This window comes from Mirounga leonina, unplaced genomic scaffold, assembly GCF_011800145.1.
Source record: "Mirounga leonina isolate KUSES-001 unplaced genomic scaffold, KU_Mleo_1.0 Mir_171, whole genome shotgun sequence".
Taxonomy (NCBI): Eukaryota; Metazoa; Chordata; class Mammalia; order Carnivora; family Phocidae; genus Mirounga; species Mirounga leonina.
Window position 1 is genome coordinate 15,821,225 of NW_023270436.1, and position 113,943 is coordinate 15,935,167.

Consider the following 113,943-nt stretch of genomic DNA (forward strand, 5'->3'; position numbering starts at 1 on the left):
TTAAGCACCCTCGAGTGTACATGAGTAATTGAACTAATTTTGTCCAGTGCATGAGAACTTGTACTTGTCTGTGCTGGACTTCTCCTGCTGAGATGTATGTGGAGTTGCCTAGAAAATAATTGTAAAGCATTTTGCCAACTTAGTATGCCATTTATAATTGTGCCAAATGCTTCCTAGGAATGTCTTCTTTTTTTTTTTTTTTTAACCCTGATTTCTTCTGAGTTTTCTCAAAACTGGGGCTGGAGGAGTTCCCACTGGACCAGCAGGTATTGCTGATCCGTGGGACCCATGCAGACAGAGCAGGCTTGCCCATTCCTTTTTCATTTTCTGAGCAGCCAGGCTCCAGATTCTTCCTAGTAAAGGCACATCCGATCACTGGTGCTATCAGCCAGCCCTTGTCCGATACTGACCAGCAGAGGCAAGGCCCTAGGGCACCTAAAGGATGGGCTGGAGGCTCTGCAAGGCAGCTTGCTCCACTCGTGAGAACTACAGAGCTCGGGGTCGCTACCCACTGCTGCCCAGTGTCTGCCTCTGCAGGAGCTGCAGCCTATCTGGCCAGCAGTCTGGAACAGACAGAACTGTGTCTGCTCTATTTTTAAATGAACAGGGGTGACCCCAGAAATCCTGTGTTATGAAAGGATAAATTAATTTAAATCCTAGGAAATTCTTTCGCCCCCTCTCCCCCGCAAATCTTTTAAAAGGGAGGGGTGGGCAGTCCACAAATCAGGAGTAGGAAGCTTTGCTCTTGTGCATGTGTCACCTGCGGACATGTGCATAGCGGTTAGTGAGCAGATGAAGATTCTGCAGGTAGGGTCTGTTGTGTTGAGAGCTAGCGTAGTGGTGGAGTGCACTAGGAGAGTACGGCGCTCAGCAGCCATGGTGGCGTCGACTTTCAGCAGTAGTAAGCTCACCAGGCAGCGGGGCCTTGTTTGGACTCCACGGGGATGGGGCCCCAGAGAACGCAGAGAGGAGTAGAGTAGCGGCAGCAAGAGAGAGGGAAGGAGCCCTGGCCTTTACGTTGCGATGGCTGTATGCTGTCCCCTCTACTGGGGCACCCCTCTCCCTCTCTGAGCCGCCCACACCCCGTAAGCCCCTCCCAGGCTTGGGCCTTCTCTGTAAACTGTGAGGTAGGACACAGAAAGTACAGAGACCTCTCTTCTCATGGGTTTGGGAATTCTTGGTATTTCTACCCAAATGTTAGACCAAATCCTATCCTCAGCTTCTTTCCAAACAACCTTTTCCCCTTAAATTTTTTCACTAAAACACATCATACATACAGTAAAGCATACAGATCTTAAATGGACAGCCCAGTGAATTTTTACAAATGTACATCCCTGTGTAATAGATCCAGATCAAGATAAAGCCCATTATCTGCACCCTACAGGCCTCCCTCTCACGCTTCCCAGTCAGTACCCTGACACCACCTCTTCTGCCTTCATCTCTTCTGTCTCGATGAAGTTTTAGAATATTTTATAAATGAATTCCATATTGTTTTATGCCTGGTTTTGCTTGACATTATGTCTCTGAAATCCATCCATGTTATGGCATAGAGTAGCAGTGTGTTCTTTTTTCACTGTTGTATAGTATTCCAGCATGAGACTCTCTGCATTCTCTGTTGGCATTTGGATTGTTTCCCATTTGTGGCTCCCAAGAATAATGGTGCTGTAGACATCGTTTGTCTTGCATGCACATACACAGCCATTTTTGTTGGATCTGCACCTAAAAGTGAACTGCTGGGTCATGGGACAGCTGTGTATTTCACCCAGTAGAAACTGCCGGTTTCCCAGAGTGGTTGTACATCTTCACTCCCAGCAGCAGTGAGAGTCCCAGATGCTCCACATCCTCATCAGCACTTGGTATCATTACATCTACTTGCTTCTCTCTTGTATTATTCTGAAGTAAATCCCAGAATTTTTATAATTTCATCTGTAAATAAAGAATGATAAGAACTTAAAAAAACATAGCCAAAAAATATAGCCACAGGGGATGCCTGGGTGGCTTAGTCAGTTAAGCGTCTGCCTTCGGCTCAGGTCATGGTCCCAGGGTCCTGGGATCGAGCCCCGCATCGGGCTCCCTGCTCAGTGGGAAGCCTGCTTCTCCCTGTCCCACTCCCCTGCTTGTGTTTCCTCTCTTGCTGTGTCTGTCTCTGTCAAATAAATAAATAAAATCTTTAAAAAAAAAAAAACGAAAAAACATAGCCATAGGGGATGCCTGGGTGGCTTAGTCAGTTAAGCGTCTGCCTTCGGCTGAGGTCATGATCCCAGGATTCTGGGATCGAGCCTCGTGTTGGGCTCCCTGCTCAGCGGGGAGTCTGCTTCTCCTTCTGCCTCTGCTACTCTCCCTGCTTGTGCTTTTTCTCTCCCTCTCTTTCTCTCTCTCAAATAAAATCTTAAAAAAAAAAAAAAAAAAAAAAAAAAACAGCCACAGGACTATTACACTTAAGGAAAAAAGCAATATTTTCTTTTCTAAAAAATTTTTAATTTTTCTAATTAGGCTCCATGCCCAAGATGGGGCTCAAACTCATGACCCCAAGATCAAGAGTTGCACGCTCTCCTGACTAAGCCAGCCAGGTGCCCCGCAATATTTTCTTAATATCAAATAGCCAGTGTTCAAATTTTTAACTGTCTTATAAATGTCATCATTGTTTCTTTACATTTTTTACTTGAATCAAGATGCAAGTTAAAATAGGCCTACACATTGCAGTTGGTTAATATGTCTTTTGAGTCTCTTTTAATCTATAGGTTCCCCCTTTATCTTTTCTTCTTTTTTTCTTAAAACGTATATATTGAAGAAGCTGAACTGTTTGTCCCGCAGAATTTCCCAAATCTGGAGTTTGCTGCCTGCACACCCCTGATGTAATCTAGCATGTTCTCTCCTCTGTCTGTTTCTGTACATTGGTGGTTGGAGGTAGCAGCTTGATCAGGTTTGGGTCAGTTTTTCGTGTTTGTTTTTGGTTGGGGGAAGCCTCCCGAGCGGCCCACCCACCGTTGTATCTTTTGAAAGCTGCATCAGAGCCAGCTGGAGCTCCAGGAGGCGCGGCTCTCCTCCCGGCAGCTGCAGGTGAAGGTGGAAGAGCTCACAGAGGAGAGGAGCCTGCACAGCTCCGCTACCACCAGCACGTCTCTCCTGTCCGAGATAGAGCAGAGCATGGAGGCTGAGGAGCTGGAGCAAGAGAGAGAGCAGGTGCTGATGTCCTGTCCCTCTGGCATGCGAGGTTGCCCGAGGGTTGCGGGGGCGGGCCCCGGACTGTGGGAGCCTGTCCGTCCTCCTTGTGGCCCCAGTGCCTATAGCGTTTCAGCTTCCTCCCGGCGAGGGCCTGTGGCCCTGCACCTGCGGAAGCCTACGCCTGCTGGCCAGGGCCGCCGGGAAGCAGGCCCTGCCCAAAGCCTGTCCCGGGCTCACTGTTGCCCCAGTGCCTCTTAGGAGATGCTTATTGGCTCATCCTCAGCCTCATACCTCTTATACTGACTGGGCTCAAGAACACTCACAAGACATCCAATGGCTTGTTTTCATACTACTCCTAACCACTTACTCCCCTAATCCTGACTCCTATCAAAGTAACCAACTATATAAAAATGGCTTATATGACAGTTGGGAGGGGAGTAGAGGGCTGGAGTCTCGATAGATGTACTGGGCCCAGAATAAGGACCAGTATTTCTTGGACAGGTGATTTAAAAAAGAAACTCTTTCTCTTAAAACTGGTCTCTTGAGTGTCAGTATGTTGGGTTCCTACACTAGAAAAAGATGAGCGGGTGGCAGCCTTCTCTAGGGTCCGTAATCAAGAATGGTTCTTTGTGGAGCAGCTAAGACTGCAGCTCTGGGAGGCCTACTGCCAGGTTCGCTACCTCTGCTCTCACCTCCGAGGGAACGACAGTGCCGACTCGGCCGTCTCCACGGACTCCTCGATGGACGAGTCTTCAGAAACTTCATCCGCCAAGGATGTGCCGGCTGGCAGCTTGCGCACGGCCCTGAGCGAGCTCAAGAGGCTGATACAGAGCATCGTGGATGGCATGGAGCCCACGGTAAGCGGCCAGGCCGAGAAGCTCCTCACCCCACACAACCTGGCTGGTGGGAGGCTAAAAGCAAGTGCGGGGGACGAGGTTAACCTGGGAAAGGCAACTTGTGGAGTCTGTGAGAACGTCGTCTGAGCCCTTATTGTCTGAGAGACCGGGCAGAGGGACAGTGTCAGGGAATGGAAGTTCCAAAGTCATCTTCCCGAAGACACTGGCGTACAAGTGGAGTCCTTTCTCCATGTGGTTAAGTCCAGGCCATGGTGGCCTCGAGGTCAAGGACTTTCCTTAGAAGCTTTGAATATAGAAATTTGGATCTAGGTGCAAACTGCATTTTTCTGTCGCTCATTGGTCCTGGTGGTGGAGTTAGCTGCAAATAGGCAAACTTGAAAGATCTGAAGCTTCTGCTAAAATGATATGAGCACAGAAAGTTGAGAAGATCAACAAGGGCTTTTTACAATTCCAGATGTGGCTCCCCTTGTGGAGGAGAATGTTCCTGTGGGCTTCCTGGGCAGATGGGCATCTCTTCCAGCTCCATGACCAATTTCTGCCAGACTTCCTCTCTGTTCACAACCCCGGCTGGCAGGCAGTTGTTTGTCTTTAGGGCCCGTCCTCCTACAGAATAGCTACCATCTTTCTACCCATATTAGATGAAGTCCCGTGAGAGGGTGGTTGTCCTTACCTGAACATGCCACGTGGATTTGTGGAATGTGCTGTAGTCGTGGGGGATTGGAGCTGTCAGAGTGAGGTGTGCTGTCCACGCCACGAGACTTCCGTCCCCTAAAGCCTGAAACAAAAATAAATGTCTAGCTAATGTTTGCAGATCCAAATTGGGCGAGAGAATCTCTCTCCTCTAACCCTTTCTTTCTTCCCTACTGTGTCTCTCCTCTTTCTCTCCCTTTCTTTCCCTCCGCCTCCCCACCCCCATCTCCTCTATCCTGCTCTCCAAACTGACCCATCTCTACTCCCTCCCTGTACCTCCCCTCTCCCTCTTTCCCACTAACCATCTCACCACACCCACCCCTGCTTGCACCATCTCTCCGGTTGGTGGCTTTCTCTTTTGCTGTCAGAGCTCCCGGAGAATTGACGATGACTCCTTAGAAGAACAGATAAGGCAGACCAGTGAGGACTCGAGAGCCCTAAGGGAACTCATGGAGGGAGAGAGGGGTAAACTGAGGCAAAGCCTAGAGGAGCTACAGCAACTCCACAGTCAGGTGAGCACCCCAGTCCTCAGTCCCGAGCAGGGAACGTGCATGTGCCCCCCAAGGTCTCTTGGGACCCTCATGAGTTTCCCTCTCCCGTGTCTATTTGAGAAGTGGCTCTCCTCTGACAGATCCTCAGAGGACGGTGACCTGAAGTTGAGGTAAGCTGGGCATCTTCAAGAGAAGAAGCCAACCCTCTGGTTTAGCCCAAAGTAAAATTGATAGGGATAAGAATAGCTGACCCTCCATTTCCTCCAGTGACATGCTGCCTTCCACAGAGCCCAGATTATCCAGCAGCTTCTGACAGTTTAAAGTGCCTTAGCTCTCAGGACATTCTCGGATGTTTTTCCAGCAGCTTCTGAGCAGGGAAGTTTGCAAACCAAGAAGCAATTGATCTTTGTAGGCCTATTCTCTCTTTGTAATGCCATCACCTCTGCCAGCCTGATTTTCAGCTTTAGAAGCACTTACTGCTACTCTTGCTGTTCCATTCCTGTTTGATCATGATTTCATCTCTCTCGAGAATCCTGGAGAAGGGCATCTATATTCTGATCTGAAAAGTTCTAAAGGGCTTAGGAGCAGCCCCCACCCAGAAAAGAGCTTCTAAATTCTGTCTTAGGAAATAGGTAAGGCACTTCCTTTTGACAAGGGCCATGTGTAGTGTTCTGTCCCACTTGCGGGGGACACCAAACAGGTAGGGTTTTAAACCCTGCCCCCACCCAGCCTGCCCCCTTCCTCATCCGGAGCTGGTCATCCCTTCCTGCTGCACCAGATTGCTGAGAGATGGAAGTTAAGCCTGGCATTTGCTTCAGTCAGTATTTCTTAAATTTAAAGGACCTTATAGAAATAAACTCCTTTTAGGGGTCATGCCCATTAGACATCCTAATACAATTCTCTTGAAAGATACTGGGAAACCCTCCTGCAGCTGTTGCTGTACTCTTCTTTCTGGGAGTGACCAGATAGTGAGGACAGAAAGGTGCTATTGAAAGCTGTAGCTTGTTTCTGACCAAGCCCTGAAGAATGGGATTGGGCAGCCAAAGACATCGTCATTCCCAAAGCCAAAGTCCCTCAGGCGGTCGTTTGGCCAGGGAGTAGTTCAGACACCAGCACAGGTCTTCAAACTGTAAGAATCAAAACAGGACAAAGTGTATCTAAAAGTTCTTTGGGTTAATAAAAATTATTTACTTTAAAGCCTAGATTTTTGTGCGGGTGCTTCTTATCAGCTCTTTGATACTGGCTGGTTTGTTTTGTTGCTTCTCAGGATAGCAGAACTAGAAACAGCAGAGGGCATCATTGAGAAACAAGAGCAAGGCACACGTTGCTGAGGGTCTGGACGCAGCTCTTTCGGAGCCTGTTTCCACAGGGGATTCTCCTGAAAAGTTCAGCTGATAAGTGGTTTATGCCAGTTCCTGTGCATTCCCTCTCAGCTCATTAAGCAAATAGTTCTGCTCAGTCCCATGGAGTATAGAACTGGGCCTCTTGAGTGGGTCATCTCTTCCCAAAAGCTTAGACAAGGCAGCAGATCTCTCAGCCAAACTACATCCATCCAAAACCATCCTGTGGGAGTAACCCTGACCTCCCAAGGCAGTGGGTAGGATGCAGATTGAATTGCAGCATGCCGGTGGAGACGGTGGCCCTCGGAGCAGGCCCAGCATTCCTCATGCAGTTCATGCTGCAGCGCCTGAGCACTCCCCGTCCGCCTGCGCCGTACTACACTGGTCCCTGAGATGCTCAGGATGGATGTGACTGCGCCCTTGTGCTCCACAACCTCTCCTAGAACTGTGAGGCGAGTCAGACTAGCTCTGTACCCTCTGGGGTGGGGAGCGGGGGCGGGGGGTGCGGGGAGGAAGGGCAGAGCCCAGACAAGGTTTTGTGAAACCGAAGTTCCAGCAGATAGCTCCTAGACGAGTGCAGCCTCATCCAGAGGATGATCAAGCCTCCAAGCCCACTGCTTTCCTACCCAAGAGTGTTCTTTTTTTCTCTTGGAAACTGAGCCACAGGTAAAAGGTGTGGGACCTGGAAGGTGAAGTGACCAGCCCCTCAGAAGCCTATCCGAATTTTTAAATAAAAGAGAGCCCAGGTTTAATTTTAACTGATACTTAGGTTTGAGACAAGAATCTAAAACCAGACCTGAAGACCACCCCACACCCTTATGCCGTGGAGAGCCCCCTCTCAGTCCCCACAGCTTTGCAGACTCCTGCTCCCTCCTGGTCAGGACTCACTGGGGTCTGGATCCACTGCTGGGAGGCAGGGAGGATGTTCCAAGCAATAGGAAAACCAGTTATCTGGGGAGCCCTCTACCAATTCCCAGGCCAGTAAACCAGGCTATGGGAAGTACAGTGAGAAATAGAACCAGGCCTGGGGAGCATGGGGGGCTCAGGCGGTTAAGTGGCCGACTCTTGATTTTGGCTTACATCATGATCTCAGGGTCCTGGGATGGAGCCCCACGTCGGGCTCCTTGCTCTTCGGGGAGCCTGCTTCTCCCTCTCCCTCCCTCTCTGCTCCTCCCCCTGCTCATGTGTGCTCTTTCTCTCTCTCAAATAAATAGTATTAATTTATTTATAAATAAATCTTAAAAAAGAAAGAAACAAACGAACAAATAGTCCCAGTCCTGTGTTTGATTCCTTTATAGGGCTTGACTGCAGCACTAGCCAGTTACCCCCAAGGGGCATGACAGCACAGGGGAGCAGATACTGGGAACACGGAAGGCCTTCACTGAGGAAATCTTGGTGACTCCTCCTGGGTGAAATCTCACTGTGTTCTCTTTTCTCCGGCTTCCTAGCCATTGCCCTATTTCAGACCTTCATTCTTTCACTCTGTGGCTCTGGTCATCACTCCCCCCAGCCCACTTACCCCCACATGATTTGGATTGATCTTCCTGAAGCACAGCTTGAAACAGAACACCCTTACAAGTTCTGGATTGACTTCCTCTTGTCACATGACAGGAAGCCTCGAACTCTCGTGGCCCTACAGACGGGCTGCATGCCAGCCATCCAGCCTTCTTCCCCGTTGTTGGCATCTCCCCTCCTTTGCTTTAGTCAATTGAACATAGACTATGAAAGGGCATGGCGCACACTCCCCGTGCTTCCCCACATCCGGGCCTTTTCTCCGGCCCTTTGCCTCTGCCCAGCAGACTCTCCCCGGCCACCTGCATGTATCGGCCGTACTCATCCTTCAAGCTTCACTTCTTCCTTCAAACTCTTGATTCCCTTCCTCCTGGAGCCCCCAGCCCTGCTTTGTCATGGATACGCTCACTCACATCTCATCTTCCCAGTTAAACTTTAGACCTCCGACTTCTTTGTCTTCTCTTAAAGCATCTAGCACAGGGCTTACCTAGAGTAGGCACAAAAATAATTACCAAAAAAAAAAAAAAAGGGCACCTGGGTGGCTCAGTCGTTAAGCGTCTGCCTTCGACTCAGGTCATGATCCCAGGGTCCTGGGATCGAGCCCCGCATCGGGCTCCCCGCTCAGCAGGAAGCCTGCTTCTCCCTCTCCCACTCCCCCTGCTTGTGTTCCTGTTCTCGCTGTCTCTCTCTGTCATATAAATAAATAAAATCTTTAAAAAAAAAAAAAATTACCAAATGAAAGGGCAAAGAAAGCCCTAGATATATGACTTCAAGATGTTTTCTTTGATCCTATTCAATCATGAGGACACCCACTTTATGTGGGAAAAGTGGATTTAGGGGTGGCTGCAACCTAAGTCAGTGTATAAACAGGCCGGGCCAGTCCTCATGACAGCCCCAGCCATAGGTCCGCACCGGTGCAGAGAAGAGAAAGGAGCAGAGTTTGCCCCCAGGTGCCAGGCACTGAGCTCTGTCCTTGATGTCAGTTACCTTATTTGAGCCTCACAACAACTTGATGGTGGGAACGAGTTATTTTTATTCCTGCTTTTTATGAAAAGTATATGCAGTTCAAAGAAGGTAAGTCCCTTGTCACTTCTAACGCAGATAGCTGATGGTCTCTACCTTGACCAAGTTTTCCAGACCAAAGCAAAAAGTTCTTACAGAGTTTTTTTCCGGAGCCTATTAAATGTTGGCATTTCCTGCCTGGCATGTGGTTTTATCTGCAGCTTACTCAGCTGGCAAAACCCTTGTCTGGCACACAGCCAGCCTGGGGCCGTGTTAGGGCTGATTTGGTCGGAGGAGGTCTGGCTTTCTCTCTGCCAGGTACTTTCTGGGTCTTGAGTTTCTGGCCTACCAGGCTATAGAACCTGCTATTAAGTAGGGTGAGGCTGGGTTTCTCACCTGCTGCCTGCTTGCCTCAGGACTAGCTATACCCTGTGGCCTCTGCAGGAGCCCCAGCCTGTTCTTCCCTGTGGCTCGGAGCCCTGTCACCGCAGCTGTCCCCACCATGAAAGCACAGAGCACCTGGTCCTGATGTGTCCTACCAGGCGCCTAAGAGTACGAAATCCATTGCCCCCAGTAACAACAGATTGTCCTGTATGCCTCTTCATTGTGGGGCATCCTCTGATTTCTTCCTGAGTGCCTCTACCCCAGGAGCTGGCAACTCTGATGTCTAGTCTGGGGAGTCCGAAGCATCTTCAGGGAAGCCTGATCTTCAGCCTTGCTCCTGGGGTCTTTGCTCAATTTCAGTCAGTCTGAAGCTGTTTAGGCCTGGAATTTGAGTCGGGGAGTACACTGAAAGGTGGCGTCTATCCCCTTGTGGGAAGGCTAGACCTGTATGGATGTATCCTCCCTTGGAAAAATGTCCAAGTATGTGTAATATTTAACAAAAGGGCAGGGCTGGTCATGCTGACTCCAGTCTGAGCCTACTGACTGAGCAGGGGGTCCCACCCTTCCATTCATTGAACAAATATTTACTGAAAGTTCTACCAAGCAGGGTTTCTGGTTGCAAACAACAGAAACTCTCTCTGCTTAACTTGAGAGAGACTGTATTGGAATTAAATCTGATCGCTAACAGAATCAACAGGAAGGCTGGAAAATCAAGCTCCGAAGCAGAAAGGAGCCATGGGAAGTGGGGCCACAGAAGCAATCTGCCGTCAGTGTAATAATTTCCCCCTGGCCTGTGGCTTTGCTGAACCCTCAAGAACTGCAGTCCCAGGTAGGGGGGTGTGACTGGCACATCTAGGTCACCTTTCCATGCCTCTGTGCTTAAGAAAGGATATATGTCTCTCCCCTTTGGCTTACTTAGTGGGAGGGCATCCCGTGTTTCCCACCAAGACTCATGCAACCAGGAATGTCCCCCAAATAGGAAAGCATTTGGGATGATGACTAGCCAAAAAAAGACAACTGTCTACTGCACAAGCATTTGGGAATTAAGCATCATATAGTCAGGCTCTGAAATGCACAGATGAGTAAGGCACACTTCCTGCCATTGCAGAGCTCTTGGTGTACAGAGGGTTCCTATACGAAGGGTGGGGTAAGCTGCGGTCACATTAGGTGCCATTAGGAAGGGCACCCTACCACCAAGGGATGGCCCCCAATGAATGGACTGTGGGACCATTCACTGAGGCATGGCCCACAGAAAAGGTAACAGGCTTGAAGTGAAAGATGATATCACGTGGGTGTCTGAATTCCATATGGCTTTGACCAGGGAAGCTGAGTGACCAGGTTGCACCAAGTACTGTCACAGAAGTGGGAGCCAGGGCCCTGCGGATAGCAGCGTTCTATGCTGAGTGGAAGATGGCTGGAAACAGAACTTGAGTCCCTACCCTTAACCATGTGTTTCAGAGCCCTGATGCATGTGTGGTCTTCATTAGTTGCCCACGAGTGCCTTGAAATGGAGGTGGTGGTGTGGGGTGCTCCGTCCAAAGGGGATCTGAGCCCTGTGGCTGCCATCCGGGGCTGGATTTCATCCCCGCCCGTGGGCTCCAGCCTAGCATGTGGCATCCTTCCTACAGAAGAGATGGGCATCTCTTAGAGCCAGGGGCCTCGGGAAGCTACGGGCACCCGCCTGGGGCTGCTTGTTCCTTTCTGCCTCTTTAAGGGCGTGCCCCCAGGCCAGCAGCAGTGGCAGCCCCCCGTTCATCCCTGTGGTCTCCCATCAGGTGACGTTGCTGAGTGTCGAGATGACTGCCCTGAAGGAGGAGAGAGACCGACTCAGAGTGACATCCGAGGCCAAGGAGCCAAAGGAGCAGCTTCAGAAGGCCGTCCGGGACCGCGACGAGGCTATTGCAAAGTGAGTGGGCAGGGCTTGTCGAAGCTGACTGTCGTCACAGCAACATGAGTGTGTGCTCAGTTTTAAAAGTGAAACCCTACAGAAGACGACAAAAGTGAAAGTGTTTCCCTGCTGCCCACCCTCACCCCCAGTCTGGTTCTTCTCCTCAGACAGACGCTACTTACTGGTGGAGGTCGGGGGTGTGTTCCCTGCAGATCTTTTTCCTGTGCGTGTGCAGTACATGTAATACAGTTGTATCAGTGGGATGGTGCTCTATGTGTCTTGTATATCTTAGCTTTCTATCTCAGCTTTTCGATTTCATTATATAGATCTACCTCAACTTCTTTATTTTTAGGGGTTTTTAGGGGAGTTGTTACTTTTTATTATGGACATTTTCAAGCATACACAAAAGTAGAAAAAAATAAGATGAATCCCTACCTACCTGTCTTCTGGTTTCAACCCTAATCAGCATATGGCTGACTGTTTCATCTATATCCCCACCCACCTCGTCCCCCTCCCCACTGGATTGTACGGAAGCAAATCACAAGATCCCTCATCTCATCCATAAACACTTCAGTATAGATTCTACCAGATAAAGACTCTTTCTGGAAAACACACAACCACAATACAGTTGTCACACTTGAAAAAACTTACAGTAATTTCTTAATATCATATAGTAACCAGCTGGCCCATAAATGTCTTTTTATGATTGATTAGAATCAGCCTCCAAAGTCCACAAACCCCATTTAGTTGATATGTACGTAAGTCCCCTCCATCTTTTTTTCCATATTGCAGTTATTTATCGAAGAAACTGATCATTTGTCCCCTAGAGTTTTTCTACATTCTGGGTTTGATGCCTCCTCAGAGTGTCATTCAACAGTTTTCTCTCACCTGCGTTCCTAGTAGGCTGGGTCATATTTTAATAATGTTTTGGGTTTTCTTTAACAGAGAAGAAATGCATTCTCCTATATTCAAAAAATTTGGAAGTGCATAGGCAAAAAAACATACGTACATATTCCCCATCCCCCTTCAAATGATTTCCTTATCATGCATTCAATCTACCTCTTCACTGTGAGGAGATAAAAGGTACTGGACATGTTGTCTGCTCATGAGGCACTTTGCAGCACGCTCATAACATCTGTGCACTTTACTGCTTAGAAACACTTCATTCTTTAATCCTCCCAGCCACAGCAAGAAGTAAAAATTTTAATCCCAATTTTTACAGATGAGGAAACTGAGATACTTACCCAGTTCCACAGCCACTGGTGATCACGCCTCCACCTCAGGTCTCTTGACCCCTGTCCCCACATCCTTTCCCCTTACCGCACAGGCTGCTTGTCAGCAAACTAAAAGGAGCCCACTTGAAACAAATTGTAAATAGATACTATATACCTTTTTAAAAAGTAATAGGACACATTTTAATTTCTGACTTTAAAATGCCGCACACCTTTCCCCTTCTCACTTCCACACACACTTGTCCGCTCCCTTCTGTTCTAATCATTTCATCATCTCCATTAGTTTTACCTTTGGGTCCCCTTTCCTGTCTGGCCAGGACCTTCTGTGAAGCTGACAATTTCCAGTTCATTTAGGAAGTATACTCAGTGAGGCTCACAAACCTATGCATCTCTGCCACTGGATTCCTGGTGAATATTTGCTTCATTAGCGAATACTTGAATGGCACTGTAATATTTTGGAGTGGGAGCATACTTTCATGAATAACAAAGAGTGAAATTGTGTCATACAATTAGGGAATAAAAATGGTAAAATTAAGGTGCTAATTGTGGAAGCCTGTTGGGAATAAAAAGCAGAATGAAGTTAGCTGTCTCTCAGCTGGACAAGCATACGAGAGCTGAACATCAAGCTCTGACCATTTTCTGCCATCAGCACAGGAGGTGGGAGATACAACCAGAGAACGTACCAGGGTGCAGGAGAGAAGAAGCAGAAGTTGTCTAGTCCCTTCCCTTAAAATAATTGGAACCTAGCTCTGACATCTGGGGGACCAAAGAGGCCAGCAAGTCTCCATGAAACCTTGAAATGCAGGCCTTTGCCTTCTGCCAAAGGAGGCCCAGTGAACCTCCTGGTGTCTGACTGAGCTGATGGGCAGACTCTCCTCTGTGAGTACTCAGAATTCTGCAGAGAAACCCTTGTCCTTCATGGACCCTACAAAGTAAGGCTGGTGCTGAGGGAAGGGGTTAGATCATTCCAGCACAGGTTAGCTCTTTTTCTGTCCCTTAGAAATTAAACTCTTGGTATAAAGAATTGAGACAACAGACCTAAAGAATCATTGAAACGTGGGGGAAGCACACTTTGTGTAGGACCTTAAGGGTTTTACAAGATGCTTTCCTGCACCTCATCTCTGTTTCTCCATCCTGACTGCACTTTAGAATCATCTGGGGAACTCCCTGGATGCGGGGGCCCTCTCCAGACCATTCAGTCTGAATCTCCTAGTTCGGAGCTACTTCTTAAAAGTGTCCTACCCCACCCTGTGATTCTAGTGCGTAGTCAGGAGTGAGAACCCCCAGGAAAAATAACTTTCCTCTCCTCACTGGGCTACAAAAACCTTAAGGTGTTCTTTATCCTGCACAGTAGTGAGTTTCGGAAAAGTTAAGTAACAATTTCGTCCCTTGCAGGTAAATGGCCCTCACTAAAAGCCAAAATCGGGGGCTAGCAATCTGCCTCACAAAAACAGAAAGGAGTCCGTTACTAGTGGTTTCATTTAAATAAGGAATTCTTCCGGCCCTTTGAGATACTGCTTTTTAAAATTCTGATTAATATATCGATCAGCAGCCTCTGCGGCTTAGCTCTCCTGGTCTGGGGTTTCTCCTGAATGAAAAGCACCCAGATTCTCTAGGGAGCAAACGTTCTCTGGGGTGCAGTCCGAGGCTGGAATGCGGAGGTCGGCAAGTCGGACCCCGCTTCGGGGGTTTCCGGGAAGGAAGGGGACCCCCTGTGAGCCCGGCGACCCAGCTGCTGCCGGACCTCTGCCCAGAGGCCTTGGTCAGCCCATTCCGGGGTCTCCGGGCTTCTCGTGGCGCCACCTGCCGGGAGATGCCCAGAAGCTCGGGAGGCTGCCAGGGGTTTGCGCCGCTGTTCCGGGACCGCAGTCGGGGGGGGGGGGGGGGCGCCGGCTGGGCGTCCATGGCAACCGGGGCCGCGCGAGGATTTCCGCCGTGCACCGCCAGCCAATAGCAGCGGGCGTGACAGGGAGCCTGAGGCATCTGAGACGCCGGCGCTCATTGGACGGCCTCTGCTCCCGTCCCCTCAACCGCAGTGCGGCGGGCGGACCCGGGTGATGCGAGCTGTCCGACGGCTTCTCTGGGAAAGGCGGGCGGGGCGCCGTTCTGCGGCCCTGAGGTGTCAGGGGAGGTGACTCGTGGATCGGACTTGAGGCCGGAGAGGAAGTGCCGGTCGCGGCGGTGGCCCCGAGAGCTTTACCCCAACTGCCCCGCCTCCCCGCCGCGCGTGGCCTGCTGCAGCCGGCGTCCCTGAGGCCTCTCCAGCCGGGTCTCCGTGCGTCCTTGGGACGAGCACATTGGTCGCTGGCCCGGTGCGTGAGGCAGTTTTGCTTTGCTGTTTCCAATGCAAAAGGCAGTTGATGACAGGGGCTAAGCAATGCCCGTTTTGGCAGCTGGGCAACCAGTGCCTCCTTGGCAGAAGCTGCCCAGATAGACTCTCACACTTCGTATTCCCACTCCCCCACCTCTGAGAAAAAATTAATTTTCTTTTGCATTGAACAACTATGATTTAGAAATGTTGGAAAAGGCAAACAGTAATATATGAAACATATTAAAATGTGAAAATACAAAATGCAGAAGTATGTGGGAGCCCATCACTGATCATCCAGAGATAGCCAAGTAGACATTGTTGTGTATGACCTTTAACCACACGGACAGTTTTTTCTTCGACAAAGCTAGGATCATAGCAGCCCTTGCCTTGTGGTGCTTTTCTCCACTCAGCAATACATCGGATTTCCCCATTGTCCGTGAATAATGAATACTCAGCGTCGTGGTTGCTACTGGCGACTGTGTCCGTCGCATAATTTACCACCAGTGCCCTAATTGCTATTGACTAGGGTTAGTTAGGCTGTGATCATCACCACTGTGTGACTACTTCTGCACACCTGTGTGCCTTTAGGACCGACCCCTTAAGTGGGGGGAGGTTGCTAGTGAAGAGGAGGGGCTGAGAGAACAAGGTCCTTACCTCCCATGGGGACTGGCCTTTTGGGGGGAAGGTTTAGCAGCTCCTTAGTGCCCTGTGAGGCCTTTGATGTCCTCTGGGCTCCAGTCCTCCTTTATCCTCCTCCCTGAGCCCCCTCTTCATCTGTGAGATGGGGAGGACAGATAGTCCCTTCACCCACACCTTGTTACAACAGTTGAGAAAATGGATGTGAACCGATGCTGGGAACTTTCCAGCCCTCTGCAAGGAACATCCTAGTTACTGTCACGGTTCCTATTTGTTGTGAGTTTGGTCAGAGCCTGTTTCCTCATCCTGTGGACTCCAGGTGCCCCAGGTAAAGAATCAGATGCCTCTGGTACAAGGCGTCCATGCTCACCATGTCTTGTCTGTTTTTAGGAAGAATGCTGTGGAATTGGAACTCGCCAAGTGCAAGATGGACATGATGTCTCTGAACAGCCAGTTGCTGGATGCCATTCAGCAGAAACTGAACCTCTCGCAGCAGCTTGAGGCTTGGCAGGTAAGGAGAGCCCTGAGACCCAGGGTGAGGGAAGACGAGGCTCTGGGAGGAGTGGCTGAACCCAGGCAGAGCATAAGGAGAATTTGTCACTAGAGGGTCCCATGCACGTGGGTGAGCAGTAACCTGCCTTCACCTGGTGCGATTCAGAGCCTGTGCTTCCCCAGTCCCCAGGGAAGAAGGCCTGAGGATGCTGTCGAGAGTGGTGAACCCCAGGCTGCGCCATTTAGGGCTGCAGTGGCCTCCTTCGGCTGGTCATCTCTGCTGTTTAAATTAGCTGGAAAGAAACAGCTGTTAACACAAAGGGCCCCGGAAGCCCTACATGGCGGGTCGAGAATTCACAGCCTGATGGATGTAGTTCCCCAGCCCTGGGGCCACCAGCAGCTGCTGCCCTTCCCTTTCTCGAAGGCCAGCTTCCTTTTTCCAAAGAGCACTACCTTGGGGGAAAATGAGTCAGTGTGTTCTCTCTAGGACCACCATTTTCAGAGTGCAGTCAGCCTGCTCTGTCCCAGCTCCAGCTTGGCTTCCCCTGGCCCAGGGTTGTACTTGCTTTTTGTTAAGGACAATTTCAGGATATGGGTGTAGCCTTTCGTGTCTCTCCCCACGAAAACCGAAGCCGACAGGTGAAGAGCGCCCCCCGCTGGCGGGCAGCTTAGCGGTGACCATCCCTCCAAGGGCCCAGCCGGCCCGCTCCCCGAGATGGTCCCTGGCTCCCGGGCTCTGGCCCCACCACCAGCTGGCCGGTCCCCGGCTCACCGCCCGTTCTTCTCTCTTCTCTCCCGGCTACAGTTTGCTTCCTCAGGGCTTTTTACTATCTGGCTCCTTTGGTTTCTGATCTAGTGGCCTTTCTCAGTTCCCGTATCAACAGCTTTAGTTGTACACCCCTCCTGCCTTTGAGGTGAGATCGAACCCCCGTTCCACCCACCGTGTCCCCCCGCTGCCATCGCCGTCCTGCCCCCCGCCTTCCCGTGGCCCGCCGTGTTGTTTGTGCCCGCATCCGGTGTCATCTCTGCAGCGTGTGTCGTGCCATCCCCCGCAGCACGCCTCCCGCCACCGCCATGGCCCGTCTCGGACCGCCTCGGCCCTGGTTCTTCGGTGCTCCCTCCGCGTCACTGGGCTCTTGTGCCCACAGAAGTACGGGCAGGTGTGGAATTCTAAGCGGTTCACGCCTGTGTGCGTATGAAGTTCTCAAGCGATCTGTGTCATGGGCTTTGCTCTGATGAATTTTAAGGTAGAGAAGAGGCAGTTGGCGGTGTGCCAGAAAAAGCCCTGGCGCTTTGGAGGGGTTTCTTTCGGAAGAGCCCTGTAACATTCCTAGGGCTGCAGGTAACAGGTTTTATGGAGCAGGTCCTAAGCGCATGGCGCTGTGCCCAGGATTTGGCACTGGGACCTCGGAGGTAGGGAGCGTGTCCCCTATTTCTGTGAGGGGGAGGGGAGGCGCTGGAAGGAAGCGGGGTGTGAGGAAAGAGAGGAGGAAGGCGGGAGAGCAGGACGTGAGCAAGGGAGGGAGCGGGAGGTCCACACCCCCTGCTCGCTACCTGGTGCAGACTACTGAAAGTCCCTTGGTTTCACAGTAAAACCTACAGTGGCAGGAGCGTGGGTGTGAGCGCAGGAGGGGATGGAGGGGGCGGGGGGGCGCCAGCCCCACTTCCTGCCCTTGTCAAGTGAGCGGCTGCCCGAGCGCAGCCCTCGCTGTCCCGCGCTCAAGCAGGACACGATCAGCCGACTCGCCCCAGGGGTTAAGCCAGGGTTTGGTGTCTTGACCAGGGCACCCCCGAGCCCACTGGGCTTAGGGGTGAAGGCATCAGGCAGATGCTTGTTATGTTCCTGCTGATGTTAACCAGACAGGGCTGGTTCTATAGCCAAAGCAGTAGCTTCCGTACTTTGTTAGCGGCAGATGCCTTTGCCGAGTGGGATCTTGTGCAGTCGGGATCTAACCACCAGAATGGAGAGAGGGCGGAGCTGCTGTGTCCAGAAGCCCCCCTGGGGGGTATAGCTGCTGTGCCGTGAGGCAGTCGGGGTGCGGGGGGCATTCTCTGGGCAACTTTACCAAATTGGGGAAAGGTGCTACCCCCGCGAGGAAGCCAGGGATGTGGGCCTGAGCAGGAGCAAGGCGGGCCCTGAAGACAGCGGTGCCCGCGGCCTGTGCGCCAGCAGAGGGTGCCGTGTGTGCTTGCCCGTGTCCTGGCCGTGCGGGGCTGCCGTGGCCCCTGGGCACTCGCGGTGCAGGCTGCTAGGAACTTGAAGGGGGCTGACCCTTTGGAGCGGAGAGCCGGCAAGCAGGGGTCGCCCTAGGGCCCGGGGAGGGGTGCCAAGGGAAAGGGAGGCAGGGCAGAGAAGGCCGGCCACCGGCGAGGCCCAGGTGGAGACAGGCTTGCCCGTCTCTGGGCTTGTAGGGCCTCAGCGGGGGCGGGGCCAGCCAAGGGACCGTTGGTGGCGAGGAGGAGGCCAGAGGCGGCGGTGTCGGCGGCTGCTGTGTGTCTACACTTGCTGCTTCCGCGGTCGGCCTGCCCCGGCTGCAGCCATTCAGTCATCTCATCCCATCGTCACCCCGCGTCCTGCGGACACATCCGCCCCCGGGCCCCGGTCAGCAGCGCGCTCAGCCCCTCCGCTCTGCCCTCCGCAGGATGACATGCACAGGGTCATTGACCGGCAGCTGATGGACACGCACCTGAAGGAACGGAGCCGGCCTGCTGCCGCCCTGTCCAGGGCCCCCGGCGCGGGGCGTGCGGACGAGCCCGGCCCCGCCGAAGGCAAGCGGCTCTTCTCATTCTTCAGGAAAATTTAGGTCGGGAGGAGTCAGGCCAGCAAGGATGGGTGGACTAGAGGTGACTGAAACGGGGTGCGTGCGAGGGCCCAGCACACCATGCTTGCACACGAGGGCTCCCCTGGGCCAGCTCCGCGGCCGCACTGCCCACCCACACTGGGGCCGAGTCGTCCAGAAGGGCCCACGCGGCCTGTGACGGCGGCCCTCCCCTCGACAGAGGGACAGGGAGGAGCCCTGTCCCCACTACCAGGCCGCGCCCGGCCTGCGCTTCCCCCGGATCCGCTGTTGAGCAGGGCTCAGGCTGCCTCCAGAGCAGCCCCTCGGGCTCTGCGGTGCAGACGCAGGGGGTCACAGCCCGCCCTGCCCACCCCTCGGTGGCTCCCGCGTCCCACCCCAGGCACTGCTGCCCTCCTGTTTGGGAATACGGGGAACAGAAGGAATGGAGGCCACCTCTGCAGGCCTCCGGAGGCTGTCGTGGCCCCCAGCGGGCCTAAGCTGCAGTGGGGGGCGGGGGGGGGCGGCCTAGTCCTCCGGGACAGCAGGCCTCACCCCCAGTCTTTGGCCCACGGGGCCAGGGGAGGCGGCTCCTCCCCCACGTGCATGCACCTCTGCCGGGAGCACTCTGCGGCAGGGGCGCAGCCTGCGGGGCCTGACGGGCTGCGGCTGTTCTCTTGCATTCGGCCACGATGGGCTTTACCCAAGCTTGGCTGTCACCATCCCAAGGTCAGGAGGAAGAAGGGCCCTGCCACCCCCTACCCCCCCACCCCCCACCCCCCGCCGCCACTGTTCTCCCTCCCTGGCCTCCAGGCCCGCCGGTGTTTTCCTGGGCCCTCTGCAGGCATTAGCCAGCCAGTCCTTTCCCCTTCATGGGGCCAGAGCTGGGAGGGGGTCTGCTCCTCTGCCCACGACCCCCTGCTCCCCTCACACATACAAGCTCTCGGCTCCGCCAAGTGAGTCCAGGCCACAGAATGGCCCCAGAGGGGTCTGCGGTCAGCCACGTCCACCTCGAGGGCAGCACTGGCACCACAGGGCAGATGCCACCAGATACTGCCGCCCAGGCCTGCAGAAGGGTGAATCCTGCAACCTGCTGCTTCTGGTCCCTCCTCGGCGGCACCCCCCCCCAGCTGAGCCCCTCACTCAGAGGCACCCCGGGCTGAGCCGCCCGCAAGCTGCTTTACAAAGGATCATCTCCCTCCCTCACACGGGAAAGCACAGCAGGGATGAGCGGAAAGAATGTACCTATAGATATGTACATACCACAGTGCTGTAATTTTGTATGTAGCAATCATGTAAATACATGTATGGATTTTATAATATACATATTATATATAAATCTATAAAGGCATATTTTTAGAAAAACAGCGCACCACTGCTTCTTTTGAAAATAGTCTGAGAATAAAATGAATTTCTACAGAGCTTCCTGCCTCAATCATTGGGGACCCGAGGGCTTGTCTGCTCAGAATGCAGCTTCCACTTCAGAGCCACCAGCCGCCCGCTCTGAAGGGGCAGCGGGAGGGAGTCCTTCACGCCTCTGGGAGGTCACCTTCTCTCTCGGTCCCCGGTGAGTGGATTCAGCCAGGAAGGGGGGGGCACCTCCTCCGGAGGGTGCAGCATCCTGTCCAGGACAGCGCTCTGGGGCCTGCCTCCACACCCGCCCTGCTTCCCGAGCCTCGGCAGGCCGTACGCAGGAACTCGGAGCCAGAGAGCAATCACTGCATCCTTCCGGCCGCGCGGAGAATAAACACGGCGCTTCCCCTGCCATCTTACCACGCGCGCCCCCGACCTCTGCGCTGAAGCGGGCGGGGGGAAGCTCAACCTGGACCAGCCTTTTGTGGAGAAAACAAACTTCGCTCCTGAAAGCGTCCCTGGGCCTCAACAGGCCCCTGTGCTGGACTCAGACCAGGACAAACAAGAGCTGGATGCCGTGGGTGGCAAGAAGGCAGGCCCACCCTGAGCACAGCTGGAGGAGAGCAAACAGACCCTGGAAGAAAATTTGGCAGCTTGAACCTTTATTTTTAGTATTTTTTTAAAAAGCATAATTAGAAACTTTCAATACAGAAATAATCCTAGCAAACCATTTAAAAGTTTTGTTGTTCGACAGGAATTTCACATCAGGTCCACCAGGACGTCAGTCCAGCCCTGTGAGCCCCCCACCCCCACCCCCCCATTCATGCGTGTAACACTCAGTGGGACAGGCACACTGTCGTCACCAAAATCACCCCACCACCTGGGTCTGGACGTCCAGTTGCCAGAGCCACAGTGTCTTCTAGCCCAGGCTGGAAACTTCCGGGGCCCCTTCCCCTTATTGCTTGAATTTGCAAGCACTGCCACACTGACGTCACGTGAATGCTCAGAGTCGAGAACGCTGCCCGCCCAGGAGTCTCGAGCTCTCTGCGTCCTGCACAGGACCTCTGGTCACCCAGCACAGCCCTGAGGACGGAGACCACACTTTCGCTCCTGGCCCCGCGGCCACCCTCCGCAGCCCCGCTTCCCCAGGCCCCGAGCTCCCCCACCTCGTCAGGTAGTTCCAGTGAAGGCCTGCTCCCAGAGAACCGCAGGCTTTTGGCAGTCTGGGGACGTGGAGAGACAGGTCAGTATTGACTGAAAACCCATCAACAGTGTTAACATGGAAAATCTGCAGTGTGATCTGTGATGTGATTGTCCAATCAGGGCTTTGCCTGGAATTCGCCTAGGAAAGGAAATCTAACAAAACACATCATGGTGTTGAAATAAATTATTCCCAGGTGACGTGATCCTTTTAGGGGAAAGGTGAATGATGAAGTGTCCCGAGGGGGACAGTAATCAAGTGCAGATGACCCTGGCTTTTTCCTCCAGGGCACCACGGTCAAAGCTGGCTGGCTCCCAGCCCCGGGCTGCCATCCTTCCCAGCCGCTAACAAATCCTCCCGGTCCCGCCAGTGATCCGGGTCCGCCTGCCGGCCACCTCTCAGGCGACGTCCCCACCGCCCAGCAGCGCCTGGCACCCACGCCTCACATCCACGGCTGCCTGGTGCCGCGACGGAGACCTGGGAGCTCCGTGGAAAGCCCTGGGCCGACACAGACGAGGGCGGGAGGCCCGTTCTCCTCTCCCACCAAGAAATGGCCAGGAAGGCGAGGCTGCTCTGCCAAGACCCAGCCCCACGATGACAGGAAGCCATTCAATTTTTCTAAAAACACTGGACCCAAAGCGGGGAGGCCACAACGTTTGCTGCTGTGCCAACCAGACCTCAGGAAGAGAAAGTGTGAGGAACTTAATTCATTTGATTTGGCTTCATTTTCTTTATGTGTTAAAATAACGCACCTCGGTGCCCCTGCAAGCCCCCTTCCCTGCACAAACACACCCCTACCTTTCTGTTGGAACTGAAACAGGTTGGTATAAGTTAAAAGCCACGGTTTCCCTGGGGTTGTAGTTCAGAGGCATCTAGAAGGCAGGACAAGAAATCTGGTGACCAAAAGGCTAGGCCTCTAATGGGAGCCCCCAAGCCTACCTCCAGGCCGGGTTTCCCCCAGCTGCCAGATGATGGTGGCGGCGGGGGTTGGGGGGGGGAGCTGGGCCGGGAAGAGACACGACAGAGGCCCCCCGAAAGAGGGGGCGACCTGACGTGCCAGGGACAGAAGGCGACAGCCTGTAGGAGAGAACACGTTATGAGGAAGGCCCGCTCCACCGGCCCAGGTTGGCTAAAGGTGTGGCTAGAACTCGAGCCTGTCTCCTCAGGAAGCCACCGGCCGGAAGATGGGATGGGGAGGGGTGCGGACAGGAGGGTCTACTGCAGCGGGCTGGCGTGAAGGAGGCAAAAGCCAGAGCAGGACGAGGGTGACGAGGGTGACGCGGCTGGTTAAAGCAATACACGTATGTACACACTCTGGCTCCTCAGTCTGCTCGGCTGGCCGCGGCCTCGCCGGGCCCAGGTGCCCGGGCCGGGGGCACCAGAAGGGAAGGGCAGGTCGTCCGACACCTTCTTGGCACTCACGGGGGGAGGGGAGGAAGTGCCGACGGCGCCTCCCGATACGAAAACGGGGAGAGAATTCTTTAAATAACGGCACGAAGCTGCGACTGTCCCCGAGGAGCCCCGCGGGCCGCGGGCGGGGAGCAGGCACAGCGCAGTCTCTGCGGGGGGCCGGGGGGGCCGGGGGGGCCTAGCAGCAGCGCTTCTTCCGTTTACTGTTCTTCGTGAGCTTCACCACGTCATTCTGTTGCTGCTGCTGCTGCTTGGCTAGGTTGTCCTTCTTTGCTCGGAGGACAAGCTCTGTGATGCAGTTGAACATCTGTGAGGACGAAGGAGGCGGGGTGGGCCTCAGACCCGGTGCCCAGGCCCCGCTCCCCATCTGCTCTTCCTACCCACCCTCAGGGCTTTCTGTACACATGGCCCCAGACCCTTTCCAAAAGGAGCTGGTAATTTCTAAAGGTCAAAAAGGAACAACATCAAAGCCCCATGAGCTGTGTCTTGGGGAAATCAAGCTCAGGGATTTTCCAGCCTTTCTTTTAAAAAGAGAGAAAGAACCTCTCCAGCTGGAATCCGGACAAGACGAAGGCGCCCCAGCTCCAGTGACGGGCCAGAGGGACCCAGAGCCTGCCTACTCCAGGCCCCCAAGATGTCCCTGTGGTGCCAGGACCCAGCGGAACTCCACCTGCCAACCCACATCCTCTCCTCCACTCTGCCAGGAAAGGTATCAAGCACCTGACATAATTTGCTTCACTTACTCCTCACAAGCCAGGAGGCAGGAACCCTCACCCCACCCCAATCTACAGAAGGAACAGGTGCAACCTAGAGAGCTTAAGTCACCACCCAAGGTGGACAGAAAGGCCCGTCCTGTGATCCCAGGCTGACTCGGAGGCACCCGGGCTCCCTGCCACTGTGCATCGGGTGTCCAGGATGCAGTGGGGGATCCTGGCTTCCCTGGGTCTCTAGATTCCACACACTGTGGGGGCAGGACTCACCTAAAGCTATGAGCATGGCCTGCCTGGGCTTGTGGCAAAAGGTCCCACTTTTCTCCCACAGGCTCACAACTACCTCCCAGCAGGCCTAGCGGAAGGGAAGCTGCCCCCGGGCCAGAAGCTCAGCTGCTCTGTGGGGGACCTGTGTCTCCCCAGCAGCCTCTGGGGGACTCGCAGCAGGTGCCCACCCGAACTCTGGAGGCCACAGGGAGGCAACCAGGTGTCTGCAGGGAAGCCAAGGCCCCAAGGAAAGCCTTGAGAGCAGGAAGACGTAATGGGTGGGGCCAGGGAGGGCAGTGAGGCTAACGACCGAGCGGGAACCCCGCGTGGCTGGGCTCAGGGTGACTCGGCCTCTTACAAGTTGAGTGATAGTCCTCAACTTGGAACCTCAGGTCAGAGGACTGTTGAGATATGAGCTAACACCTACAAAAGGCCCAGCACGATGCCTGGCACCCAGTTGGCCCCGAGGAACGGCAGTTACTAGGAGGTTTTCTGTCTGCCACCTGGGTACTCTGGGCAGGTTAGACGTGCAGAGAAGAGGACTGTGGCGGTGGGACAGAGTTGGGCCCCACTCCCTCCCCTGCCCCCACTCGGGCCCAGGCCTCACCTCTTCCACATTGACATTCTCCTTGGCGCTGGTCTCAAACAACTGGATCCCCATCTGCCCTGCGAATTTGTAGGCATCTTCTGTTTCCACCACCTTCCGCTCAGGGTCATCATTCTTATTCCCCACTTCAAGGCAAAGCAAAGTCAGCCCAGCCCTGCAGGAGCACCCCCCAGCCACCCCCCAGGCCACTGTCCCCACCCCGGTGGGTCCAGCCTCACCTAATATTCGGCACACATCATCACAGTTTTGGTTGATTTCATGAAGCCACCGCTTAACATTGACAAAGGACTCCGCACTGGTGACGTCATAAACCACGATGACCCCGTGGGTCCCCCGATAATACCTGTAGGGTCAGGATCTGTGTCAGAGCTTCAGCCTAGACAAGAGTGGCCCCTTCACTAAGACCGAGCCTGCCCGTGTCCAGACAGCGGCCAGGAGATGGGGATGGGGCACATGCTCTCCTGCAAGACGCCCAGCATCTCCTCTCCGTGTGACCCCGGCTGGACATCCGGGAACCATGCGCCAGCCGGAATGCTCAGCAGCACCGTTGCTCACGCTTGTCCCCAAGGCACCAGTGAAGAGGGAGCAGCCCTGAGGCGGCCGGTCAAGTTGTTCGAGTCTGCCACTAGCCTGAACCTTCTTTGAAGTTCTTGTTTTAGGTTTAAAATGCAAGTAATTCTTGTATTTGATGCCCTATTATCACTGTCCTTGTTTTAACATTCAAAGACCTTCTCTCTTCAAATCTCTTAGTAAAATGCCATTCCAAGAAGACACACCGTTTGGGAAGCCCCGCCAACGTCTCATTCACCCCGCTGGGGGCAGGTGGGCACCTCCCTTCCGCCGCTCTGGGCCCGTCTGTGCTGGCGGCAGAGAGCGCGTGGAGACGGTGTGGGTACCCGGGCACAGCGGGAAGAAGGTGTCCCAGAGGTGCCACCATCCAAACGTGCAGACCCTATGGCCTGAGATCAGCCAGAAGCTCTGGAAGGCAGGAGGATGGAGGACATGGACCGCACACACCACCACCCCCCGCTGGCTTATCACAGCCTGAGCACTCGGTCCTCACGCCTGGCGCCAGAGCCTTAGGGGGATGGGGACGTTCTCGCGATCGGCTCAGCGGCGCTCTGGCCAACTCTTCACTTGCTAGGCCCAGCTGCAGGACAAAGGCTACCCTGGCGCCATCGCTGAAAGGATGTGGGACCCCGGACAGTTACGGCAGGCACCTCGGCGCACCTCCGTCCTCAACTGTAAGCTTGTACCTGCTCTTGGGACGGCTGCGAGGAATAAAGGAGAGAACTGAGGTTTCCACAAGGGCCAGTCAGTAGCCGGCAGTCAAGGAATGGGGGCTCCTCACCATTATTAATATTCCTTCAGTGACAAGCTGGGGCCCCTGACCCAGGTGGAAGAAAACCGAGGGACAGCGTGCAAGGCAGCGGGTGACCCGCTCTCCCGAGCTGGTTACCAGGGCCGCGAGCAGAAGCAGTCTGTGCGGTGCCCCCGGGTCCAGCCCAGCTGGTCTCCCCCACCCCGTCTCTGCCCCCCTCGGAAGGCTGCTGGGGGCTCCCGGGGGCTTCGTTCTGCCACAGCTTTGCCTTCCAGGGACGCGGTGTCCCTGCCCTGGGGAGGCCGAACCGTGAAGCCGAGCAGGCGCCGGGCCCTCAGGACCAGTCTCGGTCATGCCCCAGCAGCTGCTGCTGGGAGCGCCAGGTCCTCACCCAGCTGGGCAGGAGTGCGCGCCAGGGCCAGGGCGACAGACGACTGTCCCCGGCCAGCAAAGGCAGTGCGAGCGAGGAACACATGTCCAAGCTCTCCTGCGTTCAAGACTACTGAAATGCCAAGAGATGCCGAAAGGGCAAGAACTGAGGACGAGATCGGGGCTCAGAGCTCTGAGGAGGGGGCACCAGTGCTTCTGGACCTCCTGTCACCACCGCCACCAGTAATGACACCCGCTCAGCCCTGCTCAGCTCTGGGCCTGGCACGGCGCCCAACACTTCATATCCACTGCCCTATTAATCTTTGCAGCGACCCGGTATGACAGACACGAGTGCCACCATTTTACCAGGGAGGCCACGAGGCCACGGGGAATGACCTGCTGAAGTCAGAGCGTCTGGGTCGGACTCCCGGGCCAGGGCCAGGGATCAAAGGGGCTTCCCTTCCTCACCACCCAGCAGCTCGTTACTCACTCCTCCCCGACCTGCACCCCAGCCGCGCCTCCCAGGGTCAGCAAACCCCGGCCTCAGAGACAGAAGAAACAGGGTGACCACAGGGCTCCTCGTCAGGCTAACAGGACGCGTTTTAGTTTCTCTTTTAATGCCCTGAATCAGGAAAGGCCATATGGCTACAGCCTGCCCGCCCCAATCCCCGGAACACTCCTGAACTCTCCCGAGGCTCCCTTCTTCTCCAGCCACCCTGGCAGGACGTGGAGTCTTTCCGTCCCCACAGCCCACGGCCCCACCCGGCATGGCGTGCGCGGGGGACCGCGCCACAGAGCTGCCTCAGCCTCCCCAGCACAGGCAAGATGGCCAGCAGGGGCTGAGCCCGGGGTCCCCGGCCACCGCTGTACAGCACTGCCCCCTTCTCGAGCAGCCCGGAACCACCACATGTTGCCCTCCGGTAGCTGAGCTACTCCAGTGTCCCCACCAGAACGAAGGAGGCGGTTCACCCTCTTCCGCCCTGACCTGAACGGAGCTGACCTCGAGGTGGCCACGACTCCTCCGCACCCCAGCCCACTGCCCTGCCCAAAGCCCTTCTCACGGCCACGGGCCCAGTGTTCTCGGCCACCCTCGATTCCCTGAGCGGTTTTAACCCACAGGAGACACTGGAGCATCTCCTCAGCCCCAGGCCCTCAGGTGGGGCCAGCAGAGAGCAGGGCCGTGGACTGAGCCGGAAGGCAAGAGCTTTGGCATCAAACGGGCCTCAATTCAACTCCTAACTAACCAAACTAAGTCACTTTACCCTCTCTGGGCCTCAATTTTCTCATCCATAAAATGGAAATAATCACAGGGCTCTTTATTTGGGATTAAGTGAAACAAATACAGTAAAATCCTTAGCAACGGTGCCAGCTCAGAGTAAGGACATCTGGGGTCAATGCCCTGACCTCCTGACCTGGACAAGCAGTGTTGTTCAGGTCTGGATGCTTGGGCTGCCCGTGCCATCCATCCTACCCCAAGGAGCCTCTGACCCAGCCGCCCTCCTTAAGGCCTTGCTGGCAACTGCTAAGACACAAGGGGACTCAGGCAGCTCATCAGCAAGTAGTCAGAGAGAGCTGCAGCGGGTGGCGCCCAGGCCTGGTGACAGAAGCCCCTCCTGCTCAGGGGCTGCTCGGGCTCCAGCCCCTCGAACCAGGGCAGCCCACCCACTGGCCTAGCCCCTCTGCCTGCCTGGCCAGCACCCCCGAGAGTCCCCCCATGACACTCCCAGCCACCACCGTGGGCACTTTTCACCCCTCAGCGTCCCACCGCTCCCAAGACCCTGAGGAGCCTCCAGATGAGTGGGCCAGCCTGGGGTCTGTCCCATTTCCATGCCGAAGGGAAGAAAGGGATCTCTGGCCAGAAAAACTCACACACTTTCCCAAGAGCCCCCAGGCACACAGGAACTTCTGGGGGAGGCAACGGAGAGGCCTACCAAAGCAGCAACTACTGCAGGCCAGACACCGGCTCCTCCTCCGCACACGTCACGGTGTGGAGCTCAGGCTCGGCCACCCACTGGGAGCAGGACCGCTCAGAAGTTCCCTCATCTGGAACGTACTGACTGCAGCGAGCGCAACCAGATCGTCCAGGGGAAGCCCAAGCACAGAGCACCTGGCACAGGGGACTCATCATTAAAGCCAGTCCTAAGGAGAAACCCTCTGGGAAACTGAAGCCCAGAGAGTTTAGGCAGCTTGCCCAAGGTCACACAGTAGAACAGAAATATAAATTCCGAACTATCTGTCTTCAAAGCCCTGCTCCTTCCTGGAAGCTTTTCTACTAACAGCTCAAGAACCAAGAGCCCCTCCACAGGTCCACAGGACTCCTGCTGTCCGGGGCCCCGGCTGGGTTCCCCTCTGTACAGCGAAGAGCCACAAAGGTGCTGCAGCTGCAAAGGAGGGCGGCCCACTGGGTGAACCTGGCTCCCGGTAAACGGCTTTGGGGAGGCAGAGGAGAGGCCTCCTGAGGGCCTCCTGCGTACCCATGCTCCTTCCGGGCCTCTCAAAAGAGGGAAGCCTCCTCCCAAGTTGGGGTGGGTGACGGGAGCATGCACGGCCGGCCGAATAAGAGTCACTCACTCACCGAGTGACCACCTAGGGAGCCACACCCCTGTTCTCCCATTTTACATCCCGAGGAACTGAAGGCCAGAGGGCGAGCTGGCTGACTCGTACTGTCCTGACAGCCCCCAGAGCCAGGGCCCCCAGCCAGCGGCGCCCGTGGGCAAGTAGGCCACCTCGTCACCTCCTCCTCCACCAGCAAGGAGCCCGCCCCATGACATCTCTGTGACTTGGGACACCCGATGCTAATCCAAATGCAGGTGGCGAGTGGGGAGAACGGGAGGAGGCCAGCCTGACTCACGTGGAGGTGATGGTGCGGAAGCGCTCCTGCCCGGCCGTGTCCCAGATCTGCAGCTTCACTTTCTCCCCGTTGATCTCCACGGTCCGAATCTTGAAATCCACTCCGATCGTGGTGATGTAGCTGCCTGCACACACACGCACGTCAGCCAGGCCCGCGGGGCGCCCCCGTCAGGCCGCGTCCTCGCCCGCGCAGGGGACCCCAGCCTCCACAATCCCTCCCCGCTGGCTCTTTGTGCCCAGCAAGTTCGAGGTCCCGGGGACACAGCCCTGAACAAGAAAGATAAGGTCCTCACCCCGATGGAGCCCTCAGTGGTGGAAGGCAAGAGACAGGACACAATGAAACAGTGACAAAGACCACAATTTCAGGAGTGAGGAGCACCACAGAGGAAATTAAACCAGGATGAGACCGGGGAGGGGCCAGGCTCCCTGCATTAGAAGGGCCGGCCTGAGCGTGCCGGGGGACCCAGGACACACTCTGGGCTTTTTTTCCTGTGCTATTCCCAACACTGTAAATGACCCACAACATTAACTTCCTAACACAAGTCACGACCTGCATTTTGGAAAACACTGCTCCAGGCAGAGCAGACAGTAGCAAAAATAGCAATGGGGGAGGGGGGGTCACGTGAGGTCGGGCACGCAGTGGGAGGCAGGTAGGGGGACCGGAGGCCAGGTCTCAGGGCCTTTGTGCCATTTCCACGAGCTTGGACTTTCTCTGCTGTGTGGCAGGGCGGCACTGAAGGGTCTGAACCAGAGCCTGAGCCGCACTGTAAGCAGTTCATTCAGGCATCTGTGTGAAAGATGGAGCTGAAGAGAAAATCTAGCCAATGCCCTAGTCCCGCCCAGGCTGGCAAACAGCACACGTTCATGCTCTGTTTAGGGCTGACTGTGTAACGCGGTGCTGCAGACAAGACCCACGCACACCCAACTATATGGTGCATATAGGAGGGGTCAAAGTTCAGGGTGGGGCAGAGATCAAGGACGACTTTGGGGAGGAAGTCACACTTGGGCCTTGCTCAAAGAACAGGCACCATTTCCAAGGCGAGAGAAGGTGGGAGGCAGAGCGACCAGTGTCTCGCAGTTGGAGCCCCGGGATGCTGCTCAACATCCTTACACGCAGAGCAGCCCCCTCCCCTCCCCGGGAAGCACAGGGCCCCAGTGTTGATGGTGCCGAGCTGGAGAAACCCCAGTATAAACTCTGCTCACATGAGAAGGCCGCTGATGTTTGCCACCCCAGGAAAGAGCCGGCCAGAGACCCCGTATGGGCAAGATGAACTTGGCCGTCGGGTATGGGATAGGCAGAAGCTGCCGTGACACTTCGGGCCAGAACCAACGGGGCTCTCGACTAAGATGCTGGGGGTAGAAACGGAAAGGAGACACTGCCCGGGAGACCCTGGGCGGAGAGCAAGAGGGACACAAGGAAGAGCAGTGCTCCTGAGCCTGGGAAGCTGCCGGTAGGTACCATCCCTGAATGGAACAGAACAGCAACAACGCCCGGCTGCTCCTTCTGGAGGGATTCCTTAGTCCAGGCACTAGGACTCGGGGCATCTCGGATAATCCTCACAATCACCCTGTGCGGGAGGAACGCCGAGTGGTCCCATTTCACAGATGGGCTGAGACTTAAGTGGTGCCCAAGGGCACACACGGAACAGACCACTCTTCCCGACATCACACCAGCAGGGGTGCCGCAGGGCTACTGTCGGGCGAAACCCAATTCTCTACCAAGGGGGAAGTGTTCACCACGTAATCACTTCCTAATTGTAGCTTGCTGCTCAACCACAGCACACGAATTCCGATGACAGAGTCACGTTCAGTCCTTGATCAGAGAGGCCAAGCCAACCAGAAGCCTCTGCAATGAACCTGACATATTCAACAAAAACATGTCCAACTTCACCAGCTATCAGGAAAATACACATTTAAGTGATGGCACTTTCTGCCTATTAACTTAGCAAAAATGAAGACTAAGATGCAGCACTAATCAGAGTTGACAAGGGGCACTTTTGACCCCTTTAGTGGGAGTGTCACTTAGCACAGCTTCTTTGAAAGGCGAGATGGCAGTTTCAAAAGCCCAGACCCCGACCTAGTCACTCCACTTCTGGACAAGGATAAACATACGATGCATCCGAAGTAACGCATCACTTAAAACAGAAGCATCCAGAAAGCACGCGCATATCAAGAGCACTGCTAAGGAATGATGTAGATCCATGCACAGCTCAGGAAAATCCACAGCCATTCAGAAGAACCAGGGGTCTGCTAGAGATGGGCAAGGATGGTCCTTGATATTCCGAGGGGGAGGCCAGTTGCCAAACCATCACATGTAAAGTTGAAAAAAGTCAGGAAGACACACACCATGCTGAACAGAGGCTCCCAGGGCAACAGAGTAGGGGCAGGTGAAGGGACAGCTTTTATTCTTCACCTCGTTGAGTCTGCCTGTTTGACATTTTATACAAGCATGTACTAACTTGTAATACTTAACTTTTTTTTTTCCTCCCTTAAATGCTGGGGCACAAAAAGTCTCCGGGTAGAAAAGGGATGGGCTTACAAAAGGACTTTTTGAACCAGACAGACCTTAGGCAAAGGCCTGGCCAGGTAAAGGGATCTCAAACCCAGAATACTCCAGCAGCATCCCAGGGGGCACACTCACCTGAGAAAGTGTTGTCGGCAAAACGTAACAGTAAACTGCTCTTGCCCACACCTGCAGGAGAGAAAGCAGGAGATGAGAGGGCGCATGGGTCCCTCCCTCTAACCCAGTCCTTCAGGGAGATGGCATTCAAATGTTAACTCTTAAGAAGCTCAGCAGACCCATCTCCCACCTCAGTGCTGCTTTTTATCTCCCTGACTGGCCGGCCACACGCCAAGAACATCTCTCCCACTCAATGTCTGACCTTTTCCTCTGTCCTGGTGTGAGAAAAGCTGCCCCAAGTCCCGTGGGGAGAGATGAGAAAGGGGCTTATGCCCAGGCCCTGTGCTGATGAGACCAGAGGAAGATACCAGACGAGAGAAATAAAGCAGGGGGAAGGTCAGCCAAATGATCTGGGCCCCAAAGTGTGTCTGAAACACACGGTCCCTAGAAAAGTATACACCGTGTGTGGAGCTTCAGTTTGTGCACAGCATGAGATGAGGAACTGTGAACCCGGAAGGGACCCTTGAGATCATCAAGGCCATTTTACAGGTGAGAAAACTGAGGCCCAGACAACACAAACCAACTGCCAACCATCCTCCCCCTGCTGATGTCACTGCCGGCTGGATTGGTGAGGAGGGGGTGTCTGCCTTACACCTGTCAGCCCAAGAGCTCACACATGCTCAGACCATTTCACTTAGCACGGCAGCCCCTAACATACTTGTCCCAAGAACAAGCAGAACCCCATAAGCCTGGCTTCCCTTTACCTCAAAAGGAGCAGCTCTAGCCTGTGCACCTGCCCTGTCTCCCCCACCCCATCCCCTACCCCTGCCAAGCCTAAGGCCGACTGGGTGAACCAACCCCAGAAGGAAAGAATCGGCACACACAGAGTTGAGTGTGTGAAGGGCACTTGGATGCCCCTGTCATTCCAGCTATGTCTCTCAAGAGGAGGCACCTGAGGCTGCGGGAAGCTAAGCAGCTGGCCTTCGGGGCCTCCACAGGGAAGCGCGGGGCTGAGATGGGAATCCGGGGCTGTCTGCTCCGGGGCTCTAGTGCTCTCTCCAACACATACCGCCAGGGCAGTCTTCCTGCATCTGGCTCAGAAAGTGGAACAAAAAGACCCCAGAGGGGCCTCTGCATCTGACTCCTGTTAGATTTGCAGCAGCCTGCTAGACGGGAGATTTCCACTAGGGTCTCAAGTGCCCCCAAGCTAAGTGCAAATGTGTGGGGAGGGGCCCACAGGCGTCCAGCAGAGCCTAAGAGGGCGCTGCCTCCGCCCCCCTCCCATGCAGTTTCTAGAAACCTAACCAACCCCAGACAACCTCTCTGGCCAGTCCTCTCTGATGCTCTCTTCTGGGGACTCCTCCGATGAATGAGTGGTCCGGAGATACCCAGAATTTGTTTCATGGAGTGAACCTGGGGCTTCCCTTCCCAAAGACAGGGGCGCGGCTCTGAGCAGACGGGTGCTGCGCCCACGGTACCTGCTGCTCAGCCCCCCGTGCCCGCAGGACTCTTGCTTAGAGCCACTTCCTCATCGCCACTTCTGCGAGGCTTCCTGCTGAGCCCAAGGAGAGCCCAAGCCCTGGACTGGGTCCCCACGGTGCTCTGCCTGGCGCCGGCCCTCCATCAGGCCTGCTGGCTCCTTGGCTTCCTCCTGGAGCCTTCTGGGCCCGCTTACTCAGCTAAAAGCTGTGTCTGGGCCACTAGCTGTGAGTTCCTCTAGGAAGGAGATCTTGCCTCCCTTGCCCTGGATATTTACAGCGCTGGAAGCTGGGCCCAGCACTTAGTTGACACCAACAAAGCATGGCTTAATGAATTTAGGCCCAAACAAACGCCAATCGCACTGACAGCTATACCACTGAATGCTCTGACCGCAGCATCCACAGAAGCCAAAGCAGTGGTTTTCAAACTTTCAGGGGGGCAGCAGAATCCTTCTTTAAAATTAAATTTTATCTGGGGGCGCCTGGGTGGCTCAGTTGGTTAAGCGACTGCCTTCGGCTCAGGTCATGATCCTGGAGTCCCGGGATCGAGTCCCGCATCGGGCTCCCTGCTCAGCAGGGAGTCTGCTTCTCCCTCTGACCCTCCTCCCTCTCATGCTGTCTCTCATTCTCTCTCTCAAATAAATAAATAAAATCTTTAAAAAAAAAAAAAATTAAATTAAATTTTATCTGGATCCCATATATCTAAAACAGGTTGGGGGGGGGGGCCTGGGTGGCTCAGTCAGTTAAGCATCTGACTCTTGGTTCCAGCTCAGGTGAGATCGTGACCCCTCGTCGGGCTCTGCGCTGGGCGTGCAGCCTGCTTAGGATTCTCTCCCCCTCTCTGCCTCGGCCCCTCCCTCCCCACCGATTGCTCTCTCTCTCAAAAGAAATTAAAAAATACAAGAGGTAAGGGGGAGTTGCTCTCTCTGCAAGAAGCAAGGAAGCAGCAGTGTGCCCTCCGGCTTGGCCTCTCCGAGTCCCCTGCACTCACCCCGCTGCTCTGCAGAGCCGCTGAAAACCGCCTGCAGAACGACCACTACCGTCACCACGTAACTGCTGCTCTGGGCCTGACACCGAGCTCCGGCACTGCTCTTCCCTTTGAACGGAAGAGAAACCTGCCCTGAGAAATGACCTCTCCTAAATATCCCTGGAAGAAGCCTCCTCGGGAAAACACGCTGCTTCCATTCATCCCACAGCACTGGCGTAAGGGAGGAAGTGATAGGTACCAATCTACCTTCGCCACGGCTGAAGTCAAGGGCTTCCCAAGGGCCGCACCCGGCACGAAACCCAACCAGTCCTGCCCCATCACCTCCTACCCTGCGAAGACCACAGGCAGCCAGGAGACCGATTTATTCGGCAAACACCGCACGTGCCCCTCAGCCCTCACCGCTCTCCCCTGCTCCCTGCCTCTTGGCCTACACAGATGCTCTGGTCCTCAAAAAGCCCCCACAGAAGTCCCCACCCTCAGCCCTGCTCCTCCCTTGGGCTTACAGTTAGTTCCCTCACTCGTCTGGGCTTCAGTTCTGGACTGCTGAAGACCCTTAGACCTTTGAGTAAAGCGTTCGCAGTTTTAATCTTGGCTCAGTCACCCACTCACTGTACGACCTCAGGCAAGTCACTTCCTCTCTCTGAGCCTCAGCTCACTCGTCTGTAAAGTAAAAGGCTTTAACTGGTTCTCTGATGGCCACTCCAGCCTCCAGGTTCTAAGAATGAGGATGGCTGGCCCCACAGTTCAGATGAAATGCTGTGACACTTCTGAGCCGATCAGAAGAACGTAAGAGAAAGTGTAGAACCTGAGCCATAAAGAAGAGCTGCAAAGCTGAGGGAATGTATCCCAGAAGTGTATACGATGTGGCAGAGTGGGAAGAACTCTACATTTATAAAGAAAGAAGCGAACATTCATTGAGGGCCCGCCAGGCCTGACACCAGCTGCTCACGCATAGCACCGACGTGCATTAACTCCCGGCTTTGCCTGTGACGAGCTGTGTGACTTCGGGCAAGTCAGTCAGCGCCTCTGAGCCTTAGTTTCCTTATGTGGCAAATCACACAGGCAGCAGGTGAGAACCAGATGAAAGCGTCTATGAAATCATTTGAAAAACCCTAAGAAAGCCTCCCCATAAGGTGCCGGTCCCGGGCGGTGCCTGACGTTCTCCCTCAGTTGCCACGCTCAGTCTGAACTTCCATCTCCCAGGCTCAGAAGGGTCCAGCTTTGACTCCTGTACCTGATGTAGTTCTACAAGCTCAGACTGAACTAGGAGCCAGCCACATAACTTGGCGAGTCTTCTCCCACACCTGACTTCTGGGTGAAAAATCAATACACCAAGCAAAATGTACTGTGAGAAAGGGGGCCAGAACCTCCCCTGGGTTTTACAGAGAAAAGCCATCAAGCTGCATCTTCTTGCAGAATTTATGCTTTTCATTTTGGGGTATCAACACACAAGCCCTAGAGGGATAAGGACCCCTGACCGTGGTGGGCTTACTTTAACTCCAAAAGGAGAGAAATTACTCTGGTGTCAGCCTCTGAGAACGAAGGCCGGGGCTGAAATCAAATCCTGTAAAGGTGGAAAGCCTCAGGACCCTAGGGAATAACCAGAGTCCATCTCCAAGGGTGAGTCTACACAGCTCATCTGGTTTTCTCTCATTCAAACCACAACGAATCCATCCTCCACCCATCTAACTCCTTCCTTGACCACAGCTACTCTGCATCTCCCTTCTTGGCCCTTAACTTTTCCCCTTACCTCTCCCTTCCACCAGTAACCACAGAAACCTCAGCCATCCTTCACCAGATCCAGACCACCAACCACACCCCAATCTAACTTCACAGTGAGATCAAAACCCACTCACTTCCATGGCCAGCTATGGCCCAGTGTCACCCAACACTCTTCCATCAATGTGCTACAACCCCTTTGATTTGCTCCCCTTTCCTTAACAACCCATGGGCTCTACCACCAACCTGGCCGCTGCCTTCAGTCATATGACGGCCTTGCCCACACTCAACTCAGGTCTGGTCTATAAACCTGGCATGCTCCCAAGCCTCCTTCCCCATCATATAATCCCAGCACCTCAGCTATGCTCCCATAAACCCCCCAGGGCCTGCCTCCCTGACCTCTTGGTCACCCCTTAAACCTGCTTACCTGCCACACTACAAACACCTCTAAAACCCTCCACCCTTTCCCAGAAACCAACCTGTCTTTTCTAGGAACTTAACATTGATTCATTCATTCAACAAATGTGCTTTAGGCACCTACTGGTTGCAAGGCACTGCACCAGGCCCTGGAGAAGATGCTGTGCAGGGAGCTAGGAGCTCTCCAAGAGTGTATACGTGGTCAGAGCCCTTTTGCAATATTGGCTGACCCAACTCCAGTACCCATCTAGTATACAGTATGTAGCAGCAAACACGTACTGAGCACTCTCTCCGTGCAGGCACTGTTCACAACACTATGTGTGCATTATCTCACTGAATACTCACTCAGCCCTGCGAGGCAGATTCTACTATCAGCTCCATTTTACAGATGGGGAAACGGAACGATACAGATAATAATTCAGCAGGAATGTGCCAGGCCTTGTGCGAGACCATCCCATGAGACAGGTTCTGGGATTATCCCCAGTTTACAGAGGAAGAAACTGAGGCTTACAAAGGGCACTAACAATCACATCAATAGCTAGCATCTACCCAGGGCTGACTTTACGCCAGGCTCCGCGCTAAGCACTTTCCCAGCTTTATCTCATCAAATAGTCAACCACCCAGCGAGGCAAGTCCCCACTTCACAGATGAGGGAACTGAGGCTCACAAAGGCGAAACAACTTGCCCAAGGTCACAGAGTGAGGAAGCTGGTAGTCCCAGAACTCGAACCCGGGTCTCTCCAACTCCATGCATCGCGCGACTTGACCAAGGTCACACGTGAGGCAGGGGCAGGCGCGGCGAGAGAACCGGGAGCCCCAGCCCCGACCCCCGTGCGCCCCGCGCGCCCATCCCCTCCGCTCCGAAGCCGGGTGCCCCAACCTCACCTCGAGGCCACCCGCAGCCCCTCGGCGCGCCCCTAGGGCCGACGGCCGCCGGAGCCCCGCCCCGCGCGGGCCGGCACCTCCCCGCCCGCCTGCCCGCCCCGAGGCCCCCGCGGGCCGCGCCCGGCAGGGCCCACGCCGCCTCCGGCCGCCGCGGCCCTCACCGCTGTCGCCGATGATGAGCAGCTTGAAGAGGTGGTCGTAGTCCCGGGCCATGGCGGGCGGGGGAGGCGCGCGCGGGCGGGCGGGGTCGGTGCTGGCCTCGCGATCCGCAGCTCCCTCCGGGCTGCTTCGGCAGCGGCGGATCCACTTCCCGAACAAACAGCCGGAACTGACAGAAACACCTCCCTCCTCTCCCCCTCCTCCTCCTCCTCCTCCTCCTCCTCTTCAGCAGCCGCCGCCGCCGCTGCCGCCACCTCCCTCCTTCCCGCCCCGCCCCGCCAGTGCGCAGGCGCAGCGTTTGACACCGCCTTTGCGCAGCCGCAGCCGCGGCCAACCGCGCCCTCTCCGCGCTCGCGCACCGCGCAGGCGCCCTGGCGGAGGCCCGCGGGCGCGGGCTTGCCTTCCCTGCGTCTCGCCGGCGAACGTCGCCGCAGTCGCGCGCGGCCCTGGGGGTTCGGAGAACCGGGGTGCTGTGGAGCCTTGAAGGACGCCGAGAGCGCCGGAGAAACTCGGCCGTGGCCCGGGACGGACTGGCTCCTTCATCTTCGAGAGCCGCAGGCGCTGCGGAGACGGAAAGAGCGGCGCGCAGTGACCTTGGAGGCGGGGCTTACGCCGAGCTCCCGGTTTCTCGAGACCCGGGACCCGGACACTCCGCCCCCTTCCGCACGGACGCCGCCTCCGGGGTGCTGGTCCCGGGCCTGCGGACTGGACGCCCAGGCGGTCGCTGGCTGCCCGGTTTTGAGGGGCACGAGTTGCCTGCGGAGCGGAGCGTGAGAGGAGTGTGGCCTTTGAATCACCACTAGCCCCGTGACCCCATGGAGCCTGGGTTGCCTCCTTGGTAAAATGGGGAGGGCAGGTCCAGAGTCAGAGTCCCGTCCACCTTGACGCGAGCCGGTGTGAGCGGCGCCCGGAGCCCGAAGCGGCAGCTCCCTCGGCTTCGATTTTACACCGCCTACACAGTCACATCTCAAAAGCGTGTGGTTAGGAAGACCTGGGCCGCCGGGAATTAAGCGGGATTGGGTTTATCATCAGCTCCAGTTTTTTCCCTGTTTTAGAGTAAGTTCCCACCTGCCCTAAAAGTGAGATGCTCCTCCTGCCATTCTGAGAATTGCAGAGAATTCGAAGTTCCTTATAGCCCTGCCCCTTTTCAGTCAAGTACCTGTTGAATATTTCTACTCGTTTTACCATTTTTAGTCTGAAAAGTCAAACTAAGTAATACAAAAAAGTAATACTCATGGTTAAAAAACAAACTGTACAGAAGTTTACCCCAAAGTACAAGTTACTGTTTTTCCTTAAGACCCACTCCTCCTGGGCGCCTGGGTGGCTCAGTTGGTTAAGCGACTGCCTTCGGCTCAGGTCATGATCCTGGAGTCCCTGGATCGAGTCCCACATCGGGCTCCCTGCTCAGCGGGGAGTCTGCTTCTCCCTCTGACCCTCCCCCTTCTCATGTGCGCTCTCTCAAATAAATAAATAAATCTTAAAAAAAAAAAAAAGAAAAAAAGAAAGAAATGGCTACTCTTGGGGCACCTGGTTGGCTCAGTTGTTAAGCGTCTGCCTTCGGCTCAGGTCATGATCCTGGAGTCCTGGGATCGAGTCCCACGTCGGGCTCCCTGCTCAGCAGGGAGTCTGCTTCTCCCTCTGACCCTCCCCCCTCTCATGCTCTATCTCATTCTGTCTCTCAAATAAATAAATAAAATCTTAAAAAAAAAAGACCCACTCCTCCCAGGTAGTAACCCTTGTTAATAAGTCCTTTGGACACCTTAGGATGCCTAAGAAATATTTCTTGAATGAATTAATCAATGCCCTTCAATGAATTTCTGTGCCTATGTAAACACATACATGTATGAATGTTGCCTTTTCTCTTTACCAACATGCTTGGGCATTCTGTCATTTAACAGCTGCGTGGTATGGTACGCTGTCTTAGGGTTATACTGTAATTTAACCACTCTGCTATTGATAGGCATTCATGTTGTTTATAATTTGTTATAAACAAGGTCGCAGGGAAGATCCTTGAACAGCTCATGGAGTGTCCAGCTCAAGTTTTTAGTTGTTTTTCCAGGAGCTAAGAATCAGGTGTGGTGATGTCAAAAGAACATGGGCTTGGAATCTGCCTGGGAGAGGAGCTGCTCATATGACCTTTAAAAAAAAAAAAAAAAAAAGATTAATTTAGAGAGAGCACACAAGCAGGGGGAGGGGCAGAGGGAGACAGAGAGAGGATCCCAGGCAGACTCCATACTGAGTGTGGAACCGATCACCTGGCTCAGTCCCAGGACCCCGAGATCATGACCTGAGCCAAAATCAAGAGTTGGCCGCTCAACTGACTGAGCCACCCAGGCACTCCTCATATGACTATTTAAAAGTGTTCCTTCTTGGGGCACCTGGGTGGCTCAGTTGATTAAGAGGCTGACTCTCGATTTTGGCTTGGGTCAGGAGCCATGTGAGATGGAGCCCTGAGTCAGGCTCTGTGCTGGGTGTGGTCTGCTTAAGATTCTCTTCTTTCCCTCTGCCCCTCCCCTGCCCTCCTCCCTCTCTTGCTCTCTAAAAAAAAAAAAAGTGGTCCTTGATCTAGGAAAGGTTAGTGGGATCCCCTTTGATTCAGCCGTTTTAGGAAATAGAAGGGAAGAAGAAAGTGTCTGTGTGGCCACCAGGTACGCACCCTTGACACTGACCGGCCACTGAGGCAGGAGGGCCACTCCAGCTCATCTTCTCAACCTGCTCTGGAGTCAGAGAGACTTTGGTTCAAATGCCACACCCAACATGGGACTTGAACTCATGACCCTGAGATCAAGAGTCACATGGTCTACCAACTGAGCCAGCCAGGCACCCCAAATGCTAGCTCTGAAATCCTGGCTCTGTCCCTTAAAAGTTTTGATATTTATGATAAGTCATATCACATCTCAGAGCCCATTTCCTCACAGAATAGTTGTGAGGATGAGAGCGGTTATCTGGCATATACAGGCACGAGATAAACAGCAACATGCTGTTAGCCGCGATCATTTTGCACTGACCCATTCATTCTTTGAGCTGTTTCCTACTGTAGACACCTGTTGCACACATTTCCAAGGCAGTCTCCTGATATCAGGCTGCAGGATACTTTTACTCAAAAGTAGAGCAGAGGGGCGCCTGGGTGGCACTGTGGTTAAGCATCCGACTCGGCTTTCGGCTCCGGATGATCTCAGGGTCGTGAGATGGAGCCCTGCATCGGACTCTGCTCAGCTCAGAGTCTGCTTAAGTTTCTCTCTCCCTCTGCCTCTCCCCCTCCCTCGCCTCGCACACACTCACTCGTGCTCTCCCTAAAATAAATCTTTGTTTTTTGAAAAATATTTGTCAGAGAGAGACAACAAGCAGGGGGGGAATGACAAGCAGAGGGAGAAGCAGCCTCCCGCTGAGCAAGGAGCCCAGTGCGGGACTCGATCCCAGGACCCTGGGGTCATGACCTGAGCCAAAGGCAGACGCCTAACCAACTGAGTCACCCAGGCATCCCTAGATAAATGAATCTTAAAAAAAAAAAAAAAAAAACAGGGAGGGGTGCCTGGGTAGCTGAGTCGTTAAGCGCCTGCCTTTGGCTTGGGTCATGATCCCGGGGTCCTGGGATGGAGCCCCACATCGGGCTCCCTGCTTAGTGGGAAGCCTGCTTCTCCCTCTCCCATTCCCCCTGCTTGTGTTCCCTCTGTCGCTGTGTCTCTGTCAAATAAATAAATAAAAATCTTAAAAAAGTAGAGCAGAATTGGCCATTGTGAAGACCAGATTTCTGACTCGCCTGCCCGTGTCTTCTGGAAAACAAGAGGCATTAATTGATCATTTATTCAGTAACTAATGGGGGCTTACCATTTATTATGTGCCACAGGTTGTAGACTAGAGCCTTTTCCCTCCAGGAGCTGATAGTCTTCTCAGAGGTAAGACATAAGGAATTAAAAATAAAAGACATGCAGTAGATAAAGCAGCTGTCAAATAAGCAGTCTAGACTTCAGAGGGAGACAGCGATCACTTTTAGCTCAAATGATGGGGAAGATTTCATCATAAAGATTTCATGATGGAATTGGAACTTAAGAGCCTTGAATGACAGGTGTATTTAGACAGCTGCTGTCACAGTCTGAGAGTCATCAGTTTTGGTTTGGAGGGGAAATTCCCTATAGGCCAGGATATGTGCCTGGTGTCCCCCAAATGAAATGGAGCATGTTTTCTCTAGAAACATTGGTGGGTTGGTGTTTTTTTTTTTAATTTTTTGGGGGGGGTGGGTAGGAGGAGAGAGAATCTCAAGCAGGCTCCAGCCCTGCGTGGAGCCCAGCATGGGACTCCGTCTCACGCCCCTGAGGTCACAACCTGAGCTGAAATCAAGAGTCGGACACTAAACTAACTGTGCCACCCAGGTGCCCCCTAGAAATACTGCTTTACATTTATTTAAACTACAATTCAGTGGTGGGCTGTGTTCTGGTAGGTGGGAAGGTAGGTAGCTGGATAGAGGTAGGGAGAAAGGAAAAGAGAGGGAGAAACTATAAATGTACAAAATTATAAAGTGCGGGGACCTAAGGTAGGCATCTGAATGCGCCACCGATGGGAAACTCGGTCCCGCGCTTCTGAACAGCCAGTTTCCAGAGGAGACTTTGCGGTGCCACCTGTTTGCATGGTAGAAACTATAATGGGGAGGCAATGAAAGTTTCTGAGCAGAGGAGCAATATCAACATATTATTTTAAGAAAGTAGTCTGATGCAAGCATGCAGAGTGGATTTCTGCTGCTGAGCTTTCAAGGAGGTTACTGCTGAAGCCCAGGTGTGAGGGTAACAGCAGGAAGGGACAGATGCAAAGGACAATATGCAAACCACATCAACTAGAGAAAGCAGCATTGCAAAAAACAATCACAGAACTTACCTAGCAACTGGATTCATTTGCTAATTCAAAAAATACGTGAATGCCTACTAGGTGCCAGGCACTGAAGACCTAACGTGAGCCAAACAAGGCACATCCTCGTGGAACTGACAGTACAATAGGGAAAGACGAGTCATTCCTTCACATTTGAGGGCTTCCCGTGTACCAGGCACTGACCTAGGGGAAGCATTAGCACTACATAAAATGTTTAACTCTCTGCTTTCACAGAGCAGACATTCTGGCAGAGAATACGAATATTGGGGCGCCTGGGTGGCTCAGTCAGTTAAGCATCCAACTCTTGATCTTGGCTCAGGTCTTAATCTCAGGGTTGTGAGTTCACGCCCCGAGTTGGGCTCCACACTGGGCATGGATCCTACTTAAAAAATATGTGTCTGAAAAGAAAGGAAGAGTGGGGACAGCAGCATGCAGAGGTTCGCCAGAACAGACAGTGACGCCATGGAGCAGGAGGGTGTGTTCCTTGTTCAAGAAGTTGGGCAGTGAATGAAAAGTGAAACGGAATGATGGTGATGAGAACAGTGGGGCCAAGTGAAGTATTTTTCAGGATCACACAGGCAGAGGATGAGCAGCTGGTGGGGAGTGAGGGTCAAGTAGTAAGGGTTGAACATGGGCTAAGGGCACTTTATTTTTTAAAGATGTATTTTTTTAGGGAGAGAGAAAGCATGCACAGGGGTGAGGGGCAGAGGGAGAGGGAGACAGAATCTCAAGCAGACTCCCTGCTGAGCAAGGAGCCCAATGCGGGACTCGAACCCACCACCCCAAGATCATGACCTGAGCCGAAATCAAGAGGCGGAAGTTTGACTGACTGAGCCACCCAGGCGCCCCAGGCTAAGAGCTCTTTAAAGAGCTCACCTGGCTCTTGAGGAGTCAGGAAGTACAGTATCACCAGTGGGGGGCTGGGAGAGAAAAGGAGAGGGGACCTCAAGCCTGAGGCCTGTGACAGCCAGAGGCGCCTCCAGGGGAGCAGTACGAGAGATGAAGGTTGGTCCAACAGAGGCCTGGAGGGAGCTATGAAATCCAGACTTCAGACTGGCGAGCAATGGAATTAAGCTGCTGACACGGGTAGTGGGAGAGGCAGACATGCTGTGGTTGTAAGTAGGTACAAGCAGGTGGCAAATAAGAATTAAGAACAGGAAGGGGAACTGAACACCCGGGACTTTAAATGAGGAGCCAAGATGGGATGCCTCGGGCAAACTGGTCGTGTCCCTCCAAGAGGGAGGGAATAAAGGGAATTTTGATGGAACTGGAAATTGGCCTTGATCCCATCCGTGAGGCCTGCTGCCATTCTGAGAGACTTGGCAATGGCCTTGCCCTGCCCTCAGGTAGCCCCCCCAGTCGAGTGAGCATTAAGTTCCTTGCTTACAGGGACCATCCTGGTGCTCTTGGGGACCCGGCACTTGGCAGGCACTGGTGTCTCTGTTGCATTCAAATGAAGCCACACAGAGAACTGGTGAGTTAGAAGGAACATCAGAAATAATGCAGTTGAACTCTCTCAAGTTTGTGTTCCGTGGGGTGTGGGCCAAGTTTGGGGCGTCACTGGAACACGGGGTCAAACCCCCCACTGCCCTCCCAGCCAAACACTTCAGTAGGATTTCTCTCCCCTCTTTTAGATTAGTTTTGGTTTTCTAAGTGTGGCCTGGGGAGCTCAAGGCTCCCTAAGACCCTTTTAAAGGATCTGCAAAGTGAAAACAGTTACATAATACCCAGATGTTACTTGTTTTCTCCACGCTCGCCTGCTTAAGAGCGTATAGTAAGGTTTCCAGAGAGACTACGTGACGTGATATTGCAAGATTGAATGCAGAAGCAGACGTGAAAATCCAGACATTAAAGAGACGTGAAAAATGTAAAACAATGCCACTCTCCTCATTAAAATGGCTTTTTTCTGGAAAACTGAGTTCTGTTATGGTTACTTATGGTAACATGTAATAGGCTTATCATTTTTAAAAGAGTACAACTTATAAAAGTTGACCAGTTTTGATGTCGATAGTGGTATCAATAAGTAAGAGATGGAGAAGCAAGAGTTCTTTGGGGTCCTCAATAATTTTTCAAAGTGTAAAGGGGTCCTGAAGCCAATATGTTTGAGAAATGCTGGATTAGCTACTGCTGCACCCGGCTTCCCACCTCCCTTTTGTGTGGGAGTCCAAATGGTGGGAAGGATCTAATGTAGCTTCCGACCGGCTGATGCCACCTCGACCAGAGAAATCGGTCTCAGAGAAGGTGACAGTGCATCCCATGCAGAGCACACAAACCCCACTGATGGGATAATCCTTGGACCAGTTTTTCCAGTTTCCTGAGCTTTGTTAGTATCAACACTATCTTTCTAGCCAGACAGGCTGCAGGGAACTGCACACAACTGGGCGACAGCACAGAAAGCCCTGGGGAATGGCTGGGCTCCATCTCTTAGGAAAAGAGAAACCCATTCAGTCACTCCACAGAACTGCATGCCAACAACTGGGCTGGTTTCTCTCGTTGGATTCACCTTCCCAAATTATTGTTATGGAACGGCCCTGGGGCCTGGTGACCAGAGGATCGAGAAATAAAGGTTTTTCCCAGTTCTGCAAGCCAACTGGCTACATGACGTTAGAGATGCTCCTTTCCATCTGTATCTCAACTTTCATCCTCCTAAAACAAGGACCAGACCCTTCGGGCCTCCCAGGCACCGCTCGAACAACGACGGTAAAGGGCTTTCCTGCCCGGGCACAGGGAAGACCCAGCCCGGTGCTTATGCACTTCTCATGTCGTGTCACAGATCCAAACACGGTAATCCTCACTTCTCAAAAAGAATCTGATTTTAAGCCTTCAGCTCAGGTCATGATCCCAGAATCCTGGGATGGAGCCCCACATTGGGCTCCTGGCTCAGCAGGGAGTCTGCTTCTCCCTCTGCCTCTCCCCCTGCTCATGCTCTCTGTATCTCTGTGTCTCAAATGAATAAATAAAATCTTAAAAAAAAAAAAAAAATTTCATAGCTTTTTACACTTCAGGCTCAAAAAGTTAACCAGGTATCTGCAAGTTCTGGGCCCAGCAGGAACTCCTGACCAAGAGCTCAGGACTTGTGACAGCTGTCATGCTAATGGTGCCTGTGGCTCAGTCCCTTCCCGTTGACAGGCTTGTTTTAACGCTCCTCAGCCACCAAGCGAGCACCTCCCATGTGCCGGCCTCGTGGAGTGCGTCATCTCCCTCACTGCAGACCAGCCTGTAACCGTCCTGTCACCGCACAGAGGAGGACATGTGGGCTCAGGTGGAGGAACATACTCTGGGTCACCTGGCTTAACATCAAGCGGTGAAGTTAAGGTTCCAACCTGCCCTCAAGTTCACACGGCTCCCCAGCAGTACACCGTAGAGCCAAAGCGCCGTCTGTGTTTCCTTAAAAACCTCTCAGGACCTAGATCTTTCAGTGAGGCTTTTCCTGTTTCTCCCTATTGTTCTAATTTAGAAAGGCTTGAAGCAATTTACCACACGTCCATACAGCCTCCTACTTAGAAAAACAGTCCTAACAACCGATCTTGTTTCAGAATCTGCTCTCAGTAAAATGTTACCTCCAAATCCCTGCAAACGGAAGAATCAATCCTGCAGGTCCCTTGCCCCTCTCCCAAGCGGGCATCACAGCAAGGAGCCGAAGGGAACTTCCCTGGAGGTTTGGTTCCTAGAAGGGATGTGAAGCCTGTCACCCTCTCCCACATTTTAAAATAATCTTGATGCCCAAAATTCCAGAGGCTCCCAGAGTTAGGTGAAGGGGTGAGAGGCTCAGTTTAGTTCTCCCTGGGTTAGCTAAGGGCACGTCATTTTGTCACTGCCTTTTGAAGGCATGAAGAGAAAGATGGGGTCTCCTCCCTCAAGGATCACTTCGAGTCCTCAGGAATAACTGCCTTTTCTAAAGCAAGTGTCCTATGAATGGGGTGAGGTATCGATCAGCCACAGCATCCGGGGGGAGCCCTGGGCCAGTCACCCAGAGCCGCTCAGCCACATACTCCGTGTGCAGCACAAGGACGTGAAAGGGCTGGAGGCACCGCTACAAAGAATGGAAAACGCTAGGCCCTAACTAGCCGGCACAGAAGAGCAAAGCCAGGGATATGTGCTCTGGGGACAGACTACCACTGATGAGCCATATGACCCCAGGTGAATGACTGCTCACTCTCCCAAATCCTCTCCTCTGGAGAACAGTAACCACAGAGAACCTATTTCATAGGTGGAGAGGATTAAATGAAAAAATGCCAAATGTCATCAGTTATAAACACTTTGTAACTTTGAGAACAAGAGATTCTTAGAGCTTCCATCCCAAATCCCACATTTTACAGATGCGAACACTGGCCCAGAGAGGTTGGACGGCTTGCCCAAGGAGAAACAGCTTTGCTTCTCTGCAGCTCAGCGCCACTTCCTCCTGGGTGTTCACACAGGGCTGCTGTTTCTGGGGGTGCCAGGCCTCCCTCTGGGCCGACACGGTCCTCTGTGCCTGCTCCACTGTCAGGCCTGTGACAGCCCTTCGAGGCTCACTTCCCGGGAGCCCACGCCCCCCTGCAGACTCAGGGAAAGCAATTCAACATGCTCTGGGAGACTCTGAGTCATCTCTGTCTGTGAATCAACCTCCATCCATCCATCCTGAACAGAGATCTCACCCTCCTCCAGTTTCTGGAACTAAAACCTGGTGTTTTTCTTTCGGATCTTGCTTACTGAGTATCTTCTACCTCTCAGTACATCAGGTTTCCCTCCCAATTTCACACTGGGGGCTGAACGCCAAAGATGGACAAAAGCATCTGTTCTAAGATCCTGGAGCAAACACTGAAGACCACACCTCAGAGCTTACAGAGCTTTCCCAGCCGGAGGCCCCCTCACACAAAACTTCATCTGCCACCCCATGGCTGACTGGCAGAGCTGACCACATGTGTAGACAGCTTGCTGGACATCAGCCCCAGGCAGCTGAGAGGATGCTGATGACCATCTGAATCCCAGAAGCAGGGAAGAATTACCATGGCTACCAAAAGCTGCCCCCATTGGCTGCTCTGGCTCTGGGGACTGACTCAGCCGACCTCTCCAGCTCCCCTGCAGCCGGGGGAGTCTACGGTTACCCTGAGCCAGCTGAGCCCATGCCTGCTGCAAGAAAATAGGAAGTCCTGTGACACAGAAGTTTTGGGCATAGAAAGCAAGGATTTCATCAGAAGTATCTCAGAGGTCACCTTGCCTTACTCATCAGAAGTGCTGAGTCATGGGGCTACTTTCTACCTCTGCTGCATTAATAAGCCATGCCTTGATTTTTTGGTACATTTTAGACCTTTTACAAAATGAGTTCGCTACCACCACATTTAATTTTCCTTCCTTTTACAGCTCTGCCAGTCATTTCGGTAGAGATTTATTCCGTATTTTGACCAGGGAAACAGCCCAGAAAAACTTGCGTCACTGGGCCCAGAGGGAAACAGCCCAGAAAAACTTGCGTGCTCCATCAGACAGGACGTGTGGATCACGAGCCTTCTAAGAACGAGGAGGAAGGAAGTCATTCATAAAGGAGGCAGATGCTGAGCTGTAGCTTTGCTTTCCTCCAGCAAGTCCTCTGACTCCAGGAATGTGGCTCGTTCTTACTCCACAGAGGGGATGGACTTCTCTTTTAAACTTGACTGCCAGAAGCTGCCAACCTTTCTGAGTCAGGACAGACAAGTGGCGGATTCAACCCCTGCATTTTCCATACTTGATGAGATCACGGGCCTGGCTGCACACCTCCCGAACACCCGACCTCAGGACAGAGAAGCGTGTAGATTTCTGCAAGACCTGCCAGAGCAGGAGATGCACCCAGAAGCCAGAGCGCTGCCGATGCTCACGAGAACGGCTGCAAGCCTTGCCTTATTCCTGGTGCACGAAGCTTCCTGTTTAATGGCTGCTTAAGAGATTTTAAAAAATCTGCTTATATCAAGATAAATCAAAGCCTTTATTAAACATTCCTCCTTCAAACAACCCCCATTTGAACCAGTACCCCTCCCTGACTCGTGAACTGCGAGGGCGTCATGTCACGTTCACCCGACAGGGGTCAGATCCAATCAGGCCGCACAACACTGCAAAGCCACGCCAAGACACAGAACCCCAGGCCAACCTCCATGGGTCGGGGCCCCACTCAGGATCTAGGCAGGGGCTGGTAGCACTGGCTCCCGAAGCAGAGCTCAAGCGCAGGGGAAGAGGAACCGTAAGTCTGACCCCACCTGTTCCAGACCTAGCCATGCTCAGCTGGATGATCAGCTCTTGGCTACCATTTGGTGAGGCTCACCCATGTGCTTTTTCGTCTCTTCTCCAAAGAAAAAGGTGAGAGATGGAGGAGGCAATTTTCAGTTGTGTGTGGGTTTAAGGCTTTGGCTGTGGTCTGTTGAAATATTAAAATACTTTCTGGGAACACCACCTCCTAAGCTCCCCATCGGAACAAACGTATTTTCAAAAATGAAAACATTGAACAAAGAGGTGGAGCCCGGCGCGTGGGGCCTGGGCCTATCAGGTCAGGATGGTGTCATCCACCGGCTCCACGGAGTCAGCCTGGCTGGCCAGCTTCTTCAGGGACCGGCGGGTGCACTCATTCAGCACCTCCAAACTGGCCACATCCAGGATCTTGGAAAGGGCCTGTAGGGAAGATGGAAAGGAGGAGACATTGTCAGAAAACTTGACTTCAGGTTTCTTCAAGCCAAGGCAAAAACGAGTGTTAACCTCAGAACTAGAAGTGCTGTAGTGGAATCTGACAAAATAAAGGAGTCCGCGAAGCCAAGAAAACCATGCCTCATGCTTTTCATGTGCTGGGAAGGGGTGGGGTGGGGGCAGGGAGGGTTTTTGGTGCTCTTAAGGACCTGGGGTTGGGGGAGGGGGGGTGGAACCTGGCTGGCTGGGTGGGTGGAGCATGCTACTCTTGATCTTGGGGTGTGAGTTCAAGCCCCACGTTGGGTGTAGAGATACTTAAAAAATTAAAAATTTTTTAAAAAAAAGTGCCTGGGGGCGGAGGAATGCGTAAGCAAGGCTCTGGGCTTCACCAGGCAGCCCTCCTGGGCTTGGTTTCATAGGTTTGGGTGCCATGTGACACTCTATCTGGAGAAAGGGCTCTGTTGCCAAAAGAAGCCTGAACACCACAGGAACAGAGGACTGTTTTAGGCACTAGACCAGTCACCTGACCACAATCTGCCCCCAACACTCGACATACGGGGTGGCGGAGCGGAGCCTGATACTTAAAGGCGCCCCACAGGAGGAGAGCATTGAGCCGAGCGGCTGCGGCAAGCACCTACCTGGAACACCTCTTCGCCCTGCCGCATCTTGAGGAGGTTGACGATCGCCTGGTCGCTGTAGGCCCTCACGACAGTGTTTTTATCCTTGGTGTTGTCCAGAAGAGCCTTCAGGATGGGTTTGATGGCCTGGGGGTCCAGGGGAGGCAGTGGGTCCTTGTTTGCCCACCAGATCATCTTCTCTGCCACGAGCCTGATGTCACTGGATGGGTTCTGCAGACACTGTGAAGAGGACCACAAGCTTTTCGTCAGGCACAGCCAGTCTGTTTGTCAAGGAAGCCCAGATTTCCACCCTGACACTCCCTCTTCATCTGGAAACTGACCCCACTGCTCCCTTCTGAGGCCTGCCTTCCCCCTCGTGGGTGGGTGATAGACAAGCTGTGACTCGGCCCATCTCTCTCCCTTTTGCTCACTACTCCTGGCCCACACGGGGCTTTCACTTCCTCAAACACACCCGCTCCTTCCTACCCTCAGGCCTCTGCATTGGCTGGTCCCACTGCCCGGGACGTGCCTGCCCCCGGTCCTCGCACGGTTGGCTCCTCTCCTCCTTCAGGCCGCAGCTCAGATGTCCGCCCTCAGAGGTCTCTGCTGACAACGGTCTCTAAAGTAGGGTCCCCCCCATCCCTGCAGGCTTTCTGTGCATCTCCAACTCCACAGATCTTGTCTGCCCCATGCACCTCCACGCCTGGAGGGTCTAGCACAGCTGGGTGCACGGAAGATCCTACGTAAACACTGATGAAGAGCCGCGTGCAATGTGAGGCCGTCACACAAGCTCGATCTAATGGGGGCCCTGAGAACTTTCAGCGGGGCTCCCGGGTCTGCAGGAACCTCACCACTCAATCAAGGGCCACACACCAGCAGCACCGACATCACCTGGGAGCTGGTTACAAAGGCAGAGTCTCACACTTGGCCCCACCTCTTAGAAAGCAGATGCTGGTTCTGATCTGTGAGCACACTAAGCTGGAGCAGCGTACTTTACGACACGGGCGGCAGGGCGCTGTCCGGCTCCCCGGCTCTCCTAACTGGGGCCTTGCAGCCACCGCAATAACCATACTAGGTGCCATGCCAGTGAAAAGGAGGTGGGGAGGAAAAGATTTATTAAGATTTGAACCCAGGCCTGCCCCAAAGTTTGCTAAATCCAGATGCCTAGAAAAAATGCCTAAGAGAGTGGTTCTTAAAGGTCTTATGTGCAGAATAGCTCTCAACACTTCAGTATCAGAAAAGAATACAATTTTAAGAATGGCAAAAGATGTCAATAAACACTCCACCAAGTGCATGTGGGGCTGGCTAAAAAGCACATAAAGATTGTTCTACAGGGGTGCCTGGCTGGCGCAGTGGGTTAACCCTCCCACCGCTCTTGGTTTCAGCTCAGGTGGTGATCTCAGGGTCGTGAGATCGAGCCTCACATCTACACTCACATCTACGCTCTACACTCAATGTGGAGTCTGCTTGAGATCCTCTCCTTCCCCCTCTGCCCCTCCCCTCCCTCACATGTGTGAGTGCTCTCTCTCTCGAAGCTCTAAAAATAAATAAAATCTCGAAAAAAATGTGTTCTACATCATTAGCCACAAATGCAAATTAAACCATGATGTGATACCACAGCACATGTTTGAGAAAGGATAAAATTAAAACAAAGAAATATTTTTAAAAATACATAAAAAATATAAAAATATATAAAATAAAAAATATAAAAATAAATATGTAAAATATAAAATATATAAAAAATATATACAAATATATAAAAAATATATAGAAATACATAAAATTTAAAAAATATATAAAACAGTGGTTCTTTTTTTTTTTTTTTTTTTTTTAAAGATTTTACTTATTTATTTGACAGAGACAGAGGGAGAGAGACAGCGAGAGAGGGAACACAAGCAGGGGGAGTGGGAGAGGGAGAAGCAGGCTTCCCACAGAGCAGGGAGCTCAATGCGGGGCTCGATCCCAGGACCCTGGGATCATGACCTGAGCTGAAGGCAGTCGCTTAACCAACTGAGCCACCCAGGCATCCCTAAAATAGTGGTTCTTGACTTGTGGTCGCAGGTCTACTTGAGAATCTGACAGGAAATCAGGCACTCTTCCAGAGAAAAAAGCACAGAGAACCACTCTGTGTTCCATTCCCAAGAGTTTGGAGATCTCCCTGACATAGCCAGTCTGACAGCACACTTCCAGTGTTCTCTGGTCATGGGTGCTTCACACAGGCCAGGCTGCCCCTACTCACCTTAATGAATAGGCTGGAGAGTTTGGCTGGCAACTGTCCTCCTCCTGTCTCGATGTGATGCTTCATCAGGAAGCCCATGCCCCGGATCCCACTCACCGCAATGGGGATCTGTGGGGAGAGGAGAGAGTTGGATGGGGTGGCACCCTGCCCCTTCCTCAGAGTAGCAAGGACAGGCTCTGTCCTGTCCCCAGTAATCTCCAGGACCCTGGCCCCTCACACAAGCAACCCTCCCCCCACCAAACAACTTCACATCCAAGACTCCTTGACAGCTCTCTTGCAGACAGGCTGCCCTGGCTAAGAGGCAGACAAAGCCTATGTCACGGCTTCCAGGAGTGGAGTTCAGAGACCTTCTGACCTCGAAGGGACCTCTATATGCTCCCACCCAAACTCCTCATTGTTTACAGATGACGGAACTGAGGCCCAAGGAGATCAAGTGGTGGCCCAAGGGCACAGAAAATTACTGGCAAAAGCAAAATTCGAACCCAGGCCTCTCACCGCCCAGTCTGCGGTCCAGCCCCCACCCAACCCACCCCCCCCACACTGCTACGTCAACAAGGCTATAGTGGTGGAATTTGGGCTAGAGGAGGGGGAGGACGGGTCTGGTTGCCCCTAAGCCTTACCCTGTCTGCCATGGCATTGCTGAGGATCATGTCTTGAACTTCACTGCTATACCTGCCCGCACAGAGTCTGCTGGGAGCCACGTTCACAGCCACGGACAGTGCCAGGCTCCGCCCATGCCGAACCATCCAGTCAATGCCAGACACGTCCGCTGAGTGGAAGGACACAATTGGATCAACCTGCACTTTACAGTATGCCCCTACCACCAGTGAAGCCCCCAGGCCTAGCCCACCTGAGCCCGGCGGTAATCCCAGTCCACACTGCACCCGGACCTCCCTGTCCAATGTGGCAAGTTAAGGAGTTCAGACTCGCAGCTGTGTTCTCTAAGCAGAGATGCAAGGGGCTACAGGACCACTGGAAACTCCATTTTGTTTCAAGAGCTCAATTCCTCAGGAGAGGCTAGCTGCCAGAAGACCCTCCCGAGGCGAAGGGGAGACAGGCCCTGCAGGGGCTTGCCAGTGCAGAGGAAACCTACCCAGCAAGCACTGCTGAAGAACAGCGCCGAGCTCCTCTTCAGTCAGGAAGGCACACAGCTCCCCCAGGCAGCCGGCCGAGGAGACACGGGTATTGTCCTGACAGGACACAGAAGGGAGTGAAAGGCGGCGGGAGCCGAACCACCAGCTTCAAGGTCAGGGGGGCCAGCCCCTCTGCCCAGGATGGAGGGCAGGGGAGGCGGCAGAACAAGGCAACTCGGGAGCGCTAAATCCTGTCCTCGCTCCAGGCACTCGGGCTCCTGCTGCCAGAGCGGGACTGCCATTCCCGCAACTGCCCCTGGGTGTGGAGTGAACCCCCACATGCCCAGCACTCCGCTCAATTACAGAAAACGACAGTGTGTGTGTGTGCATATGGTAATCATCACCGTAATAGCAACAATAACCGTATTTACGGAGCACCTTTCTTCTTAGAAAGTCGGAATGTTTTTAGTGTCTCAATTACTCTCAACAGCCCTGGGAGGCAGGGAGGAGCAGAGAGAGGGGCGGCCCCGGCCCACGTCACTGGACGTCAGCTAGAGAACGGCTCAGAGCGCCTTTCCCCCCGAGCCTCCTGCCCCCGCCAACCTTGTGTGCCATCTTGTGTCCAGAGTGACTCCCTGGTATCTCTCTACTGTATCAGTTCCCTAGCACCACCTCCATTATTCAGGTTTATCCTACGAAGCCACTAATCAACCCAAGGAAGGCAAGTGAAAGCTGAGCATTTTCTGTCAACATCAGAGCCAGATGCAACCTGCTCCTTGCTGCTCCTCCCTAGCCAGCTAACTACGGGAGAGCGAGCGAGCGGATTTTAAGTTACGTGCTATGTTATCAATAAGCACGAACCCGATGTGCCTCCCTCAAAACCAACCAACCAACCAACCAGCGCTAATAACCTGCTGAGAGGTTAATGCCAGATTGGCACCCTGGGTGGCCACCATTGATCCAGGGGAAGCTCTGAGCAGGGGGAGAACAGTCTGACCACAGTCTGGGCCTCTGAGCTCTAAGCAGAAGCCCAGGTGCCCAGCAATACTAAAGCCGGCTCTCTCTGACACCCACTCTCTCCAATGGGATCTATTTTAAGCTCCACTGTGGTGAAATGCAAATTCGCCTAAATACTAACTTTTGCTTACACTGGGCATGGCCCTGTAAAAATCCTGACAGACTGTGACCAAAGGAAGGCAGAGTCTCCCATCTGCACCCGGAGAGAAGGCGGAGGCTCTAGTCAGAGAGCAGCAGCTGGGGATTGGGCCAGACTTCCCGAGCAGTGGTAAGCCCAGCGGCAACAAGGGCCGGCCCCACGTGGGCGCTCAACGAAGCGCAAACCACGTGAACCCAGAGGCTCGCTCCAGGGATTGGCCTCACAAATGTAAATTAGGCCGCACAACAGCGAGCTGTCAAAGGAGAAAGAACATTCTTACCCATAGATCCAACCTGCTACTGGACCTGCCACAGCACTGGGCAGCCAATGAGTACTTAACATACACTTCCAGGCTGGGGAAGGAAGGGCTGTGCGGATGGAACCGAGACAGCACAAGGAGTCACAGGACTTGGATTCTGGCTTTGGCCCCACCGCTCGCTAGGGTGCGGCCCTAGGTCGGCCTCGTCCTCTCCAACAGGGCTAAGACCTCCCAGCTGGTCCCAGACACCAAAGGCCAAATTTCTTAAGGGTCATGACCATACCTGCTTCACCTCTGTGCTAGACCCTTTGTCTCAGCAAATGTTTCCTGAACCAATAAATGAACCTCTTCATTTGACACATGGGGAAATGAGGGGCAAAGAAGGAAAGTAGCTTGTTTAAAATTAGACAGCAAATTAACGAGAGGTCCTTATTTTCCTTACCATGAAAACCTTGCCTTCCTTATCTGTGAAGCAGAACCACCACCAACACTACCCGCCCTGGCTCCCTCACAACCGAATGTTTGGTAAACCGTAAAGGGTGACAGGAACGTCGGGAATGATCATTACCACTGAGCAGGTGGCAGCGGTACTTAGTTATTCTAACACAAACCAGAGACGTCAACCAAAGCAAAAAGAAGGGGAACCAGTTGAGCCCACCAGCCCTGCCGTCCACCTGCAGCAGTACCTCGTCGTGTCCCAGCATGCTCAGCAGGAGTGAGACAATGTTCTTCCGAATGACCACGTCCACTTTGGCCCCTGCTCCCTGAATCACAAACCTCAGGGCCTGCAGCATGGTGTCCCTACAGAACCAACGCACCCAACTTAAACCCTGACTCTCCTTTACCACTGCTCCCACCCACACAGGCCCAGCCCACCCCTGGGAGGCTTCAGCAGCTGCCTGGCCTCCTCAGGGCCAAGCACTGCCCCAGCGGCCCCTCACCTGACACCCGGGTCTTCCATGACACGGATTCCATTCAGCAGCTCGGTGAAGAGGGGGTCCACCTTGATATGGATGGAGATGAGCTTCCCCAGCGCATCAGCAGCCTTCAGGCGCACCCCCCGGTTGGAGTCCTGCAGGGCTTTGGTAAAAGTGGTCTGCAGCTGGGGCAGGAAGGGCTTCAGGGCAATCCCAACCTGTTTGAGAGACCCACACAAGAAAGCACAGCTGTGGTGGAGCCCAAGGCCACCGCGTGCTACAGGCAGGAATCATAAACCACCATGGATGGAACGAGCTCCCGCACGCAGCCTAGGAATAGATATTCCATAAGAGAGGACCGCTGGCACAGACAGGTTCTGCTCAGTCCCATTTTCAGCACCCTTCACTGAACTGGGAGGAGCAGGAGAGGACCACCAGCACCACCACCACCTCCTCCAAGGAAGCCATCGGTTAGCTTAAGTGGAGACCAGTCCACATGGACAAGTGACTTGAAACCTCCATCTCCGAATACAGGGGGGCACCTGGGTGGCTCAGTTGGTTAAGTGACTGACTCTTGGTTTCGGCTCAGGTCGTGATCTCATGGGTCACGAGACAGAGCCCTGAACTGGGCTCCGCACTTAACTCAGAGTCTGCTCGGGACTCTCTCCCTCTCTCTCTGCCCCTCTCCCCCTAGCGCTCTCTCTCTAAAATAAATAAATCTTAAAAAAAAAAAAAAAAAAAGAAGGGAGTCTGAGTGCTTCAGTCAGTTAAGCCTCTGCCTTCAGCTCAGGTCATGATCCTGGAGTCCTGGGATTGAGCCCTGCATCAGGCTCCCGGCTCAGCGAGAAGTCTGCTGTCCCTCTCCTTCTGCCCCTCCTCCCTGCTCATACTTTCTTTCTCTCACTCACTCTCTCTCAAATAAATAATCTTAAAAAAAAAAAAAAAAAGAGCAGGACAGGATGACAGCTGTCAGCCCACCAAAGACCTATTCCAGGGCCAAGACAGGGCAATGGACTAGGTACATAAGGGCAGGTGCCATCTTCTGAGCAGTCGATATATGGGCTGAACACTGACCTAGAGCCCTCAGAACAATCCGATGAAACAAATGATCTCAGAAAGTCACCGCTCCCAAGACTGAAAATTCATTTATTGCTAAATGGGAAAATCAAAGTAGCTGTTTGGAGGTATGGAAATACTGGGGTCGGGGGGTTGCAGGCTGCTGGGAGGCACACTATGAAGTGAAGCCAGTAAATCAGAGGTAGGAACCATCTGGCCATGGGCGACATCGACTCACGGCCTAAGGGACAAAGTCTGTGAGGGAAGGGCTCCATTTGTACAGTTATAAAACACCACAGAAGGGGTGCCTGGGTGGCTCAGATGGTTGGGCATCTGCCTTCAGCTCGGGTCATGATCCCAGGGTCCTGGGATCGAGCCCAGCATCGGGCTCCCTGCTCGGCGGGGAGCCTCCTTCTCCCTCTCCTTCTACTGCTCCCCCTGCTTGTGCTCTCTTGCTGTCAAATAAATAAAATCTTAAAAAAAAACCACACACACACACAGAAAAGAACAGCACAGGGGCGCCTGGGTGGCTCAGTCAGTTAAGTGTCCTACTCATGATTTCGGCTCAGGTCATGATCTCGGAGTCATGGCATCAAGCCCTGCATCAAGGCTCCGTGCTGAGCACAGAGTCTGCTAGAGATCCCCTCTGCCCCTCCCCCGCCTTACATGCGCACTCGCTCTCCCATATGCACGCGAACGCTTTCAAATAAATAAAGAAAATCTTAAAAAAATAGCACAGAACACAGGTGAAAAATGATAATTTAAAAAAAAAAAGCATCTTCTCTAGAGTAAGGCTGATGCTCACAATGCCATGTTTTATCTGGGAAGTTGCTCCCCACACCTTTCCCTCAAAAGGGGGGGAAAAAAGTTACAAATTTTAAGCTTGCTTTTGTTTCCAAAACTCAAGTAAGAATTCAAAAAAAAAAAAACTTTTTATAACAACAAATCTTGGCCCTGTTTATAATTTTTTTACATCTAAAGGGCTGAATAATTGCCCTATGAAATAGCAGAAACAGTTAATATGCTGGCTCTTTGCTCCTCACACTTTTGGCAAGACTGAAGTTATTCCAGATGCTCTCAGACTTCCTTTTCCTTCCTCGTCAGCCCCTCTGCATCCCTCTTTATGAGACAGCAAAAAAGAACAGAAGCATACTTAATCGTATTTCTGTGGCCCTGGGTTTTTGCTTTGAACCAACAGTCCTTCAAAAAACAGCAACCAGGGGGCGCCTGGGTGGCTCAGTTGGTTGGGTGACTGCCTTCGGCTCAGGTCATGATCCTGGAGTCCCGGGATCGAGTCCCGCATCGGGCTCCCTGCTTGGCAGGGGGTCTGCTTCTCCCTCTCATGCTCTCTGTCTCTCATTCTCTCTCTCTCAAATAAATAAATAAAATCTTAAAAAAAAAAAAAAAACAGCAACCAGCATTAGTGTGCAGTGCTGAGGATGTGTCAGGCGGCGGGCCCAAGGGTTCATCCTCTAGGCCCCGGGCTGCGCGGCTCTTCACGCAGCACACAGTGGCGGCACTCCCGAATCACAGGTGAGGAGGTTACTGGACTCTCCCAAGGGCATCCCAGCCACACACCTTCTAAGTGGTGGACCTGAAATTGACCACTATGTAGTGTGAGTCTAGCGCCCGGCGTCTCAACTCCCTCGGCCATGCTGTTTCTCCATCACGAGCCATCACCTCGCCGCCACGTGACACCGACTGGCAGGCAGATCTGTCCTCTAAGACCCAAACAGACCGAGAGATGCACGCCTCAGTGGCTCACCTTGGCCAGCAAGAGGCTGAGTGTCTCGAGCAGGGCTGCCTTCACGTTCCAGCTGAAGCGGTCCCCCAGGATGCGGATCAGAGGCCCAGTGATGCTGACCACAGAGGGCCTCAGGGCGTCAGCTGAGGTCAGGCGGATCACCAAACCTAAAGCTTTAGCCGCTTCCTCTTTCTGTTCTGGGCTGCCGGTCAGGACGCCCTCCCGCAACACTGGAAGGATGGAGGTCACTCCCTGACAAGAGAACCATGAGTGAGAGTCCAATCTCAAAGGCCCTGGGCTCAGGGGTCTCCTGCGCAAAGCACGGCCCTCCTATCCGCCACCCTCTCTGGGACTCCATGAGAGAGACTGATTCAGGTGTCGAGGTCCCAGCCTGAGAGGGTGCTGGCTGGGGGACGGTCCTGACTGGGCAGTGATGAGAGGAGCTCTGGCAGGCCCATCACACATAGGTTCACATGCTGCCACCTCTGTGACTCACTTGCTCTGGTTGAGGTGGCCTCCACAGTTTAAACTGAAGGCGGCATGGACCCTGTCCTCATATGGCCACCATGGGGAAGAAACCCGCTTCTGTGCAGGTGTCGAACAGCACCTAGAACACTAAGTCATCTGCCCTGCCACAGACCTGGGATCGAGGGTGGAGGCAGAGGAAGGCCACATGCCTATAGCACCCCGCATGGGGCCCTGACTCACCTTCTTCGGGAGGCAGAACCCTGGCACATGCTCGCCTTTGCTCTCGTTCCCTATGAGCCGGATTTCTTTGTGCAGTTCTTCAATTAGTGCCAGTTGGTTGCCAGCATCGAGCTTCTGTGGGAAGGCATGAAAAAGCAGAGAGGATGTCAGGGTTCTAAGTACAGCCCTCCCAAGACTGCTTCAAAATGATACAGCAGGGGGAAGGGTGTGGGTGGGAGCGTAAGAAAGACTGGCCATGCATCGGTAAATGCTGCAGCTGCCTGATAGGTACGTCGTGGGCTGTTTTAAGAGTCTAATCTTCCAAGCGTCTGGACTGGTCTATAAGCAAAAGCTGGCTCTGTGGTCAGCAGCCCCCTCACCTTGGTGATGGCATTCAGGGCATCCCAGCTCTCCTCCAGAACCACCGGGCTGCAGTCGTTGAAGAGGCGGATCAGGCCGGAGACCAGGCTCCGCAGGTGGCTCGTGTAGTCAGCCTTTGAGCGCGAACAGTAAATGTTGAGGATGATGGCAGCAGCCTGTCTCATGCCCACCTCGGGGCTGCGGGTGGCCTCCAGCAGATCCTCAATGATGATCCGGTGCCCAGTGTCATCCTCTACTGAGAGGATCACAGCCTGACAGTTGGCCATCTCCTGAAACCACAGAGGACGCCCGGGCTGAGCACAGCTCCTCCGGGGCAGGCCAGGACGGCTGTTCAGAAGCTGCCAGGGGTAATCATGACGCTCACCAGCTGCTCGTCCGGAGTCCCGAGCTTCTCCTTCAGGGCCAACATGACGGCCGGGAGGATCACTCCAAGGTGACGGGTCAAGGCATCGCCGGCCACAGACGAAAGGAAAGCCAGCACCCGGGTGTTGACAGGTGGAGTGGTCAGCTGCAGCACGACGAAGGTCAGTTCAGTGACCGCTGGCCCATGCTGGGAGCCGCGCTAGCTCTGGGAGGTCCCATCGCTGCTACTTGGGCACTGTGTCTGCTCCGGGGCCCCCAGCACCCACCTCCGGCCTCCCCCCGCATCTCAGCTCAGAAAAGGTCTCCGCAGCAGGCTGAGGAATGACCACGTGGCTGTGGTTTCTCGGCCAGAGGGGGCTTGCTGCGGGGTGGGATTTACCTTGGGCACGAGGTAGGGGAGCACCACACGACTCTTGATGGCCATAACCTGCTTCAGACCATCCAAGGCAAATTCTGACACTTCCTCATCATCCTGCAGAAGGACATCAGAGGCAAAACTGAGGAGCTGGCTCCCGTCCCCACCCTGGCCGTCTAGACCAGCCACTGCCAACTTCCTTCACCACTTTCCTCCCTCCCTTCCCACTGCACCCACATTTGCTTACTGTCGAAGGAGAAGCACAGAGCCGAATCTGAGCCTGCTGCACCCACTCCCTCGGGGGCCCACACTGCGGCTGCTTTGGCAGAATAAGCCCCCTGCGTTGTGCTTCTACAAAGACAGGAAAGCCAAGCTGGTAGGTGTGTGGAAGAGCCACTCACCAGCTGCTTCAGTAAAAATGGGAGAATGTCCTCCAGAGCCTGGTGGCCGATGGTGGAGTGCAGCTGCTCGAAGGTCTTGGCCGCGGCCTCTCTGACCTCCTCCAGCGGGTCACACAGAGCCTTCCTCGCTGTGGGTACGAGGGACTCCGAGAAGTACAGCACCTGCAACAGCACCCGTGCGCTGTACCTTGCAGAGGCAGCCAAGGGGCGGAAGCCTGTGAAGGGGGGGCCGACGAGGACCGGAGCTCCGGCCCAGCCAGGCCACCACCGACCCCCTTGGCTTGACTTTTAACTTAGCTAGTCTGTGAAAATGCGCAAGTATAAAAAAGCAGAGAGGATACGCAGCCTAAAACTGAGAAGCCTGATTTTTTAGGTGAGCTCTCCAGATACTCTCCATCTCCCACAAGAGCTCCTTCCTACGACAAGGCCCTGCATGGCGTGACCCCGCTCCCCCCGATTCTCTCCTTTGCTCATCCTCTTGGAAAACTCCAAGTCCTTCAAGACTCAACTCAAACACTTGTTCCTCAGTGACACCTTTGGGGCTACTATGAGGCTGAAGATAGCTCTGCTCCCTTTAGAACCAGTCCCCCCCGAACCAAAGCCCACTACAAATTAGAGAACTGATTATGTATCGGCCTCACCAGCAGCAAGATCTCAGCCTTTGAGGGGACTCAGTAACTACTCAGTGAATCACAACTCTAGTTGGTGACAATTTGTATTTTTTGCCAAATGCAAATGTAAACCCCCAAATGTAATACTTACACTGATACACACAGGAGAAGGGGTCAGTAGCTCACAGGAGGGTGCTCGCTCAGGCTAAGCAAATGGCCACGTGCTTACGTTTCTGACCGGCCGGCCACTTCCCAGCTTTTATGCCAACTGAGAGTCCTACGCCTGCTCAATCATTTCCCGGGAGTGTTCCGAGGATCACCCTCAGAAAGTAAGCTCAGGGCAAGGATCACCAGCCCCCTAAATGTGGCTGCTATGGGACAGTATCACTGCCGGAAATGACATGTTTCCACCCACCAGGTACTTACACTCATCTGCTCCACTCCTTGCAAAAGTGCGTGCAGCCCTCCCGCTCCTGCAGCCCCAACACATGCATGCGTGCAGCACGCTCTCCCTTCCCCGCCAAGGACACCACACATTTTAACTGAACTGCAGTAGTGACACAAAAGGGATTAATCTGAAGCAGCTTCAGTATCGGTGAGAAAAAGATCATCTCCAATTTCCTCGGGCCACTCAAGGACTCTACACTGCTTCATTCTTAGCTTGGGAAACGAACAAGGAAACTCCAGTCCAACCCCACTGCCAGCAATATGTACCTGAGGATGAAGTGTCCCTAGCTTCTCCCCTAACCTGCCGCCAGCCCTGCACGTCCGGTCACCTCTGGGGCCCTTAGAAGACACTCACGGCGTCCCGGCTGGTGGACTTCATGATCTCGCTCAGCCCAATGCACACGCCCTGCCTCTCATCGCTCTTCCGAGACCTCAGGCCTTCCTCGAGGATGGGGATGATCTCGGGCAGGATTTTCTCCCCTAACTTCCGGACGAGATCGCCCAATGTCCTTGCTGCAATCTGTCAGCAGAGATCAAGCCAGAGCATCAATGCCCTGCAAACCCCAGGGTCCCCAGAAGGCAACTCCACAGTGAGGGCCCTGGAACCTCCTACACTTTAGTGAGTCACTGACTTAACTTCCCCAAATGCTCTTAGCCCTGAAGAGCCACCAGGGTGCTTGCAGAACACTAAAAAACACAATTATTTCTTTGTGTCACACACACCTACACAGCCTAAAGCAAGAACTAGCACCTTATATATGAACAGGAAACTCATCATATGATGCCTGGTCAAGAGCCAGTTTCCCTAAATTGATAACCAGAGCCTAGAAGTCACTTAACCCTGCACTGTTGCCCAAGGGGAGCTGAAATGGGCACAAATGCTTTTAAGGAAAAAACCCCATCTTCCCTGAGGCCTCATGCAAACCCTTCTTTAGGCCAAATATGTAGTTTGCTTGCCAGGGATGGGGGTTGGGAGTGGGCCAAAGGAGACTGGCAGAAGCAATCATGAGCCCAAGCTGGGCCCATCCTCCCAACCACAGAACCACCTGGCCCGGCTCCGCTCCCGCCCAGGTCAGCCTCAGCTCACCCCCGTTTCTCATTCCAGACCCAGCAGCCCCCGCCCAGCCTCTACTGTTGGCTTCTGCACATCCTGCCCTTGCATCTAAAGCCCTCTTCCCCCAGTGTGGAACAGGCTTTCCTCACTACCTCACCTGGTTAGTACTTAACCATCTTCTAACCTCAAGCATCATTTCCCCTGAGCAGCTTCCCCTGCCCGTCCCAGCTGGTCAAAACCCTGTTACTGCATCTGTGGTGCTCATGCAGCATTTACTATATAACTGCATTTACATCTGCTTGTGTGATGATCTGATAAACATCCATCTCCCCTACCAGAGTGTAGCTCACAAGGATGAGGCTAAGGCTGCCTTTCTTCCCCATTATATCCCCAGGTTTTAGGCCCTGCTTAGCACATAGTAGATGCTTAATAAATATTTGTTGCGGGAAAAAATTTTTTTTAAAGATTTTATTTATTTATTTTTAAGATTTTTAAGATTTTATTTATTTGACAGAGAGAGAGATAATGAGAGCAGGAACACAAGCAGGGGGAGAGAGAGAGGCAGGCTTCCCGCCGAGCAGAGAGCCCGATGTGGGGCTCAACCCCCGGACCCTGGGATCATGACCCGAGCCAAAGGCAGATGCTTAACAACCGAGCCACGCAGGCGCCCATGTTGCGGGAAAATTAACAAAAGAAAACCTCCTTTAGAACGGAGTCAGGAGGGGTGCCTGGATGGCGCAGCCTGTTAGGTGTCTGACTCTTGGTTTTGGCTCAGGTGCTGATCTCAGGGTCGTGAGATGGAGCCCCGAGTTGGCTCCGCACTGAGCGCCAAGTCTGCTGAAGTTTCTCTCTCCCTCTCCCTCTGCCCCTCCCCCCACGTGCTTGTACGTGTGCTTGCAAATAAATTTTTTTTTTAAAAAGTGGGGGAGGAGTTAGGAGGCCAAAACAGGGCACTCCCATACCCTACGACTCTTCATCAACTGCAGACCCCACAGGAAAAGATGAACCTTGCAGACTGAACAGGAAGAAACATTTTACTGGCCCAGCAGGATGAAGGGAGATTTTTCTCCTGCCCCAGGAACAGCCCAGCCAATGAACAGTCACTATACTTCAAACTCCTGGTTTCCTCCAATAGACTTTTTGTTTCCAACAGCCCTCCTGAAGACCCCCTTCCCTCTGTAAAAGAATATTCCACTCCTTTGTTCCCCACAGTTGCCTATAGTTTTGCCATGGCTTACATATCCCAGACTGCAATTCTCTGCTATTCCTGAATAAATCCATCTTGCAGGCAAAATATCTGGCTGTTTTCTTTCTAAGGGTAACTGCTGAATGACTACGTAAATAAGTAAATGTTCTCCTCTTAGACAGGGGGCCCTAGGCACCCTAGCCTCTGATGCTGGGTCAGAAGCAAGGTCCAGAAACTTACGGTTCTCTTATCTGCACACGTGCTGGCCAAGAAACCCAGCAGCAGCCCAAAGAGAGTGGGCAGGATCTCACGCAAGGTGCGGGGGGTATTAGAGACCACAATCTTCCAGACGTGCAAAGATGCCTGTCGCACAACCAACTGGGTGTCTGATCGGCCCATGTACAGCCCCGCCAACACCCGGTTCCGCCGATCTACGCCCAGGGCAGTAATGATAGCCTGCAGCAGCGAGAAAGGAGGGAGAGCACGGGGTGGTGAAGCCTCCACAGCACGAGTGCTGGAGCACATCCCTACCATCACCAAGGGCGGAAAGCCAACTCAAGGTGTGCACCTTGTTGGATTGGGCAGTTCCGAAGTTATCATCTTCAGAGGCAGTTTCTGTGGTCATCTTCCCGGTGACCCCAGAGATGTGGAACAGGAGATCCCCAAGCAGCTGAACAGAGCTGAACCTAAGGAGGATGCCAAAAACAGGTCACACAGCCACAGGGGACAGTCTTGGGGCACAACTGAGCACTGGGCAAAGAAGACGCTGGAAGGAAGCGCACCCAAAATATTCATGGTGGTTATCATGGAATGAGGGACGTTACAGACAATTTTCATTTCTTTACACTTCCCCACATTATCCTGTTCCCAAGTTTTCTACTAATGAACATATATTACTTTAGTAATGGGAAAAATCAACATTTTTAAAAAAAACATATGTGAACATTTCTATAATAAAAGTTAGGAAGAAGAGGGAGAGTACAGAAAGAAGCATTAACAGGGAACCAAGAATGCTGATCATCAGAACTGGACACATAAGGAGAGGCCTAAAAGGATAAACTTATTTCTCTTCAAATTACTTTAGATTTATTATTTTTAATAACTGCAAAAATCATAGTCCTATTCAAGGCAGATTCAAAAAACACAGAAAAACACAAAGCGAGTGTAAACATTTGCCCAAACTCCCACTACCGAGGCAGCCCCCCTGATAGTCTGGCGACACTCCACACACACAGCCATCTACAGACACACACACACTCCCACCCGATGTGGGAAGTGGGCCCGCACCACAGGCACTGGGCCGTGGCCTACACTGTTCCGTCAGCAATAGGGTGAGGCACTTTGTGCGTCAGCTAATGTAGTCCTCTTATACCATTTTTTTGTAATGGCTGAATAAAAGCTCACCATGTGGATGGGCCGGCTTTTTTTAAACCAAATTCCAATTTTTTTCTTTCTTTCTTTTTTTTTTTTCCAAATTCCAATTTTTTGAGTGATAAAGCATACTGCAACAAACATTCTTCTACATATATCTTTAAGTGCCTGACCTAATTTGTCCTTGGAATCAATTGCCCAGAAGTCGAATTTCCAGATTAAAAAGCATTCGTGTTTAAAATCCTAATATAAACTGAAGGACTAAATAGAACTTTCCAAAAGAGAATCAGGTTTAGAGACACTGCTACACAAAACTGGAGAGTCACTGAATGGTTAAGAGCATTGAGAGAGTTCTTGGCAACATTCTACTCCTCATTTCTCACTCAGAGTTCCCAAAATGCAAAGCCGGGGCCACTGGGTCTTTCCACCCAAGACCTTACCTTATTCTCCAGAGATCATCAAAGAGGCCTTGCTCCAGCTGGGGCAGCAGCAGGGCGATGGCCGTCTCGGCGTACATGGAGATGACCCGCTGGCCCGCCCGCAGGGCAGTGTCCCGCACGAACTCGTTCTCATCAGCAAGAGCCTGTGCACAGAGGCTGGGTCAGCCAGGGCCACTTGCCCCCAGGCACCAGACCCAAAGGAAATGGGACGCCCGGAAGAGCAGGATGAGGATTCTTGCCACCCAGTCCCAGCTGGCAGGGAGCCCTGACTCCAAGAAGAGCACGTGCATCCTGCCCCACCCCATAATGCTACCCTCAGCCTGGTCCCTGGTGCCTACTTTGAGGATACAGGGGATGATGGGCCCCACATAAGGAGTGAACTTGTCCCCAAAGGTGATGGGCAGGTAGTTGAACATCATGATATAGCCATCTCGGACGTGGGGTGCAATGTCCACTTTGCTGGCTGTAGCCACGATTTCTGGCATCAGCTTCTCCAACTTTTCCACCCCCAAGCCGGCCATGACCTCGGCCAAACCTGCAACAAAAGGACAGAATGAACCCACTGGATCAGAGGGCCCCTAGCTGGCATTCCCCATCTGGCCCCCGGGCCTGCCCTGGCCTCACCTTGCGCAGCACCCGAGCGATCCACAGAGCTCTGCTCATAGGTCAGTGTCTCCATCAGCCATGGCAGCAAGTCCTCAAAGCACGACTCCCCCATGCCCTTCACCATGGCCCCAAGAGCCTTTGCAGACACTGTCCGCACCTGTCAGGGAACCGAGAGCCAGGATAGGAGGAGTTGCGGCGTCTCAAAACTAGGTGCTCACAGAGGAGCAGGGAGAGGCCCCTAGGGTCTCCTCCCCTCTCCCAGATAGACGCAAAAGCACCTTATAAGGAATTCTCAGGAATCAATCTTCTGAGGAGTGGACTAAAATAATGAGTTCCTGCCCCACCCCTCACCCTCCTCCTCCTCCCAGGCTCACCTCAGGTACAGGGTCCAGAAGAGAGGCTTTCAGGCCAGGGGTCACACTTGGCAGGTAAGGAGCCAAGTCCTGCAACAACACAAGAGGTGACTCGGGTGGAGGTCTGGCTCCTGCTTCCTCGGGACCGGTTCTGCCGTGGACCCTGACCTCACCATTCTGCTGACAAGGAGAGCTCAGCAGGGCTGCTCACAGAGCCAGCAAGGACGGGCACCTGGCAAGGAACCCCCATGACTGGTTCCCTGGAGACCCCAGGTGGCTGCCTGGGAAACCTACGAGGGACCCGAGGCCCACCCTCAATAGGTCGAAAGAACCCCTAGCTAGGGTTCAATGCTCTTCCTCCTCTTGCCCTTGTCCCAGGACCAAGGCCTGCCCAGCCTCTGGAATCTAGGAAATTATTTCTGGCACTTTCCTTTCAGAACAATGTTTTCATCTTCCCATTCTTCACCCTACAAGGTTTATGTATCTTGGTATAGCATTCAGCTTTAGGGAACAGTTTTAAATATAGAAAAAGCCTTATGTTCACTGCAGCATCATTTAAAATAGCAGAAAACCTTGGACAGTATAGGACCGACAACAAGATTATATAAGTTATGGAATATAAACTTGTTGGAATATGAAAGAACTATTAACCCCAGTTTTGTGAATAACTCATTGTAACTTAAAAATAAGCTTATGTTCAGGAATATAATTTTGTAAGTGTAATAAAAAACATTAGCAGTAATTGTTTCAGTGTTGGAGGGCTATGGATATGATTAGTTGTTTCACCAATTTTCCCATTTCCTAAATTCTCTAGGATTGACATGACTTGCCTACTGCATCTCTTGTGCCTAGAGCCTCAGCAAGCAAAGCATGACTGTGGGAGACCATGAGCTCACACATGCAAGCCCCGGGGAGTACGTAAACAAACCAAGTAAATCTCCCAAACTAGGCTAATTTCCTCTGATTTGTAGGCTTACAGAAGCAAATGCTTGCGACAAGAGAACTACAATCAGTCAAAGCAGCAGCCACATTGCCAACACAGGCCAAGGCGGGGCCTTTCCTCCCCTCTGTCTGTAAAAGGGCCCAGGCATGGCCGCATCTGGGGGCTGAGCTACTAAGAACCTGAACCACTGTGCTCTGCAAGATGCCAGAGTGCCTAGATTTCTACCCTCCACCCCAAACTGCTCTTCTTCCCCTAAACATAATCAGGGATCAAGAGCCCATAGCCCTCCCATGTCTACTGTGGGCAGGGACTTTGTGCCCTAAACCAGCATCTACTGGTCTGTCCTATACCAGTCCCAGTTGGGCTGCTACCTTCTGGTCTGTCAGGGAGTACATGTTGCCAATAATCTGGGCTGCCATCTTCCGCGTGTCCGTGGAACGGTCCTGGAAGGCTCTCTGAACAATGGGCATGATGAGGGCCAAGGATGGGGCATCAATGAAGTGGACAAACTTGGTATCCAGCAGGGTCTGCAAGCATTTCTGGGTCTTCCTAGAGGGGTCCGTCAGGGCGTCCAGCAGGACTGGGGCAATGGCTGCATGTCCAAACAAGAGAAAGGCTAATTTATACGAGTCTCAGGCATAGCAGAGCCGCTGGGTCCCCAGAACTACAGAGGGTCACAAGAGAAGGAAGTCCGGGGATACCCCTCCTCGGAGCCCCACAAGTCACCGGCTGTGGAAGCCAGCCTGCTTGCAAGGAGCAATCCTTGCTCCATGAGGAAGAAGGTGGCAGCCATCACCCCTAGGCATGGCGCAGCTTGATCTGGCAGGACGACTGGGAGCAACCTTCAGTGGGCAGAGCCTCCACGGGACCACTGCTCGGGCACCGCGTGTCTCCTTACTGAAGCGGCAGCCCAGGGTGGTCTGGCTGTGAGACAGCGAAGGCTACTGAGCCAGTGGGTGGTAGCAATGAAGCCCAGAATGCTCAGAGCAGTCCAGCCCAGATCAAACAAGCTCTCCAATTCGGCACCGCCAGCCCAGCAAAAGAATTGCCAAGAGAAATACCTGGCGTCTCTTTTCCACAAGCCCAGGGAATTCAACCACTATAAAGATCCATGCTGGTCAACAATTTAAAAAAAAAAAAACAACTAATAACCCAAGTAAAAAATGGACAGAAGATTTTAATAGTTCTCCAAAGAAGATATGCAAATGGCCAATAAGCCCATGAAAAGACGTTCAACATCTTTAGTTATTAGGGAAATGCAAATCAAAACGACAATGAGATGCCACTTCACACCCACAAGGGTGGCTGTAACCAAAAAGACAGACAATAACAGTGTCAGCAATGGGAACTCTCACACACTGCTACTGGGAATGTCAAATGATCCACCCGATTTGGCAAACATTTAGCAGTTCCTCAGAAAGGCGGACAGTTACCATACCATGACCCAGCACTTTCCATTCCTAGGAATCTAACCAAGAGACCTGAACACTCCTACAAAGAAAACCACCTTGTACACAAATGTTCACAGCAGCATTACTCTGAACAGCCAATATGCAGAAACAATCCAAACGTTCATCAACAGATGACTTGATAAACAAAATGTGGTCTATCCATATGATGGATTATCGGGATGAACCTTGAAAACATGATGCTAAGCTCAAGAAGCTAGCCACAGATGATCCCACCACATGAAGTGTCCACAACAGGCAAGCCCAAAGAAACAGAAAACAGAGTAGTGGTTGTCAGGGCCCAGAGGTAGGGAAGGAAATGAGAGTGAATGCTAACAGGTATAGGGTTTCTTTCTGCGGTGAGGAAAATGCCCTGGAACTAGACAGTGGTGATGTGTATGTAATTTTGTGAATAAGAAGAAAAACAAAAAACAAAAAACCCACTGAATTGTATAAATTTTTTAAAAGTGATTTTAACATTATGCAAATCATATCTCAATTAAAATAAAAAAAAAATCCATGCTGGATTCCCAAAAACGAAAAGCACTTCCCCTCATTTGATAGATACTGAGACTGCTCCCAGCCCTAGGAATCCCCAGGGCTGCTGGACATTATGAAAAACAGTAAAACCCAAGGATACCTGTTCATCCCTTGAAAAACAAAAACACGCAAATAAGAAACATCATTTTCTGAATGAAGAAAAGTCTGGTTAACACTCTAGCTGAACTACACTGAACAATTACCTATGTTCCACACTGAAGCTTAACATTTAACAAGTGACATGCTGGGTGAGGTGGCTGCTGGGTTTTGTTTCTAGAAATCAACCTGCTGCCATCACTCCATCAAGAACCACACTAAAGAGCGCCGTTAAGGGAAATAACCCTTCCCTAAGCTTCCCCTCTATCACACATCTTCAGGAATGAGACAGAATAGAAAGTTTCCAAAGAATGTGTGATGCTGATGTGGTCCAGAGCATGTCATTCAATTCTGTTGACCTCAGGGCTCAGCTTAGGGCACCGAGCTCTCTGAGTCAGGCTGCTTCTGACCCAGGTTCCCTATCTGTGCAATCAGTGATGATTGCTCTAGACCAGTGGCAAAACTGCTTCCAAACTACTTCCCACTAACTATCCTAGAAAAAGGGTTTCCCAGAATTTAGAGGTTATTTCAATGTGAATATATCTGTCCTCAGAGGGCAAAAATCTTTGCTGAATGCACATTCCCTGCAGTGTCCAGGGATGGGAGGAGGAGCCAGGGCCAGGGCCCTCATGGGAGAAGTGTACCCAGGATCTCCGGATTCCTGATGACGGAGCCGATCTGCCTCAGGGCCTGCTGTCCGGCCTTCTGCACTTTGACGTGGGAGTCAGTGAGCACCTCCGTAAGCTTGGGCACGATGTTGGGCAGGCAGGATGACAGCTGCTTGGGAGCACAGTATGCCATTGCCCCGAGCAGCTCCACCGACCCTGCGGATGGCAGACATAGGCCCAGCATGGAATCACTGAGCACAGGCCAGGGAGCCACTTGTGCCGGCTGTCTGGGCAAGGGACAACCAGCCTGCCCCTCTGCAGACTGTGCTAAAGCAGTTCTGGGGGGGGGGGGGGGGGCTCCAGCAGAGCGAGCACAATGCTCCTGAGGCCTGCTGAGCCATGGCATTCTGGGGGTGATGCAGGGTGGTGTGGGGAAAAGAGGCAAGACCAGGATGGGGCAAGACCTCGCTGAGCCCTGGTGGTGACCCAAGGCCAATTCACTGAATTTCTCTGGCCTAGTTTCTTTACCCATATTTGAAAAAACTCATTTAGATCTGTGATTTTTAAAACTGCAGTGTGGAACCTGAAGGACTGAGTGGGAGGACCCCAGATCTTGACCCTGCCCAAATCAGAGCAGCTCTGCTTGAATCTGTTTTGTGTATTAGGATACCAAAGAAGATTCTATTTTTAAAAAGGGGCTTAATGGGGGGAAAAAAGCTTTAAAGTCACAGAAGTTGCCACAAACTAACTTTAAAGCTCTGGGACTTCCTCACTTAGGGCTACGGCACCCACCAGAGGCCTGCTCTTTGCATGAAAGCACACAAATTATTGAAAGACTGAGCTGCCTGATGGCTCAGAGGGTCTTGGCCTTGTCCATGGTCTGGGGAGCACACACGCACAGGACAGGATCCCTGGATGGCTCCCCAGATCCCTGCAAGGGCAGTCTTCAGAAAAGGAGGTTGGGACAGAGACACCGAAGGGAATGGCCTTACCAGCCTTGGTCCTCCAGGATTCCTCCTCCAGGGCAGCCAGTAAGGAGGGGAGCACCAGCTTCACCCCGTGAGCACTCAGGTTGCTCATCACAGCCTTGGCACAATCATCTGCAGCCTCAAGGGAGGAGAAAAGGCGTTCAGGGGCCTCCTTGCCCAAGCAAGGGTCAAGGCCTGATGCCTGTCCAAATGCTCCCCCTGCTGACCAACACTGACTGGGGGTCAGACCTTGTGCCGGGGCCTACAGACACAGCTGAGGAGAGTTTCTCAGAGCGGCAGTGCTTTACTGGGAATCAGAGGAGTCTGTACCAGTAACTGGTACCCAAGGTACAGGCGGAGGGGTTCCAGCAGTGGGCCCTTGCACCCCCCAGCCCCCAGGCCGAGACCCACGGCCAGAAGCAGCCCCGGCCGGCGGCGGGTCTCACGTGCATTCTCAGGACCTACCTCACGCACATACTGGTTCCCATCCCCGAAGCACAGCAACAGATGGGGCAGCACGTGAACCACGTAGGGCTCGAAGAGCTTCCCCAGCATGGTGCAGAGCATCTCGAAGGCAAAGAGGGCTCCTGGGGGAGAAGGCGGGACAGCTGGAAACAGCCACGGGCTCACATCCCTGCCATCTCCGCAGCCTCTGGAAACACTCAAGGCCGTTGTGAGACTACAGTGGCTGCCCCATGAGGGAGCAGAGAGCATGGGCATGGTTGAGCAGAGAGGAGGAGACACGAGGGCAATGTCTGTCACTTCTTGGCACTAACTGCTAGTAAGGCCAATTCTCTCTCGGCTGAGTGAGAAAGAAGAGAGTCCAGGCCACCTCAGCAAGGCCAGGATGGAAGAGGTGACACCATCTGCCCCCACAATGCGCGCACACACGCGCACACACACACGCGCACACACACACACACACACCAGGCCTCCAGTGGGGAGGGAAAGAACAGACTCCTTCCTCCAGCAGCCGTGGGGACCGACTTCCCACCCTGGGCGGCCCCAAGCTCAGACACACTCACCCTCTCGCCGGCGGAAGTTCTTCTTGTCCTGGATGGCGTCGGTCAGCGCAGCCATCATCTCCTGCTGTTTCAGCGACAGGATGCCCAGGCCCTTCACCAGGCCCGCCAGCCCATAGGCGGCCCCTCTGCGTTCGGCATACCTGTCGGACTCCAGCAGCTGCTGCATCAGTCTCTGGATCATCCCGCCCGCGTCCTCTCTGATGGCTGGCACGAGAGGGGGCAAGCAGCTGGCCACGGACTCCTGGACCTACGGGAGGGGCCTGCCCCGTCAGTGCCACCGCTCAGCCACAGCCGGTCCCCACACGGCGCCTCACCACTAGATGTCCCCAAGCCCCACCTCGGCCATGGCCTGTCAGACAAGTGAGCAGCGTTATAGGCCCGTGGGTGACACGGGCTCTGTCACGGTGTGCACCACATCCGTGAAGCCTGGTCCAGTGAGAGAAAACTCCCGCAAGACCCACTCACATAGAAAGATCTAGAGAGAAGTGTGTTACTGCACCTGCTTAAAAATGGCCCAAGGCTTTCAGTTTTCTAACTTGTCAGTCACAAGGGGAATTCAGCCTTGCCTTACAGGGCCAGGCCCAAACCAAGCGTTTCTGCCTTTCAGCCACAGCTCATGAAGCCCGATGAGAGTATAGCCAGGCGCTGCGTTGCCAGAGGGCCAGGCGGACCCCTTGCAGGGGAGTTTTCAAATTTATTTAACCACAGTTTTGTAAACCTGCATTTGACACAATCTGGGTGATCCAAAATGCAAGTCATTTTGGGAGGGGAGAAGGGAGAAATATATACAGATGTTTTTCCAAAAAGAAAACAACAATCCTTGCACTATGGCTTGGAGACTACACTAAAAGGCCCCTGAAGTGTGTAAAGAACGCAGAGGATCAGGGAAACTCAGCAGAGGGAGCCATCGTTTCTTTTTCTTTTCTTTTCTTTTTTAATCTTGGTATCCCCAGTGCTGGGTTTGTACTAAGTGCAAAAAAAAAAGACTATTAGTCTTGGATGCTCTTAACCATAAACCAGGCTGCCCCAAGAGAGAGGATGACTACTTGCTGAGAACTAGGCCTTCCGGGCCCTGATCCCCAGCTTGCTCCTAGCACCCCACTGCACACCTGCAGTCGGTCCCGATTCCCCAGCCAGGAGGCGGGTACCTGCTGGGAGGGGGTCGAGAGGGCAGCGATGAGCTTGGCAACAATGGGTTTCACTTTGGGGTCACTCTTGTCCAGGTGCTTGGCCAGAGAGCCCATGAGGACCACCACACTCTGCCGCACGGCGTCGTAGCTAGCATCGTTGGGCGCGTTCTTCAGGAACTCCTCGAACACCGGCAGCAGCGAGTTGACGTTCTCCTGGAAAGCCAAGCCCGCCCAGAGCCTCACGTCAATCCTACAGCCGGCGTCTGGGGATGACGGTCTCTGCCCTGACGACCGAGCCCGAGTCTGGCTCCGGGACCGGCATCCCGACAAGCCAGCCAGCGATGCCAGCGGATTTCCCAGCTTTCTGGCAGGAATGCAGCAGACTTAGAAGAATTTAACACCCTTATGGGGTCTTTTTGGCTCAAAAGAAAATGAAATTTTCCATGGGGGCCAGTACCCAGCCAGGCCCCCTGGCGCTCAGCCTCCCTGCTCAGTCCTGCTCAGCACTGCCTCCTGCCCTGGCCCAGCCCGCTCCCCACCCCCTCCGCTGGCTGAGATCTCTCACCTTCCCGTGGGCGTTGAGCGTCGCAAGGGCTGCATCTAACATACACTTCCGGACATCTGGGTTTCGGTCGTTGAGGGCATCAGGGACAAAAAACTGAAAGAGGGGCTTCACCTGAGAGCTGTCCAAACACTGGGAGAGCTTGTTCAGGGCCAAAGCCAAGCCACACCTGGGAAGAAGGGGGAGCCTGTCAGGGGGCGAGGGCTGGCCAGGGGCCTCCTCTGCTGGTAGGATCTGTGCCACAAGGCAAGGGAGCCTGCAGCAGCTCCCTCTGGGGTGCAAAGCACAGCGTGGAGCCCACTACCTGGTGCTTACTCACCAGTCTACACAACAGTCTCAACAACCCATTTATCAAATGGAGACCTGCCATCTGCCCAGAGTTTACCTCCTACAGGATGACCTTGGGCAGGGACCAGCTCTGCCTCTGTTTCTCCACATGTTGAGTGCAATGCCTACCCTTCTACCTCCAGGGCAGGCCACAGGAGGGGAGAAGTAAAAGAACCAAATGTGAAGGCACTTGGAAGTAAACCTACTCTACAAAGGCAAAGTGCTACTATCCTTTTCAGCTAGAGGACAGTAAAAAAGTCCAGGGACCTCTGAGGAAACAGAGGCTGGGAGGAAAGGAAAAAATTGCCCAAAGTCACTCAGCTAGCCCAGGAGAAGCCAGAACTTGAACTCAGGTCCCTCTGACTCAGAGCGAGGTCTTGCCCTGTCCTTCAACTGCCCCATGACTCCACACTACCTCCTCTCAGCACCCAACCCAGCCAACCTGCGGCATCTCAGAAAGCTCTAAGTAGAACAGGACTGCAATGGCTGTTATACCTGGCTTCCCACTGATCTGGAGGAGATTCGGAGATAACGCGTCCCAAGGCATCCAGCACTGGGGGTGGCCGCTGCAATAGACAGGCTGATAAATGCACTGTGGTGCTCTCCCCAGCCGAGCCGGGCGAGCCATCCACCCAGCTGTGAGGCGGGAGATCAGTCATAGCCACCCTGGGCCACAGCGAGCTCCAAGACTCCTGTCTGGAGCAGGTCAGAGGCCACACAGAGTCCAACCCACCCTCCCCTGGCCCAGCCCACAGCAGGGTGCACAGGCCACTCACATAGAGCTTCTCCTGGTAGATCTCCATGAGTCTGCCCATAACCTCTGCTGCCTGCCGCTGGTACTGGGCCACAGCTTGGGAGAGGGCTTCGGCCCCAGCCTGCCTCACAGCTGCCTCATGATAGATGACATCGTCGATCAGCAAGGAGCAGAGGTCTGGCTGCAGATCTAGGCCCATCGTTGACCAGAGCCTGTAGCAGACCAAAGACAGGGACTAGTCAGATAAAGATCTGCAGCACCCACCCTGCCAAACCCGACCACCCAGCCCTTCTCTTGCTGTAGGCTGAGCACTCTGTGTCTGGTTTTTTCCTAAGGGGAGAGACAATAGAGCAGGAAAAAGAAAAAACCAAAACAATCTTCCAGGGGTTCTCACCTCTCAGCCAGCTTCCGGATCTCCTCCTCCTTGTCAAACTTGACCACCCAGAGCCTCCGCAGAAGGTTCAGGCCATTCTTCTCGTCGGTGTCAGGCGCTGGCAATACCATGTGGAGTTCCATCAGCCCCTGAGAGGGGGTGAGATGGAACTGAGTGAGGCGTGACTTTTTGCAAGAGCTTCTGACCTGTCTCTTCACCTTCCTCTAAGCCTGTACTATCCAAAACCTAGCCACCAGCCGCATGTGGATCTTCAAAGTTAAATCAATTAAAACAAACTCTAAGTTCCTTAGTCACACCAGCCACATTTTTAAGTGCTCGACAGCCACACACATTGGTTCGTGGCTACCACACTGGACAGCAGATATAAAATATTCCCATCACTGCACAAAGCACACTGGACAGCACGACCAGTGCTAGGGAGTGCCTGGCCTCAGCTCAACTCGTTAGCGGCTCTGGCTCTTCACACAGCTTTTTCTTTGAGAGATGATGGGCATATGGTGGTGGAATCTTTTTTAACATAAAATTAAAAAACTTAACTCTCAATATGCAAGACAAAACTTTAGAAAAAGGACATTCCCTTTGTCTTTAAGAAAAATTTGCCACACTGCTATTGTTTTCCACATTTTGCCAAGAGCCAGTGAAAACTGTCACAGATTGATAGCAAGGGGCTGCAGACTGGCATTCGGGAAGCCCTGTCTCATACTCCAAGGGGATCCTTTAGTTTTTGGTCCAAAAGCACCAAGAAAAGCCAAGTACAAGGTGACAGGTTGAAAAAACAAACTAACACTCTGAATCTTATCTATCTATAGAAGTACCAAGAGACCCACCTTCCATTTTAGAAAACAGGTGAAGCTGGGGCACTGGGTGGCTCAGCCAGTTAAGCATCTGACTCTTGGTTTCAGCTCAGGTCATGATCTCAGGGTTTTGAGACTGAGCCCTGCGTCCGGCTCGACGCTTAGCATGGAGCCTGCTTATGATTCTCTCTCCCTCTCTTCCTCTGCCCCTCCCCACTCTCTCTCTCTCTCTGTTTCTCTAAAATTTATATATATATATAAAACCAGGTGAAGTCTTCCAAGGTAAAGACAAAAATAGCCAGTGACATGCTGTGACAGTTGGGACAGTTGTTGTCCCCCTTCCTGGAATGATCCTAACCCACCCCGTGACCTCTTCTCTTTGTCCCCAGGACACAGAGGTGCAGATGTGAGGCATCTCCCATCATCATTTGATGGCATCATTTGAAAGAATGTCCCTCATGCAGTTCAAACACTTGCACTGAGGAACACGGAGTACCACTGGCCACGCAAGGGAGTGGGCGCATACCCGGAGCGCAGTGTCCCGCACGCTGGCACAAGGGGACTGCAAGGCACAGAGCAGCACGTCTACCTCCTCCTGCTCTGCGAAGGCACAGCTGTCCTTACCACTGCTGCTGGCACATAGGGTGGTCAGGGTGTCTGAAGCCAGAACCTGAGGACGACATTGATGCACTGGGCTCAGTTCAGCATATTATTTACCTCTATGGGGTCAGACAGGAGGCCGGGCAATAGGCTGAGGGGCCCAGAGAGGGATCTGAACTGAGAAAGCCCACCCCGAAGCCCTAGTGGGGCCAAGTCCCCCCCGGGCTCCAGCCCAGGCCGGTGGCAGGCCCTAAGCAGAACCCCTCACTAGCTGAGAATGTTCAGGCTGGCTCTATTAAAAGCAGCCCTTTAGCTCAAATCCAAAAGTGAGGGCTGAGAAAGAGAACTAGGACTCAACCCCAAGCACTGGGCCCTGAGCTCAGGGTCACAAACTGAGGTGCAGCAACAGCCAGATCACCTGTAGGCGGGGAGAGCCCGTCCCGATCACCCAGGTCAGAAGGCGCAGCATGGCCACTCGAGGCAGCAGTTCCGGGCCATTCTGAGAGAGAACAGCAGGTAAGGCAGGGTGAGGCTCTGGGGAAGGTCTGTAACCACGCCTGGCAGCACGAGCAGCAGCATCCTCTCACCCACAGGGAAACCGTGTCAGGTTTACCACTAACTCCATGCGAGCCAACCCCAGTCAGCCACCATCCTCTGGGACTCCAAGCAAACACATTCTGAAATGAACCTGAAATTCACACAACCTGAAATGCAGATGGCCCCTAAACACAGGGATACTTAACTTTACAAGCAGGAGAGAAGCGCAAAATAAAATGGGATATTGTTTTTACCCATCGTTGGCAAGGTTAATTACAATCTGAGGCTGTGTTAGGTAAGGAGAGATGGGAACTCTCAGTGAGGGCATAGCTCAGAATGTGCTGCATAACCTAGTAACTCCATGCCTGAGAACATGTCCTGCGGAACGCTCATGCAGGTGCACAGGGGAGCACACCACGGTGCTGCTCACAACAGGGAGGAATTGGAAACAACCTTAAAATATCAACAGGGAAAGAGTTAACTGAAACATGTGCCCCCACAGCGTAGAACCCTACACAGCCTGCAAAGCCACTGGCATGAGAGAAGACCAGAGTATATGGTCATATGAAAGAAGCAGGGCGATCCATTTTTGCCTTACTGTGTGGGGCTGTATTTCCTTTTTTTTGTTTTGTTTCTGTGTTCTTAAAATTTTTAAACATATACATGCATTAATTTGGCACATTTTCAGAACATAATCTATTAAGAAGGAAACCCTTCAGTGAATGAGGTCCAATCTCATAATCACAAGCAAGTCAAAGGCAGAGTGATCAGCATTATCTTCGGAGTTAGAAAAAAAACTAACACAATAAATTGCTACAAAATCCTTCAACTTCTCCAGGTCAGAAACTCTCAGGAGACCTGTAAGCTTCTTTGAGGCTGTGAGTGCTGCACTGAAGAGAACACTTGGATGCTGCTATAGATACATGCCCACACTCTACGACCCCACCAGAACTGCTGATGGGCCAGGAAGCGTGGAGAGCCCCTGCCTCCCTGACCCCCCTTCTCCAAGCCAAGGGTAGAGCCGAGCTCCCCTGCCAACCTCGTCCACATGCCCAGGGGGGTTGCTGGGTGAGGCCCTCAGCTGGGCATGGACGGTGAGTATCTGAAGAATTTGGGCCATGCGCTCCTCCTCCTCCTCGCTGTGGTGGGGCATCTCAGTCAGCACCATCTTTAGAAACGGGAAGACTAAGGAGAAGGCTGGTGCAGACAGGGGCGCGGCATCTGTGAGAGCAAGCAGACACAATCTTGCAGGCATCTACAGAGCTGCTGCCTCGATTTCCATCCTCAAGGTGAGTGGGGCAGGGAGTAAAGGAAGCTGGAGGCCCTTTCTGACGCCCAGAAGCACAGAATATGATGACAGAGACGACAGCTGATAGCCCAGTTCTGAATCCTGCTCCTACCCTAAACACTGCCCGGTTCCAGGAGGAGAGAGTTCAAACACACAAGTAGATTCCAGTAATGAGAAGCAAATTCCCACTGGGGGTCACAGTGACTCACAGAATACCAGGACCCAGAAATTCTCCATCTGGTCCAACCTCCCCCCTACTTTTCAGAGAAGGAAACGAAGGCCAGGAACAGAAGTGATTCATCCAGGCCACACCTCAGGGAGCCCCGGGAGGGGGACACTGAGGCTCATGCACTTGCTGCACCAGCACATACGGCCTGGTGCCTCTGCTGCCCTTCCCTGCCCTGTTCCTTACCTGGCTCACCCTTGCCCACCCTGCTGGTGATGGTATGGCTATGCAACAGGGTCACCGCCCTCTTCACAGCCACTGACAGCTCTTCCTGGCACCATGACTTATCCAGGGCACACTCTGGCTTCAGGAGGCGTAGAGTCACGTGGCTCACCAAAGTGCCTGTGTCCAAGAGAAGGAACCCAAAGAGGATGACCAATACAGAGACACAGAATCTAGCCCAGGCACAAAGCAGGGACCCCAGGCAGAGATGCCTCCTACTCTGATTTAAAAGTAATCAATGCTCAAAAACTAATGATGTAATGTATGGTGATTAACATAACAATAAAAAAATTTTTTTTTAAAGTAATCAATGCTGCTGGGCCAAAATGTTCTCAACGTAATTTCTCATTTCATCTTCATGACAGCATTGGTCAGGGGGATGGATGCAGGTAGGCAGGCAGGAGCTGTCCTTCTGACACTAAGAAGTTATAGGTGTGAGCCACCCAGGGTTGTTCAGCCAATGGTGAAGCTCTACCCATCTGGAGCTCCCACCTTCCATGTAGTAAGCCCAGCCAGTGAGTAACTGTTTCAGCAGGCTCCATGAAGTGCCAACTCTTTTCCACTCAGAACTGTTCCCAGATTTCTGGCCTCACCCATAGGAACATCCCCTGTAAGCTAGGAAGTCTGCTTAACCCACAACAGTGAGGCCACCATAATGCCCAGCCACCCTACCTGGTCTTTGTTTCTCCATAGCTAACGAAAAGCTAAGGGTCACAGAGACCCCTCATCACGGACATGGGGCTGCTAAGCAGTTCTGGGCTGCACTCACTGGCCACGTGGCACCAAACCAACCCCATTACCACTGAATTTCTGACTTCTTAGTTTTAAAACTGTTACAGAAGGATCACACTGATTAGTGTCTAAAACTTCGTACTCAGAATGAAGGCACAGCAGACGTAAAACAGGAGGGAGGAGGCAGCTCTATGTGGATCCTAAGGGTATGCAGCTCGGGGTTCCAAGGCTGCTTCCATATGGAAACAGAAGTCAGGGGTGCCTGGGTGGCTCAGTTGGTTAAGTGACTGCCTTCGGCTCAGGTCATGGTCCCGGAGTCCTGGGATCGAGTCCCACATCGGGCTCCCGGCTCAGTGGGGAGCCTGCTTCTCCCTCTGACCCTCTCCACTCTCATGCTGTTTCTCTCTCTCTCTCAAATAAATAAATAAATAAAATCTTTAAAAAAAAATAAAAAGAAAGAAACAGAAGTCAGTAGCCCAGACCACCACATGCCTCTCCCTAAGTGCTCAAGAGCATCCCCGCCCCCCCTCCCAACCTGCCCTGGGCCACGCCCGCAGCCAGCAAACAAGAACTAACCCAAAGCCTTGAGCCTCAGAGGCATGACGCAGGCAGCCAAGGACAGGAAAGGGTTCTTGATCCTGGGAGCGGCCAGGGGAGATTTCAGCAAGGGCAGGAAAGAGTCGACCAAAACAGGGATATACTGGGTCAGGCCAGACGGGTTCTTGGCCAGGATGGTGTCCAGCAGGCCCAGCGCCGCCTCCAGTTCACCGTCCAGCTGCAAGCAGAGTTGTCCCAGGAGACAGGTCAGCAGGGCCTGCTCCAGATAGTGAGGAGCGGGTTTGGCCTGTCGGGGCAGTGGCCACTCACCTCCTGCAGTCGTCTCCGGATCTGTGCCTCCTTGTCCAGCTGGGCCTGCAGCATCTCCTTCTGCTTACTGGTCAGCTGTACCTCCTCTTTTATGCCTTTCTTCTTCTTTATCTCCTAAAGGCAACAAGCAAACCAATTCCATCTCCAGGGAACACACCTCCCCCCCCGCCACAGAGCAGGGCGAGATCAGTCCCACAGTCAGTACCATGCCAGCTCTAAGTCTGTGACCTGGGCCCCCAAACCCGCCGTGCGGCCTCCCCCAACCTCCCACAAAGTCCACAGCCACCTGGTTTCCAGAGGATGGAGACAGTAGTAGAGAAGTAATTTCTTACTGGATTCTCTATTGACAAAGGCAAGAAGAGCCTTTTATATGTTAGAAAAATGAAAAGGCCCTCAGTGTGCTGGAAAGGCTATTCTAATCACGCGGCTTCGGAATCTAAACCTTCGCCTCCCTCCTACAGATGCTCTCCCCCAGTATAAGTTGCAGCCTGGAAAAGGCCAAGAAATCACTCATTCATTCAACAAGCATTTACTGAGCACCTCCATTGGTAGGGGAACGCGGGGCTGGTGGAGGGGTCAGAAGAGTGTGCATGGGCCCCAGAATGACCCCGGGTAACAGTATACACGAAGCTGGGAAAGTCACCAGGTTGAGGCCACCAAGCTCGGCAGCCACCCCACAGGTACTCACTTCCTTGAGCTCCAGCTCGATGATCTGCTCCTTGAAGGAGTAAGCTTTGTTCTCTCGCTTCATGTTGGCCTTCTTTATGCTGTCCTGCTGGGCACTGAAACATCAAAGCAGGTAATCAGCCAGCTTCGAAACAGCCGATAGGTCCTCCAGCCTCCCGCCAGCCGTGAAAGCCCAGCTAGCTTTGAAGTTGCATGCACAAGCAGTGCGCGCTACCTGACATGCTCTTGTATCCCAGGCCTAAGCATGTGCCTGGAACAGAGCAGTCCTTGTCCAAAGAACGGATGAGTGATTTCATTTATTCCTTGTAACATTCACTCCTTAACCCTATAAAGGAGGCCTTTCTCTCTTAGAGGTAAAAAACCAAGGCTTGGGGCAACTGAGTCCGCGAGTGGGGACTCACCTCTGGATGATAGATTTGTCATACAGCTCCCCGGCAGGGGTCTGCATAATGGCAAACTCCTCCCGTGTCACCTGGCGCAGTGCAGGGTTCTGCACGGAGGCAGTGATGGTGCTGATGAGCTGCGGGAGGACCCGGTCCGGGGACAGGATGGACAGGGAGCCCATGGCATTCATGGAAGACTGTCAGACAAACAGACACGGTCGGGGTGTGACAAGGCTGGCACTGGAGAGGGGTCCTGCCATGCCTAAATGCACCCAGCTACAGACTCCTCCTGTTTTGAGCACTGCCCGCCATTGTAGATAGCGGCAGTGTGAGCCTGCCTTCACGGCAAGCGTCTCCCACTTGGTCTGGTACCAGCGCCCTGACTGGGTGTCACACTCCCCCTCTACTCTCAGTCTCCGTGGTGCAGGTGGAGCCGCCCCTGCCTCTTCCAGAGGTGGGCATGTGACCTAGACCACAAAGGCTCAGAAACAAGCACAGGGCCCAAGCCAGGCCACCCAGGGGCAGTGAGACCCCATGCCAGGTGAAATGACTGGAAAATGCAAGCTTTTTCACTGGAGCTGATGGGGGACAAGTTGTAAGTCTGGAAGTATATCAGCTGCCCCGCTACGAGAAGGGGGGAGACTGCTGGAGAATGAAGGCCCCAATGGAGCACAGAGATGAAACTGAGATGGAAGAGACAGAGAGATGGAGAGCAAGAGAGATGCCACCTGCAGTGTCCTGAAGATAACATCTAAGTCCCTGTAGCCAGCACGACGGGGACCAGTCATACCCTATGACTCAGCAGTCAGAAGCAGCAGGAAGCTCCCTCTTGTGCTTAAACCATTTTGCATTTTCTGTTACTTGCAACCCAAGGGGTCCAAGGCCCCATTTCACCACACCTGCACCTATTTCATTGAAACCTCCCTCTGACACTCTGACCTGAGGCCAGAATTAGTCCACATGCCAATCACCTGGTTCAGGGGACTCTGCGTGGTGATGCTAGGGATGATCTGATCCAGGTGCCTGGTGATGAAGCCTTCCAGGTCAATCTTCATCCTGGCAAGGAGCGCTGGCCAGAGTCCAGACTGCACTGCCACTAAAGGGAAGGGGAGCAATTTGAGGCCTTCTGCCCGGCCTGCCCTTATCCTGCCCAACAGCGTCCCTGCCCCTCCTGCAACCGCCCCCAGCACAGACCTAAGGATGGGTGGTGCGAGATAATCAGCATCTCCTGGGCCAGCTGTTCGGTGTTGGTGGTGTCGCCCTCCAGTCCTGGCACCCCGGAGATCACACAAAGAGCCTCCTGCAGGACCCTTGGGGGTACGTAGGCCTTGCCTGCCTCAGTCACCTCCCCAGCATCAGTCACCAAAGCCTCTAAGGGTAGCACCTACAAGGAAACAACTCATGAGCCCCCACTGCTCTGAGCCCCGGGCCGGCCTGGCGCACAAGAGACAAAGATGCCAGGGACACAGCTGCCTTTCACACACGTTGCTCTCTGGAGCTCCTGGTAGAGGGGAGACCGATGCCCAGCTCCCTACATGGGACCCACAGGCTGGGAGATGTGCCTGGAAGAAGCACACATGACTTTGTACCTAAGAAGCCCATGGAGGGGAAAGGCAGCCACAGAAATTGGGCCAGGAGACCCAGCCAGAGACCCCAAGTCTGTCACTGGCCCACATCCCTCATGAGGGATTAGGGAGGGAGGGAAACAGGGCACAAAGAGCACTGAAAAGGGACGAGGTCTTTGGGGTCACTTCTGCCACCCACTGGCTGGGAGACCCCTGGCAAGTCATTTCAGCTGCCGGAACCCTGGACAACTCATATAAAATAAGGGTATTTAGCCTGCCTGCCTTTTAACAGCAGTGTGAAAAAAGCAAGAGAGAACGGGTAGCAAATGCTCTAAAAATTATAAAGTGCTTTAAAAACAAAGTGTTATTCCATTACTCAAGAATAAGAAGGTTGAACTACATGTCATGATTCATGGGAAGAAAAGCATCTCTGAAAAGAAAAAAGAATTACTGAAACAAGGTGTTATCAGAGCTCAAGGGCAGGGCAGAAGATTCTTGCGTCACACGGTGTCTGAGTGAGACCAGCCCAGGAAGAGACGACCTGAACTCCCTCGGCATAACCAGGGTGGGCTGAGCGGGGCAGCAAGCCCCAGTTCTGGAGCCCAGATGCCCTCACCTTGTGAGAACTGAGGACAGCCTTCAGCTCCTCCAGGAGCCCGAACGCCAGCTTAAAGCCCCCAAGAGAGGACAGCAGCTTCCGGACCGTGTGCTGGGCCTGCCTGCGTACGCGCCAGGTGCGGCTCAGGAGCACTGCCACCAGGGCCCGGTGGTACTGCCTGCAAGCGCAGGGACAAAGCATGCTGGGGAGGGCGCGCGGGGCCCTCCGCAGCCAGCCCTCCCACCCCGCACGCACCACCGTTTCTCAGGCTCCTGCCACGGTTTGCCCCACCCGATCCAATGGGGAAAGGTAAATAAGCTTCACATACTGAACTTTGTTGCCTGTGAGTCTGTGCGGGTGATCAAGGAAAAGCCTCTCTGTCAGATGCAACACGGTACACAGGGCTGGGAGGGGAGACAAACAGAAGTGTTTTTAAAATATAGAAGACATCCGGGGTGCCTGGGTGGCTCAGTCTGGTAAGTGTCTGGCTCTTGATTTTGGCTCAGATCATCTCAGGGCTGTGGGCTCCAAGTTCAGCAGGGAGTCTGCTTGAGATTCTCTCTCCCTCTCCCTCTGCTCCTCCACCACGCGCCCGTGCACATTCTCTATCAATCTCTCAACTGATAAATAAAATCATCAAAAATATACATAGAACACATCCAGAAAGAAGTGGAAAGACCTGGAAAAGGAACTCTAAAACATAAATGTGATTATCAATGTGAAACTACAGCTCATCTGAAGTTCCTTTTTTGCTGACAATGCACACATGTATTTTGGACTAATGAAAAATATACGCTTTATTCTAACTAATTAAAAATTACTGTGCAGGGCGCCTGGGTGGCTCAGTCATTAAGCGTCTGCCTTCGGCTCAGGTCATGATCCCAGGGTCCTGGGATCGAGTCCCACATCGGGCTCCCTGCTCAGCGGAGAGCCTGCTTCTCCCTCTCCCACTCCCCCTGCTTGTGTTCCCTCTCTCACTGTGTCTCTGTCAAATAAATAAATAAAATCTTAATAATAAATAAGGTAAAGAATAATACAAAAAGCTATCTGCTGGTATAAATATAAAATACCGAGGATACACAGAGGCTAACACCATTGGTTGTCCATGGCCAGGGACACTGGGTGGCCAGAGATCAAAGCAGGGGTATGCTTTTCAACATCTTGGATCTTTTATTTTTGAATTATGTGACTGTATTTCCTATACAAGAACTAATTTTTTTTTTTTAAATCAGGAAGTGACTAACAGTTTTAGCACATTAATAGGATGTTGTGATTTGTGAGTCAAAGGCTTTCCAAATCACCGATTAGCAGCAGACACCCCTAAGGCAACCTAGAATTTTAAACATAAACTTAAAGATCAACTGTTCCTTCTCTCCCACGAGAGAAACCAGTAGTTTTGTGCCTCCCGGTGGGGGAGTGCCGCCAGCCATACTCCACCGGAGCTTCTCAGCTGCCTTGTAATAGAAGAAAACCTCCGAGACAGCACCAATTACCCAATCAGCTATAATTATACCTAATACCACAGCCCCGCAACCATTAGTGCTCTGTCTCCACACATCTACCCACTCCCCGTTTCCCCGGCCTTCCATGCCCCCCAGGGGAGCATTCACTCCCACAGCAGCCGACGGCACAGCTGCTGACCCCAGCACTCTGATCCAGGCTTTTGTGAGCTGACGCATTCAGGGAAGGGTCCTCTCTGAAGACCCACCAGAGAAACTCAGGCCCAACCTCAAGGTCAAGTAAGTTCAACTAAGTAACTCACCATCCTCTGAAGCCACGAGCAGGAATTTCTCAGAAGTGAAAATCTGCTTCTTCTCATCTACAATCAGCTGCCAAAAACCACTCAGTTTGGCCTCTGCAAGAAACAAAAGGTCACTCCACGACAGCTCCCTCCGTCCGGCATGGCTGGTCCCCTCCTGCCCGAAGCTGCTGGGGCTGGCTGCACTGACGGACCCTCTGCTGAGGCAGGCATGGCTGCGTCACTCCTAGGCTCACTGTCTCTCCCTCCCTGTTCGAGAACTAACCAGTCCTTCTGGTAGCACCGCCTGTGTGAAAACTTTCAGTGGTTCTCTGCTGCCTGGAATCCCCACCTACTCCAGGTGCCAGGCTGAAATACTTGACATTCACAGGTGCCTTCCCTGACTGAGGCTGGTTTGAACTCACACTGGGCTGTTCCCTTCCAGCCAGTGAAATCCCCGCTAGCCTTCAGGGCCCTCGTCCAAATGCTCCCTCCTTCATGAAGCCTTTCCCGACAGCCAACACCTAAACTAAGAGCAATCAATCCCTCCTTCAAAACTGCCCTAATGTCACATCCTGTCTTCAACGACAGATGTGTTTTTGCATCTCCTCTCTCCCACTACAGTAAAGCAGCTAAAACATGCGGAAGGCCGGTCATGTTCACCTCTGCCTCCCTGCCAAGACACCCAATGAAACTCGAGAAGAGCCGAACTCCACTTCCAACCGCAGGAATGAGTTCACGTACATCTGCAGGCAGAGTGGGACTAAAGCAAGCATGGACTACCAGGTAGCCACAAAAAGAAAGAGAAAGCTCTTCTGGTTGTCCTGATCTGGAATCTCTTCCAATGTGAGTTCAGTACAGAGTATGCCATTTACAAAGTCTGCTACCTGGTGTGTTTGGTCGATTACATATTGACTATTTCTGGGCAGGAAGTGGTAATACTGTCCAGGGAAGGGAACTTAGTGGCTAGAAGACTGGTTAAGGGGAAGTTTTTCAAGTTACACTCTAAAAATGTATAACCAATTAAAAAAAATGCCCCACTATACTAAACCCAGGTCAGTGTGGGCATCATATACAAACCCCCGTCCCAGAGCACTAAAACAACAGGGCAAAGGAGGACAGTGACGGAGTCCCCTGGATGTATTCCCATCTCCCAGCGTGACCCTGAGGCTCATCCCTGCAGATGACAAGGGGCCCTGTGGCTGACCCAGTGAGGTAGTGGCCACGCTGATCCTGTGAAATCCTCAACATCAAGACACTCCTCCCGGGGACTCTGAATGAGGCCTCATCTGCTACCGTGGGGAATAAGTCTAGACCCTTACCAGCCTGCGAGTCAGCCACAGAAAGCTTCGAGAGCAGCAAGGCTGCAGCAACCCCTTCGGTGACTGTGGGAACCTGAGTGCTTTGGGAGGCTGCCTTCTCCACCGTCTGGATGAGCAAAGGCAGCAAGTCCAGGGCCTGCAATAGTGTATCACCTATGGAGAGAGGACCAGCACCTTACAAAACACTTTGTCAAGGGTGACAAGATTACTCAAGAAAGGCGTTACCCACTCAGGTCCAAACTGGCTGACTGAAACACTGCAGTTACCTTGTGAAGTAGGGGACTAGACCCAAACTCTACAACCATAATGTTACAGCTAGAAGGATCCTTACAAATCCAACAGTCCAGCTATTCATCTGATCGGTAAGGAAACGGACCAAGAGAGATTAAGTAAGATGCCCAAGGCCACACAGCTGGTTCAGGGAGAGCCAGGGACACTGCAAACCTACCAATTTCTTTCTGGGGCTCTTCCCCAATACCAGACAAGCTCCGGACCCAAATTCTAAAACCAGAACCAATATGCTGACCTATGAACTAAACCCACTTAACAAAAAAGTAAATAAATAAATAAAGTGGACATCTGTTAAAACTATATCTAAACCAATGTTTTCTTAACTACTAAACATATTTCATTTGGAAGATACCATGGATTTGAATCCACAAAAACATTTAAAGGCTTATTTTATATCATGTGTATTTTGAAAGCATCAAATAGAAACAGCTCAAGCTGAAGAGACTAGAAGTCTCTGCTATCTAGAACTCAATCTAAAATCAAGACTGATCAACGCAGCAGAACTGCAAACTGACAGAGTACGGGCACTATAGAGAAGGGACACTCTTCTGTGGAATCAGCAGCTCTGGAATCTCCTAGATGTTTCTTTAAATACAGGTCATCAAAAGTGTAAACTTTTTTAAAGGAAGTACAAGCCTATCTCAGAGGTGGTGATTTTTACCTTGGAGATCAAGTTCCTACGCAGATTGGAAAGTTTCCTCTAGCTTTGCTTAGGAAAGAGGTGGAGGCCCACGCCCAAGTGACAGGTTTGTCAGCACCGAAGAAAGGGCAGTGGTTCGTTTTCAGTAATTCCCATGTAACGTTTCTATGAAGCTGGACTTTTTGAATCAGGCCTCTCACAATCCCTTCCCCGTGACTTCAGATAATACAGTGACAGGTTCTAGTCCCAGGCCCTCTCTGAATAAAGCTTTGTAACTTGAAGGTCTGATAAAGGGGAGAAGCCAGAATCTGTTGTGAAGACTGGGCACCGATTCCAGGCTTTGTGGATGACTAGGCCCGATGCTCCCAGAGGCTCAAAAAGAAGTGATGCTGAGTAAGCTGGACCACAAGGGAAAGCCTGGGATGGTGAGGATGCCCAGAAGACTCGGTCACCCCTGCAGGGGAGGCATCTCACCTCGGAAGCAGGCCAACATGCACTGCAGGTAGGCATGCCTCACTGCAGAGGTGGAGGTCTTAAGGCTGAAGGCTTTCTTGAACCATTCGGTGAGCTTCTTGGGCACTTCCGTGGTGAACCGGTTACACCAGAGAGCCAGGACAGAGACTGCATGCACCAAGGTGCCTTCGTGAACTAGGGCAAGAAGCAGAAGTCCGGTCAGTTCAGCGTCCTAGGCCCACGTCCAATCGCTGCCAGCAGTGCCCCAAAGCAAGCAGGAGTACAACGGGGGGGAAGCAGTAATGCTTCAGGGGAGGTCTGCCTTGAGAAGGGGTTCATGGCAGCTCTGAAGGTGAAAACCAGAGTCAGAGCGGGTCCAGACTGCATCCTCCCCATGCTGCAGTTACCTTCTTGCTGGAGGAACGGGATGAACATCTCAGCGACAGTCCCATTCAGGACTTGACTAGAAGGCCCAGACACCACGTGATGACTGACACTCCCAATCCCTGGAAGGCAGGGGATTTCCTGCTCAGCACAAAACCACAAACACGAGATTCTTCTTGCCGTTGCCCACTTCCCTAGCAGCCATGCCTCTCCCCTGGTCATCACTGCCCTTCCCTCAATCCTCCCTCCAGATGATCCTGCCTTTTACAGAAACCAGGCCTCCCGCTAGACTCAAACAAGTCCCACCTGCCACACAGGCAGGCAGCAGAGTCCTGGGAGCCAGGCTGGGATGTCCAGGACTGTCAGAGGAGTCAAGATCCAATGAAGGATCTGCCTTACTCACCAGTTACGTTACACCTCATCTACTACTACACTTACCACTACCCCAGAAGAGATTCTGTACCTGAGAGGACGCTTATCTTCTGGGCTACAATAGTCAGTTTTCCCTCCGAGCCTGAGAGGAGAGACGGCAAAGATTCAAAATTCTCATCTGCCATATTTCCCAAGGGGGTGATTAATGTGGTCATGTGTGTGACACCAAGATACAGTTTCTGATTCCAGAAGCAGCCTTTGTATTGTGAAGCTGCCTTAAAAATAACATTCCCTAGGTTTTTTTTCTGACTAAAACAGTAGTATGTTCTCACAGAACACTTGAGAAACAAAAAATATAAAGAAAAGCTAAGATACGTGCTACTACATTTAAAATCACCCACATGCCCACTACCCAAAAACATTATGAACATTTTGATGTGTTTCCCTCTAATTTTTCCTTTTATGCATAATGTTTACACTTAAAAAAAAAACAACTGAGATCACCTCTGTCTATACTGCCCTGCCCTGCGCATGCTAATGTTCACTTCACATGTTCACATTCTACTGCGACTGTTCTCCTGGCCACACGGCCTTGACACAAGCAGAATGGAGCCCGAAGTCCCAGGCAGGTCCAGGCACCCACACCTCAGCCATGCCCCCAGCCAGGAAGTCTTGCTCACCGCCAAGGATTGCAAACAGGTGCCTGGTCAGGGCTTCCATCGCTGAAGAGTCACTGCACTGGCGGGCCAGGTTCCGCAGCGCCAGCACAGCTTCGTCCATCAGGCGGGGACTGTTGGACTTCAGCTGACCTGGACGCAGAGAGCTGCAGCTCAGAAGCCGCCAAGGGCTGAGCATCCAGGCTTTCAGCTCTGTCTTCGCCAAGTTCCCAACTCTCCCATCCCAGCTAGGTATTCTCCTTATAAAGGATCTCAAGAAACTATGGAAATGTAGTTTCTTTCTAAACTGAGCTGTCCCCTGCCCTTTTCCCTAAAATAATTGGGAAAATACAACCAAAACCCAAGGTGCCATTCTAGGGGCCGGAGAGGGGTCATGATACTTACTAGCCAGTCCTTTCACGATGTCTAGGGCATACTGGCTGAGATCGAGAGTCACCGATGCCAGCAGACTGGAGATAGCTAAGGGGGACAGAAAGTACGCAGCAAGTCTGTCTCAGGTATAAATACCCATTTCTGCCCTACTCCCCAGCAAATGCTGTTAGGCCTTGCAGTCCAGCCACACAGAACCCCGACCACTCTTCATCTTCATACAGTCACATGAGTAGTCACACCTTTGTCCCTGGTTTCACATGCCACCTCCACACCAAGTTCAAACTATCTAGAGCAGAGGTTCTTAACCTGAATGGTTTCCAGATTCTTGGACCTCTAAAATTGTTTGCAGTATTCTAAGCAGATATACTTTTGTGCATCCTTTTAGCAAAAGGACCCATGACTTTCAACATATTCTCAAAAGGGTCCCTGATCTCTCCCCCAAGGTCCCAATGAGGTAAACGGTGAATACATACTTCACCCCACCCCCAAGTATCAGAGATGCAGCTCATCAGGCAACCCACCTCCCTCCCACCATCCTGTCTGATGGTGACCTACTTTCAATAACATTCTCTGGACTCCTAAGTAAGGACTTCTGTATGGTGGGCAGTATCAGATCCTTAAATTCCGAGTGGGACATGTATCGGAGCAGAGGGGCACAGTTATCCTACAAAGAGAAAGGAGTCAGGCACTCAGACCTCATGGGAACAAACGAAGAATAAAGAACAGCTCTGAATCAGAATTTTAAATTGGATTTAGCTTGTCTAGCTAAGGTCCACCTCTCACTCACCAAAAGATACTTCTGAGGCTTCACTTTGCTCATCAGGATGTTCTTCATATAAAAATCCAGCAGGGCACTCTAGACAATACAAAGACTATTTAGACCAACATTCTGAGTTATCTCATCACTGGCCTAAAGGATCCCTCTTGTGGGAGTGCCTCTAAAAATTATGAATCAGTAAAAATAAATATATATACATACATACACAAACAAATAAAATACAAATAATCAGTGCCCAAATTTCAGTGTCATGCACAGAGGACCCACTGATCATGCCACTTATCATTTTAAAACCTTCTACAGCTTTCCAGAGCTGCTGGGATTCAGTCCAAAGTCCCTGGCCTGGCTCAAGGCAGGCCGCCTCTCACAGCTCTCCGGCCCCACGCGCCTCCCCTGCTGGCTTCTCGTGGGCTGCTTTCTCTGCCCAAAATACCCCTCCTCACCTCCTCACCTTTTAAGTTCCTTCATTAGGGCTGTGCCCCCTGACCCATGGCCTCTGTCAGGTACCCCGCTACAGAGTATTACCACTTCCTGCCCTTTCCTTTGTAGCTCTTATCACAGATATAACTAGATGACTCTGTCTGACGGCAGACCCCTCAGACGCAGCTCCCCGAGGGCAGGGATCGTGGCTCCCCGGGCTCACTGCTGCAGCACCATGGGCAGCACAGGGCTTGGCACACGGCAGGTGCTCAGGTGTGGGAGAGTCAATCACTGCATGAACAGGCAAATCATCATCCCAGTAATTGCCAGGTTCTCCCTAAGCCAGAGCTGGAGGGAAAACTTTCCAGCTACTCAAACTTCATCTATCATGGAAAAAGGTCGGGGTCCCATATGAGAAAACCACCAAGCTTCAGATAAGGCCAGGAGCTGGGACCCCCAGGGCAAAACAAGCTCCCCACCCCCTCGCCTCCAGCAAGTCCACCTGCCTTGTGCCGGGTGACCACGTCCATCTCCTTGTGGCTCGTGCAGAACTGCACCAGCAGCCCCAGCATGCCTGCATAGTTCTGGTTGGGTTCTAGGCTGAGAATGGCTGCCAAGTACTGTTCCACCAGCCCAGGGTTCTGAAGGGGAAAGTGTAAGGCCGGTGTGTCACATGGCAGTGGGGGAGACACAAGAGCAGCAACGCCCACCGCCTCCCGCGCCCCCCGGCACCTCTCTCCACAGCTTGCTGAGCTTCTTCACAGCACCGTCCACCGCGTGCCGGTGGGAGCCGCCCAGCACCTCCAGCAGCAGCAGGCACTGCACCTCCACCTGCCGGGACATGACGTGTGAGTACAGGGGCTGTGGCCCTCACAGCCGGCCCAAGACCTTCATCGGGCCCACTCGACTCCAGCCAGATCCTCTTCCCTGCCCCCTCGCCCCCGACACTTGGCCCTGTCCCAGAATTACATCTGTTCACTCAAGCACTTCATTAATAAATACCAGCTGAGCACCTGTGAGTTAGACAGTGAAAACACATGGACAAAGAGACAGACATGGGCCCTGCTTTCATGCACCTTATAGTTCAGAGGGAGAAAAAGATACTACAAAAGAAACACACAGATGAATATATAATTCCAGTGAGGTAAGGGCCATGCAGGAAAAGGATAAGCATCCTGTTTCATACCTGCCTTGACTTTTCCTTCATTAATTCCACAAATATTTGCTGAATACTGACTAAATGGCAGGCACTACACTAGGCACTTTAGTTATGGACGTGAAGACCTATCAGATGATCCCAGCCAGTGTGGAGCTCCCTGTCCAACCCAGAGTGAAACACATCATAGGTGGGCGCCTGGGTGGCTCAGATGGTTGGGCGTCTGCCTTCGGCTCAGGTCATGGTCCCAGGGTCCTGGGATTGAGTCCCGCATCGGGCTCCCTGCTCCTTGGGAGCCTGCTTCTCCCTCTGCCTCTCTCTGTCTCTCATGAATAAATAAATAAAATCCTTAAAAAAAAAAAAAAACACATCATAGGTGCTCAACAGAAAAATCTCAGAGACTTTATATGCCACAAACACCCAAAGTCACTGGGGAGCAGTGTGAATGGCCACCCTGAGAAAAAGGGGATGCTTAAGAAGTCTGCTGCACTCTGTTTGCATGTGTACAAAATGACAGATGAACAAGGTTATCCACTGAAGCATTTTTTTTACAGTAAAAGGTTGTAAACAACATAAATGGCCATCAACAGGGGACTAGTTATATATACTGCAGGACATCCACTCAGAATTAGTAAACAGTTATCAAGAATGAGAAACTCTTCGGGCACCTGGGTGGCTCAGTCGTTAAGCGTCTGCCTTCGGCTCAGGTCATGATCCCAGGGTGCTGGGATCCAGCCCCGCATCGGGCTCCCTGCTCCACGGGAAGCCTGCTTTTCCCTCTCCCACTCCCCCCACTTGTGTTCCCCCTCTCGCTGTGTCTATGTCAAATAAATAAATAAAAATCTTAAAAAAAAAAATAGAACGAGAAACTCTTTATGTGCTACTCGAACAAATTCTAAATCTGGTTAAAGAAAAAGGTGGGTGGCACCTGGGTGGCTCAGTTGGTTAAGCTTCCGACTCTTGACTGCAGCTCAGGTTATGATCTCAGGGTTGAGATCAAGCCCTGCATCAGGCTCTGCGCTTAGCGCGGAGTCTGCTTATCCCTCTCCGGTCCCCTCTGCCCCTGCTTGCGCTATCTCACTTCATTAAGAAAAAAACCAAGGTGAAAGAAAAAGGTATTTTCAGTACACTGGTGTTTGTATAAAAAACCCTGTTCAGTTGTATATATAGAGGATATATCTACACACATAAGGAATTAGTAATAGAGGAACCTAGACGGCTAGAGAGGGAAACTGGTTATTGCTTTCTATGCTTGCTGAAACCACATTCAGAACTATATTGCTGTTCCCTCTTCCTAGAATGTTCTAACCCCTGATCTGGGCACAGTTTGTTCTTTCATATCCTTCAGGTCTCTGTTCAAACGATGCCTCCTCTGAGGCCTCCTCCCACGGTCACCCTGTACCGCACTCTCTCCATCTTCCTACCTGCCTTCCTGCTGTGTGACCTTCATCTTACCACTTATTAGCGGACCTCTGTGGTGTCTACCTTCATCACAAGAGTGTAAGCTCCGGAGGCGCCTGGGTGGTGCAGTCGATTAAGCACCCAACTCTTGGTTTCACCTCAGGTCGTGATCTTAGGGTCTTGAGATCAAGTCCCACATTGGGCTCCACGCTCAGCGTGGAATCTACTTGTCCCCTTCCCTCCCCCTCTGCCCCTCTGCACATGCATGCACACACACGCTCTCTCTCAAATAAATAAATAAATCTTTAAAAATAAATCTTTAAAAAAAAGCTCTTGGGCGCCTGGGTGGCTCAGTCGTTAAGCGTCTGCCTTCAGCTCAGCTCATGATCCCAGGGTCCTGGGATCAAGTCCCACGTCGGGCTCTCTGCTCAGCAAGGAGCCCGCTTCTCCTTCCCCCTCTGTCTGCTGCTCCCCCTGCTTGTGCTCTCTCTGTCTAATGAATAAATAAAATCTTTTAAAAATAAAAAAAATTCTAAAAGCTCCTTAAAAAGAGGTATAAGCTCTAAGAGGGCAAGATCCTCTTTCTTGTTCCCAACTTTTGCTCCAGCTCCTAGAACAGTGCCCAGCACGTAGAGGCCCTCAACAGATACTTGAGCGACTGAATGCATTCTGACCCACGTGTACGGTCGACATTGGCAACAAGTGAAGGAAAAACCTAGATTCGAGACACAGGAAAAACAAACATGGTCTCACATTCCTGATGTGTTCTGTCCTATAAACACAACACTCTAGGGATGACCCCTGCCACTCCCTAACCCACAAGCATGCTTACTTACCTCGGATAATGGCTGTAAGAGATCACTGCAGATAAGCCAATGAGGGAGGCATGATAAAGCATCTTATAAAGAGGCCTTGATAGCAATGAAACCCACAGTCTGAAGGGGGTCCAATTCCACTACCCATTACCTGCCAGGTTTCAGTGTCCTTATCCTTCAGTCAATCACTGATGGCCACTCCATGGTCATCCCCAGCGGCATGCTGGGGAAGCTTCCAGGGACGGAGCCATCACTGTGTCTTACTAGCAGGCTGCTTCAGGAGAGGAGCCACAGTTTTCTAGTGCCACTCCTCATTTAGCTGCACAGCCCTCTGTATGTCTCCACAGCCCTCTCACACCTCGTCTTGAGCCCCTCTTCACGACAACTTGTGGAGCTGGATGGGGTAGGTGGCACTTTTTCCCATTTAGCAGAAACGGGCAACAGGCTCAGAAGTTACGTACACGGCCAAATATCACGGCCGAGAATCAGAGCCACACCTCAGGCTCCTTTTCAATGAACTGTAAGACCATTCCTCTTGCCCTCCAATAAGCCTATCTAGATATTCGAAAGAACCTCCCAATCTGGCCTACTGGGCTATCTCTAGTTAGCAGACATGTTGAAAGGCAAGGCAGGGAATGTGTAAGAAGCAGGCATAGAATGGGAGGAGAGAACTAAAGGATCAAAACACATGGCAAGAATTCCATCCCATTAGCCAGTTCGACACTAAAATCCAAACACGGGGAAAGGAATGATTAGCCAGAAAAAAAAAAACGATTTACATTATTGCAATTTCTGATTTACTTGCTCTCTGGCTGTCTTCCCCGCTCTGGCCTGTCAAGTCTTCCATGTATGCCATGAAGGCAGGAATTGCCTTTCTCTTGCTGATCAGTGTACTCCCAGAGCCTAGCACCATGCCTGACAGAGAAGCTCATAAATAGATGGATGTTATTAGGTTGCACTCATGCCCATCCACCAAAGTCACCCAGCACTGAGAAGAGCACTTGCCAGAGAAGGTGCTTAAACATGTCCCAACTCTGCGCGGAGAGCTGCCCATCGCTATTCCAAAGACCCAGGGAACTTACCAGTTTGTTCCAGATGTCTCCTTGCCGCTTGGCTCTCGAGGGAAAGACAATGCGCACCAGTAAGCAGGTCCAGGACAGGGCCAGCAGGGCGGCAGAGCCGCTACTCTTACTGTTGGGGGGGGAGGGGGCCACAGGATAAGTGCAGGGCAGCAGCCTTCGTCTTGAGGACAAATGCTCAACGAAAGGCCCGGCCCTTGACCCACAACCAGGCAGAACTTGAACCTGGTTCCTCATAAGTCATCTGTAACCACTTAGGACAAGGAATGCAGGCCTTGTCAGCCAAATTCCCACCTCTCAGCACTCATAACTATAGAAGCAAAAAGATGGTTTCCCCTCTTCGGCGGCCATTTGGTTTCCCCTCAAAATGGCCTCGCTTCCACTGGTTTCCCAACCCTGCTCCTCAGGAAAGTGGTTTGTCCACTGAGCCTGACATCCTGGCTCCTCCCTCCACTGCAGCAGGCTGACTGCTGGCGCCACTCAGAGTTTCAGAGAGGAAAGAGAGACATGCTCACACCTGCTCAGCGCAGCTCATCTGCACCAGCTTCTCCCAGACAGGACTCCACCAAGCCCCGGTAGGCCGTACCTTTCTCTCTTACCTGGGTACACCAGCTTTGGAGCCAATGCCTGAAGACTGCAGAGAGTGCAGAAGGTTCTTCGCAGTGGCTTCTGGCTGGGCCTCAGCCAACTGCTGGATGGCTGCCTGCAGGGCCCTGCGGGAGGCTGCATCTCTAAGGGGAGGAATGAAGGGGAAAGGTGATCACTGGGGGTAGGGAAAGGCGGCTTAGGCCAAGCACCGGTCTTTCTCTGGAAAATTGGATTGTACTGGATTCCAGTGGATCACAGATGATGGGATTAGGAAATAACTAGAGAAATCTACCTCCTCCTGGAGTTCTAGAAGCAGCTAATAAGAGCAGATGAGCCATCAAGGCTGTGAGGGCGACACTGACCTCTATGGAACACTTACTACGGGCCTCAAACTAGGCCAAGTGCCACTCATGACGTGGCAGGCACTGTTTCAGGAGCTCTATCTACACTTACTAACTACCATCTATGAGGTAGATAACAGCACCATCCGCATTCAGCAGGTAGGGAAAAGAGACACAGGGAGGTTAAGTAACTTGGCCAGGATCCAACAGCTAGGATGGGACACAGCTCCGAAGCCTGGGCTCTAACCACGCTCCCGCACCGCCTCTCTGAGCAATCTGAGCAAAGGGCTGGAGGCACAGGGCCTTCCGACGGGACTCACCTATACCGGTGCAGAGTCAGGCAGAATAATTTGCAGAGCCCTTTCACTGCTCCCTCTGGCAGATCTGAAACCAAAGATCACACAAAGATTAGTCAATAAAAACTACTTCGTGAGCACCTGCTTGAGCCAGGCATTCTGCCAGACATGATCTCTACCCATCGGACACTTCCTGTAGGTTAGAAATGGAATTCCCTAGAGGAAAAATCCGCAGCAAAATCGGACTCCAGGAAAACAGCTGGTCCAGAAAGGCTCTCAGGTAAACCTGTGTTAAACGAGCACAACGAAGGAGATGCGGTGGCCTCAAAAATCTAACATGCTGGCAAGTGGCGCTTCTGGGCCGCCGGGACGATTCTGCTCCTGAGACCTGGGTGCTGGTTACACAGGTATGTCTAGTCTGTGAAGATTCAGTGGGCTGCTCGCTTATGGTACGTGAAGTCTTTATGTCTCTTCTAATAAGTGGTTTTTAAAAATAGGACAAAACTGGGCGCCTGGGTGGCTCAGTTGGTTAAGCAACTGCCTTCGGCTCAGGTCATGGTCCCGGAGTCCTGCAATCGAGTCCCGCATCGGGCTCCCGGCTCAGCAGGGAGCCTGCTTCTCCCTCTGACCCTCTCCCCTCTCATGCTGTTTCTCTCTCTCTCTCTCTCAAATAAATAAATAAAATCTTAACAAAAAAAAAAAGGACAAAACTGGGATGCCTGGATGGCTCAGTTGGTTAAGTGGCTGTCTTTGGCTTAGGTCACGATCCCAGGATCCTGGGATCGAGTCCCGCATCGGGCTCCTTGCTCAGCAGGGAGCCTGTTTCTCCCTCTGCCTGCCACTCCCCGTTTGTGCTCTTTCTCTCTGACAAATAAATAAATAACACCTTTTTTTTTTTTTAAAGATTTTATTTATTTGACAGAGAGAGACACAGCGAGAGAGGGAACATAAGCAAGGGGAGTGGGAGAGGGAGAAGCAGGCTTTCCGCTGAGCAGGGAGCCCGATGCGGGGCTCGATCCCAGGACCCTGAGATCATGACTCAAGCCGAAGGCAGACACTTAACGACTGAGCCACCCAGGCGCCCCTAAATAACACCTTTTTAAAAAATAAATAAATAATAAAAACAGGACAAAATTAATGTACTCTGAGGGATCAGAGAAGGGCAAGAGCACCTCTAACTGGAGGGGCTTCCGAAGGTTCTAAGGACACATAAGCTTGGCCTAATACATTTGAAGGCTATGGAAAAGTGGAGAGAGAGACAAGTACACGCTGAATAGCGTTAACCGCAGGAGCCCATGTGCATGGGCGAGAATGCATAATGCCCAACAGGACACATGAGGAGGAAGAAGAGGAGAACTTAATTAGCACTCACAAGGGGCCAGGCCCTGCTCTAAGCACTGACACACAATTCCTCATTTAATCCCTGTAAAGTGGGTAACTGAGGCCACTTTAAGATGAAGAAACAGAAGCCCAAGAAACCTAGCAGGCCAGCCACGTGAAAGAGAAACTCTGGTTGTAACAACAGGGGTCAATAATGGGAAACCACCCTGTGGCCAGTTCTGCCTGCCAGACTGAAGCATGCAGACGAAAGGCTCCCTGCTCCGTGTGAGTGGGGGAATATAAGCCACAGTGTAGGGCAAAGTGCACCCCACGGGAGGCACTGAGAGCCAAGGGTTCGCACAGCGCCTCACACCTCAGGTACTCCAATGATGGGGACAAATGAAGGAGAGGCAGGGACCTCGTCCCTCCCAGGGCCCTGAACACTTGTATTGGTCCCCTGGACTTGGAGCTATTTCAGTGACCAAGGAAAAGAGTGACTGGGGCCAGAAACAGGTCGTGGCTGAGAGCTAACACACACTGGGTGCTCACCAGAGTCAGGCACAGTGTTAAGCACCATCCATACATGTTCTCATTTCTCCTCACACTAACCCTCTGAGGGAGACACTATTGCTATCTCCATGCTCAAAGCAAGGAGACAGGCTCAGATGAGTTAAGTAACTTAAACCAGGTCATACAGCCTGAAAGTGACAGGGCCATGGCTAGAACACAGAGCCTGTCTGACCCAAGCCAAGCCCTTCATCAGTGACTGCTACGCTAGAGGCTGGTGACTGGAAAGAGCAGGCACATCAGTGAGCTTCAGGGTTCAAGTACATGCAGGCAGGACTGAGGAAAGCATCAGAGGCACCTCAGGGCCTCATGGGATGACCCATGCTGACCGTCTGTATCCAGGGCTTAGGCAGCTTTGAGAAAGTCTTCGACTCCCAGCCCGGCAGAAAATACCTCTCCCCACCTTTGCTTACCTCACTTCGTTATCTACCACCCTAACAAAGGAGACGCCAGAATGATTGTTGCTACCCAATGGCTCCTCCTTAGACTAGGAAAATTAGAAAATCAAGAGTTAAAGTTTTTTTGTTTTTGTTTTTTTAAAGATTTTATTTATTTACTTGAGAGAGAGAGAGAGAGAGCAGAGGGAGGGGGAGAAGCAGACTCCCGCTGAGCAGGGAGCCTAATGCGGGGCTGGATCCCAGGACCCTGGGATCATGACCTGAGCCAAAGGCAGACACTTAACCGATGAAGCCCACGTGCCCCAAGAACTAAAGATTTCATACAGGGTAGTTAACTTCCCACCATCAACTTGCACATGAAAGATGACTAAACATCTCACAAATATTATTCACCCTGAGTGGCAGAACTTCAGGGTGGCTGAGGAGTAAAATCACTCTGAAAAGGTCTTGAGTAATTCGTAAACCTCACTTATACATGTCAAATGCCTTCCTCCATAAAATGGGAAAAGTGCAGTATTCAGCAGTTACACTGTAGCTCAGAAGGTGTGTACGGCTAGTACCTTGTCACATGGCAGCCTTTTCTAACTACAACCCTGTGATGAAAAGTGACCAGAGAGACTTCTGAAGGTGCCATAAAACTCGTACAGTAAAGTGTTAACGCAGAGGAAAATCTCTTAGAAGCTGACAAACAGGAATATACTGAATTTACACGCAACTTTAAAAGGCTTGGGTATATAACCAGGCGGCAGTGGATCAGAAGCAGCAAATGAGCACTTGGGTGAAGCAGGCTCTTTACTCACAAGAAGTGAAAGCTGAGGGAAAGGGAGACCCAACTCTACACAGCCACGATCCTCAGACTTCAGCAAATGCAGGAGTCACCTAGAGGGCTTGTTGAAACGTAGATGCTGGGCTCAGCCCCTGTGGTTTCTGAATCTGAGTTTCTGGGATGGAGCTGAGAATCTGTATCTCAAACAAGTTCTGACATGATGCTGATGCTGCTGGTCCAGGGACCACACTTTGAGAGCCAATGCTATACAGTAAAAACACACCAAAAGGTAACTCAAAAGTTAATTCATTTTTATTGGATGAAAGCAAACTAGTCCAAGGGGTGTCTGGGTGGCTCAATTGGTTAAGTGTCTGCCTTCGGCTCAGGTCATGATCCCAAGGTCCTGGGATCGAGCCCTGCGTCGGGCTCCTGCTCAGCAGGGGAGTCTGCTTTTCCCTCTCCCTCTGCCCCTGCTCGTGTGCTCTCTCTCTCTCGATCACTCTCTCTCTCTCAAATAAATAAAATCTTAAAAAAAAAAAAAGTAAGAAAAAGAAAAGCAAACTAGTCTTTTTTTTTTTTAAGTTCCAGTATAGTTAACATACAGTTATATGAAGGCAAACTAGTTCTACATACCCCAATGGGTTGTAGGGATAGCCCTCAGTTACAGTACAGAATCAGGATAACTACGCATGCTCAATATTTCCGAAAATGTGTTCCCCAGACCCCAAACAGGTTTTCAGGAAAAAAAAAAAAAAAAAGAGGTTCAAGGAAAATACTGGATTTAAAGCTTAATAAAGTTAGAACTTTAGAAAGTTAGAACTAAAGAAAGCTTCATAAAGTTAGAACACCTTCCTGGAATATGCTGTGAATCTCCCAGAGGGAAGTAGAAAATGTGACATGTCCTAGACTTAATTGACCTTGGAATCTTTACTGGTCAAATCACCTATTACCATCTTGCTCACTTCCATGGAACAGACCGAGAAAAATGGTGCCCCGAGTCATACAGAAAATGTTTTTGCATCTAGTTAAATTACTTAAGCTTATTGGTATCTTTAAGAAATATTTCCAATCAAAATGGTTAAAACTGGAAAAAACCTTTGGTACCTAAATGGATCAACTCTCTGCTAACCCAACTGTTTCAATGGTTTCAATGCACAGTAGAACAAGCAAATACGGCAAGGGAAGGCAGAAGGTGCCTCGAGGAGAAGAGGCAGCGATGGTTCTAAACAGAAAGCAAACTTTGCTCTGAAATGGAATTGGCTCTCAGCCACACGGATGGAAAATAAATACCTTTTCCGGCAACACATTTCCCCAGTTCACTGAGGATTTCTCTCCGTTCCTTCACACTGGCTGTTGTCACCTTGCCCGCAAAACGCTTTAGTGTCTCGGAAACCTGTGAAGACCAAACCCACAGCAGAAATTTCAGCAAACTACAAAACAATGAGTGTGTGTGTGTGTGTGTGTGTGTGTGCGCGCGCACGCGCGCGTGCACACTGGGGAAAGGGGTGCAGAGTTCAGAGCGGTTCTCTCTGACCCAAGGTTTCTCAACCTCCACACTGCAGACATTTGGAGCTGGGTAATTCTTGCTGTGAGGCCGTCTTCCTACGTTGTAGGATTCCAAGTGGTGTTCCTGGCCTCTACACCCTAAATGCCAATAACAACACTCCACTCCTCCTGCCTCAGCTGACAATCCAAACTGTCTCCAGACATTGTGAAATGTCTCCTGGTGGGCAAAATCACCCCCAGGTGACACGTACTACTTTAACCCAGTCAACTACTCAATACACCTTACTTAAGTTTAGACAAAAAGAGGCAAGGCAAAAGGCCAAAACCTCAGGACAGAAAAACAGCCTTTCAGAATTATGTAGAATCCAGTGAGGGCCCACTACATGCCCGTGTGTTCCCTCTACTCAGCTCATGTCAGCCTCCCACATAGGCCATGTCCACATCCTGGCAGGTCATTCGAGGAGAAGCACATTGGCTGAAGGGTGGAAAAGTAAAGAGACTGAATCCCAGCTCTGCCTCTTACCAGCTGTGGAAACTCAGTCAAATTCTGTCATCTCCTTGGATGGCTCAGTCATCCAAGGGTGGCTTGTCAGTTAAGCGTCCGACTCTTGATTTCAGCTCAGGTTATGATCTCAGGGTCCTGGGATTGAGCCCTGTATTGGGCTCCGTGCTCAGTGGGGAGTCTGCTTAAGATTGTCTTTCTCCCTCTGCCCCTCTCCCCTGCACACTCCCTCTAATAAATAAGTAAATCTTAAAAAAAAAAAAAAATTACGTCATCTCCTTGACCATCAGTTCCCTATCTACACCATGCCAGGTAATAGCACCCACCTCCCAGGACGGTTAGAAGCTAAGGGAGAGAGCCTGTGTAGAGCATTTACTCTTCTCTCAGCACAAGGTCAGCTATTACTGCCAATAAGCCTTTCAGGTAGGCATCAGTATCCCCCCTTTACATGTGATGAAAGAGCAGACTCCCAGAGGAGAAGCCATTGCTCAGACTGGGCTTGAGAGCCATAGCACCTGCATTTTTGAAACTAAGCCTGAAAGTGATAGGTCTATAAACCACTGCCAACCAGCTCTTAGCTTTCAACCACCATCCACATTAGCACAGCTGCATCCCCTGCACTTGAGCGGGGGGGCGGGCGCGGGGAGAGTAGTTTGCAAATATTACTGAAAATCTGCTCCTGAGACATATTCTCCAAGCTAGAGAACAGACAAGTCATGAATACATGAGCACTAGAAGAGGCCATGATAAGACCCAAGTAACTAACACACTGGTGCCTTCATCTTTTTCTTCTAAGGCTATTTCAGAGACAGGCCTTGGTAGTAAAATAAGATTCAAGGGTGTATAGAGCAACAAAATTATGCTAAGTTTTTCTTATATTTACATCCCTGATATAATTCTACTGGCAATAAGTAAACTCATGCCAAAACTCTGTCTTCCACATAAGTGATTGTTTTAATACTGTCTTTTGTTTTTATAGTCATATATGCAGATAATTAAAGAGTCAACATCATGTCAACTATACTTCGAAAAAAAAAAAAAAAGTCAAAGCTGAAGAGATCTGGGAAGTCTGCTAAAAAAAACCAGTCTCTTGCCTTCACTCCCCAAGGGCACCCTCTTTCACCAATTCTGGCTCAAGATTTTGGAGTTACCTCCATAATCTCTAAATAACTTGTCTGTGACACTACTATTTTTCAGTTTTATTGCTTTTTATAACAGCTCTTTCTCCAACCTCACTTCATACCCTCCTCTCTTCCCCAACGTAATTCCTCAGTTTCGTAATATGAGCTAGCTCAGTAGTCAGTGTTTACACTGTATGTAAATGGTAGGCATTCAACCTCCGATTATTTTTTTAAGATTTTATTTACTTATTTCTAGAGAGAGAGCACAAGAGCACACGTGCATGTGTATATGTACCCAAGCAAGCGGAAGGAGGAGCAGAGAGAGAATCTCAAGCAGGCTCCCGGCTGAGTGTGGAGCCCGACCCCACAACCCCAAGATCATGACTGGAGCCTAATTCAAGAGTTGGACACCCAACCAAACCACCCAGGAGCCCCATTCAACCTCCATTTAAAGATTTTATTTATTTGTCAGAGAGAGAGAGAGAGAGAGGCAGGCAGGCAGAGGGAGATGCAGGCTCCCTGCTGAGCAAGGAGCCTGATGCAGGACTCAATTCCAGGACCCTGGGATCATGACCTGAGCCAAAGGCAGAGACGGTTAAGTGACTGAGCCACCCGGGCGTCCCTCAACCTCCATTTAATACACTATGTTTACTATCCTACACAGCTTTATTAACCCTGGAGTTAATAAATGCCCTTTCCCACCTCACCTCAGTTTGCCTTGTTTTATCTGTGCTAATTTGCAGTTCGATCCCAAACTATTTGCCACTTCTCTAAATCTCAGTACATTTGGGCAGATCAGGTATTCTACCAAATTCCAGCTTCCTGAAGAAATCTCTCCCAGAACTTGATGACCTGCCCCAATTTGGCAAGTGATCCTCTATAGATGGGACACAGTGTATCACCCTGAAAATGTACTCTTTCTTGTGTTTAGATGGAGCACATCCTCCATTTTGTGGAGTCTTTGCAAATCTGAAAATGTTGTAGCTTCACACTTTGACTTAAGTTTGTTCAGATACAGAATAGTAGATTGAAATCATTTTCCCTCAGACTACCGAAGACATTTCTCAATGAACTCCAGCTTTCAGTGTTGTTACAAAATCCAGTGCCATTCTGATTTTTGATCCTTTGTATGAGACCTGACTTTTCCCCCTGCAAACTTCTAGGATCTTCTCTTTGTGTCCAAGGCTCTAAAGTTTCATGCTAATGTGCTTTTTGTGAGTCTGTTTTCATCTACTGTGCCCAGCATTTTTGATCTGTAAACACACCCTCCGTTCAGGGCAAGTTTCTTGAATTACTCTGCAGATGATTTCCTTGGATATTGGGCCTCCTACACCAGTCCTCACAGTGATCCTGTTTTACACTCCCCAGAGAAAAAAGTCCAGGCTTTTGCCAAGGTGGACAAGGTGGAGAAAGACAGCTGGGGATCTGACTGCATGTGAAAAGAGCTTTCAACCAATCCTCCTAATTTAGCCCCTCCCACTCACCCTCACTTCCAGAGGTTAGCCGATACCCCCAGCTCCCATCTGTCAGAGATGCTGCCATGTGAATCAGGTTGCTTCTCAGCTTTCCCAACTGTTGGCTTAGGATTTCTTTTCCTTGGGTCTGCTAAATCCTTGCCATTCATCACCTTCTAGTTTCCAAAAGTTTGCTGCTGTTGTCTGTCCCCCATTCTCCCAACCTTTGTGGGGTTACTTTTTTTTAAAACCTTTTACTAGTTTTAGTGAGGGTTGAGGAGACACCAAAAATAGATGCATGAAGACAACCCACTCTCTACCTAGAATTCCCACATAGCTGTCTTTCCAGGATAATATTAAATTCTTGGCTATAGTTTCTCTCTCACAAAGTTGAAAGAACCTTTTTAGGTTCAAGGCCCTACTTTCTCTTAATCAGAAAATGAATTGAGACCCTGTCAGAAAATTGAAGAAATGCACACCAAGATCTTTCAGATAAGTCTTTTGTTGGTGTGACCAGATGCAAACAGCTTTAGAGTTCAGAGGTTTCTCTCTAGAGTGGCACTGTCCAAAAGAACCTTGTGATGATGGAAATCCTTCCTTCCACATGTGGCTATCCACACACTGAAATGTGGCTAGTGCAACTGAAGAACTAAATTTTTCATTTACTTTTAACTAACTTAACTAGCCATTAAATACCTACATGGCTAGTGGCTACCATACCGAACAACACAGCTCTAGAGAGATGTTTCTGCACTTGAGTATGAATGTTAAACATTCGGTATGTGTCCCCTAACCCCTTCCAAAATACCCAACAGACTAAGCTTTTCTTTTCAGGATTCAGTATAACACAACTTGAAACAAATTACCAGCCCCCTACACAGGAAATTCTCAATAGCAACCTCCAAATGTTCCCTAAGTGCTCACTCTCCGGCCTCAGGGCCTCCCTATCATAATCAATTAGTCTCCTCTCCCAGGAGATCCAAGTAAGCCAAGCTGTCCCTTGGCCACGGGTTTCTTTTTCCCATATTATTGTCTTTTCGTTCTAAAACACTCATAACTACAAACGAGGCTAAGGTGGAGGAAAAAGTTTTTCCCAAGTCCTTCCCACCCTACAAGGTACTCACAGGTGATAACACTCAAGGGTGATAAGGCTCTTCCAAGGTAGTAGCGGTTCTTTTACTTCCAACCCTGGCCCTAATAACAACCACCAACGTATGAAGTGCCCTACTTTATCTCACTGAATCCTCACAAGCCTCTACCGTAGGTACTACCGTAGCCCCATTTTATAGACGAAAAGACTGAGACTTGGCGGAGCTAAGTAACTTGCCCAGCGTCTCATGGAAATCAACGAGCTGGGACTCAAACTCGGATCTGTATAAATCCAAAGGCTATGCGCTAAGTCCCTGCACATAGCAGGTGCTCGAGAAACGTTTGCTGAACGTAAAGTTTAAGGACGAGTCTGCGCTGGCCGGGGCTCACTGCCGGAGGGCTCGGAGAAATGCAGCAGAGCCTCGTAAAGGTGGACTTCTGCAACTCCAGGGTCAGGGAGGGCCCCGCCGGGCTCCAGCTACCGAAGCCCAGGCCGGAGCCCCTGACTCCTCCAGCCCGGGGTTGGCCTGCGCCGCGAGGGCCGGGCCGGACCAGGAGCCGCGAGGGGCCGGCCCGAGACGGCCCCGGGGCCGCGCCCTCCGCAGCCACTGCCCACCGTACCCCTAGGCCAGCGGCAAGAACGGTCTGGCTCGACGGCCGCCGTCCACACCCAGTCGCTGGCCGCGTTGGCCCCACAGCCGCCCGCCTCACCTGCGTGTCCGCCGCCATCCTGCCGGCGCTGACTCCGGAACCGCTTCCGGAGCGCTTCCGGGTCACAGCGCGGGCCCACGCGGCAGGGCGAGGCCAGGAGCCCGCCGGGGCCGGACCTGGCGCCCCCGGGCGGGACGGCGGCCGCTGCAGCCTGGGCGGGGCGGCGGGCAGCGGGATGGAGTTCCTGGGCCGGCGCCGGGAGCAGTCGAGGCCTCCTCCCCAGGGCCTGCTGCTCAGCCCCCCGGGGCCCTTCTCAGCTTGGCCCCGTGGGAGACGAAGGTCTTTGAGGATTTGTAATTCGGTGAGACCGCCCCGTAGCTTTCGACTCGCTTCGAGTTCGCAGGTCCGGCCCGGACTCCCCCACGTGGCCTGTGCTGAGCGAAGACCACATTCTTTAGAGAAAGGAGTTTCTTAAATGGCAGAACTGACTTAGGTAAAAGGGAGATGCATCTTCTGAGCTTGTAACCAGCGGCGGACAACCAGTTAGAAAACAAGGGGGAGGTCTGGCTGCCGGGGAAGGATTCAGGAGCTGAGGGGGGGCTGCTCAGGCATAAATGTCCCAGACTGGGGATAGGCAAGGCCACAGGGTGGGCGCCTAAGGGCAGTAAAGGGCCTCATGATCCATGAGGCATGGTCTAAATTTTCAGTGTGCAGAGACGGACCAACTCTACAGTGTAGAGAAGGGGGTCTGTGCAGCTTAGCTGTTGGCCCTCCTAGCAGTGGCCCTCAAAGTGTTAGAAACCTAGTTACAACAAATACCTTTCCATCAGGACCCAGTACAGATTTGTAACCACAAGGAAACACTTACCCTTGCAGCAATCACGTTTTATCTTGGTCGCCGCCTACCCGCAAGTATCTCTGAGGGACCCAGGCTAGTGGCCAAATGGCCACAGAAGTAAGAATTCCGGTATAATAAAAAGTTAGGGGTGCTGGCCGGCAGTCGGTGGAACATGCAAGTCTTAATTTCTGGGGTTTGAGTTCAAGCCCAGAATTGGGTAGAGATTACTTTTAAAAATCTTTAAAAAAGAAAAACAGCTAACGCTGGGTGGTATTAGGGGCACCTGGGTGACTCAGTTAAGCATCTGCCTTCAGCTCAGGTCAGGATCCCAGGGTCCTGGAATCCAGCCCCATGGCAGGCTCCCTGCTCAGCAGGGAGTCTGCTTTTCCCGACCTGCCACTCCCCCTGCTTGCACTTGCTCTGACAAATGGATTTTTTTTAAGATTTTATTTGACAGAGATACACAGTGAGAGGGAACACAAGCAGGGGGAGAGGGAGAAGCAGGCTTCCAGCCGAGCAGGGAGCCCGATGCAGGGCTTGATCCTAGTGAGCCAAAGGCAGATGCTTACTGACTGAACCATCCAGGCGCCCCCCTCTCTGACAAATAAAATCTTAAAAAAAAGAAAAAAAAAAAAAAAGGCCGGGTGGTATTGGATGCTGGGAAAGCAGCACCTCAATTACAAAGAGAACAATGGAAAGAAAAGAAAAAAAGGGACACTGAAATGTCAACTTCAAATAAAGCTCTACTGTTCCCTGGCTCTAGTTTCTAGTACACAGCACCGTAGTAAACCTCAAAATGCACAAAATGAAGAGTCCAGAGACTTTTAAGAGAAGCCTTTATTTCCTTGTTTCACAAATAAACTTGGCTGAATTGGTTGCTTTTTGGTGATTAGTCGAAGAGACCAAATCCCATATCCTCGTCCGACTCCTCCGACTCCTCCTTTGCTTCAACCTTGGCTGGGGCCGCAGTGGCAGCAGGTGCAGAAGTGGGGGCAGCGGCCACAGGGGCAGCGGCCACAAACGCAGATGGATCAGCCAAGAAGGCCTTGACCTGAAGCAAGGGGGAGAAGTTCGTGATCAAAACGGCCATCCACAACCTCTGCTACCCACAACCCCTCAGCTCTAGGTCTCAGCCCCTGAAGCCTTCCCTGGAGATGATCAGGCAAGACAGCTTGGGTATGGCCTGGTAAGCTTAGGCCCCGCTCTTACTCATCAACTAACCCCTATTCGGGTCTCTTGTCATTTCTAAAGTCAAGGACACACCTCCCCATGCCCCCCAACTTCTTAAGGAAACTCTTAAAAATGTTATCTGTTTTGTTAAATTACAGCATCAACTGAGCACACTGCCGTCTATTTATCCCATCAGGGCCACTGTGGCCCCAGGGTTTTTTTTTACCTTTTCAGCAAGTGCGAAGGTGTAATCAGTCTCCACAGACAAAGCCAGGACCCGCTTGTATCCATTGATGATAGAATGGGGCACTGATGCAACAGTCGGGTAACCTATCTGCAGACATACACTGGCAACATTGCGGACACCCTATAGAGGGAGGGAAAAATTCCAGGTCAGCTGAGGTGGGTTATCTTACAGACAAGGCCGTGAAGTCCAAGCAAAGCTCAATAGCACACAAGACTTCAAGACTGACTTGCTGTGTCTCACACAGGACACTTACCTCACACCAAATGCTTCTGGCAGGGCAATTCAGACCCAGTAATTTATAAACACTTTTTGCCCTTATTGCCAACATGAGTATTTCCTGTATCATAATGATGGCATTTACTTCAAAAGTCACTATTTTGTGAAAATGTAAACTAAGCTAACCATTCACTTCTGGGAGGAAAAAAAAATGTTAAGCTAATTCCAGATGTGAATTTCAACCACTACTGAGATTTCAAAAAGTTAACAGTATATATAACTGCAACTTTTCATTTGTCCACGAAAAGAAAAAAATAACTACATCTTCTATCACCTTATTCATCAATTAAAAGGTATTTTAATGGCAAAAACTAAGCAAGCTAGTCTCAGGAAAAGTCAATCCTCCCCGAACAGGGTACCTGGCAACATTTACGTTATTACATGGTCCTCATTTTTCTCATTTCTCCTTTGACTCAGGAAACCATTCAAAATCTCATGTTTTATTGCAGGCCCTAGAGTAATAATGGCCCTCACTATGTACCCAGTACTGTTAAAAGGCTTTATACTCATCAATTCATTAAATCCTTCAACAACCTTATATTATTACTGCTGTTTTACAGATGAGGAAACGGAAGTAAACAGAGTACATAATTGTCTTTGGTTATGTGGCTTATTTCAGCTGCGTAGCCAGGACTCAGTGTGAAGCTAGCCATGCTCTCAACCATTAACCAAGGGCCTGAAATAGACAGCCTGTACCTCCAGGAAGCGAGAATGCAGAGTCTCCTCTGTGATGTCAAGCACTTCAGGGTTGTAGATGCTGCCATTGTCAAACACCTGCTGGATGATCAGCCCAAAGGAGAAGGGGGAGATGTTCAGCATGTTCAGCAGTGTGGCTTCGCTGGCTCCCACTTTGTCTCCGGTCTTAATCAGCTGCACATCACTCTGAAGAACAAGGTAACGGTTGGCAGTCAACACCTGGACAGCCAGCAGGTCCACAGCAACCAAGCCCCCACCACCTGCCTGGCTAGCACTGGCAAGCCAAGTCCACTCACCAGGATTTCAATGGTGCCTCTGGAGATTTTAGTGGTGATGCCTAAAGCCTGGAAGAAGGAGGTCTTCTCGGGCCCCAGACCAGTGTTCTGGGCTGGCACGGTGACTTCACAGGGGGCTATGGCACCAGCACGGGCGGCAGCTGGCACCTGAACGAAACCAACAGTGAAAAGTCTTCTCTCCACAAATACAAGTTTTTATGGGTCAGTTTTGCTTTTAAGGAGCCAAAATTAGTAAGATCTCGTTAGACAACCTGATTCTCTCCTTACCTTATTGGCCAGCAGCATGTCCCTGATCTCAGTGAGGTCCTCCTTGGTGAACACAAAGCCCACATTCCCCCGGATATGAGGCAATAGTCTGCAAAGAAAAGTTTACAGGAGACAGTCGCCTTTCAGCACCATTCTTCTCCAGGAAAGGGGAGAAGGGCACTGAGAAGGGAGGACAAAGATGCCCGAGAGAATTCACAGACTTCTCCAGAGCTGGGTTGTTCTCCAGATGCCCTCGGATGGCCTTGCGCATCATGGTGTTCTTGCCCATCAGCACGACAGCCTTCCCGCGGAGAGACATGCGGATCTGCTGCATCTGCTTTGAACCCACATTGTCTGCTCCCACAATGAAGCATTTCGGATAATCATCCAAAAGTTGCTACAAAAACAAGCCAGAAACAATGTTTAGCAGGAGGAAAGAGAGAACAAGAAACCAAATCCCACAATCACTGGTTTCCATCTCACTCCCTTTCTTCTAGGCTTTTGAAGTGATTCAGAAATTGGGACAATTCCTCCCATGGGGAGCCACCTGAGTTGTAAAATGGACAGATTTATCAAAGATTTGTACCCTGAGTATGAATGGTGAAAATTAGGTTTCTACATTCAATCCTCCAATTTTTTTATCGTAACATTTATTTTTAATTTCTCCCAATTATGAGGCATGTTTCGGATTCATTAAATGGCTGCATCAGCAGAAAAAACAACTCTTCCAAATAGATGTACAGCATTTTAAGCACTAAGTAAAACAAATACAACAAAACGCTACATGCAGAATCTAGATTGTGGATATGTGATTACTGGACAATCCTTTTAAATTCTGTGTCTGAAAACTTTCATGATAAATAGGGGAGAATAGACTAAGCTCCACAAGGCAGCCTAATAACTGAAAAAGAGCATGGTCTGCATTTCTGGGTGGGGAAGGACCCCCCCCCCCCCCCCAACCATCCAAGAGAACGCATTCACAGGATATTTGGTATCTTTACAAGACCTAAATATGCAACAAGTTGCCACTTTATAATGAGTCACTCATTGGTGCAGGCGTTCGCAAAATGGGAGACTGAAGAGCAAAAGTATGAGTGCTATTTGGAAACCAGACAGACCAGATAATGAATGCTGTCATCTTAGGAGCCACTCAAACTGCCTGAGCCCATTTATCTGCAAACGGGGTGGGGGGTGGGGGGGCAGATCTAAGCATATTGTGAAAATTAAATGAGATGTGCCTAAAAATGGTCGTTCAGTAGCTGACACCCAGGAGGCGCTCAACACATGACAATTCATGGTCCCTAGTAGTGCCCAGGGCCCAAGCTGCATGGCGACCGCGAGCCATCCCCGCACTCACGATGATCTTAAGGAAGTAGTTGGACTTCCAGGTCGCCCTGTCTTCCCTGGGCATCACGGCGGTGCGTCAGGGATTGCCACGCAGGGTTTAAAGACGATGTCACTGCGGAGAAAGAGGGAGCTCAGACACCCCCCGACACCAGAGCCCCACAGGGCTCCAAGCCCGAGGCCTATGCAGGACAGACCACGCGTGAGCGCCCGCCAGCCCGGCTTGGGGCTGCCGCCGTCGCCGCCACTCGGGAAGCGCAAGCCACCGCCGAGGCCCCAGGCCGAAGAGGCCCGGGCCCGCCCCCTCCAAAAATCCCACAAAGACACCCCCCCCCCCATCTTTCCCACCGCCGGTACCGGGTGCGACTGCAACAATAACACGAACCTCTCACGAGGACGCCTGGAGAAAAGAGGGCCGTGCGCCGGCGCCCATCTTTTATATGTGAACGAAGCGGCCAATCAGAAGGCGCGGACAGTGTCCCCCACCTATTGGCTGGCGCCAACGCCTGTCTGATGACGCTAAACTGATCTAGACAGCCATTGGATGATATTGCTGCCACTCCAGCTAACGGGAAGCCACGTTTAAATAAAACTGTTAAGGAAGGCGCCGCTTCATGTTGGAGCAGCTGTCTCAAAGCTGCTTCCCTCTGCTGGCCTGGAGCTGCTCGCGTTCAGGACTAGAGCTTGGATGCTGAGCGTTCAAGTTTTCTCCTCCACTGGCCAAATCGCAAAACTAAAAAGAGTATGATGCAGAGCTGAGGAATAATTGCACATGCTTTAGAAACAGCATGGTGTCTTGTCTACTCTACAGTTTGTTCTTCCCCTACGAAAACAGAGGAACCCTTTAAAACCTAAATCAGATCATTACCTCATCTGATCAAAAGTCCTCAACAGTTTCCCATTTCCTCAGAGTAAAAGCCTAAAACTTAAACTGCCTACAAGGCCCTACAGGATCTGCTCTGGACCTCCACTCCTATAATCTCATCTCTTTTCCTACTGACTCTCCCGGCCAGACGATGCTCTGTGCTGTTTTTCCAGAGCATGCTCCCACCTGAGGGGTCGTGCACTAGCTAGTCCCTCTTTCCGGAAGGCTCCTTGCTGATATCCACAGAATTAACCACAAGTCTTGGCTCAAATATCATGTGCTCAAGGAGGCCTACCCTGATCACCCTATTTAAAATTACCCAAAAAATCCACTACCACTCCCCCCTGACTCTGTTCTATTTTTTCAGTAGCACTTACACCTTTTTCTTTTCTTTTGTTTCTTTTTTAGTACTTACACCTTCTAACACACTATATAACTTACTATGTTGTGGTTGTCTGTCACTCCCTGCAAGAATGTAAGCTCCACAAAGCAGAGACTTTAGTCTTGTGCCTGGCACATAGCAGGCATATAATAAATATCTGTTGAACGAATGAATGCAAGGTTTGCAGTCAGAAGACCTGGGTCCATATCCTTCTACCATTTGCTGTGTCATCTTAGGAAGTGATTTCACCTTGTTGAGCCTCTGTTTCCCTTTCCTTAACTGTAAAATGGGGATAATGAAGTATCTACATTCTAGAGTTGCTATGAGGATTAAATGAGATATGTGTTAAGACAACACAGTCAAGGCGCCTGGGTGGCTCAGTTGTTAAGCGTCTGCCTTCGGCTCAGGTCATGATCCCAGAGTCCTGGGATCTAGCCCCATATCGGGCTCCCTGCTTGGCAGGAGGCCTGCTTCTCCCTCTCCCACTGCCTGCTTGTATTCCCTCTCTCGCTGTGTCTCTGTCAAATAAATAAATAAAATCTTTAAAAAAGGGGGGGGGGGCCTGGGTGGCTCAGTCGTTAAGCGTCTGCCTTCAGCTCAGGTCATGATCTCAGGGTCCTGGAATCGAGCCCCGCATCGGGCTCCCTGCTCAGCGGGAAGCCTGCTTCTCCCTCTCCGACTCCCCCTGCTTGTGTTTCCTCTCTCGCTATCTCCCTCTCTGTCAAATAAATAAATAAAATCTTTAAAAAAAATAAAAATAAAAAATAAAAGACTTAACACAGTCCCTGGAATGTAGGAGGAAGTTGCTAATTCTAGTTTCTTTTATTATGCATTCATTCAACAGTTATTTGAACGTTTGTCCTAGATCAATAATTTTTTTTTTCTGGTAATGACTAAGGTAGATCCTAGGGTGGAAGGGGTGTTTCTATCTTCACCCTTTCAAGTTAGAAATTTTTGTACTTCTGTTTCAAAGACTCCTAGTGCCTCTGGTGAACAGCTGTTTAGAAAACTGGTGGAGAGGGGCACCTGGGTGGCTCAGTTGGTTAAGCAACTGCCTTCGGCTCAGGTCATGATCCTGGAGTCTCTGGATCGATTCCCACATCGGGCTCCCTGCTCGGCAGGGAGTCTGCTTCTCCCTCTGACCCTCCCCCTCTCATGCTCTCTGTCTCCCATTCTCTCTCTCAGATAAATAAATGAAACCTTTAAAAAAAAAAAAAAAAAGAAAACTGGTGGAGTCAATTACTGCTAAGATCCCTTTTTAATGACAATGTATTACTGCATGCTCAGCATTGTGTTAAGTACTTTGTACACATTACTGCTGTGAATTTTGCAACAATTTCCTGAGGAGGTACAGTATTAGCATTTCCGTTTATCAATGAGAAAATTCACAGAGAGGTTAAACAGCTTGCTCAAGCCCCAATAAACAATGGCTTCGGAACTGAAATCTAGGAGCAAGTTCAAAGCCCATGGGTCTCACGATGCTATACAGTCCCTTCCAAACCCTGAGGCTGTCTCTCCCCAAATGCACTTTTCCAAGTATGTACACACTCACATGGTACCTTTCCAAGGATATCCTGGCTCTGATGATATAAATACCATCTCTAATTGTAGTACATCAATTCAATGGAATATCATGAAGCCATTAAAAAATGATGCAGATCTATATTTATTGACATGGGAAAATACAAAGTACAGTTGAGTGAAAAAGCAAATTACAGTGAAATGTGCCATATCCACATTTCTATAAATGAAATAAATTCGACATGGTCTGGAAGAATAAACCGTCATCACCTTTGGGTGAGGGTTGAAGGTAATTTCCACTTGAGCTCACCGTGAAACGGCCAAAATTCCAACTAGAA

The 113,943-nt window shown here is 51.9% G+C and overlaps 4 protein-coding genes across 6 annotated transcripts in view; 1 reads left to right on the forward strand and 3 right to left on the reverse strand.

The window, feature by feature from the left end:
• Positions 1-19,523, forward strand: part of LOC118018534 (BICD family-like cargo adapter 1) — a 25,756-nt gene extending 6,233 nt beyond the window's left edge. The window contains exons 3-7 of the mRNA XM_035017122.1: positions 3,004-3,183; positions 3,804-4,022; positions 11,217-11,347; positions 15,899-16,019; positions 18,643-19,523. Coding sequence (XP_034873013.1) covers positions 3,004-3,183; positions 3,804-4,022; positions 11,217-11,347; positions 15,899-16,019; positions 18,643-18,804 — 813 coding nt within the window. The 3' untranslated portion in view covers positions 18,805-19,523. The remainder of the gene's footprint in view (positions 1-3,003; positions 3,184-3,803; positions 4,023-11,216; positions 11,348-15,898; positions 16,020-18,642) is intronic.
• Positions 19,524-20,775: 1,252 nt separating this feature from the next.
• Positions 20,776-37,399, reverse strand: RAB35 (RAB35, member RAS oncogene family). The gene is made up of 6 exons (XM_035017124.1): positions 37,133-37,399; positions 31,507-31,557; positions 28,867-28,990; positions 24,544-24,668; positions 24,326-24,450; positions 20,776-23,048 (listed from the first exon to the last, which is right to left on the reverse strand). Exons 1-6 carry the CDS (start codon positions 37,182-37,184, stop codon positions 22,920-22,922), a joined length of 606 nt encoding a protein of 201 aa, XP_034873015.1. The 5' UTR covers positions 37,185-37,399; the 3' UTR covers positions 20,776-22,919.
• Positions 37,400-47,909: 10,510 nt separating this feature from the next.
• GCN1 (GCN1 activator of EIF2AK4) lies at positions 47,910-105,837 on the reverse strand. Of its 3 annotated transcripts, XM_035017125.1 has the most exons (58): positions 105,785-105,802; positions 100,692-100,794; positions 96,375-96,438; positions 95,725-95,856; positions 95,129-95,237; positions 91,407-91,505; positions 91,181-91,315; positions 90,264-90,332; positions 90,032-90,140; positions 89,489-89,563; positions 89,108-89,236; positions 88,519-88,569; positions 88,079-88,177; positions 87,693-87,866; positions 86,288-86,440; positions 84,990-85,082; positions 83,556-83,631; positions 83,246-83,405; positions 82,259-82,448; positions 82,036-82,160; positions 81,083-81,261; positions 80,683-80,776; positions 79,995-80,108; positions 79,704-79,902; positions 78,360-78,515; positions 77,699-77,880; positions 76,541-76,621; positions 76,049-76,192; positions 74,729-74,856; positions 74,357-74,546; positions 74,076-74,146; positions 73,257-73,422; positions 72,710-72,904; positions 71,562-71,808; positions 71,002-71,123; positions 70,561-70,675; positions 69,605-69,784; positions 67,248-67,468; positions 65,955-66,023; positions 65,599-65,737; positions 65,313-65,509; positions 64,975-65,117; positions 63,732-63,849; positions 63,404-63,619; positions 61,279-61,443; positions 59,866-60,027; positions 59,489-59,581; positions 59,111-59,254; positions 58,746-59,015; positions 58,387-58,500; positions 57,700-57,930; positions 54,903-55,096; positions 54,648-54,762; positions 52,567-52,663; positions 52,094-52,242; positions 51,474-51,581; positions 49,256-49,474; positions 47,910-48,605 (listed from the first exon to the last, which is right to left on the reverse strand). In XM_035017125.1, the coding sequence occupies exons 1-58, from the start codon at positions 105,800-105,802 to the stop codon at positions 48,480-48,482; spliced, it is 8,016 nt and encodes a 2,671-aa protein (XP_034873016.1). In that variant the 3' UTR covers positions 47,910-48,479. The 3 variants fall into 3 exon arrangements, with proteins under 3 accessions (XP_034873016.1, XP_034873017.1, XP_034873018.1); XM_035017126.1 differs by lacking the exons at positions 47,910-48,605; positions 49,256-49,474; positions 51,474-51,581; ... (3 more) ...; positions 54,903-55,096; positions 57,700-57,930 and adding an exon at positions 57,946-58,263 and having other exon boundaries at positions 105,785-105,837; XM_035017127.1 differs by lacking the exons at positions 47,910-48,605; positions 49,256-49,474; positions 51,474-51,581; ... (3 more) ...; positions 54,903-55,096; positions 57,700-57,930 and adding an exon at positions 57,946-58,285 and having other exon boundaries at positions 105,785-105,837.
• Positions 105,838-107,381: 1,544 nt separating this feature from the next.
• RPLP0 (ribosomal protein lateral stalk subunit P0) lies at positions 107,382-111,289 on the reverse strand. Its single transcript, XM_035017128.1, has 8 exons — positions 111,223-111,289; positions 110,851-110,952; positions 109,715-109,890; positions 109,515-109,602; positions 109,248-109,394; positions 108,952-109,137; positions 107,959-108,099; positions 107,382-107,613 (listed from the first exon to the last, which is right to left on the reverse strand). The coding sequence occupies exons 2-8, from the start codon at positions 110,902-110,904 to the stop codon at positions 107,452-107,454; spliced, it is 954 nt and encodes a 317-aa protein (XP_034873019.1). The 5' UTR covers positions 110,905-110,952; positions 111,223-111,289; the 3' UTR covers positions 107,382-107,451.
• Between the last annotated feature and the right edge of the window lie 2,654 nt (positions 111,290-113,943).

What these genes read in the sequence shown, in the direction of transcription:
- GCN1 (XM_035017125.1), bottom strand. An exon ending in GAGACATCTGGAACAAACTG is followed by an intron (nt 91,506 to 95,128) that starts GTAAGTTCCCTG and finishes ATGTCCCGGCAG; the next exon opens with GTGGAGGTGCAGTGCCTGCT. An exon ending in ATCCGGAAGCTGGCTGAGAG is followed by an intron (nt 74,547 to 74,728) that starts GTGAGAACCCCT and finishes GGTCTGCTACAG; the next exon opens with GCTCTGGTCAACGATGGGCC.
- RAB35 (XM_035017124.1), bottom strand. Translation starts at nt 37,184, where the DNA reads ATGGCCCGGGACTACGACCACCTCTTCAAGCTGCTCATCATCGGCGAC. An exon ending in GCTCATCATCGGCGACAGCG is followed by an intron (nt 31,558 to 37,132) that starts GTGAGGGCCGCG and finishes TCTCTCCTGCAG; the next exon opens with GTGTGGGCAAGAGCAGTTTA. An exon ending in TTCCGCACCATCACCTCCAC is followed by an intron (nt 24,669 to 28,866) that starts GTGAGTCAGGCT and finishes CTGACCCTACAG; the next exon opens with GTATTATCGGGGGACCCACG.
- RPLP0 (XM_035017128.1), bottom strand. Translation starts at nt 110,904, where the DNA reads ATGCCCAGGGAAGACAGGGCGACCTGGAAGTCCAACTACTTCCTTAAG. An exon ending in AACAACCCAGCTCTGGAGAA is followed by an intron (nt 109,603 to 109,714) that starts GTCTGTGAATTC and finishes TTTTCTTTGCAG; the next exon opens with ACTATTGCCTCATATCCGGG. An exon ending in ACATGCTGCTGGCCAATAAG is followed by an intron (nt 109,395 to 109,514) that starts GTAAGGAGAGAA and finishes GGTTTCGTTCAG; the next exon opens with GTGCCAGCTGCCGCCCGTGC.